Below are 114834 nucleotides of genomic sequence, written 5' to 3'. Positions count from 1 at the left end.
TGGAGAATCCCATGGACAGAGGAGCCTGGTGGGCTACTGTCCATGGGGTTGCAAGAGTCAGACATGACTTAGTGACTAAACTACTACTACTACTATATATGTATATAAAATGGAATATTGTTCAGCATAAAAAGAATGAAATAATGTCATTTGTAGCAACATGATGGAGTAGGAAATAGCAACCCACTCCACCGTGTTTGCCTAGAAAATTCCATGGACAGAGGAGCCTGGCAGACTACAGTCCATGGGGTCGCAAAGAGTCAGACATAACTGAGCAACGGAGCAGGTAGCAACATGGATGGACTTGGAGGGCACTATGCTCAGTGAAATAAGTGAGACAAAGACAGATACCATATGATATCCCTTCTATGTGGAATCTTTTTTTAAAAAATACAGCAAACCAGTGAATATAATGAAAAAGAAGATTCATAGATATAGAGAACAAACTAGTGGTTACCAGTGGAGAGAGTGAGGGAGGGGCAACAGAGGGTGGGAGAGTGGGAGACACAAGCTATTGCACGTAAGATGGGCTATAGAGATGTGTCATACAGCACGGGGAGTGTAGCCAGTATTTTGTAATAACTGAAAGTGGAATATAATCTTTTAAAGCTGTATATAAAATGTTAAACATTTTAAAATTTCCAACAGTGAAATTATAACGCCACAGCGGCCACACACATGCCCCCACCCCGCCAAATGTCTGGAGAGCTTACGTCGCCACCCAGGTGAAGGGACCACACCTTCCCCACAATCATAGAACATTCATGGGAGCAGGGTGGCCTGCTAGCATTCCCTCTAGACAAACAAGGTTGTAGACAGCCTGAGCTGATGCTTCACCTTCACTGAGCATTGAATTACCCAGAAGAACATCTATTGCCTCATTAACTCTCTAACTGTGACCACTGCAGTTAGAGACGCAAACACAGCAGCCGGCCAAGGTAACCACAGCCCTGCCAGTTTGCAAGGTTGAGGATGGATGCCTCACTGCCAACAGGCAGTGGTCATGAAGGTAGGGAGCTGTCAGCTAATCCTCCCCAGGTAAGCCGGGCAGGGAGGCCCTCTGTGTCTTCAAGCAGAACTCAGAGAAAGGGAGCTAGAGCAGCCCATTGGGAGAGTTCAGCCTCCCCGTGGTAACCCCCAGGAACCCCCTTTCTTTGTTCTGCTGAGAAGCAGCCTGGAAATATGGAGTCCAAGCACCTTGTCATCACACACCTTCCCATCCCTGGAGGGAAGGCAGGTGCAGGCAGGGGACAGAGGTGGGGATGAGAGGCTGCAGAGAGAGAAATGGGGGCTTTGCTATGTCCTACGTTGATGAGCAGAGCTGAGTCGCATGGAAGAAATGAGGTGTTCTATGGAAAAAGAAGACCAGAACTAGTCTCATCCACTCCCTCATTTCATAGAAAAGGACACTAAAACCCAGAGAGCAGGCACCACTTGCCTGAAGTCACATGCCCCACTCAAGACAGAACTCACATTAAAACTCAGATTCCTTGACTTCCCCTGCAGGCTTCTGGTCACCTCCTCAAAGAAAATGGAGGAAAATGAGAAACATGGGTGACAAAGTGATAAAGTGATAAAGCAAGTGGTAAACAAAGTGATAAAGCAAGGGGTAAAACAAGAAAAGGGTGAAAAATCCAGCTGGGAAAGGAATGGAAACAAGCAAAGAATATCAAAATCAATGATGATGCTAAAATTCCTGTGCACAGGAAGAGCCAAGAAAAGTGTTGGTAAGGAGCAGGATATGCAGCCAGTCCTAAGATTGCAAATATTCTGGATGTACTGTGATTCAGTGTTACCAGACAGGAGCCAACAAATACATCAAAGGAACAGAATATGCAGCCCAGACACAAAGCAAAGTAGACATGGAATTTAGTAATACCCTGAACACACCATTTCACAGGATGGGGGAGGATGAAGAAGCAGTCCTGATAGGCAATAGCACCATAGGCTGTTTGTTTCAGAGGGAATTAAGTTAAATCCCCACTTCACAGTATTCCCCCAAAAGAGAGAGAGATGAATAACCTCATTTAAAATGACAATTTAGCAACATCTTAAAAATACTACAAGAAAAATATAGGATACTCTCTCCAGGAGGATGAGAAATCTTCATAAATAAGGCACAAGAAAGCAAAAGCCAAAAGAGAAAAGACTGATCAGCTTGACATCAGAATTTAAAACCCTTATTTTCTAGTAAGAGACCACATGGATAATTAAAATCAAGGAACAGACCCAGAGAAATATCACAGCTATCTAGCAAAGAACTTAAAGCCATAAAAGGGAAAGAATTCCTAAAATCAAGACAAAAAGACTATAGAAATAGAAAACTTGGGCAAAGAACATAAGCAAATGATTCAAAGAAGCAGCAGCAAAAATATCCAATCAACATACAAGAAGGTGGTTGACTCATAACTAGGGAAATGCAGATGAAAGCAAAGTGAGCTATTTCTTCATCAGCCTGGGGAACATGTGCTTGTTTGATGACATGGAGGAGCATGTGGAATTTGTACATTCACACCCAGCTGACGGAAGGAAACTGTGTGTAACTACGTTGAAGGGCAAATTCGTTAAATCTATTGACGCCAAAGAAGGCTGAACGTCAAAGAACTGATGCTTTTGAGCTGTGATGTTGGAGAAGAATCTTGAGAGTCCCTTGGACTGTGAAGAGATCAAACCAGCCAACCCTAAAGGAAATTGATCCTGAATATTCCTCGGAAGGACTGATGCTGAAGCTGAAGCTCCAACATTTTGGCCACCTGATGCGAAGAGCCCACTCATTAGAAAAGACCTTGATGCTGGGAAAGATTGAAGGCAGGAGCAGAAGGGGATGACAGAGGACAAGATGGTTGAATGGTATCACCAACTTGATGGACATGAGTTTGAGTAAACTCCAGGAGACAGTGAAGGACAGGGTAGCCTGGTGTGCTGCAGTCCATGGGGCCACAAAGAGTTGGACACTATTGAGCGACTGAATAACAACACTGACACTAAATCCCCTGATTTTTACTCTTATGTTTAAGCAAATTAATACATTACTTGCCACTCTTGGAGTAAAGAGAGTCACTAGGACCATAAATTAAAGACCAAATGTCATCAGGCTGGGAGTCTGGACAGGGGAGGATGTCTGCAGACCTCGGCATCTCAGCCCCCAGGAGGGGCCAGGTTGGAGCTGGCAGAGCCAGTACCTGAGCAGGAAGGGCAGGGGACCAACCTGAGGGTCAGCACTTCATCCCTCCTCCATGACCTTCAACACCCTGGATCCGTGGCTGTCCCAAACAAAGGAGACAGCTCTGCCATCAGGTTATCTCATTTTCCAAACTCAGTGGTGAATCTATTTACAACTACATTTCTAAGTGGGGTGGGTCACTTTGGGCTAAATGAAAAAGTTGACTCTGCCAGCAAGAGGGATTCATGTCATTCATCACACCCACAGCAGTTCCGGGTCCACCTCCCTCCCTCGGGCTGACTCCTTCTCCATCTCCTTTCTCTGTGGCCAGAGATGGTGCCTGGAGCCACAAGGAAAGGTAAGTCATTTAAATACCAGTCACCCAGGAAATTGACAATCTACCACGACAGTACTAGGGCACAGAGAGTGAATTGATTTCCTTTAGCGTCTGGACTCTGACATGTCTGGGGGATCATGTCAGAACCAGGGCAGGGAACCAGCACGGCTGAACAGACAGGAGTTGAGAGCAAAGATGGGAGCAGTGGAGGGCGGGTAGGGCACCCCATAGAGTCAGGTGTTGAAGGCCCTGGATTACCTGCATCCCTTGGGAACATGTCTCCTTTGTAGATTGTTCCAACCTTAATGCCCGAATCCTGGGTTTCCCCAGTCATGCCTGACTGCCTCTCGCTGTCATTGGCTCAATGCCCTTTGGCATCCCTGACCCTACTTCCCCTCTGCGTCCCAGGAGTACCCACCCTGCTTCTGGTCCAGAGAGAGTAATAACAACCGTTCAGTCCAGACAATCAGTGCAAGCACTTTACATGAGCTATTTAATCAGCTCGGGCTCTCTCACGATGCTGGTGAATGACCACAGACCCCAAGGCCTGCCTCCTCTGGGCAGTGGTGGCTGGTACACCATCTTCCCGAGGACCTTTGTCAAAACATACCTGCCAGGACCCCACAAGAGCTTCTGAAATAGAGTCTGTAGTGGGTGAAGCCTAGAAGTTCTCCAGATGGTCATAAGGATGACTCCTAGTTCAGAGCTACCATTTGGGCTCTGAACACACCTTGGTTTGACTAATCCCACCACACCAGGGCTTCCCAGGTAGCGCTAGTGGTAAAGACCCCGCCTGCCTATGCAGGAGATGAAGCTTTGATTTCTGGGTGGGGAAGAACCCCTGGAGAAGGGCACGGCAACCCACTCCAGTACTCTTGCCTGGAAAATCCCATGGACAGAGGAGCCTGGTGGGCTACAGTCCATAGGATTGCAAAGAGTCAGACATGACTGAAGTGACTCACCATGCTGGCACACACCACATCAGGAAGAAACCGAACTCCTTCTCCTGCTATTAGATCCCCGCTGGAGCCTCCATCAGAGTACCTGGCCTATCTGGCTTCCTCCTCTGATCTTCCCCAAAGGCAGCATTCCGAAGTTTTTTTTAAACATCCTTGAGGGTTAAGTGGTGGTTCAGATAATCTACATCTCTTCTCTCTCTTTTAGACAGTGCTCAGAAACTCCTTCAGCAGGGACCAACAAATCCCAAAGACAACTCTCAAGAAAGAGAGTTTGAGTAAACCCATTACTCAAAAAGTCTTCAAAATAAAAAATGCTGATGGCAACCAGAAATAGGATAGTTCCGCCCCCAACCGTCCCAGTAATAAGGAGACAGTCTGTGAATCAGCTTCTCTAAAGGGCAGGGAGTCGGGCAGGGATCCATCACCTGAGGACACCTCCCAACTGCCAGTCTCTTCCTGCATTAAATAGGAAACTAATTAATACTGATGATAATAATAGTTGGGCTATTGTGCTAGGAAGAATGGAGGAGGGATGAGGAGGTGTGCCCTTGACCCCGAGCACTGGGAGAATATAAAGGATGTTTCTAAATGGGGAAGCTGCCCCCCAGGGCAGGGGAGGGGGAGTGGAGGAGGGAAGTAGGTCTTATCCAAAGTGGATGGAGGACAAAGCGAGTCAAAGCTTCAGAGGCAGACAGACCTGACCTCAGACCCTGGGTCTCCACTTCCAGCCTGTGTGATGACAGGGAAGATACGGCTCCTTCATTCCTAGGTGGGAAGAGTTCCTGTACCTTCGTCACAGGGCAGGTGCTGTATGTTAATAACCACACAACATGGCTTTGGAAGAAACTTTAATGAAAAAACAGAGAGCATATTCAGTATCTTGTAATAATCTATAATGGAAAAGAATCTGAATACATATATTTACATATATAAATATATATGTAACTGAATCACTTTGCTGTACTCCTGAAACTAATACAGTACTGTAAATAAGTTGTGCTTCAATAAAAATAAATAAATGAATAAATATGTAGGAAATGTTTATCTCAGTGCCCAGCGCTGAGTGAGAGTTCAACAGATGGTTGACAATTGCTATAACAGCATAGCTGTCCCCCCTGGACTTCCTCATCTGATCCCTGATGAAAGCTCGGCAGGGACTTCATGACTCAGAGCTTCATGCTACACACACACACACACACACACACACACACACACACACACACACACACACACACACACACACACACACACACACACACACACACACACACACACACACACACACACACACACACACACACACACACACACACACACACACACACACACACACACACACACACACACACACGATGTAAATAACCTCTGACCCCAATCCTCCTTAAGTCTTTAGTTTCCCAAAGGGCAGGATCCAGGGAAGTGACATTATTGATCTTTGGTCGTAAAAAGAGAGAGCTCTCCCCATTTGAGACAACACGGATGAACCTGGAGAACATTATGCTAAGTGAGATAAGACAAAGACAAATACTGCATGATCTCGGGTGTTTGTGGAATCTACAATAGGTGAACTCGTAGAAGCAAAGAGCAGGGGGGAGGAGCCAAGATGGCGGAGGAGTAGGACGGGGAGACCACTTTCTCTCCTACAAATTCATCAAAAGAATAACTGAACGCAGAGCAAACTTTGCAAAACAACTTCGGATCGCTAGCTGAGGTCATCAGGCGCCCAGAAAAGCAGCCCATTGTCTTCGAAAGGAGTTAGGACAAAATATAAAAGATAAAAAGTGAGACAAAAGAGCTAAGGACGGAGATCCATCCCGGGAGCTCTTAGGCGGCATTGCTTGGGGTAGGGTCCGGGCCCGAGTGCCCTGAGGACAATCGGAGGGAACTTCTGTGACTTGCCAACTTGAACTGTGGGAGACCAAAAGAGAGAGAGTAAATTAACCGGCCCGAACACACTGCCGGCCGTTCGCAGAACAAAGAGACCGAGAGGGTCCAGAGAGGAGCTCGCAGGCTGCGGACGGGCCCAGCCCCGCCGGAGGCAGGAGGCAGGGGGGAGGGGAAGGTCGCGGCGAGACACAGGGCGCAGGCAGCCGACCGGCGCGGGCGGGGACTGGGGCTGGGGACGCTGAGGGTGGAAGGCACGCGCGCCCGACTGGCGCCAGCGGAAACTGAGACTGGGTCCGCGGAAGGGAAGGGGCGCGCCACACCTGGGTAGAGTGCGCCCACCAAGCCCCTGGCTGCCTGGACCGCTCTGACGGGGAAGGCACAGAGAGCAGGCGCAGCTTTTCCTTCCGCGCTTTTGTGGAACACCCGAGGGCTGGAACCTCGCGCAGCGCGGGGCGCGCTCCATATAGAACAGCCGGGAGCCTGAGCAGCACAGACGGAGAAAGCAGCGTCAGCCCCTCCCGGCAGCCCGAGCCCATCCCCGCGGCGCAAGCCCGTCCCCATAGCGCCAGCCACTCCCGGCAGCGCAAGCCCCTCCCTGCCCCGCAGAGCGACGGAACTAGCTACCTGAATAAGAGTCCACCTCCGCCCGCCTGTGTCAGGGCGGAAATGAGGCTCTGAAGAGACCGGCAAACAGAAGCCAAATAAACAAAGGGAACCGCTTCAGATGGGACTGGTGCAACAGATTAAAATCCCTCTAGGAAACACTGACTACACCGGAGGGGCCTGTAGATATCGAGAAGCGTAAGCTGGAACGAGGAGCTATCTGAAACTGAGCCGAACCCACACTGACCGCAACAGCTCCAGAGAAACTCCTAGATATAATTTTACTTTTTTCTCTTTTTTTTTTTCTTTTTTTTTTTTATTTTTTTTTCTTTTTTTTCTTTTTTCTTTCTTCTCTTTTATTTTCCTTTAAAATCCCCTATTACTCCCCCATTACTCCTTAACTTTCATTTCCACAGACTTTTACGATTTTTTTAATTAGGGGGAAAAAAAAATTTTTTTTTCTTTTTTTTTCTTTTTTTTCTTTCCTTTTTCTCTTCTATTTTCTATTTTTCTTTTTCTCTTATTTCTTTTAAAGTCCTCTAGTACTCCTCTACTACTCCTTAATTTTCATTTTCAATACACTATAACCTTACAAAAAAAAAAAAGAAGAGAAGCCCTATTTTTAAACCGAAGATTATTCTCTCCCAATCTTGACTCTCTGTTTTCTACCTCAGAACACCTCTATTTCCTCCTTTCCCCTTCTCTTCCCAATCCAATTCTGTGAATCCTTGTAGGTGACTGGGCTACGGAGAGCACTCTGGGAACAGACAGCTGCGTAGATCTGTCTCTCTCCTCTTGAGTCCCCCTTTTTCTCCTCCTGTTCATCTCTATCTCCCTCCTCCCTCTCGTCTTCTTCATGTAACTCTGTGAACCTCTCTGGGTGTCCCTAACGGGGGAGAATCTTTTAGCCATTAACCTAGAAGTTTTCTTATCAGGGCTGTATAGTTGGAGAAGTCCTGAGACTACAGGAAGAAGAAAACTGAAATCCAGAGGCAGGAGACTTAAGCCCAAAACCTGAGAACACCAGAAAACTCCTGACTACATGGAACTTTAAGTAATAAGTGACCGTCCAAAAGCCTCCATACCTACACTGAAACCAACCACCACCCAAGAGCCAATAAGTTTAGAGCAAGACATACCACGCAAATTCTCCAGCAACGCAGGAACATAGCCCTGAACATCAACATACAGGCTGCCCAAGGACACACCTAACACATAGACCCATCTCAAAACTCATTACTGGGCACTCCATTGCTCTCCAAAGAAAAGAAATCAAGTTCCACGCACCAGAACACTGACGCAAGCTCCCCTAACCAGGAAATCTTGACAAGCCAATCGTCTAACCCCACCCACTGGGTTAATCCTCCACAATAAAAAGGAACCACAGACCTCCAGAATACAGAAAGCCCACTCCAGATACAGCAATCTAAACAAGATGAAAAGGCAAAGAAATACCCAACAGGTAAAGGAACATGAAAAATGCCCACCAAGTCAAACAAAAGAGAAGGAGATAGGGAATCTACCTGAAAAAGAATTTAGAATAATGATAATAAAAATGATCCAAAATCTTGAAAACAAAATGGAGTTACAGATAAATAGCCTGGAAACAAAGATTGAAAAGATTCAAGAACTGTTTAATAAAGACCTAGAAGAAATAAAAAAGAGTCAATTAAAAATGAATAATGCAATGAATGAGATCAAAAACACTTTGGAGGGAACCAAGAGTAGAATAACAGAGGCAGAAGATAGGATAAGTGAGATAGAAGATAAAATGGTGGAAATAAATGAAGCAGAGAGGAAAAAAGAAAAAAGGATCAAAAGAAATGAGGACAATCTCAGGGACCTCTGGGACACTGTGAAACGCCCCAACATTCGAATCATAGGAGTTCCAGAAGAAGAAGACACGAAGAAAGGCCATGGGAAAATACTCGAGGAGATAATAGCTGAAAACTTCCCTAAAATGGGGAAGGAAATAGCCACCCAAGTCCAAGAAACCCAGAGAGTCCCAAACAGGATAAACCCAAGGCGAAACACCCCAAGACACATATTAAACAAATTAACAAAGATCAAACACAAAGAACAAATATTAAAAGCAGCAAGGGAAAAACAACAAATAACACACAAAGGGATTCCCATAAGGATAACAGCTGATCTATCAATAGAAACCCTCCAGGCCAGAAGGGAATGGCAGGACATACTGAAAGTAATGAAAGAGAATAACCTACAACCTAGATTACTGTATCCAGCAAGGATCTCATTCAGATATGAAGGAGAACTCAAAAGCTTTACAGATAAGCAAAAGCTGAGAGAATTCAGCACCACCAAACCAGCTCTTCAACAAATGCTAAAGGATCTTCTCTAGACAGGAAATACAGAAAGGTTGTATAAACGTGAACCCAAAACAACAAAGTAAATGGCAACGGGACCACACCTATCAATAATTACCCTAAATGTAAATGGGTTGAATGCCCCAACCAAAAGACAAAGATTGGCTGAATGGATACAAAAACAAGACCCCTATATATGCTGTCTACAAGAGACCCACCTCAAAGCAAGAGACACATACAGACTAAAAGTGAAGGGCTGGAAAAAAATATTTCACGCAAACGGAGACCAAAAGAAAGCAGGAGTCGCAATACTCATATCAGATAAAATAGACTTTCAAATAAAGGATGTGAAAAGAGACAAAGAAGGACACTACATAATGATCAAAGGATTAATGCAAGAAGAAGATATAACAATTATAAATATATATGCACCCAACATAGGAGCACCGCAATATGTACGGCAAACGCTAACGAGTATGAAAGAGGAAATTAATAGTAACACAATAATAGTGGGAGACTTTAATACCCCACTCACAACTATGGATAGATCAACTAAACAGAAAATTAACAAGGAAACACAAACCTTGAATGACACAATGGACCAGCTAGACCTAATTGATATCTATAGGACATTTCACCCCAAAACAATCAACTTCACCTTTTTCTCAAGTGCACATGGAACCTTCTCCAGAATAGATCACATCCTGGGCCATAAATCTGGTCTTGGAAAATTCAAAAAAATTGAAATCATTCCAGTCATCTTTTCTGACCACAGTGCAGTAAAATTAGATCTCAATTACAGGAAAAAAATTGTTAAAAATTCAAACATATGGAGGCTAAATAACACGCTTCTGAATAACCAACAAATCATAGAAGAAATCAAAAAAGAAATCAAAATATGCATAGAAATGAATGAAAATGAAAACACAACAACCCAAAACCTATGGGATACTGTAAAAGCAGTGCTAAGGGGAAGGTTCATAGCATTACAGGCTTACATCAAGAAACAAGAAAAAAACCAAATAAATAACCTAACTCTACACCTAAAGCAATTAGAGAAGGAAGAAATGAAGAACCCCAGAGTTAGCAGAAGGAAAGAAATCTTAAAAATCAGGGCAGAAATAAATGCAAAAGAAACTAAAGAGACCATAGCAAAAATCAACAAAGCTAAAAGCTGGTTTTTTGAAAAAATAAACAAAATTGACAAACCATTAGCAAGACTCATTAAGAAGCAAAGAGAGAAGAACCAAATTAACAAAATTAGAAATGAAAATGGAGAGATCACAACAGACAACACTGAAATACAAAGGATCATAAGAGACTACTACCAGCAGCTCTATGCCAATAAAATGGACAACTTGGATGAAATGGACAAATTCTTAGAAAAGTATAACTTTCCAAAACTGAACCAGGAAGAAATAGAAGATCTTAACAGACCCATCACAAGCAAGGAAATCAAAAGTGTAATCAAAAATCTTCCAGCAAACAAAAGCCCAGGACCAGATGGCTTCACAGCTGAATTCTACCAAAAATTTAGAGAAGAGCTAACACCTATCTTACTCAAACTCTTCCAGAAAATTGCAGATGAAGGTAAGCTTCCAAACTCATTCTATGAGGCCACCATCACCCTAATTCCAAAACCAGACAAAGATGCCACAAAAAAAAGAAAACTACAGGCCAATATCACTGATGAACATAGAAGCAAAGAGCAGAAGGGTGGGTGCCTAGGGGTGGTCAAGGGGTACAAAGTTCAGGGTACAAGATGGGTACGTTCTAGAGACCCGATGTAAGGCGTAATGACAAAGTAAAAACTGCATTCTGTACTTAAATTTTACCAAGAGGGTAGATCGTGTGTCCTCTATACACCCTTTGTGACCCCATGGACTGTGGCCCACCAGTCTCCTCCTTCCATGGGATTCTTCAGGCAAGAATACTGGAGTGGGTTGCCTTTCCCTTCTCCATGGGATCTTCCCAACCCAGGGATCAAACCCAGGTCTCCTGCATTGCAGGCAGATTCTTTATCATCTGGGTCACCAGGGAAGCCCCCCTATATATCCTAGCCATATATTTATAAGTGAAATTTAATTCATAATTTAAAATCTTATTACCCTGACACCAAACCACACAAAGATATCACCAAAAAATGAAAGAGCAGGGTTATATCCCTCGTGAACATACGTATAAAAATCCTCAACAAAATAAGCAAACCCAATAATATATAAGGAGGATAACACAGTACAATCAAATGATATTAGGTCCCAGAAATGGATAGAGAAAAAGAAATTTTTGGATACCATTGATTCTCATTATTTGTAGCAATGATGTTTGAAAGAATTGCTGTGAACACTGAATCAGTGAATCAGAGCCATCTGCTCTGGAGTGGTTAACACCCCCCACTTCCCCAGCAAGCTTAGAGGAAATCCTGGAGGCAGTGCCATACCTCTTGGCTATTCAAATCAGGGGAGGGAAGGATGGCTCCCAGTTACTGGGTTCCTACCAGGCAGAAATCACTTGCATATACACAACTTCATTAAATCCTCACCAAAATCCTGCCAAGTAAATACAGTGTTCTCCATTATACACATGAAGAAACAGAAGCTTTGAGAAGGTAATTCACTAAAGGCAAGCTGGTAAAATGAGAGAACTAGGATTTGAGCTGTTGACTGAAAAAGATGCACAACGTGAGAGTTGGTAGTTAAGTTCTACTGGGGGCAAAATGATGACTGCGGCTCTGAGAAACTGCGCGAAAGAGGTAGGTGGGAAAGTCAGTATACATGTGATTTTGGTGAAGGGGGAGTACAATTAAGCACATGTTTTTTCAGACGGTTTCTACTGGTTTTATTAAGTGTTGCTAGTCACGCAGAGCAGTCGTCACCAGGAAGGATTTTAGTGCTTTTCTAGATATGGGGAGATACAAGACAGGTTGATAAAATTGGCTCCTGAAAATATCTATCTGAAGACCCGTCCTGCCAGTTTTCCCCAAGTACAGAGCACCTCATTTCTGCTCTCCCCCCTGAGCACCTTTCAGGGAGTGTTGGAAGTCAGCTGCTGGAGCAGCACATGATATAATCCTTGCAGAAGCACAAGGCAAGTGCCAGTTTGTAGTTGACAGAGCTCAGGTCTGTTTACTTTCAAAATCTTTGCTTATAGGGTGAGGAAACGAGACTCAGAGGCAACAACAGATAGTAAGCGGCCAATAGCTTCATTTTGGAAGACTGTCTGCAGTTTCTCACCAAACTAAACATACTCTGATGCAATCACACTCCTAGGTATTGGCTCATATGAACTGAAAATGTTTGTCCATGCAAAAACCTATACCAATACTTACAGTGGCTTTATTTGCAAATGTCAGAACCAGAAGCAACCATGATGTCCTTCAGAGAGTGAATGGACAAATAGACCGTGGTCCATCCAAACAAAGGAAATGTGATTCACAACTAAAAAGAAATTAGCTATTAAGCCATGAAAGACATTGAGGAAGCTTAAATGCTCATTCCTAAGTGAAAGGGGTCAACCTGAAAAGGCTACAGCCTGTGATTCCAATTACATGACATCCTAGAAAAGGTAAAACTACAGAGACAGTAAAATGATCAGTTGATGGCGGGGGAGGGGGGTTGGTTTGAGAAAGGGAGGGATGAACTGGTGGAAGAGAAGATTATTAGAGCAGTGATCCAATTACATTTGCTATTGTAATGATGGATACATGTGAGTATACATCTGTCCAAACCCACAGAATACTGCTCACTGGATAAAAGCAACACCTAATGTAAACTCTGGATTTTAGGTGATGATGTGTCAACCTAGGTTCATTGATTGTAACAATGTACCATCTGGTGGGGGATATTGATAGTGGGGGAGGCTGTGCACATTGGGGGGCAGAGGGGGAATGGAAAATCTCTGTACCTTCCCCTCAATTTTGCTGTGAACCTAAAGCTGCTCCTTAAAAGTGTGTATTTTTGTTTTCAGAAGGGAAAAAAATGAATTTAAAAAAAAAAATTTAATCTCTACTCATTCCAAAGACCTAGTCATATAAAGTTATATAAATGATCAGATAAAACAACCAAGAATTTTATATCTCTTCACTTTTTCATTTAGAGCTTGACTCTAAACAGACAAACAAAGAAAGACTATGATGGTTTTTGAAAAGAGGTGACTGAATTTCAAGTTACTTTAGAGTCATCTAACGCTCTCCTAAACAGAGATGGAGCATTTTTTGAAAAATGAGTTTAGATTTTTAAAAAATATCATTTCCTAACATTGGTGAGTGTAAAATCCACGTAAAATGGATGAAAGGAGAATGTGAACTCTGCTTCTTTAAACATTTATGGGGTGTTTGTGAAAGAAACACTCATGGAGAAGGTGATGGAGTTGGAAGGTCCAGGGGTTGTTTGAATTCCCAGGGGGGCCAGGGTTCTGATACCATCTGAGCTGCCTTGTGGAGTTAATGAAGAGGAAGTTTGCCCCACTGTGAATGAAGCAGCCTGTTTCATATACGTTTTCTGTATTAAAGTCCTAAGTAAATTTACACTTGTTCAAATCACTGCACTACTTTAAACAAAAACAATTTTTTAAAAAAGGAGAAAGAGAAATTGAAAACCACTTACAAAGGAACCACCTTTTCTTCTGAACCTGAAATATTGATTTCTTTTTTAAGAACAAAGCAAAAGAAATGTTGTTTTACACAGCGGGCAGCCAATCTTTGTAACTTGCTTCCCTTGGAGGTGTTACAGGTTGAAAAACTCGGCGGTTCACACATCTTGCTCACCAATTTATTGTCTGTGCCAGGGCTACAGTGTCAACAAGAAAGGTGTGACTCCTCCTGCATGGACTTTATATGTGTGTGTATTTTAAGATTTTTTGATGTGGACCACTTTTAAACTCCTTCACTGAATTTGTTACAATATTGCTTCTATTTCATGCCTTGGTTTTTTGGCCACAAGTCATGTGGGACCTTAGCTGCCCGAACAGGAATTGAACTCACACCCCCTGCATTGGAAGATGAAGTCTTAACCACTGGACTGCCAGGGAAGTCCCAAGTTATATATTTTTAATAGCATTAAAAGAAAATCATGAAGTAAGTTTCAACATTAGCAAAGAAAAGAAGGGAATTTCTTTGAAGTCTTAGAATGTGAGCTTCCACAGACCAGAGCCTCCAACAGCCCAACTTATTCTTCTCACTTCCCTAAAATACCAACTTTAGAAGGAAATGACCCCAGCAGTGTTTGGAATTAGAGCCACCACAGGACAAGGTTCTGAAGCTGGTCTGGTTGAGTTGACTCTTAGCTCCCCTTCTTTCTCCCCTAAATGACTTTGTCCCATCACCTCCTTGTTTAGCTTTTCAAGGCTCCCCATTCCAATGATCGTTGGAGGAATTACTCTTTCCATGACATTTGCATCTAAGACTGACAAGTCTTAGGGCAGGAGATATCTAATGGTTTGATTATGGACACAACGATCGGACAGTGGGGAAATAATTTTGAGCTCGGCTTCTAAAGTGACACCCTGCCTGCTCTCAGGGCTCCAAGGATGAGGACAGAGAACAGACACACAGGTCCTCGCCAGGAGGGAGCACAGCACTGCTCATGAACCTCACATGGGTAGAGAGATGTGTGGAGAGATGCTGCCCCAGGACTGCATCCCTGCTCTGTTTTAACCTCTCTTATCCGACCTCCCGACAGAGGCCCTGCCCCTTCTCTGGGTGTGTAGGACCAGTACCACCTCCTTCCCCCGCGGAAAGTGATGGAACTGCCCAGCACAGCCCATGACTTAAATGAGTTTCTCTGTTCCTCAGTGATCAGATTTGACCTTGATTGGATTTCCAGATGCAGAGAACACAGATCAGTCACAATGCTGGGCTTAATACAATTGCAGCCCCGCTCTCGCGTCCACATCCTGACAGGAGAGAAGGGAGGGAGCAGAGAAAACTCGAAGTATAAGTCTGTCCATTCACCCCAGTTGGAGAATGAGACCTATCAGGACCTGCCGTATTCCTGCCTTCATTAGACACCATGGCCCCACCTGGGGATAGTGCCTGCCTTCCACGGATAACGATGCTGAGATGGATGGATTTTCGGTTGGCAGAGCTTCTCAAAGTTTCCAGCGTGCAGGGCCCCCTCCTCCCAACCCCTCTCAGCTCTAGCACATCTCCTGACCCCTCTGGCCGAGGTTTCAGCCCCCTACCAGTTTATATATATAACTGAGTCCCTCTGCTGTACAGAAGAAATTAACACAGCATTGCAAATGAACTATATATTTCAATAAGAATTTTTAATGTTATGCTTTGAGCAACTGAACTGAATCTTGGGCATTTATTCCCAAGCCAATACTTCAGAAATAAGAGGGTGGGGGGGACGCTATCTAACTAAAGGTATTGTGTACCAAGGCAGTCACAAGAAAGAGAAAAAATCTTTAAACAAAGTACTCACAAATTGAGGAGAGACAAAATATAGCAACTTCAGGAAATATTCTGCAGCCATTTTTTTAAGATACATGAAGACAGATACAGAGCAAGGTGCTTATCATGTAATACTGTATGTGTGCTCAGTAACTCAATCATGTCCAACTCTTCACAACCCCATGGACTGTGGCCTGCCAGGTTCCTTTGTCTATGGGATTCTCCAGGCATGAATACTGGAGTGGGTTGCCATTTCCTCCTCCAAAGGATCGTCTCGACCCAGGGATCAAACCTGCGTGTCTTGCGTCTCCTGCATTGGCAGGTAGGTTCTTTACCATTATTGCCACCTGGGAAGTCCTATCATACAGTATTAAACAAAGTGAAATGTGCCCTAAAATTATAGCAAAAGTATTCATTTATGTCAGAAGATATTAAAAGGATACCTAATTGAAAGTAGCTCTACATGAGTTTGAGACAAATATTTAATCTTCTAAAATGTCATCATGGTTTAAAGGTGATGTAATAATAGCCATTTTTTGAATTTAAAATAATGAGTTATGCAGAAGAGTTGAGATAATGAAGGTGGAAATTTTTAGTGAAATTGATCTGGACAGCTCCATGTTCATATTTTTGAGTGCTCCATAACCATGAACCACAGCACACCTGGCCTCCTTGTCCATCACCAACTCCCAGAGTCCACCCAAACCCATGTCCATTGAGTGGGTGATGCCATCCACCTATCTCATCCTCTGTCATCCCCTTCTCCTCCTGCCCTCAATCTTTCCCAGCATCAGGGTCTTTTCCAGTGAGTCAGCTCCTCTCATCAGGTGGCCAAAGTATTGGAGTTTCAGCTTCAACACCAGTCCTTCCAATGAGCACCCAGGACTGATCTCCTTTAGGATGGACTGGTTGGATCTCTTTGCTGTCCAAGGGACTCTCAAGAGTCTTCTCCAACACCACAGTTCAAAAGCATCAATTTTTCGGCGCTCAGCTTTCTTTATAGTCCAACTCTCACATCCATTCGTGACTACTGGAAAAACCACAGCCTTGACCAGACGGACCTTTGTTGACAAAGTAATCTCTGCTTTTTAATATGTTATCTAGGTTGGTCATAACTTTCCTTCCAAGGAGTAAGCGTCTTTTAATTTCATTGCTGCAATCACCATCTGCAGTGATTTTGGAGCCACAAAAAATAAAGTCAGCCACTGTTTCCCCATCTATTTGCCATGAAGTGACGGGACCGGATGTCATGATCTTAGTTTTCTGAATGTTGAGCTTTAAGCCAACTTTTTCACTCTCCTCTTTCACTTTCATCAAGAGGCTCTTTAATTCTTCCTCACTTTCTGCCATAAGGGTGGTGTCATCTGCATATCGGAGGTTATTGATATTTCTCCCGGCAATCTTAATTCCAGCTTGTGCTTCTTCCAATTGCTCCCTTACACATCCCTAAACTATGCTGAGCACAAAGAGCACCCCAGAACCACACCCCTGAGCTCAATTCCTGCTGATGAGTTCAGAGGCCCTGGTTCTTTTTATCTTCCTCTGAATTTATAGGATTAGATTTAGAGCTTTAGGATTTAGACCTTTAGGATCCTCCTTGCCATTAAACGCACTTGTATAAGTCTACAATTTTGTGCCCACAATATAAACCTATAAATGAAATGGTTAACAGTAATAAATTCACTCACCAAATATATATCAAATAGCAGGCACCATAAGCTAGATCCTAACATTTTATTTTTCTCTCAACAAGGCTAGGTTTCCTGTAACTTACAGCCCAGGTGTAACCAAGCAGGACTTCATATGGCCTTCCCAAGACAGGCCTCACCCCACCTCCATCCTTTGCTTTAGCTCTTCTATAAAGTACCTAGATAATAGTATTTAATGCACATTTCCTGAGTTATTTTGCAGATGTAAAAAACCTCCCCATCTCCAACAATGGAAGATATTAACTACTTGAGGACCATAAGCACACAGCTCCAGGACTCCAGGAGTGCTCAGTCTCTTCAGTCATGTCTGAACCTGCAACCTCATGGACTGTAACTCGCCAGGCACCACTGTCCATAGAATTTTCCAGACAAGAACACTGGAGTGTGTTTCATTTCCTGTTCCAGGGGATCTTCCCTACTCCAGGGGATATTCCCCACCCAAGGATCAAACCCACTTTTTTTGCATCTCCTGAACTGACAGGCAGACTCTTCACCTCTGAGCCACCTGATGAGACCTAGTTCTCCAACCAAGGATTGAACCAGGGCCCCTGATCCTTTCAACCACACCTCAGTTTATGCTAATAAGGTGACTTTTGGAAAAAAGCCCTCAGAACCAGCCAGGGGAACCAGTCACTGATTAAAGGGTTGAAACTTTCAGCCCAAATCAGAGCTCAGTTCTGTACAAGTGAAATGTGAGATGCAGAAAAGACACTGAGAAGGACTGTGGACAATTGAATTAGAAGACAGGTACTGCCAAAGATAAGACTATATAAATGTGGGAATCATAAGCATTGGAGGAAACAGCTGAATCAAACATTCTTAAGAACACATATCTACAAGAGTAAATAGATCTCAACATTATATACAGAATGCTTGTTCTGTCTCTCATTCAGGACAAAGTGCATGTACAGACAAATTGTCTATCATGTCTGCTATCGCAAAGTCTTTTGCTCTGGACTTGAGTGATACTCCTTACCAGGCATGTCAGTTTTTTTTCTGGCAGTAGTTATTTTGTCTGACAGATTACCTGCAAAGGTCTTTTGTTTTGTGAAATACAATGGAAATTTTGCTACTTGGCAAGCAAAGCTGAAATACACCCACACAAATGTGTCAATTCTACTCTATGTAAATTTAAATAAAAATATGTATTTTTTAATGCTTCAGCCTCACAGATTCTGCCTTTGAAGTTTTCCAAAGGAATTCATCAACCTAAAGAGAAGAAATGACCTCCTCAGGCAAGATGGTGGTTGTTGTTCAGTCACTAAGTTGTGTCGTGTTCGTCTCTTTGCGACTCCATGGACTGCCGCAAGCCAGGGTCCTTCGTCCTTCACTATCTCCTGGAGCTTGCTCAAACTGATGTCCACTGAGTCAAAGATGCCATTCAACCACCTCATCCTCTGCCATCCCCTTCTCCTCCTGCCCTCAATCTTTCCCAGCATCAGGGTCTTTTCCAATGAGTTGGCTCTTCACATCAGGTGGTCAAAGTATTGGAGCTTCAACTTCGGCATGAGTCCTTCCAATGAACTTCAGGGTTGACTTCCTTTAGGATTGACTGGTTTGATCTCCTTTCAGTACAAAGGACTCAAGTAAGATGGAAGTGCAGGTATTTATAAAATGGGGTGCCTGTGACAGGGGGGCTTCTTATTATTTGGGGTTTAACTGAACCAAAGTCCCTTGTTGTATAGGTGAGAGAGTCATTTCCTAGGCAGGTTGATAAGAAGTCCAGGGGTCCCCAAGGAGAGAGGGGTCTGGAATTCTCAAGGAGGAAGAAAGGACAAACTTTTTCCCTCTACATTCCTTAGGATTATATAACAATAATGTATCCTGCTTGAAAATAGTCTCTAGAAAAAAACCTTCTGGCTAATCCTGTTATCTTAAAATGTAAATTATGGGAGTAGGTCTAGTGAGGTCTTCACAACCTCCAGACGTTCTTTTGAGTCACTGTAATAACTAATTAGAGAGTATAAAACTCCATGACTAACACTAGCAAGGGGGTGCTCTTTCTGCCCCCTTCTGATGCCTATGTCAGAAGCTTTCTCTATCTCCTTTATACTTTAATAAAACTTTATTACACAAAAGCTTTGAGTGATCAAGCCTCGTCTCTGGCCCCGGATTGAATTCTTCTCCAGAGGCCAAGAATCCCAGAGTCTTTGCATGGTTCAGCAACAACCTTTCATAGGTTCATGGATCTAATTTTGCAGCATTCAAACTGGAGGCTGAAGGTGGCCTTCAGAGATGGCACAGTCATCTAGTCATCCATCATTGTGCTGCCTCTAACACTAAGATCATGGCATCTGGTCCCATCACTTCATGGCAAATGGATGGGGAAGCAGTGGAAACAGTGGCTGACTTTATTTTTCTGGGCTCCAAAATCACTGCAGGTGGTGATTGCAGCAATGAAATTAAAAGACGCTTACTCCTTGGAAGGAAAGTTATGAACAACCTAGACAGCATATTGAAAAGCAGAGACATTACTTTGTAAACCAAGGTCCATCTAGTCAAGGCTATGGTTTTTCCAGTGGTCATGTATGGATGTGAGAGTTGGACTATAAAGAAAGCTGAGCACCGAAGAATTGATGCTTTTGAACTGTGGTGTTGGAGAAGACTCTTGAGAGTCCCTTGGACAGCAAGGAGATCCAACCAGTCCATCCTAAAGGAGATCAGTCCTGGGTGTTCATTGGAAGGACTGATGTTGAAGCTGAAACTCCAATACTTTAGCCACCTGATGAGAAGAGCTGACTCATTGAAAAAGACCCTGATGCTGGGAAAGATTGAGGGCAGGAGGAGAAGGGGATGACAGAGGATGAGATAGGTGGATGGCATCACCCACTCAATGGACATGGGTTTGGGTGGACTCTGGGAGTTGGTGATGGACAGGGAGGCCTGGCGTGCTGTGGTTCATGGGGTCGCAAAGAGTCGGACACGACTGAGCGACTGAACTGAACTGAACTAAGTAACACACAAAGCCACCCTAGACTGAAACACCTTAACTGTCTCATAGAATTATAACAAGAATCACATGACAGAGTCAATAGCTAAGGACAGAATTAAGAGCTTTACTAGTGGAAATTTTTCCCTTTCTTCCCTTTCCCTGTGAATCCAAGCCTACCGATCATCTCTATCAAAATCATAAAGTTATCAAGAATCAACGTACCTCTTTAACATTTAGCATCAGGATTCCTTCACTGTATTTACCATTGCCCAGAAGTGTTGGCTTCAGCATCACTTTGTTTCCTTTCTAAAACTTGGCAAATTTATTGAACTCCTGTTGAGATTACTCTCTGACTCCCACATCCTCCTTCTGCTCATCCTATCCCTGACTAATGTGTGACCTTTTTGTTGGAATTATTGAAATTCATTAATGGTCTTATTGTCCCTGATTGCTGGCATTTGTCAATTGTGCCGTGGCATTCATCAAGCTCTCATTAGTCCCAACAAGGATCACTTCCGGCACTGACCGAACTTCAGAAACTAATTTTCCTTAACCGCATCAGCTCAGCTTCAACAGCCCTGGCTAATAAGCTACTAATGAGTTTGCTGTTGAGTTTATAACAAAAAGAAATAGAACTAGTGAATAATCAGCAAAATTAAAAGATATTGAACTTTCAGAAAAGGATGTCATTTCTCTAGAGCACTGTTCTATAGAATGCCTTCCTGTGGAAGGGTAGTGGGATGGCAGGAAATGGCTTTACCCCTGGGGGTGAGGGTGACAGTCCATATCCCCCTACCTTTAGCCCTAACAATGTGATGTGTCTACATCTAAGATGACTTCTGATCATCCCAGAGCCCAGAAAAGAAAGGCATTTACATCAACATGAAACAGTGGGGACGCTGACTCACTCCTCGAAGGAACCTCAAGTGATATCTTTATTGCTCAAATAGCTTCTGAGAGTTTGAGAAAACGAATCTTGCCTTCAAAGTCATAAGGTTTAGGTTCTTACTAGCCATTGGGCAAATGATTTAACCTCTTAACCTTGGATCCAGGTACATCTTCAGTAAAATAAGGATAACAAAACCTCACCTGCTCCCAATAACAAAATTTGGTCAGATGAATTCTGCCCAATGTCTCCTCAAAGATGGAAAGGTGGGTACCCCACAGATTTTGCTTGTTGCTGTCCTCACTCCAACACTCACCTCCTTCCTCATTTTCACACCAAGACGGTCAAAAGTTTCCTTCCGCTATGGCTGGAGGAATTTGGCTACATTGTGGTGAAAAGTATAGTTTTCATGGACAATCTTCCAAGCTCCTCCAGTTTTGAAAGGGAATGACCTCTGTGGTAAATACCAAGCTGAAAACTCTCCAAGGTTTACTTGTATGTCTCAGGGAACTCAAACAGGGACTCTGTAACAACCTAGAGGAGTGGGATGGTGAGGGAAATGGGAGAGAGTTTCAAAAGGGAGGGGACATATGGACACCTATGGCTGATTCATGTTGAGGTTTGACAGAAAACAACAAAATTCTGTAAAGCAATTATCCTTCAATTAAAAAATAAATTAATTAAAATTTAAAAGAAAAAAAATACCCTCCAAGGTTTGAACAAAAAAAGTGGTGGATAAGAGATGCTCTAGGATGGGCAGGAGAAGGCACACTCAACATGCAGGGAATCTTGACATTTCCCACCATGGTCTGCCCTCCTCCACAAGGCTTCTGTCACTCTGATCCTGGTCCCTGTTGGTCAAAGTTGGTCCCCCAAAATGGTGTGCTCCTTCTAACAGCTCATCCTCCTTCAGTCAGCTTCATCTCCTTACTTCTCAACTTTGGGATAAAAGTCCTCGATTAAACAGGGCACAGTCCTTGACCTTGGGAAACTCACAAGATAATAGAGGCAGAAGCTGGAGAAAGAGATAGTAATAATGACATGAGATAAGTGGTCTCTTGAGAGGACATAAAAGGTGATACAGCAGGATCAAGGAGGAAAAGACCAGCCTGCAGAAAACTTTCATAGAGGACGTTAGTTTTCCACCACATACAGTTGACATCACAAAGAGTCAGACATGACTGAGTGACTGAACTGTACTGAATAGTTAACATCTGAGAAGAAGGACCCCTGTATGACCTGGCTCAGCCTCCTGAGATTAGTCCCTTAGTGATGTGGGCACCAGGAGGTACAGCATCCACCCCAGTCTGCCCTCTGTAGCCGGTGAGTGAGGGGTTGAGCTGCTGGCCTCGCCCAGGTGACTGAGGTCTGGGGGCTGATGCTACCACCTGTGCTTTGCCTTTAGCATCAGCAGACAGCTCCTGGAGCTACTTGGAAACAACATTGCTTGGAAAGTATTGACATATATTAGTATAATTTCTAGAAGAATTAGTAGAACCATATTATCCATCAGAGTATTTATAGTCAGGGTTCACCCACTGGAAATAGGCACAATTTCTTTCTTGGGAATCCTAAAACCAAATAACCCACAGGATGCTCATCTTAAAAATCATAATGCCATCCACTCCCAAAGCCACTGCCCTAGTTAAGACTCTCATTACCTTTAATGAAATTCTTAGGGCACACCCTTAACTGCTTCCTTCACTCCCAGATTCCAATATTAATGCTGACAGTCCTCCTCAGAGTACAGCTAAGACCACAGTCGTTAATGTCCCCTACATTGCAGCTGTCATCCCCAAAATGTTCTATCTCTCCAGCCTTGTCTCTCACCGCACCCCACCACAGCCCAGTCCATCAGTCTCGCTGTTCCACGAACACCCTCGGCTTTTGCTCAAATATTCCCTCCACCAAGAATACATCCCACACCCCACAACCACAGTCTTTGCCTTTCAGAGTTTTTCCCTGATGTCCAAGCCTTGCAAAGACATCCTCCCTGATGAAGCTCTTGACATCTTCTTATTCAGATGTGATATTTGCTCCTCTGAGCCCCCATCTCAATTAGCTAGGAATTCTCTTGTGACCCTTCACTTATTAGCACATGACCCTGGGAAAATCATAAGGGATTTGATTTAGGTCATACCTGAATGCTCTAGTGGTTTTCCCTACTTTCTTCAATTTAAGTCTGAATTTGGCAATAAGGAGTTCATGATCTGAGCCACAGTCATCTCCTGGTCTTGTTTTTGCTGGTGGTATAGAGTTTTTCCATCTTTGACTGCAAAGAATATAATCAATCTAATTTCGGTATTGACCATCTGGGGATGTTCATATGGAGAGTGTTCTCTTGTGTTGCTGGAAAAGAGTGTTTGCTACGACCAGTGCATTCTCTTTGCAAAACTCTATTAGTCTTTGCCTTGCTTCCTTCTATACTCCAAGGTCAAATTTATCTGTTACTCCAGATACTTCTTGACTACCTATTTTTGCATTCCAGTCCCCTATAATGAAAAGGACATCTTTTTTGGGTGTTTGTTCTAGAAGATCTTGTAGGTCTTCATGGAACCATTCAACTTCAGCTTCTTCAGCATTACTGGTTGGGGCATAGGCTTGGATTATTGTCATAATGAATGGTTTGCCTTGAAAATAAACAGAGATCATTCTGTCACTTTTGAGACTGCATCCAAGTACTGCATTTCAGACTCTTTTGTTGACTATGATGGCTACTCCATTTCTTCTAAGGGATTCTTGGTCACAGTAGTAGATATAATGGTCATCTAAGTTAAATTGCAGCCATGAAATTAAAAGACGCTTACTCCTTGGAAAGGAAGTTATGACCAACCTAGATAGCATATTAAAAAGCAGAGACATTATTTTGCCAACAAAGATCTGTCTAGTAAAGGCTATGGTTTTTCCAGTGGTCATGTATGGATGTGAGAGTTGGACTATAAAGAAAGCTGAGCACTGAAAAATTGATGCTTTTGAACTGTGGTGTTGGAGACGACTCTTGAGAGTCCCTTGGACTGCAAGGAGATCCAACCAGTCCATCCTAAAGGAGATCAGTCCTGGGTGTTCATTGGAAGGACTGATGTTGAAGCTGAAACTCCAGTACTTTGGCCACCTCATGCGAAGAATTGACTCATTGGAAAAGACCCTGATGCTGGGAGGGATTGGGGGCAGGAGGAGAAGGGGACGACAGAGAATGAGATGGCTGGATGGCATCACCTACTCGACGGACATGAGTTTGAGTAAGCTCTGGGAGTTGGTGATGGACAGGGAGGCCTGGCGTGCTGCGATTCATGGAGTTGCAAAGAGTTGGACACAACTGAGCGACTGAACTGAACTGAAGTTAAATTCAACCATTCCTGTCCATTTTAGTTCATTGATTCCTAAAATATCGATGTTCACTCTTGCCATCTCCTCTTTGACCACTTCCAATTTGCCTTGATTCATGGACCTAACATTCCAGGTTCCTATGCACTATTGCTGTTTACAGCATCAGACTTTACTTCCATCACCAGTCACATCCACAATTGGATGTTGTTTTTGCTTTGGCTCTATCTCTTCATTCTTTCTGAAGTTATTTCTCCACTGATCTCCAGTAGCATATTGGATACCTACCGACCTGGGAGTTCATCTTACAGTGTCCTATCTTTTTGCCTCTTCATACTATTCATGGGGTTCTCAAGGCAAGAATACTGAAGTGATTTGCCATTCCCTTCTCCAGTGGACCATGTTTTGTCAAGTTAGATCTGATAGACAGAGTGCCTGAAGAACTATGGATGGAGGTTCATGACATTGTACAGGGGGCATTGATCAAGACCATCCCCAAGAAAAAGAAATGCAAAAAGGCAAAATGGTTGTCTGATGAGGTCTTACAGATAGCTGAGAAAAGAAGAGAAGCGAAAGGCAAAGGAAAAAAAGAAAGACATACCCATCTGAATTCAGAGCTCCAAAGAATAGCAAGGAGAGATAAGAAAGCCTTCCTCAGTGATCAGTGCAAAGAAATAGAGGAAAACAATAGAATGAGAAAGACTAGAGATCTCTTCAAGAAAATTAGAGATACCAAGGGAACATTACATGCAAAGATGGGCACAATAAAGGACAGAAATGGTATGGACCTAACAGAAGCAGAATATATTAAGAAGAGGTGGCAAGAATACATACAAGAACTTTACAAGAAAGATCTTCATGACCCAGGTAACCACAATGGTGTGATCACTCACCTAGAACCAGACATCTTGGAATGTGAAGTCAAGTGGGCCTTAGGAAGCATCACCACGAACAAAGCTAGTGGAGGTGATGAAATTCCAATTGACCCCCACCCCGCCACCAGACCCACGTCTGCACTCAAGGGTCATCCACCCTTTGCCCCTGGAGTCCCGGCACAGGTGGGAGAGCAGCGTCGGCCACCAGGGCTCAGTGCTGTGTGTGCTCGTCTCACGCGGCTGTGATGGCCACTTGTAGCAGTGACCTGGTTCCTGGAGGCCACAGACACACACCCTGCCCCTCACACCCCACCCCACCCCGGTTTCCAGGCCCAAGCCTTCCTCCCTGCTTGGTTGTGAAGACCCTGACACCCAGAGCAGGGCCTGCAGATACCTGGTCTCCCTCCCAGAAACATGGGACATATTTTTCTGATTAAAGAAAATAAAAAGTGCTGTGCCATTATTTTTATAATAAAAAAAAAAAAAAAAGAAATTCCAGTTGAGCTATTTCAAATCCTAAAAGATGATGCTGTCAAAGTGCTGCACTCAATATGCCAGCAAATTGGGAAAACCCAGCAGTGGCCACGGGACTGGAAAATGTCAGTTTTCATTCCAATCCCAAAGAAAGGCAATGCCAAAGAATGCTCAAACTACTGCACAATCACACTCATCTCACAAGCTAGCAAAGTAATGCTCAAAATTCTCCAAGCCAGGTTTCAACATTAAATGAACTATGAACTTCAAGATGTTCAAGCTGGATTTAGAAAAGGCAGAGGAACCAGAGATCAAATTGCCAATGTGATTGGATCATCGAAAAAGCAAGAGTTCCAGAAAAACATCTACTTCTGCTTTATTGACTATGCCAGAAACTGTGGAAAATTCTTAAAGAGATGAGAATACCAGACCACCTGACCTATCTCCTAAGAAACCTGTATGCAGGTCAACAAGCAACAGTTAGAACTGGACATGGAACAACAGACTGGTTCCAAACAGGAAAAGGATTTCGTCAAGGCTGTATATTGTCACCCTTCTTAATTAACTTATATGCAGTGTCCATCACGCAAAATGCCAGACTGTATGAAGCACAAGCTGGAATCAAGATTGCCAGGAGAAATATCAATACTCAGATATGCAGATGACACCACCCTTATGGCAGAAAGTGAAGAAGAACTAAAGAGCGTCTTGATCAAAATAAAAGAGTAGAGTGGAAAAAGTTGTCTTAAAACTCAACATTCAGAAAACTAAGATCATGGCATCTGGTCCTATCACTTCATGGCAAATAGATGGGGAAACCATGAAAACTGTGACAGACCTTATTTTGGGGGACTCCAAAATCACTGCAGATGGTGACTGCAGTCACGAAATTAAAAGACGTTTGCTCTTTGGAAGGAAAGTTATGACCAACCTAGACAGCATATTAAAAAACAGAGACATTGTTTTGCCAACAAAGTCTAGTCAAAGCTATGGTTTTTCCAGTAGTCATGTACAGTTGTGAGAGTTGGACTATAAAGAAAGCTGAGCACTGAAGAATTGATGCTTTTGAACTGTGGTGTGGAGAAGACTCTTGAGAGTCCTTTGGACAGCAAGGAGATCCAACCAGTCCATCCTAAAGAAAATCAGTCCTGAATATTCATTAGAAGGATTGATGCTGAAGCTGAAACTCCAATACTTTGGCCACCTGACGTGAAGAACTGACTCATTTGAAAAGATCCTGATGCTGGGAAAGATTAAAGGTGGGAGGGGAAAGGAACAACAGAGGATGAAATGGCTGGATGACATCACCAACTCAAAGGACATGTGTTTGAGTAAACTGTGGGAGTTGATGATAGACCCGGAGGCCTAGTATGCTGCAGTCCATGGGGTTGCAAAGAGTCGGACACGACTGAGCAACTGAACTGAACTGGGAAAATCACTTAACCATAAATAGAGAATCATACCTATCTTACATGGTTGTTGAAAGGATTAAATGAGATTAAAAATAACTTGGAGGGACTTACCTGGTGGTCCAGTAGTTAAGACTCTGAGCTTCCAATGCAGAGGGCATGGATTCATGCCCATTCAGACCATGTCTGGTCTGGGAACTATGATTCCACATGCCATGCAACCAGCCTAAAAAATAAAATAAATAGAAAATATAAATAAATAAATAAAAATAACTGTGAGTAGTGCTGGGCACATGAAGTACTCAATCTGTGGTAGCTTTTCTGGTAGCTATTTTTTTTTTTTTTTTTTTTTTGGTCTCTAATCTCACACACACACACACACACACACACACACACATACACTGTGAGCCCTGAGGACAAGTGCCAGTGCTGTTCATCTTTGTGTCCCTTGCAGGACCTCTCATGTGGTTTGTCTTCAAAAAGCATTGATCGAATTGGAAATGCCAGCCTCCCAACTATAACAGTAATTCTTAACATCCAGAGAAAAAGCTCTAAGAAAAGGAAAAACTCACACCCTTTTGTTAGTACATGCAGGCTTCATCAATACATTTCTTTTACCTCCTTGAGTCATTTGTTGTCGACAGACTAGGTATTGTCTTACCTAATAAGGACACTGACATATACCCAACTCATATCGCAACTACTTGATTTCTAAAGCATCTCAAAAATGTAAGGGTATGTCTCTCAGACTGAATTGTGTGATTTCTATTTCCTCAATTTGTGTAGGGGTCACAGAGGAGGGTGGAGTGACTCTCTCTCCTCTGTTTTAGTAGTGAGGACCCAAAAACAGATCTCAACACAGAACCGTATTCCAGAAAACGCTCCCTAGACATTGTTGAGCCAGACTGTCACTCATATTTCTTCTTTTCAAGTTGAACAAGCTGACGGATATTCATGCACATTTCTTAGTGAAGTTTCTAAGGAAGCCATAGATCAGTCTGGGGGCAGTGGAGGCCCAGCCGAGACTGGCAGGTCTCTCTCCCCTCAGCTTTGTCCTTACTTCATTGTCCTCAGGACAGCTTGCTCACATTTCCTCCTGCACAGCCCAGACAGGGGCAAAGGTTCTTGGATGTGCTAAGGCTATCAGGGCTGCGATACCATTTGGAGTTAAGTCTTGATGGAGTGTACTAAGAAACCATCTTGTTATGTTGGTGTTCTCAAAGCTTTTCTGCCCTCCTGTTCATTCTGTCAGAAGCCGATCTGAGGGGAGGATATTAAACCATCCATCAAAGGTCTTTGCTTGAGGGAAACAATCATAAAGAACGTATTTGTTAAAAGTGTTTTGTTGTTTAATTGGAAGAAGAATAGGTACATGTGTTGGGGCTTCCCAGGTGATAAAGTATCCGCCTGCCAATGTAGGAGCACCAGAGATGCAAGTTCTATCCCTGGATCGGGAAGATCCCCTGGAAGACCCCCTGAAGGAGGGCATGGCAACCCACTCCAGAATTCTTGCCTGGAGAATCCCATGGACAGAGGAACCTGGCAGGCTACAGTCCATGGGGTAGCAGAGTCAGACACAATTGAGCACCTGAGCACAGAGCATACAAGGCACACGTGTGTGTATAATGAATAAATGAATGTATAAATATATAAATGAATCACTTTGCTGTACAGTTGAAACTATCACAACATGGTTAATCAATTATACTCCAGTATGAAATGAAAACTTTTTATAAAAGTACTTTCTTTTTAAGTGCATGATCAAGAAAAGGGAAGAAAAATGCCATCCCTTCATGCATGCAGAGAGACAGGAAATCTTATCTTCATCTGAGATTTAGAGAGAGAAACATTAGAGACTAAACAAGACAGCAACATACCCCAGAGAAACGGTGAACTTATTTCCTATTGGAAATGGATGAGTCCTGTTCATCCTCACCTCTCATACTAAGTGTGAATTTTGATATCTGAGTCTTTTGGTGGCCCCCAATATTGGACTTGGATGTCCTTAATGTACCCTGTCTTTCCCTCTTATAGTAATGGTCACCCCACTGTTCAGTCACTTCCTCTTTATCCATCCTCAGCTTACTCCAGCCCACCTGGCAGGTGCTTCAGATTCAAGAGACCTTAATTTGCATTCTGATATATCGCTATTAAGACTGAAAATTGCTACTTATCACTATAGAGGACAATTGGCGATATTTGTCTAATCTTATCATATCTTTTGGGCTGCCCTGGTGGCTTTAAAAATTATAAAAGAACCGTCTTTGATCTGGCAGTTCTTATACATCTAATCTTAATCTTAATCTTAACACTTAATCTTCCAAGTGAAGGATGAACAGGAATGATCCTCTCTCAACAGGAAATGAGTTCATCATTTGTTCTGAAAAATGCTGCTTTGAAGGCAAGAATCGTGACTGTCCTGCTCCATCTTCAATCTTCAGAAGTCAAGACTGTCCCTAACACCCATAGGCATTCAATAAATATTTAAGTGAACAAATGACCTTACCAAAAATTCAAATTTCCTTCATCATGTAAAACCTATTTTTATAAACTCAGTGTGCTCCTCTTCCAAACGGGACAGTTAACTAGTCCTATTGTTTTGAAAGGGCAAAACAGGGCGTCTCTGAAGCTCTTCCTGAGTTGAAAACTGAAACATTTATTACTGACATTTAAGTGTTGCTCCCACCTACTCTCCCTTTGCAAATATTTCTGAAGAAAATTCATTTCTATATGGATATATCCTCATTTACATCTAATTCTCTGCATATTACACTCAGTGGAGGAGGGCCAGCAAAGGTTAGAGCATTGGAGAAAGGTGACAACCAGAGACTCGACTGAATGCAGAGCTTTAATTGGCAATTAGTCAGAATGAAGTAAGAGATGGTGGAACCGGGTGCCTGTTCTAGTACGCAGCAAAGAACTCTGCATTGTGACGGCATTACAAAGAATACAGAAGATATCTTTCCGTTTTATCTAAGTCAATGTACTTAAGGGCAGAGAGATGTTTGTCACAGTTATTACTGTCCTGAAGGGTCAGTAATGAAGTCCCTCTTGGATTCCTGATATCAGTAATTTGGGTCTTCTCTCTTTTATTCATGGTCTAGCTGGAGGTTGATCAATTCTGTTGCTCTTTGAAGAATACCACCATTTTTTGTTGTTGTTTTTGTTTTTGTTTTCATTTATTTTTATTAGTTGGAGGCTAATTACTTTACAATATTGTAGTGGGTTTTGTCATACATTGACATGAATCAGCCATGGAGTTACATGTATTCCCCATCCTGATCCCCCCTCCCACCTCCCTCTCCACCTGATCCCTCTGGGTCTTCCCAGTGCACCAGGCCCGAGCACTTGTCTCATGTATCCCACCTGGGCTGGTGATCTGTTTCACTATAGATAATATACATGCTTTGATGCTGTTCTTTCGAAACATCCCACCCTCGCCTTCTCCCACAGAGTCCAAAAGTCTGTTCTGTACATCTGTGTCTCTTTTTCTGTTTCGCATATAGGGTTATCATTACCATCTTTCTAAATTCCATATATATGTGTTAGTATGCTGTAATGTTCTTTATCTTTCTGGCTTGCTTCACTCTGTATAATGGGCTCCAGTTTCATCCACCTCATTAGAACTGATTCAAATGAATTCTTTTTAACGGCTGAGCAATATTCCATGGTGTATATGTACCACAGCTTCCTTATCCATTCATCTGCTGATGGGCATCTAGGTTGCTTCCATGTCCTGGCTATTATAAACAGTGCTGCGATGAACATTGGGGTGCACGTGTCTCTTTCAGATCTGGTTTCCTCAGTGTGTATGCCCAGAAGTGGGATTGCTGGGTCGTATGGCAGTTCTATTTCCAGTTTTTAAGAAATCTCCACACTGTTCTCCATAGCAGCTGTACTAGTTTGCATTCCCACCAACAGTGTAAGAGGGTTCCCTTTTCTCCACACCCTCTCCAGCATTTATTGCTTGTAGACTTTCGGATAACAGCCATCCTGACTGGTGTGTAATGGTACCTCATTGTGGTTTTGATTTGCATTTCTCTGATAATGAGTGATGTTGAGCATCTTTTCATGTGTTTGTTAGCCATCTGTATGTCTTCTTTGGAGAAATGTCTGTTTAGTGAAGAATACCAGCTTTTGTTTTCATTGTTCCTCTCATTTTCTAGTCTCTATTTCATATATATATGTATATATACACAATGATATATATCACACTGTGTGTGTGTGTGTGTGTATATATATATATATATATATACTCTGAAGCTGAAGCTCCAAGACTTTGTCCACCTGATGCGAAGAACTGACTCATTGGAAAAGACCCTGATGCCGGAAAAGGTTGAAGGCAGGAGAAGGGGGTGACAGAGAATAAGAGGGTAGGATGGCATCACCAACTTGATGGACACGAGTTTGAGCAAGCTCCGGGAGTTGGTGATGGACAGGGAAGCCTGGCATGCTGCAGTCCATAGGGTCACAAAGAGTTGGACACAACTGAGTGACTGAACTGAACTGACTCTCATCTTTACTACTTAAATTCCTTACTTTGGACTTAATTTGTTTTTCTTTTTCTAGGTGAAAGCTTAGATCACTAGTTTCAGACCTTTCGTCTCTTCCCATATAAGCATTTAAAGCTATAAATTTCCTCTGTATGCTGCTTTGAATACATGCCACAATTCTTAATATATTGAAGGAGCAATTCAAATTTCAAGGCGTATGCAAGTCAAGCTGTGTTCCTCGAAGAGTTAAAAAGCTGATCATTTCCTCATACAACACCCCCGACACACACACACACACACACACATACAGATTCACAATGTTGATATTTGGTTAATTTAGATAAGGAGTATACCTTTGTTCATCACACTCATTTCTACTTTCCTGGAAACTTTTAAAAACAATTGGGGTTTAAAAAGAGTGCACAGAAAGTTACTGGGGCAACTGCCTTGTTTTACAGGGCTTCCCAGGTGGTGCAGTGGTAAAGAACCCGCCTGCTAATGCAGGAGACATGGATTCATCCCTGGGTGCAGAAGATCCTCTGGAAGAGGAAATGGCAACCCACTCCGATATTCTTGCCTACAAAATTTCAAGAACAGAGGAGACTGGCAGGCTACAATCCATGGGATCGCAAAGAGTTGGATACGACTGAGCACAAATGCTTGTTTTACAAGGGGGACAGCGGGCTTGCAATCATGGTAAGGCACTAAGAAGCCGCCATCTTCAATAACAAGGTTTGGATGGTTGAAAACAAGCCTAGGAGAGAAGGACCAGCTGGTGGGAATGAACAATGGACCGTCATGAGGCAGGATCTCATTTTCACCTCTGAGCTGCTGCAGGGAGACTCCAGGGTGCAGTTATGTTCTCGTTAGCAGCTCAGGATCAGCTCAGGCTTCTCTACCTTCTACACCGTGTAACATCAGCGCTATTTCCTGCAGACCCCAGGACCTCAGCAGGCACCCGCTGCTCACCAAGATGACTGTGGAGACCTCCCTTCCCAAACGGGAACATGAGTAATCCTGAGAGCTGCCCACCGTCCAGAGTGTGACAAGAAGGAACAGATGTCATCAGCCCCGGGACAGAGAGTGGGTGGAAAGCAAGTCTGGGATGAACAGAGAGAAAAGCACATTTTTAAATGTTCACAAATGCAGGGAGAGAGGGAGAAGGGGCAGAATACAAAGTAACACCTATGCTATGGCAACAAATTCATGCACCCATGTTTTCTCAGGTTACGAGTTCAGTTTCTCAGGCCTTGGTCTGATGACGTGGGACTTGCGGTCCACACCGCCTCCAAGGCCCAACAAGCTATTTCTGGGTGTGTCTTACTGAACAATACTTTTAATTTCATCCACATTTGGCCCCTCACCACAGTGAAAAGGTGTCCTTCCCAAAGTTACAGGCCCTAATAGGACCAAAGTAACACTGGGCTTTCACTGGGGGATAGTCAAGCTGCGTTCCACAAAGGATTAAAAAGCTGATCACAGTGGCTCAGTGGTAAAGAATCTGCCTGCCAGTGCAGGAAACCCAGGTTTGATTTCTGGTCCAGGAAGATCCCACATAGCCACCCAGGAGCAGCTAAGCCCGTGCCCCACAACTACTGAGTCTGCGCCCTAGAGCCCGGGAGCCGCAACTACTGAGCCCACGACCACAACAACTGAAACCCCTGCACCTGGAGCTCTGCCCTGAGACTCACCACAATGCGAAGCCCACACCCCACAACTACAGCGGAGCCCCCACTCACCGCAACTAGAGGAAAAGCCTAAGCGGCAACAAAGTTCCAGCACAGCCAAAAACAAAGAGAATTATTTTAAAAACAAATTAAAAGCTTATCATTTCTAATCTTCTTGTGAGGCTTTCTTCCCATTTAACTACCTGATTCCTCAAACTTGTCTACAAACATACTCCTGCGATATAGCCTTTGGTTAGTGCTTCCAAAGGCTATTCTTCTCACCTGAGGCTCTCATTAAAAGGAAGAGTTAGATTCATTAGGTCTGAGGTGAGAGCTGAGATTCTGCATCTCTAAAAGCTCCCAGGGATGCTGAGGTTGAAGGTCCATGGACTACACTTTGAGCAGCTGGCTTCATAGTTCTTAGTACTTACTATAGTCCTTAGTGTTAAATATTTAGCACTTGTGTTTCTCGTCCTTAGTAGGTCTACAATAAACCTGACTTGGAGAGATGGCTTTTTTATTGAAGTATAGTTGATTTACAAGGCTGTGTTAGATTCTGCTGCTGCTGTTGTTGTTGTTCAGTCACTACATTGTGTCCAACTCTTTGTGACCCCATGGACTGCAGCTCTCCAGGCTCCTCTGCCCTCCACTATCTCCCAGAGTTTGCTCAAATTCATGTCCATTGAGTCGATGATGCTATCCAGCCATTTCATCCTCTGCCGCCCCCTACTCCTTTTGCCTTCAATCTTTCCCAGAATCAGGATCTTTTCCAATGAGTTGACTCTTCACACCAGGCGGGGCCAAAGTATTGGAGCTTTTAGTTTCTGCTGTGCAGCAAAGTGAATCAGCTATGTGTATACATATACCCCTCTTTTTTGGATTTCCTTCCCATTTAGGTCACCACAGGGCATTGAGGAAAGTTCCCTGTGCTATACAGAAGGCTCTCATTGGTTATCTGTTTTATACATGGTGTCAATAGTGTATATATATATATATATATATATGTCAATCCCAATCTCCTAATTCATCCCATGGAGCTATGATTGAATTTATTAAACATTTCTACAATAGTAGAATAAAGAGGGAAAGCTTTACCAAGACATCAGTCTTTCATCCTACTCATGTTCCCTCTCTTTTCTTGGAGTTAAGGAAGCCAGGGCATCATTGGGTGGAGGCAGACTTGGCAAAGTGGTGTTTCTTTTCTGGCTTATAGAGCAAAACAAGAAAGGTTGGAGGTGGAGTCAGTAGTGGAGGTCTCTGCCCATGTGGCCAATGATCCAGCATCATGGGATGAACCTGCTTTTCCTGTTTGTAGCAGCTCTCCTCCCTAACCTCATGACAATTACTGGCCAAAATTGTAGAATTGTCTGCTTTTTACTCTCCCCCTACTGTCTCTGTCTTGTACACCTGTATACGCACGAGTGTACTCCCTGAAATTTGAATTGCTCCTTCTGCCTCTATAATGGGAACTGTAGAATTTTATACTCTCAAAAGCCAACTATAGTGATGACATCACTGTCTTCTAACCCAGCCTCGCTCTGCAGAGACCTGCACACTTATCCTTCACCCTCTCTTGATTATTAGAGATGAAATGAAATCTCAGTGCAATCTGAGTCCCTGTAATTTGTCTTTTTGAATAAACCTCTAATAATCTCTCTTTTTAATTTCATTTCAATACTATTATCTTCAATTATGGGGCTCCTTGTCTACAACAATCCCTCACTCTCAAGGCCAAGTTCTGTTCTCTCCTTGTAGCTGGAGATGCAGGCTCATCCAGCTTTGCAAAAGAGATCATCCTTGAGGATGTTGGAGGCCTGAGAACCAAGGCTCACCCGTGTGTGACCCCAGCTAAGTGACTGAACAAGAGCATGAACTCTCTTTTAGGCCAGCATTCTGTGATTCTGGAAGAGTTCACGTAAACAAAAGCATTTAAAATACTAAAGAATGTCTGTTGGGACTTCCCTGCTGGTCCAGTGGCTAAGACTCCATGCTCCCAATGCAGGGGGCCCAGGTTCGATCCCTGGTCAGGGAACTAGATCCCACATGCCACAGCTAAGACTCACTGCAGCCAAATACATTTTTTTAAATACATATTATCTGTTTGGGTATATGTGATGGGTTGCAATTGTATATGCATATACACAGAGCTACTGAATAAGAAGAATCAACCTCACTTGTTGAGTCTCTACTATATAGCAGATGCTGTGTTCGTGATGCTTCTCCTGGCATAGACTTCAGTCTCAAGCTGCTTACAGACAAACGGACACAGGCAGGAGTGGACCACAGCCAGTTTCAAAGCCTAGACTTGCCAAGGGAAACAGATTATAATTCACAGTATATAGGAACATGCTGGTTTATTTCTGATTGATTGATTGGTGAACTGATTAAGCATAGTCCCTGATTAGCTGGCAGGCATGCAGGCATACTTTGGCCACCTGATGAGAAGAGTTGACTCATTAGAAAAGACCCCGATGCTGGGAAAGATTGAAGGCAGCAGGAGAAGGGGATGACAGAGCATCACGAACTCAATGGACATGAGTTTGAGCAAGCTCCAGGAGCTGGTGATGGACAGGGAAGCCTGGCATGCTGCAGTCTATGGGGTCGCAAAGAGTCAGACATGACTGAAAGACTGAACTGAACTGAATAATAACATAGTGTCCTATGTATCAGGCTTCCCCTCGATGGCTCAGTGGTAAAGAATCTGCCAGCAATACAGGAGACATAAGAGATGTGGGTTCAATCCCTGGGTCAGGAAAATCTCCTGGAGGAGGCCATGGCAACTCAATCCAGTATTCCTGCCTGGAAAATTCCATGGACCGAGAAGCCTGGTGGGCTACAGTCCACAGGGCTGCAAAGAGTCGGACATTACCGAGCAACTGAACAACACGTAGATAAGAGATTCCGAAACATGTTCAGGGGTGGGGGTGGCAAAGTGCATGTATTACCCTTGGAAGAACGTGGGCTGCTTGGTTACCATTACTACTGACTCTGCCCATGAGCAGAACCACAAGTGAGCTTGCCGTCCTGGCCCCATCTAGGAGCACGCTGCCCAGTCCACTGCTTTGTAAGATGTTCAGAAGAGTTTCCAATTCCCTTGTCACTAGAGAAAACATGTCCCCTAAGTGTATCTGTTGGTGTTGATCCCCTTGTCTACAGGTCATTGTAGTGCCCTGTAAACAGGGCACTTGTAATTATGCCCACGTGTGGAAAATTGGCTATGGGGCAGTATGCAAGTTTACCCAAGAAGGCAACATCCTCCCCTTCCCCTGGAGGGAGACAGAAAGCTTTTTTTTTTTTTAAGGTTATTACTTTACTATTTATTTACTTGGCCACGCAACATGAGGGATCTTAGTTCACTGACCAGGGATCAAACCCACACTCCCTGCAGGGGCAGCATGGAGTTTTAACCACTGGACCATCAGGAAGTAAGTCCCAGACAGAAAGCTCTGATGCTGTTTCACGAGGCCCTGAGGGAGGCAGCTGCCTTTAGCCTGTGGCTCCCAGGAGCTTTGCTCTAGGAATCATCAGCCACTAAAAGTCCATCAGAGAGGATCATAAAATGTCTGTAATTCACCACGGCACCTGGACACAGAGACAGGCTGGAACTGTCCCCACCTGTTCCCACCGCTGCTGGTTCCAAGGGGGATGCAAAGTCCAACGAGACTGATTCCTGATAGGTGGATAGGAGACAGCACTGGAGAACCCATATCAGAAAGGACTGGACGTGAATGCAGGATCATGGGTGTGCTGTTATTATAGAAGTTCAGTTACTAATAACTAAATCAGTCCTGCCTGTTGGAAGAAACAGGAGTCAAGGCAAGGGTCTCCCCTTACCCCACAGACCAGAGAAATTTCACCAGGTTACAGGGGGCTCTGTTCATGCGTGAGGTGTAGTGAATCAGTGCCCAGAACAAGAACTGTAGTTTTTGCATGCTCACTTGCTCAGTGATGTCCAACTCTGTACGACCCCATGGACTGTAGCCCACCAGACTCCTCTGTCCTTGGGATTCTCCAGGAAAGAATACTGGAAAGAGCTGCCATTTCCTCCTCCAGGGGATCTTCCTAACCCAGGGATCAAACCAGAGTCTCCTGCAGCTCCTGCATTGGCAAGATTGTTCTTTACCACTGAGCCACCAGGGAAGCCCCAATTGTAGCTTTAAATGTTTATATACAAACTAATAGTGGGGAAAATGAAATGAAAATTTAATCAATCTAGAAGAACACAGACAAGGAAAAACAGAAATAAACAGAAACAGAGGGGGAAAGCAGACCAAATAGGAAGTGTTTTACAACATGAAATAGCAGAAAATAATCCAAAAACATCAGTAATCATTATTTGCACAAATGTGTCACGTCAGTGATCACTATTAGTACAAATTAATACAGAGACCTGTATTAAGGCCTTGTTAATACAGAGATGGTTGATTAGATTTTTTTTAATTTCAGTATATACCCTTTACAAAAGAACTTTGACACAAAAAAACTGGAAAAAATGCTCCAAGCAAATGTCAACCAAAGGAAAACTGGAATAGCTGTTTCAATATCCGGCAAAGCAGACTGTAAGACAAAAAGTGTTATTTGGCTTGAAAGGGTTTATAGTCAAATTATTAAAGGGGTCATTTGCATTGAGCTGGCCAAAAAGTTCATTTGGAATGTAGCTAGGCTGTTCAATAAAGGTCTTGGTGAAAATGAAAACTGTGCCTAAGCCCACACACTGCAGCTCCTGAGCCCATGTGCCACAACTAGAGAAACCTGCATGCTGCCATGAAGACCCAGAACAGCCAAAATAATAATAAATACAGTGAAGTCACTCAGTTGTGTCCGACTCTTTGCGACCCTGTGGACTGTAGCCCACCAGGCTCCTCCGTCCATGGGATTCTCCCGGCAAGAACACTGGAGTGGGTTGCCATTTCCTTCTCCAGGGGATCTTCCCAACCCAGGGATCAAACCCAGGTCTCCCACATTGCAGGCAGACACGTAACGTCTGAGCTACCATAAATGTTGTCATTGCTCAGTAGCTAGGTGGTGTCTGACTCTTTTTTGACCCCATTGACTGCAGCACGCCAGGCTTCCCTGTCTTTCATAACCTCCCAGAGTTTGCTCAGACTCTTGTCCATTGAGTCAGTGATGCCAAAGAAATTAAAAAAAAAAAAAACAAATCACAGTACAGCATACGAACTTTCCTCTCTACTTTCAAGTAGGTGTTGGCTCCAGAAAGAAGGGTAGAGAGGCTGAAGTTAGTAAGAACGAAGATGAGTAATGAAACTCTTCAAAGAAACTGCTTCTCAGTTCAACAGAGTATGTTTTTTTTCTTTTTATCAATGAAGCCAGTTGCTAGGGCAGGAAGGGCAGGTGGGGGTGGGGGCGGTGATGGGAGGTCTGGGAGAGAAGGTGGGTAGGAGCGGTCAGAGATGCTGACAGCTTGTCGTCTCCGTGACGTGCACAGCTGCTTGGGTTGTATTTTAAACGGGATCACATCCCAGGGTAGACACGGCGTCTGGATTTATGATCCACCCCGTGATCTGTCACTTTTATGTATATGCACACACACGAGGGAGTGGAGTGGTTTCCATAGAGAGGAAAGATCACGGCCCACTTACAAATAATTCAAGAAAAGGAGCCAGCGACCCCAGAGAAGACAGAAGTTCGGGGGGATGTTCCCGGGGCAGACCTCTCGGTTCTGAAGCTTCCGGCCTGCCTCACTGAGCATTTGCACTTCAGAGGGACATCTGCTCACAGGTAAGGCTCTGGTTGGGGACTTCCCTACGAAGGATAACTTGATTTGCCCTTAATTATGCAGGAGATGCTGGGGACTGGATGGGGTGAGTGATAAGAGTTGCAAGCACCCCTGGGGGCACTGTGCTGAACAGTCAAGGTCTGTGTTTTAAATGGGGAGAAGGCAGCCCCAAAGGGATCAGGGGGAAGTTTCTCAGGGGGGCAAGAGCATCCTCCCCCCATTAGTAGACAGGCCTGCTTTGCAAAAGGTAATAGATCGGAAGCAGGATGGATTCTCACAAATGTGTTTTTCTGAACAGAGTCCAGCTGTGAACATGAAAATCATGTTTCCAGATGGGGTGGATGGGGAAGATGGGGGTGGAAACCGGGGTACCATTCCCCGCTGCCTGACCGACCGGGAAGATACTTGCATTTCCTGGTTGCCAAGGCATCTCCTTTCGTTCTCTCCATACACCTGCGAGGCAGGTAACGTTTGCTTTTTAAGATGTGGTGACTGAGAGGTTAAGTGACTGATGGAAGGCATTTGAAGGTGAGGGAGGCTTGCAGCCCAGGTCCTCTGCCCTCATAGCCTGGAGTCCTTTCCCCCTGGCCACTGGGGACACTGGAGGAAGGGAACAGATGTCTGTAATAATTAGGTGCCCCCCGCCTTGAAAGGGAGAGGCCATGAAGATGGATGTTTGATGTCTCCATTTGATGTCCAAGTGTTCTGAGAAATCCTGTCTGCAGGGTTCTCCTGTAACACAGCAATCTAGCCAGCATCCCACTTCTGAGGATGAATGGAGTCAGAAAAGCAACACAAAAGCTGCCAGTAACAAGTGTTGTCTAGATCTTGTCAACTTTCTCCTGGCTTTTCTCCCTCTTGGGGGGAAAGGCCTTTCATGAATGAACCCCCTCTGCTCGCTCAAGTGTGAATTGCTAAGAAGTGTGTGTGTGACACATAAATGCTTCCATGAGTCTGCAGCTCATTACTATAATACCATTCAAAATGCTTAAAGGGTCCCTGGGTTCAGCAGTGACTGTTTTATAAATTGTTTTTTTAATTCAACGTCTTACCCGTGTTTGCAGACTGCGAACTATCTCTGCCTTCCTCGATGCTGGAGAATGGGGCTGCCTCTGGGCAAAGCCCGTGGTGTCCTGCATTTGCCTCTAGCTTCACTTTTTTCCTTCGGGGACACTCTCTCTCACAGGTGCTTTGAATTTTAGACCAGATGAGTCCCTCAATGCCTGTCATTCTGGGCGTGACGTGACTGTCACAGCTCTCAGAAGCAAGTGTCCATCTCCAGAGAAGCACTATCCTAATAACCCTCAAAGAATGGCTGAGTGTCAGGTACCCAACTGAAAAAAATGAAGATGAAGAACTTTTCCCTGTAAATCTAACTAGATGGGGACCATGTGTTTTCAGAGCAGGTAGCGGGGAAATCTTAAACCTTTGTACTCTTGCACTGTGGTAAGGGCAAAGGAATCCAAAGAATTTAAGAGGAGAAACTTGCTTAGGAATCAGACCTGAGTAAGGAGGAAAGGACGTTTCTTTTCTTTGACAGTCCTCTCTGTTCCTGGTATTGGCTCCAGGACCGTCACAGATCCCCAGCTGCTCAAGTCCCTTATATAAAATAATGTATTGTTTGCACATAACCTACAAACATCCTCCCATGCAGGGGTGAGTGCTAAGTCACTTCAGTCATGTCCAACCCCTTGTGACCCTATGGACTATAGCCCGCCAGGCTTCTCTGTCCATGGGATTCTCCAGGCATGAATACTAGAGTGGGCTGCCATGTCCTTCTCCAGGAGATCTTCCCCCGCTTGGGATTGAACCCATGTCTCCTGCATTGCCAGGCAGATTCTTTACCACTAGTGCCACCTGGAAAGCCCCACAATCTCCCATGGTTTTATGCAAATGCTAAACAAAGCTAAACTGGAGAGAGAGGGAGAAAAGGAGAAAGAGAGAGGAGAGCCTGGAGTTCAATCCCCTAATCTCACAAATGGGAACACAAGGACCTGGGGCATTTAGTCACTGAGCCAATTAGTGGGGGGTAGGGCCAAGCCTGACCTATGAAAAGAGCAGGGGACCAAGGGAGAGAGTGACAATGACAGAGAGAGACAGATCCCCTCCCACCCCATCCCTGTCCCATTATTAACCCTTTCTCTGTGCATTCGTTTTTGGTTTTTTAAATCTTTTCAGGCTTAACAAGCCCTTTGAGAATGCTCCCAAGCTTTAAGATGCCTTCAAGGCATAAGGCAGCTAAAGCCACAATTCATGGATGTTTATGCAAAACAACTAAGGACAGCCTCAGTGAATGAGGAAACCCGAAGTCTGGGTATTGAGCACAATATCAAAGAAAGGATAAGTCCATTCTTTTGCAGTCAACAGAGCCCTGTAAAATGTTCTCCAGGAACTGGGCACACAGTTCTAAGGACCTCGGAGATGGATGGGAATGCTGAGAAAGTGGTTCGCAAAGTGTGGTCCATGAACCCACAGCATCAGCATCCTTTAGGGATGTGTTAGGGATGCAGATTCTCAGGCCTTGCCCCAAATCTGCTGATTCAGAAATGCTGGGGATGTGGCCCAGCAGCTGGTGTTTGAACAGTCCATTCACGTGATTCTGAACACTCTGAAGCGTGAGAACCGCTGACTTAGAGTTCAAGGCACGATATGCCTACCTGGGTAAGAGTGGGGCAAACAGACAAAAAAGAAAAGCCAGAAACGCAACACAACAAAGATAATGGTCTGCAGGATCAAGTTACCTGGCATACTACACATCTATATTTATATTCATATGATTTACATTCATTAGTTATATAATGTATAGTACATTTACAGATACAGAGAGATCACTTCTGAGATGGCCACCTGTGTACTGAATCTTATCCTAATAGCACCTGGGGATTATTACATGTAAACAGTCATGAATCAACATGCTTCATTAAGTATTTGGTTAGACAGGGAGCTTTTCCATTTTAATTTAACCTTTATGAAGTAGTACCTATTATCCCCCATTATTATTATTATTACCATTATTATTATCAGATGAGGAAATTGACGTTCTCAGAGGTTAACTAATCTGCCCACCACCCGCAGGCAAACAAGGACCCAGTTGGAATTTGAACCTACCTCTATCTAACTCCAGAGCCTGTGTTGCTTTCCATGTGCTAGTTAGCTAGTTCCTACATCTGGACCATTCCTACATTTGGCAACGATCCGTCATCAACAGGCTTGTTAACACGCAGATTGCTGGCCCCAGAGCTTTTGACTGACCAGCTCTGAAGTAAGACCCGAGAATTCTTTGCATTGCTAACAAATTTCCATGAGACGCGGCCTGCAGGTCCAGAGAACACGCTTTCAAAACCCGGCAAAGCTGAACGTGCACAAAGCCTGGTGGATCTGCCCCATCTCCCCCTGAGCCCTAAGACCCTCTGACACGTATTGCTCTTTTCCGCAGCAGGGAGAGATGCTCGTGCCGGCCCCCTTCCTGCTGGTCTTGCTGCTGCTCCTCGGGGCCCCCCAGGCGGGCCTCTCCCAGAGGTCCTCCAAAGCCGGGTCCAGCCTCAGCTGCCTCCACACAGCCCTGCGCGAGGCCGAGAAGAGCCAGCGGAAGGACACCTCGCTGCTGATCAAGCGGACCTTCCCCGCCCTGCCCCGCGGAGACCTAGAGGACCAGGAGGGGCAGGAGGAGGAGGACACAGAGAAAAGGACCTTCCCTGGCTCCGAGGGTGGCGGCGGTGGTGGTGGGGCTGGCAGCCCCCGGTACAAGTACCCGTCCCAGGCACAGTTCCAGGGGCGGCCATCCCAGGACAAGGCCAAGAGTGACCGGCGCACAAAGGTCACTCTGTCCCTGGACGTCCCCACTAACATCATGAACATCCTCTTCAACATCGCCAAGGCCAAGAACCTGCGAGCCAAGGCCGCCGCCAATGCCCACCTCATGGCCCAGATCGGGCGGAAGAAGTAGAGGAGGAGGCTGGGGACCCCCTGGGATGAGGACGGAGGTTGGGGGGGACAAGGGGTGTTGGCCCGTCCCGCCGGTTTGTATCGGAGGGATCGGCCCTGGTTTCCAGGCTCTCCACCCTTCTGCGCCTTCCCGCCTCCGGCCGGGCGCCCCAGCCCTCTATACCTACACACACCAGCGCCGTTGTCCCAGATCCACAGACGGAGGCCACGGTACTGATACTGAGACACTGAGGTCTACCCTACACGTCTCCTCTCTCCTTCCCCACAAGGAGCGGCAAAGGTCACGCCCTCCTGCCCTCCACTCCACTCTCTGACCCCAAGAAGAAGGGTACAGGGAGGCCCTCCCCTCCCCACACCAACACCAGCCCAAGCCGGAAGGCAAGGGCGCTGAGCACCCCGCCCCCAGACCCTCTCTCCCCTCTGACCCACATTAAAACCCATGGCTTCTTGAACCCCTGGCTGGTTTCAATTCCTCTTCCTTCAGTCGGCTGCCTTCAGGCCTCCGAGCTTGGAAAGGGGCAGCTAGTGAGACAGGGTACAGGTGAGTCCATTCCTGACCCTCCCAGGAGGAGAATGGTCCCTGGAGGTCTTGGGAGGCATGAAGAGCTTGGGAAAGGCCAAGTTGGCAGGACCCTGTTGGCCATCACTGGATCTGAAGCTGGCTGTGTGGCCAGGTCCCACCAGAGGCACAGCCTGGGGTCTGCTACAGAGTGGGCCCCTGGGTAGAACAGGAGACACCCCCAGCTCCTCCCTGGCTTGCTAGGGCCTGGGCCACTAAGTCTGCCATAGGTGCTTCTTGAACCAAAGGTCACTGTCCAGCCCTGTGCTGGGCCTGGTGAGGGATACTGAGGTGGGAGGCATGAGGCCCTTGCTGTCCATGAGTCAACAGTCTTAAGTGAACAGACAAAAACAAAATGTGAAAAGAAGCAATTTCTCCAGGGAGTATATAAGTGATGAACTGCAAGGTGATCGCAATTAGTGTAAAAAATACAAGGAATTCAGAGCAAGATGAGAAGGCTTAATATGAGAAGCAGTTCACTAAAAATAGACATCAGCAAAACACCTTGATGACCTCTGGCAGCAGAGCTTTCTGCATGGTGACAAGTCATGAATACACACAAGGTTTATGAAATAAACCTCATAAACACACACCACCACCATCAGACACAAAGTCAAGAGACAAACAGACAACAAATTGGAAAAATGTTTGCCACACAGGCAAAAGACAAGTATCTTACTGATCAAATATATAAAGAGCTAATAACTTCCCAGGTGGCACTACTGGTAAAGAACCTGCCTGCCATTGCAGGAGACATTCGATCCCTGGGTTGGGAAGATCCCCTGGAGGAGGGCACAGCAACCCACTCCACTGTTCTTGCCTGGAGAATCCCATGGAGAGAGGAGCCTGGCGGGCTACAGTTATAGGGTTGCACAGAGTCGGACATGACTGGAGCGACTTAACACACACAAACACGCACACAAAATAACAACTGAAAAGAACAATCTCCTTCAAAAAAATAAGCAGGAACACATATCACACACACACACACACACACACACACAAACACAAGTGATCCTTAAATGTACAAACAGATGCTAAACTTCACTGCTAAAAAAAAAAGCAAAACGGCACTCTTACAGAATTTGTCAAAATCTGATTGACAATAGGCTCACACTGTGACTGACAAGGTGCAAAAACCTCCTTCCTTCACTGATGGTTGGTGGGAATGTGAATTCTGAGAGGCAGTTTGGAAAATCCATCCATATCAAAATCACAAATTCACTTTACCTTTAACTCAACAACCCTGATTCTGGTGGACATTATTGGAAAAAAGCAAAATTGTGCAGTTTTTTAAATGGTAAGCTAACTTGGAAATGAAAAATACCCCATCTCTTAACAGAACCAATGCTCAAAAAGCTGAAATGCAACTGTTTTTTCTATCCTGGGTCAGGGTGCGGGGTGGCGCGGGGTGTGGGGGAGGGGTGGGAGGGACCCTCATGGCACAGCAGAAAGAATCCTGCCGAGACTCAGAATACCTACATGAGTCTGGGTTCCTCCTCTTCTGTGTCTCTGAGCAAATCCTTTAACTTCCCTCAGTGCTGGTGTGCCAGGAACCCTCTTTAGGAACGTGACCTCACAGAATTCTCACAAGTATATTTAACATTTATTTTTGTTCTAACAGTGCTTTCGGCATTCTGCTCACACCAGAGGTGCAAAGGACAGGAAATGGGGGGGATTAGCTTGGTTAAAGAAAACCCAAGCAGGTGTGACATTTCCCTGAACAACCAAAAACACCAGGAGAACTTCCAAGTTGGGGTTGGTATCTGCAAGCACACCCAACTTCACAGCTATCTCCTCTTAGGGTCTTTGGCTAGGTGAGCAAAGCCTTGAAGACAGCAGCCTCTAGTGGACTTAGATAAGTGGCTTTAAAAAGTTTTGTTTCGCTTTTTTTTTTTTTTTTTTGTATTGGAGAATAGTTGCTTTACGATGCTGTGTCAGTTTCTGCTGCATGGCAAAGTGAGTCAGCCATGTGTGTACATATCTCCCCTCTTCCTTGGATTTCCTTCCCTTTTAGGTCATCACAGTCCACTGAGTAGAGTTTTCTGTGCTATAACATCGGTTCTCATATTTTGCTTTATTTTAAATCATGGTTCCTGCATCACAAAGCTCCAATCAAGAGGGTGATTAAAAAAAAAAAAAAGACACAGATCATTGCAAGTGCCAGAATCACACACCTTGCAGCCAAAAAATCCCTGAAGCATAAAACAGAAGCAATATTGTAACAACAGATCCAATAAAGACTTCAAAAATGGTTCACATCAAAATAAAATAAAATAAAAAAACCGTGGAGGAGACTGCCACACCCAGGGGCCACTACCATTGCCTTCTACCACCCCTGAATTCACCTTGTAAAACCAAGATTCTCTTGATTTCACTTTGTAAAATCATTGATGGGAGCAGGGGAGTTGGGGAGAACTGTGCCGGCTTGAGTTCCCTTGAAAAAACTGTTTTAAGCTCTCTTTTTAAAATAAAAAAGGGTTTGGGGGGGCTTCCCTGGTGGCTCAGACAGTAAAAGAATCTGCCTACAATGCAGGAGACCCAAGTTTGATCCCTGGGTTGGCAAGATCTGCTGGAGAAGGGCATGGCAACCCACTCCTGTATTCTTGCCTGGAGAATCCCACTAACAAAGGAGCCTGGGGGGCTACAGTTCATGGGGTCGCAAAGAGTCAGAAATGATTGAGAAACTTTTACTTAAAACAAGGCTCAAATGCCAAGTGAACCTTCTCCAAAGAGACCAGTGCCTGGAAGACAGGATCTCTAAATGTTCTACCCAACAAGAAACCCCAAAAACAAATACTAAAGACCAAAAATGGTTCCTGCTTCCTGATAGCAGAACAATTTTGGAAGCTGTAACAAAATAATTAGCAAAAGCCAAGTGATACCCAGAATTCAATCAGATACTTTACATAATTCCAAGAAATGGGAGGTACATGTGCTCTAAGGTATGTAGTATTAAACTAAAAGACATTCATAGATATTAAGAGCCGAAGAAAAGCAAAATCTAATCAAATGGTGTAGCTAGCTAACTCTAAGAATTACAGATGGAATCAGACTTGAAAAACTAAACATGTGACTCAAATCTAAGTGTGCTATGGGACATTTCGTTCTTTTTAAAATTTATTTTTGTTGAGGTGTAATTGACATATACCATTGCACTAGTCCCAGGTGTATGACACAAAGATCCCACATCATCCTTTAATTAATGAAGTCCCTGTTACAGACAGTTGCTAGGGTTCAGCACGTCCATTAGAGCCACAAAGATCCTGTCACAGCATCATCACTTAGGAGCTGCAGCAAGCTGAGAAGACAAAAGACAAAAAAGGTATCTTGGGAAGATAACCCAAGCCTATGGGATGACACAGTGTGTTTCTCTTTTGTTTCCTTGGCCATGCCTCGAGGCACGTGGGATCTCAGTTCCCTGACCAGGAATCGAAACTGCATCCCCTGCAGTGGAAGCATAGAGTCTTAACTAGACGGCCATGGAAGTCCCAGACACAGTGTTTTCTTAAGGAGTGAGCATCTTTACATACTCAGGAAATAGACCCCCAACTTCACTATCATATAAACCGTGAGGGCAAGAATTTTTGTTGTTGTTGTTGTTCACTGTTTATCCTCAGTGGTCAGAATAATTAGGAGCACATGACAGGTGTTCAGAAAATAACTGGTGAATGAGTGAATTGAATCCGGGTCATTAAAGTTCTTATGACATAGGAATCGTGCATATTTAGCATTTAAAGTGCAATGTGTATAATATTTGACAGTATTTGGCCTAATAGAAGGACTTCCCTGGTGGCTCAGACGGTAAAGCGTCTGTCTACAATGCGGGAGATCCAGGTTTGATCCCTGGGTCGGGAAGATTCCCTGGAGAAGGAAATGGCAACCCACTCCAGTACTCTTGCCTGGAAAATCCAATGGATGGAGGAGCCTGGTAGGCTGCAGTCCCTGGGGTTGCTACGAGTCGGACACGACTGAGCGATAATTCCAATTTAAATACATATTTTGAGTAAAGGTGAAGAAGGAATTCATAGGGCCTGGACTCCATCTTAGGCCTGTTCATGCTGATCATGCTCGGCCACCTCTCCAATGGACTCTGAACTCTGTTTAGTGTCTATGGAAACGACAATGTTATGCCCAATGTCTGAATCCCTGAGCGGGAAGAGAGAAGGCTTCCAAGACAATGCAACTTGCAAAAAAAGGGAAGTTTATTGTTGACTCGAGTCAGGGCTCCTGCCGCGCGTCCAACACAGTGGTACGGGGTCAGAGAGCACTGAGCCCGACCTGTTACCCAATTTATAAGGTGTGCATAAGCAGTTGGTAGCTGGCTTAAGCGGATTGGTTACATGTTTGCAAAGTAATCTTATTGGCTCAAACCTTCACAAGCTTTTCAGCTTTCCCCTGATAGGTTCCCTTTTCCTTACTGGGCACATATTGATTGGCTGGCTCCAGGTGGCCTGATAATCATGTCACCCTGGAAAACCAGGCCTGCTCCTAATCTAGGCTGTCTGTCATGGTGCAGCCTCACATTCCCCCCTGTCTTGTTGTTTCTGTAGAGGAATCTTTCTCTTCATCCTGGGCTACCATCTGATATTGTTGCCTCAATACCATAACCTGAATGGTATTTAGACTTTCTTTAATAAAAGACATTAACCGGTTTAAAATGCAAGGGCCAATCGTTAGTGCCAATAACAGTACTATAAGTGGACCCAGGAGGGTGGAAACTAAGGTGGTCAGCCAGGGGGAGCGTTGAAACCAAGACTCAAACCATGATTGTTCATTTTCTCTTTCTTGTTTTCGCCTGCTTAGGCCTTCTCTAACTTTTTGAAGAGGTTTCTGTACTACTCCTGAATGGTCAATATAAAAACAGCATTCTTCTCCTAGGGCTGCACATAGTCCCCCTTGTTGTAAGAACAGCAGATCTAAAGCCCTTCTATTTTGTAACACTACCTCAGCCAGAGAACTTAAGGATTCTTGGAGGTGGGAAATGGATTTTTCGAGTTGTTCAATATCTTCATCTATTGCAGCCCTTAGCTGGTTATACTGTTTATCTTGGAGCGTTAAGGCTGCAATTCCACTTCCAGTTCCTACAGCCCCCAATCCCAACAGGACAGTTAAAGTTAGGGCAGTGACGGGTTCTCTTTTTACCCTATACTGACCTGGTGTCTCTAACTTTGGCTGCAGGCCTTCTTCTGAGTAATAGTTCAGCCGGGGGATTAGATGGACTAGGACACAGAAATCTTGGGAGGTTTTTAGTGCTGCCTGATGGGCAGACGGAGTTAGTCCGGCAGAGCAAGCCCACCACCCATTTTCTGGTGGGATGATCCACTGGTGAGTGGAATTAGTGAGGTTAGTCATAGAGACTGTGTGATTACATAGGTGTTGATAAGTCTCAGGGATAGCTCCTATGCAGGTGCCTATACCCATAATGGAGCTTACTGTCAGGCAGCCCGTACCAAGTTGTTGCTGCCATCTACAGGCTGAGACATCGGCTGTCAGTAAAAATGGTGACTCTCTTCCCTTTGGCTTGCTCCAGAGCCTGTATTAGGGCAATCAACTCTGCTTTTTGCACAGAAGTGTTTGGGGGAAGTGTCTCAGCCCATATCGTCTGTCCTGAATCATCAACTATGGCAGCTCCCGCCTTCCTTTGTCCATCTTTTACATAGCTGCTCCCATCGGTGAACCATACTAGCTCACTGTTGTTTAGCGGTACATCAGTTAAGTCTTTTCGAGCCGCCAGGGCCTCAGCCAGTATCTCACTGCAATCATGGAGAGGGCGGTCTTTCTCTGGGTTAGGTAGGAGCGTGGCTGGATTCAGGAAGCAAGGGGTCTGAAAATGCACCCGTGGGGCATCAAGCAGCAAGGCCTGGTAATGTGTCAAAAGGGCATTGGAGATCCACTTACCCGGCGGCTGCTTTAAAACCCCTTCGATGGCGTGCGGGGTGTAAACCCAGAGTTGCTGTCCATACGTCAACTTGTCGGCGTCGCGGACGAGGAGGGCAGTGGCTGCAATGATGCGAAGGCAAGGGGGCCACCCAGCGGCCACCGGGTCTAATCGCTTTGAAAGGTATGCCACCGGCCGCTTCCATGGTCCCCACTGTTGCGTCAAGACCCCCTTTCCCATTCCTTGCTTTTCATCTACAAACAGCTGGAATGGCTTATTTGGGTTAGGGAGGGCAAGGGCTGGGGCTTCTAGTAGGGCCCGTCTGAGTGTCTGGAAAGCCTGTTTCATTGGCTCAGTCCAAGTCCAGTTTGGGGTCTCTTTACTTCCCTCATACAAGGGCCGGGCCTTCTCAGCAAACCCCATGATCCACAGTCTGCAATATCCAACAGTCCCCAGAAACTCTCTCACCTGGCGGGGGGTCTTGGGCTCTGGTATCTGCAATATTGTTTCCTTCATGGCCTGAGTTAGCCACCTTTGCCCCTGCCTGATCTTATACCCCAAATAGGTGACCTCTTGCCGGGCTATTTGCGCCTTCTTTGCGCTAGCGCGATACCCCAAGGTGCCTAGAGTCTGTAAGAGGTCACCGGTGGCACGGCTGCATGCCTCCTCTGTGGTTCCAGCCAACATAAGGTCATCCACATATTGCAGCAGGATGACCTCTGGGTGGTGAGTCCGATATTCATAGAGGTCCTCACTCAAAGCCTCATTAAACAAGGTAGGGGAGTTCTTGAACCCCTGTGGGAGGCGGGTCCAAGTTAATTGTACTACCGGTTGGCCTTCCCCCTCAGTCCACTCAAAGGCAAATATCTCCTGGCTCTGGGCCGCCAGGGGTAGGCTGAAAAAAGCATCTTTCAAGTCCAACACAGTGTACCAAGTGTACTCAGGCAGTAAACTGCTCAGGAGGGTATACGGGTTAGGGACAGTAGGGTGTATGTCACTCACCCGTTTGTTGACTTCTCGCAGGTCTTGGACAGGTCTGTAATCTGTCCCCCCTGGCTTCTTCACCGGCAGTAAGGGGGTGTTCCAAGGGGATTGTCACCGCTTGAGAATTCCGGCATCCATGAGCCGTCGAATGTGGGGAGTGATCCCCCGCTGAGCTTCCTGGCTCATAGGGTACTGTCTCACCCTCACAGGAATTGCCTCGGCCTTTAGCTCAATGACGACCGGATGTCTCTGTTTGGCCAGTCCCATTCCTGCTGTTTCTGCCCAGGCCAATGGGTATTTATGGACCCACGGTTGTACATCTGGTGCTATAACCTCTGAGGGCTTAGGCGCAAAAAGTCTGTATTCATCTCTTAAAGCTAGGGATAAGACATGTATCGGCTGTCCAAGTCCATCCGTGACTGACATTCCCCCAGTGTCAAAATGGATCTGAGCATTAACTTTAGTCAACAAGTCTCTTCCAAGTAGAGGGGCTGGGCATTCTGGTATCACCAAAAATGAATGGGACACCTGGTGGGTCCCCAGATTTACTTTCCGTGCTGTGGTCCAACAGTATCTTTTTGTCCCCGTGGCTCCCTGCACCAAGCTGGTTTTCTTAGACGTTGGTCCCAGTTTTTGGTTTAAAACAGAGTGTTGGGCGCCAGTATCTACCATGAAGCCAACGGGTTTCCCCTCCACATGTATGGTTACCCAGGACTCGGGGAGGGGTGCCGAGTCTTGACTCCCCTAGTCACTGTCTTCCCCCGCATATAGAACCCAAGTTCCAGGGGAGATTCTCTCTCTCTGGGTTGTTCCTCTTTTCAGGTCCCTCTTAGGGCACTCGTTTTTCCAGTGCCCCCGTTCTTTGCAGTAAGCGCACTGATCTTTCTTTAGGGCCTGCCTTTTTGGTCTCTCTTTTTCTCCCATCTGGGGGTCTCGAGGCTCCCTCACTTCTGTTCCGGCCTTCATACCCGCAAAAAGAATCTGGGCTAGCTCCCTCTGGTTCTTCCGGTTTTCCTTCGCCCTATGTTCCCTATCTTCCTTCCTGATCTTCTCAGCTAATTCCCTTTCCTCCCGTCGAATTCGCTCCTCCCTTTCTTCTGGGGTCTCTCTATTATTAAATACCTTTTCAGCTGCTTTCAGTAAATCTTGTATTGTCTGTTCTCCCAACACCTCTATCTTTTGTAATTTCCTCCTAATATCTGGGGCTGCCTGATTTACAAACGCTAACAGAACTGCAGCGCGTGACTCCTCAGCCTGGGGGTCCATAGGTGTATATTGCCTGAAAGCTTCCATCAGCCTCTCTAGGAAGGCTGATGGGCTCTCAGTGGGCTCTTGCCTTACTAAATTTACCTTCGCCAAATTTGTCGGCTTTCTAGCTGCGGCCCGCAGGCCAGCCATTAGAGTCTGGCGGTACACTCGGAGACGCTCCCTACCTTCCACTCGCTCAAAATCCCAGTTAGGCCGCAACAGAGGAAACCCCTCGTCCATGAGATGAGGCTGGGCGGTTGGTCTCCCATCGACCCCCGGGACCCGTTTCCGCGCCTCTGCCAGAATTCGCTCCTGTTCTTCTGTGGTGAAGAGCACCTGCAACAGCTGCTGACAATCATCCCAGGTGGGTTGTGAGTGAACAAAATGGAATCTAAGAGGTCAATGAGGCCTTGGGGTTTCTCTGAGAAAGGAGGGTTCTGGGTTTTCCAATTATACAGGTCGCTCGTGGAAAAGGGCCAGTACTGATAGGTTCGCTCTCCGTTGGGGTTAGCTGGTCCCACTCGGAAGGGGAGCGCCTGAACAGTAGATGAAGGTAACTCTGGGTCCCCAGAGTCTTGTCCACCCCTATCACCCCTAGTTCTCCCCCGGGTCCCCAATGCTGGCCCCCCTTCACGGTCGGTTCCCGTTGGCCCTCTTAATCCTCTCTGTTCACCCGTGGGAGCTTCTCTCCTCGGAGAGAATTGCAAGGGTGGTGCATATGGCGGAGGCCTTATCTCCTTTTCTAGATCTATCAGGTTTGGATAAGATGATTCCTGAAGAACTGGTTTTGGGTCCTCTTTCTTTCTGGTTTCTTCCAGGGGGGTCTCCATCACCAGGACCTGTGAATTGGAAGAACTAGGAAGTTTGTAAATGAAAGGTTTTAACCACTTAGGCGGATTTTCCACTAGTTCTTGCCAGACCATGACATAGGGGACCTGATCCAGATGGCCCCAGGGATCAGGAGCCATAATCTTCTCCTTCACAGCCTGTATGATGGACGGTTGAAAGGTGCCTTCCGGAGGCCATCCAACCCGGAAGGCGGGCCACTCTGCAGAGCAAAAGTTTATTAATTTACTTTTCTTGACTAGTAAAGACAAGTTATGGGCCCTGGCCCTGACATCCGAAAAATGGTCAGTCATGAGAGAAAGTGGGGTAGATTCCCCCTGACCCATGATCAAAGAATAAATGGTAGGGGAGAGAGAGAGAGAAGTCACTGAGAACGACCACCAAAAAATCCTACCGGGAGTGGTGGCGGCCAAGAGGTTGGACTTATGGTATGCTTTTGGAACTGTTTATGTGCCTGCGTCGTTGCACGGAAGTTTTCTTGCTGGGGGCGGGCACCCTAGAGGTTTCTAGCCCGTTCCGTGGCCCCCTTATCCTCTCACGGGAGTCTTCAAGTGGCAGGCGCCCTAATGGCCTTTAAGTGCCTGACCCATGCCCACACAAAGAATTTTAGGCCACGTCCTCAGTTAGGGATGTTAAAGGAGAGTTTCACCCGATCGGGCTCCCGTTACTGAGGCTCACTTATTGTAGGGCCTTCAGAGTCCGCCAGAGTGTAGCCCTGGCCGGGACTCATCAATTGCCCCCGCAACCGTTCGCCTGTTCACTGAAACTCCCGAAAAGGGAAGGAGTTGAGGGCAGATCAGAGAAGAAGGGGAGAAGGAAGAGAACGAGACCAGAGACAATGCTGGCACACACACAAACACGGAGAGCCGAAGACAAACACACGGACAAACAAACGTCGGCCGACGACACAGCGCTGGGTTTTTGAGCCCCCTGAATTCTCTTGCCTCCCGGTAGCAGATTCACCTTACCGAATGGCGTCCGCTGTTCACCAGATTTGGGATCAGGAGAGGAACTCCCCCTCCCGCAGAGCCGGCAGCCTTCCAGCGCGCTCGCTGGCCTCGGTCTTGCGCCGGCTGGAACGTCCAATCCGTTCCCCCTTTATAGAAAGCTTTCTCCTGCGCCAGATACCTCCCTGCTTCTCAGCAGGGCCTCGGATTTTACACTGGACTTCCCTGAACTGCCTGAGCACCGGTGCTATTATTTATCCTTCCCCTCTGTCCCAAAAGTGTTCTCCTTCCCCGGTCAAGGGATCCCGGACGAGCCCCCAAATGTTATGCCCGATGTCCGAATCCCTGAGCGGGAAGAGAGAAGGCTTCCAAGACAATGCAACTTGCAAAAAAAGGGAAGTTTATTGTTGACTCGAGTCAGGGCTCCTGCCGCGCGTCCAACACAGTGGTACGGGGTCAGAGAGCACTGAGCCCGACCTGTTACCCAATTTATAAGGTGTGCATAAGCAGTTGGTAGCTGGCTTAAGCGGATTGGTTACATGTTTGCAAAGTAATCTTATTGGCTCAAACCTTCGCAAGCTTTTCAGCTTTCCCCTGATAGGTTCCCTTTTCCTTACTGGGCGCATATTGATTGGCTGGCTCCAGGTGGCCTGATAATCATGTCTCCCTGGAAAACCAGGCCTGCTCCTAATCTAGGCTGCCTGTCATGGCGCAGCCTCACAGACAACAGAAGGATAAGACCCCCTCCGGACAGGGGAACCTTGCAGGTTGTATCCAGGTTACTCCTTGCCTAAGAGAACACATATACTGATCACTCCTTCCTTCAGACAGGCCATAAATTTTCTGTACCTATAGGAATGTAACCTCGGGCTTATTGATTATTGGCTAATTGTTTAACTGTCTAAGCACATGGCACATGAATGATGGGGTTATTGGAATTATATTTACCCTTCCTTTGTTTATGTAAGTCTCAAGGAATTTGGGGTGGTGGGTTCCAACACATACACATGGGGTATAAAAGATTTTCACAAATGCTGGTCGGGGTCCTTGGCTAAGAGGAGACTCTGCCTTGGGCCCGCTGGTGTAAAAAACTGCACTCCACTATCTGCATTGTCCTTCTGAGTGAGTTTGTTTCCTGGAACGCGTGGCTACAGCAAAGGATTTACACATGTGATCTTAAATAAAAATCTTATTAATTTATAGACAGTTTGGAGAACGTAAGAATACCAATCACCACATTTATAGTTTAGTTTATTTGATTTTAAAAGAACTAGAGCTCTTGGGAAGGTTTGTCAGATAATTAAAGTTCTTAAAATAAAATAAATTAAAATGAATACAACATAAAGTATTTAAGCATTTATCTAAGATTGCAAAGGGGACCAACAATTCATACATATTTAAAATGATTATTTAAATGTTGCTTAACTTAGAAATAAGATTTACAAACTGAACTTAAAAATTTAAGAAATTATTAGGCTTTTAATCTTAATTTTAGTAGATTACTAATTTAAAAAAAATAAAAGGAAACTTCTAAAAGGTCTTTTCTGAGTTTTTAAAATGTGTTTTCACACATGCATACACACACATACAGAGAGATACAAATGCCCTTCAGTTCAGTTCAGTCGCTTAGTGGTGTCCGACTCTATGCGAGTACGCCTGGCTTCCCCATAAACCGAGCAGTTATTTAAGCATTTCACTAGTGCCCTCTAGTGTCTAAATAGAGAAATGGCACAGGTAAACAAAACATTTTCACTTGGTAAAAGGCCTCTAGTTCAATTCAGTCGCTCTGTCGTGTCTGCCTCTTTGCGACCCCATGGACTGCAACACAACTCCCTGTCCATCACCAACTCCCAGAGCTTGCTCAAACTCATGTCCATCGAGTCAGTGATGCCAACCAACCATCTTATCCTCTGTCGTCCCCTTCTCCTCCTGCCTTCAATCTTTCCCAGCATCAGGGTCTTTTCCAATGAGTCAGTTCTTCATATCAGGTGGCCAAAGTATTGGAGCTTCAGCTTCAGCATCAGTTCTTCCAATGAATACTCAGGACTAATTTCCTTTACGATTGACTGGTTTGATCTCCTTGCAGTCCAAGGGACTCTCAAGAGTCTTCTCCAACACCACAGTTCAAAAGCATCAATTCTTTGGTGCTCAGCTTTCTTTATAGTCCAACTCTCACATTGATACGTGACTACTGGAAAAAGCATAGCCTTGACTCGACAGACCTTTGTTGGCAAAGTAATGTCTCTGGTTTTTAATATGTTGTCTAGGTTGGTCACAGCTTTTCTTCCATGGAGCAAGCATCTTTTAATTTCATGACTGCAGTCACCATCTGCAGTAATTTTGAAGCCCAAGAAAATGAATTCTCTCACTGTTTCCACTGTTTCCCCATCTATTTGCCATGAAGTGATGGGACCAGATGCCATGACCTTAGTTTTCTGAATGTTGAGTTTTAAGCCAACTTTTTCACTCTCCTCTTTCACTTTCATCAAGAGGCTCTTTAGTTCTTCTTCACTTTCTACCATAAGGGTGGTGTCATCTGCATATCTGAGGTTATTGATATTTCTCCCGGCAATCTTGATTACAGCTTGTGCTTCATGCAGGCCAGCATTTTGCATGATGTAGTCTGCATATAAGTTAAATAAGCAGGATGACAATATACAGCCTTGACGTACTCCTTTCCCAATTTGGAACCAGCCTAATAAAAGTTCAAATTACTATATACGATATTTACATGAAAAAATATATTTTATGAGTGAGTATTTTCAACACAGTGGGAAACTTCACAGTGTACCTTCACTCTCCCTGTATTCTGGGTTAAAGTAAGTGAATTCCAAACAGGCTACATGCAATAGGTGACACCTGAACTGGGTTCGAAGTTGGAATTATACCCCACAGTCATAGAGGGAAAGAAAAGAGAAAGCAGGGAGAAGAAAGAGTGAGAGAGGAGAGAGAGAAAAACAGAGAAAGAGAAGCAGTCAAGAAAGAGAAAAACGTGGGAAGGGGCAAGCTGTCTAGCTTGATTGGAGTGTGTGAGAACACAGTGAAAAGTGTGTTTATAAACATCATTTCCACCAAATTGCAGTCATTGTCCTCTGTGGTAACAACAGTGTGAGCTGAAAACAGTCAAAGTGGTACGTTGTTGGTATTTTATTTGTTTAATCATTTATTTTCCACGACATGTGGGATCTTCCCAGATTAGGGATCAAACCTGTGTCCCCTGCATTGGCTGGTGGATTCGTAACCACTGGACTACCAGGGAAGTCCAGGCTTACTGTTAATGTTGACCCCCATTTGATTGAGCATGGAACTTGGGGTCTTGCTTGACTTAATTTCCTTTTTCTTCTCATGAAGGGAACTCTAGCCTTGAAACATAAAGCACGACACTTCAACTCAGCATTCATTGTTACCGGTCAGATCTGCATCAGAGACTTCTCCCCATTTCCTCGTAATCCTTCTCCAGGACCGCCAAGTCCTCCCTGGCCTCTGCAAACTCGCCTTCCTCCATGCCCTCCCTGATGTACCAGTGCAGAAATGCCCTCTTAGCAAACATGAGATCAAACTTGTGGCCCAGACGGGCCCAGGCCTCTGCAACCGCCGTGTTGTTGCTCAGCATACAGACTGCCCGCTGGACCTCAGCCAGGTCCCCTCCTGGCACCTCCCGGAGGGGTCGATCGTTGATGCCCACCTTGAATCCAGTCGGACACCAGTCTACAAACTGAACAGAGTTCCTGGACTTTGTGGCTGCAATCGCCGCGTTCACCTCCTTGGGGACCACATCCCCTCTGTAGAGCAGGCAGCAGGCCACGTACTTCCCCAGGCGAGGGTCACACCTGACTAGCTGGTGGGAGGGCTCAAAGCATGCAGCTGTGATGTCCAACACAGACGGCTCCTTGTGGTGGTTGCTATCAGCAGACAGGATGGGGGCGAAGCTGGTCACTGGGAAGTGTATCCGCGGGTAAGGCACCAGATTGGTCTGGAATTCGATCAGGTCCACGTTCAGGATGCCTTCAAACCGGAGGGAGGCAGTGATGGAAGATGCTGCCTGGCTGATCAGCCTGTTGATGCTGGCATAAGAGGGGCGTTCAAGGTCAAGTTTGCCATGACAGATGTTGTAGATGGCCTCGTTGTCCACCAGGAAGGTACAGTCCACGTACTCTATGGTGGGGTGGGTGGTGAGGATGGAGTTGTAAGGCTCCACTACAGCGGTTGAGATCCTGGGGGCTGGATAGACGGAGAACTCCAATTTAGTCTTGCCACTGTATTCTTCGGAGAGCTGCTCCAACAAGAGAGACGTAAATCCCGACCCAGTGCCTCCTCCAAAGCTTCGGAAGATCAGAAACCCCTGAAGCCCACTGCAGTGTTCCGCCTGGGGAAAGTATTCATAAACAAGAAATGAGAATTCAGCCAAATAAACCCAGAAGCAGTGGTAACTGTGGGACACAACCAGTACCCAAAAACAGAAAGTTCTGGTTTACTGTTGTTATCACCATCACAAACATGTTTACTTTGAAACATACTTAAGTGGTTACTTCTGGAGTGGGGGAAATGCTTTAGAGTTTTGCTGTAAGCTGGGCTTAAACATTCTACTGTCTTTTGCTGCCCTCTATGAATGTACGTGTATGTGAGCTAAAGTATAGGTATATGAGTATACAAATGTATATGTGAGCTAAAGTAAGGTGTTTATCAATAATGAAGAAAATGACAAGCAAAATATTAAAGTAATATAGTTCCCCACCACCACCCCTCAGTAGATGAAATATCCGTCACTTTTGTACCCAATCTACTGTGCTGGTGTAAAAAAGCATGGTATTCTCTAATGATGATGCCAAACACCAAAATATTTACTAGACAGAGGATTCTCCAGACAGGATTTTAAAGAAGAATTTACTGTCAGTAAATGGGGGAACTGATCTCCAGGGAGGATGTGCCTCCTGTTAACTTTACAACTCATGGTCACTGTTGGAAAATGACAAGTTTCAGAGGGAAGTCTCCGATAACCAGAGAAGTCATGAGTCAGCAGAAGCAAGAGTAGATGGTGGCTAGTCGTTTAAAAGAAGGAAATCCTGCCGTTTGCGACAACATGGATGGACCTCAGGGGCAATTAAGCAAAGTGAAATAAGTCAGACAGAGAAAGACAAATATTGAATCATCTCACTGACATGCGGAATCAAAAAAGGCCAAACTCATAGAAACAGAGAGAACAATAGTAGTTGCCAGAGGGTGGGGGGTGGAGGAAAAAGGGGAGATGCTGGTGGTCAGAGGGTATAAACTTCCAGTTATAAGATTAATAACTTCTGGGGGTTTAACATACAGCATAGTGACTGTAGTTAACAGCATTGTATAGTATACTTGAAAGCTACTAAGAGACTAGATCTTTTCTTTTTTAAAGATTTTTTTTTAATGTGAACCATTTTAAAGTCTTTATTGAATTTGTTACAATATTACTTCCATTTTATGTTTTGGGTTTTTTTGGCTGAGAGGCATGTGAGATCTTAGCTCCCTGAGGAGGGATCAAACCCCATCCCCTGCACTGGAAGGCAAAGTCTGGACTTCGAGGGAAGTCCTAGAGAATAGATCTTAAATGCTGTCACCACACAAAAAAAGGTAATTATGTGAGGGATGGATGTCTTAACTATCCTGATGGTTATCAAATGATGGTGATCATTTGATAATATATGTATATTTGATAATATGAATTAAATCATCTTGCTGTACACCTTAAATTTACACAGTGTTTGCCTGGTGGCTCAGATGGTAAAGAATCTGCCTGCAATGTGGGAGACCTGGATTCAATCCCTGGGTTGGGAAGATCCCCTGGAGAAGGGAATGGCAACTCACTCCAGTGTTCTTGCCTGGAGAATTCCATGGACAGAAGAGTCTGGTGGGCTACAGTCCATGAGGCTGCAAAGAGTCAGACACGACTGAGCAACTAACACACTCCACTCCATATGTCAATTATATCTCAATAAAGCAAGGGGGGAATGAAATAAAACATTTCTTCATGCATGGGAAAAGGAATAAGAAACAAAGGAGTTGACTGGCCCTTGGAGTAAGTGTGAGGCTTCTCCCCTCCCTAGTAAGGAAGGTTAGCAGTTCCAGCATCAGGACCAGCCCAGCTCTGAGCATGTGCCTGTGCGGGAGGCTTCAGGATAGAAACCGAGTGATGGAGGGGAGGGAGAAAGTGCTGGTGCTGGCTAGGCGGGTCCCCAGGGACCCCGGGCACTCTAAATGGTCCTGGAAGGAGAAGGGAGCCACTTGCCAGCTTGCGGATCCTCTCCAGCACCAGGTCGAGGATCTCTGGCCCCACAGAGTAGCGACCTCGGGCGTAGTTGTTTGCAGCATCTTCTTTTCCACTGACGAGCTGCTCAGAGTGGAAGAGTGAGCGGTAGCTGCCTGCACGCACCTCGTCTGCAGAGGGGAAGGGTGGTCAGTGCCACCCACTCCATCCCACCCCTAACTCGTGCCGAGCCCCCTTTCTCTCCACCAATATCATAGGAAGAAATGAATTTAAACTGCCCAATCGGCTTTTTTAGTCTAGGAAAAGGTGTAATTATTCCCACATAAATGGAAAGCACGTTTTTCCATCATCCCACCCTTTATTAGTTTATCGGGGCTGCCCTAACAAATGACAACAAACTTGGCTTAAAACAGGGGAGGCTGGACTTCCCTGGTGGTACAGTGGATAAGAATCCTCCTGCCAATGCAGGAGATACAGGTTCGATCCCTGGTCCAGGAGGATTCCACATGTCACAGAGCGACTGAGCCCATGCACCACAGCTAGAGAGTAGCCCCCACTCACCGCACTGAGAGAAAGCCTGAGCACAGCAACAAAGACCCAGCACAGCCAAAAATAAAATAAATTAATTTACAAACAAAACCAAGGGAGGTTTATTGTCTCATAGTTCAGGAAGCCAGAAGTTCAACGTCCAGACACTGGCAGGGTTGGCTCCTTCTGGAAGTTCTGATGGAGAAACTGCCCCCTGCCTCTCTCCCGGCTCCTGGTGACTGTGGACAGTTCTTGGAGTTCCCAGGCCCACAGCTAGTCATGCCAGTCTCTGTACTTGTTTGTTTGGGTTGTGGACCCAGTTAAGCACACTGGAACGTACATTACCTATGACAGTAGGCTCCAGGTCCATGAAGAGTGCTCTGGGCACATACTTCCCAGCTCTGGTCTCACAAAAGAAGGAATCGAAAGATGCACCCATGGGCTCTGTTTTAGCAGGTGCCAGCGGATCCTGACCACCATCGGGAACAACACCATCTGGCTGGATTCCGTGTTCCAGGCAATAGAGCTCCCAGCAAGCACCCCCAATCTGGACACCGGCCTGGCCAATGTGGATAGACAGGCACTCCCTCTGAAATGAGCCATAGTAAGAAGTTACAACTGTGTGTGTGCATCCTCCTAACATGACAACATGAACTACATCACTCAGCATGTCTGCTCATGACTGACAGAAACCAGGCTAGCCTATGCCAGCAAGAGAACTTGATGATAAGGCTAATGAAAGCTGTGTCATGGAAACCAAAAACCAGGATACAGGCAAGCTTCAGGAATAATTGAACTAGACTTCCCTGGTGGTCCAGGGGTTAAGACTCCACACTTCAATTGCAGGGGGCATGGGTTCCATCCCTGGTTAGGGAACTAAGATACTACATGCTGTGTGATGCAGCAAAAAAAAAAGAAAAGGAACAAGTGAATCAAGGACTCTAGTTCAAGAAACATAAATTAAGCACCTATTGTGTGATGAGCTAAGAATGAGTTAAGACATACTATATAAGAATAAAATCAAGCTTACTCACCCAGAAAAAAATTAGTTATTGGAAAGGAATAAAACCAAAATTGATGTACAGCCTGATACATATTAAAATCCACTGCAGTAAATTAAAGATGTTATCATTTCATATCTTGAGATTTTACTTTTCTTATGTGCTCTAAATAAGGAAGGAAGTTCTAAGCTTAAAAGTAGAGCAAATTTCGCCAAGGAAACAAGCTAGAGATTTAACAACCCCAAAATACAAAACCTCCATACCATAATAGGCAAAAATGTTGATGTATATAAAAAGGATTTATGTATAACCCTTCATATGTAAGAGCTATGTATAAGGCAATTTTATATACATCATTTTAAAAATACTTGATATATCTATTAGAAAAATGGGCAAATGACATAAGTGAATGAATTACAAAAGAAAGAATCTAAAATGAAAACATTTAAGCAGAGTGGCATTCACAGTATCATTATTTGCAAGGGTAAAAACCAAGAACCAATATAGTTAACCATTCACTTTTTGGTGGCATTTAAAGGAAAATAATACAATGGCATGTTATGCAAACTTTTATATTTACCCCCCCCACCCAAAAAAATAAAAACTATATGACATGGGAAATGCTTATGTTAAAATATTGAATGAAAAGTATATGTTATGTAATTTATATAAAGTATGATGTCAGATACATTTAAAAATGAACTTACTCAGCCATAAAAAAAGAATGAAATTATGCCATGTGCAACAACATGGATGGACCTGGAGATGATCATATGAAGTGAAGTAAGTCAGACAGAGAAAGACAAATATCATATGAAAGACAAATATCATATATGTGAAATCTAAAATACGATAAAAATGAACTTATTTACAAAATGGAAACAGACCACAGACATACAAAACAAACTTATAGATACCAAAGGGAAAGTGGGGAGGGATAAATTAGCAGTTTGGGATTAACATACACACACTACTATATATAAAACAGATAAACAACAAGGTCCTATTGTATGGCACAAGGAACTATATTCAATGTGCTGTGCTTAGTCACTCAGTCATGTCCAACTCTTTGCAACCCCATGGACTATAGCCCACCAGGCTCCTCTGTCCATGGGGATTCTCCTGGCAAGAATACTAGAATGGGTTGCCATGCCCTCCTCCAGGGTATCTTCCCAACCCAGTGATCGAACCCAGGTCTCCTGCATTGCAGGCAGATTCTTTACCATCTGAGCCTGTAATAAACCATAACAGAAAAGAATATGAAAGCGTATATATATATATACATATATATATACACTTCAATAAAAATAAATAAATGAAGTAAAATAAAAATAAGCATAGAAAAAGTCTTTAAAATGCATTAAAACATTAACTCTAGTTATATCTGGGGAGAATTTCTTTATCCTCTTTAAACTTACCTATTTTCTTCATTTCCATTGGCCTCCCCCTCCTCTCACACTTTTAAATCACCATTCACTCCTTTTTTTTAAGGCAAACAACTTTTTTTTGTAATTTAAGTATCTACTCATCTTAGAGCCAGGAGAAAAAGTTAAATCCTGAAAATCTAAAAGAACAGCAATTGCTAGCTTTAGTATCATTGTGTTCTGAATGCCAATTGTCATGGAAAAAGTCTATGCAGAAGGGTAAATAGACTATTTGCTGCAATATCAGGACCCTTCAGGCTGTCTCTCTGATCCACTAATAGGCAACCCTGCCCTCGTCTGTCCATCCATGGCTGCACTTTCCCAAGGTCTGAGTTGTTGTTCAGTCCAACTCTTTGTGACTCCATGGGCTGCACCACGCCAGGCTTCCCTGTCCTTCACTATCTCCCAGAATTTGCTCAGATTCATGTCCATTGAGTCAGTGATACTATCCAACGATCTCATCCTCTGCCATCCCCTTCTCCTCCTCCCTTCAATCTTTGCCAACGTCGGAGTCTTTTCTAATGACTCAGCGCGTCGCATCAGGTGGCCAAAGTACTGGAGCATCAGCATCAGTCCTTCCAATGAATATTCAGGACTGATTTCCTTTAGGATTGACTGGTTTGATCTCTTTGCAGTTCAGGGGACTCTCACGAGTCTTCTCCAGCACCACAGTTCAAAAGCATCAGTTCTTCGGAACTCGGCCTTCTTTATGGTCCAACTCTCATATCTGTACATGACTACTGGAACAACCATAGTTTTGACTCTACAAACCTTTGCCAGCAAAGTGATGTCTTTGCTTTTTAATATGCTGTCTGAGTTTGTCATAGCTTTCCTTCCAAGGAGCAAGAATCTTTTAATTTCATGGCTGCCATCACCATTCAAAGTGACGGAGACTGAACCACAAAAAGACACCAGCTGGAGGTTGGGAGTAGTTTCTCTGGCTGGTCACACCCCCATCATCTGACCTGGACTCTGCTCCTGCTTAGCTGCACAAACTCTGTACTTTGTCTCTCTGAGTCATGTGGCCTAACAGTGCTTTATGAGGAATTCCAGTGCACAAGTCAAGTAGAACTTCCCTCTTGTTGCTTTTCTGTGCCACCATGTCTCTCACGACAAAGGCAGTGAACCTCACTTAGTATCAACCAATTTTTCCAACCTCTTTCTGGCACAGGAAAACCTAAACAGCACATTCCATCAGCAGCCTTCTCACACCCCATCTGCAAAGCACAGCTTTCTCCTCTCCCCTCAAGAAGGACTCAAGATGATCTCAGTACATCAGCTACTGTAATCAGATCAAAAGTTACCTACATCTCGAGATTCAGGTACAAACTTGAAAGCAGTAGGGGTGGGGTGGAGGTTTGTTGCTTATACATCATTAAAACCACTTACATGTGGACTTCTCTCACAACATCCTCCCCTGACTATTTTCTACCCAATCCACCAGTCCACAGGACACTTGCTCTTAATTATTCACAGTAAAAATAAACACCAACATGGAAAAAAATTGCTGCTCTTCATGGGGACTATTCCCCAGTGTGATGCATACATAGGAGTGAGACTGAGCCTTTTGAACTTAGCAAGAATACTTGGCCCAGGAAGGACAAATCTTGCCCACGCTGGTTGCAGAAGCAGCTGAGTTTATCTCATAACTATGTCCCTAGGGACAGAAGGCTATCTCCACCTTATTCTTCTCTTAGCCTCTTCCTCCTTTCCAAACTATCTGTTAAAATAATCACACTATTTAAAAAAAAAAAAAAAGTTGCCCACAGAATATCAGTAGTGATGTCCCAGCACTAATAAATGCAGCTTTAAAGCTCACTGGAATTACTAGGACAGCACAGTTTTCTAATTACTTTTTATTTTGAGATAAATATGAATCGTAGATTCATGGATCTCTCACCCATTTTTCCACAATGGAAATATCTTGCAGGGTCACACCCAGAATATCAAAGCTGATACAGTCAAAACACAGTGGGTTTCCATTGCTGCAAGCACTCCTCATGTAGAAAAGCATAATTTTTCAGATCAAAACAATATAAAACAAACATCCTTAAATTTGGAGAGAATATCCAACAGGCAGAGACGATAAAAGATGAAAAAAAGCAGTTTGAATACTTGCTTCCATTGAAGAATTAAAAAATTCTAAGATACTAAAATTTACTGTGACTGGAACATAAGAGATTACACTGTTGGTAGGAATGTAAATTGGTCCAGCCACTGTGTAAAACTAAATATAGAACTACCACTTAACCCGCAATTCGACTCCTTGTATTCCAAAAAAATAAAAACACTGATTAGAAAAGACACACGCACCTCAGTGTTCATAGCACCACTATTACCAATAGCCAAAAAATGAAAGCAAACTAAATGTCCATTGACAGATGACTGGATAAAGAAGAAGTGGTATGGTACAGTGGAATATTACTCAGCTATTAAAAAGAACAAATTTTTGCAATTTACAGTAAACTGGATGGCTGCTGCTGCTGCTAAGTCACTTCAGTCGTGTCCGACTCTGTGTGACCCCATAGAGAGCAGCCCACCAGGCTCCCCCGTCCCTGGGATTCTCCAGGCAAGAACACTGGAGTGGGTTGCCATTTCCTTCTCCAATGCATGAAAGTGAAAAGTGAAAGTGAAGTCGCTCAGTTGTGTCCGACTCTTAGCGACCCCATGGACTGCAGCCTACCAGTCTCCTCCGTCCATGGGATTTTCCAGGCAAGAGTACTGGAGTGGGGTGCCATTGCCTTCTCTGGGATGGACCTGAAGTGTATTACAAAGTCAGACAAGGACAAATATTGCATGTTATCACTTATATATGGAATCTAAGAAAAATAAGCAAATAAATATAATAACCGAAACAGACTCACAAAGAGAACAAACTACTGATTACCAGTGGGGAGAAGGATGGAGGGAGGTTCAAGACAGGAGTGGAGATTAAGAAGTACAAACTATTATGTACAAAGAATAAGCTGCAAAGATATAGTACACAACACAGGGAATATAGCCAATACGTCATAGTAATTATACATGGAGTATGACCTTTGAAAATAATGAATCACTATACTATATACCTGTAATTTACATAATATTGTAAGCAACTATATGTCAACTAAAAAAAGAGAGAATGAAAGGAAAGTGGATCTTAAAAGGTGGTCTCCAAACAGAATTATTGTAAGTAACTGTATTAATTATTGTCCACAAAGAACTACACTCAAGAGAGAATAAGACAGAGGTCCCCGTACTTCACCCGGCCACGCATTTGTGAGCTTAGCAAGAGCAACCTGAGTCTGAAGTCCCCAGAAACTCTGAAAGCGTAACTAAAAGCAAAGCTACTGATTCCTACAGAAAGGTCAGCACACTTGATCTAAAGCAAATGTAAAAACTAAAGAAAGATCTTGCCTCCGTGCTTCCATTGAAGGCAAATCAATGAAGATTTTCCCCAAAGCAGCAGAATTATAGATGAACAGGTGAAATTCAGAGTAGACTTAAATCTGATCTAAACACGGATATTGAAAGAAACAAATGTCTCTAAATATTTTGCCTCTTGTATGAAGAATTTATGAAGAATTCTTTGTTGGGGAAAAGAAAGACACAGGATGAGTAAAATTTGCTATAACTATTGACAACAGCACTTACCATGCTGATCTGAAGGTGCCCCACTGCCCGTGGTAATGACAGGAGGCGCCTGCCCAGGTAAGCTTTATCACAGGGCAGGAAATGACCCCACCTGAGGGCTGCACACTTAAAGCACCACAGTCTCTTTTCAGTTTTTCACTTTTCTGGGGTTAAAGGAGGTGTGACAGGCCTGCCTGAGTCCTCTGGGATAAAATCTGTGCACAACCACTGATGAATTTGCTAAAGTTTATCCGAATCTGCTTCCAACATATACCTAGGTTGAAAATAAAAAAATAATCTTTAAAAAAAATAATCCTCCTCTCATATTAAGAATGTATGACAACCAATGAATGTTTCACTTGGTAAGTAGCTTTACAAAAACACTGATTTTTTTTCCTCTTTATTCCTTAACTTTACTTTCTATCTCATTACATTTTATGTATATCTGTTACTGCCTCTATGAATCCTGTTTTTGAATTTTTAATTGGAAGGTAATTGCTTTACAATGTTGTGTTGGCTTTAGAATGATTGATTTACACATTAATTTATATTAGAATACTAGTTGTTGAATATATGTAATATCAACCTACACAGTGATTGGTGTAATTGCATACAGCTGAAGATTCTGGAAATAATCTAGAAGGAAATCCCCCTAAACAGTATTTGTAAATCTATGGTTGTAAATCCATGATTAAAGGAATTTGGGTGATATTTAGATCCAGTTAAGGTAACAGGAACATCTTCTCTGGGAGGGAAATCTAGAGTCTGATTATTACAAGAAAAATAATGAGAAAAAGAGGATTCAGGGAATGTTTGTCATGTATTCAGCATTGTCCTAGGCAGAGTAAGACATTCCATTTGGGACCGGGATTTAGCAATAGAAAGTTGATCTCTTGTGGGATCAAGATGGTTCATCAGAATTTTCACATCTGTGAGTAGCCAGCCCTCATACTAATCCACTCTCCTCAGCTCTATTTCTGCAGTACCTAGTAAAGTTTGTCTTCTGTTCATCACTTCCCTACTGTGTAGCCAGGGCATCTTATAGTAGGAATTCAATAAATACTTGTGAGTAACTGAACAAAATAGTAGGTTACCAAGTGTCTAAAAATAGGAAAGGGAGGCTCTGCCTAAAAAGACAGTATTCTCCTTACTGATAAGAAACCCCTCCCCACTGAGAATCCCAGTCGACATCCTGGATTACCTGTCACTGTGGGAACTGATGCTCACAAACCCCAAAGGACTGTTTCCTTTTACACCATCAAAGAGCTAAGGACAGATTCTAACTTCAGAAAATCTCAATGAAGTACTAGGTTGAAAGGGTGAAATTGTTGTTTCTGTGAGTAAAAAGATCAAATGTCAGCAATTTCTTAGGTACCATTGACATCCCTGCATGTTCTGAAGGCCTGTCTGGATGGAGACCAGCTCCCTAGATGACAATTCTGTACTCCTTTACTCAAACTGCTCCAAAGCGGTATAGAGATGATTCTTAGCTATCGGCTTCTTACTCTCTAACTTCTCACTCTTTCAAAACTAAAAACTATTTCAACATTTTGTACTAATCTGTAAGGGAAAAAAAATCTGAAAAGGAATATAGAAAATATACATGGTGTATATTCCTTTATCTGAATCACTTCTGTCCATTAACATGATATTGAAAATCAACTAAACTTTAATTTAAAAAAAATCTTTCTTCCCTGTGTCATGATTCTAGTGCAAGTTCAGTCGCTCAGTCATGTCTGACTCTTTGCAATCCCATCAACTGCATCATGCCAGGCTTCCCTGTCCTTCACCAACTCCTGGAGTCTGCTCAAACTCATGTCCATTGAGTTGGTGATGGCATCCAACCATCTCATCCTTTGATGTCCCCTTCTCCTCCTGCCTTCAATATTTCCCAGCATCAGGGTCTTTTGAAATGAGTCAGTTCTTTACATCAGGTAGCCAAAGTACTGGAGCTTCAGCTTCAGTATCAGTTCTTCCAATGAATATTCAGGACTGAGTTCCTTTACGATTGACTGGTTGGATCTCCTTGCAGTCCAAGGGACTCTCAAGAGTCTTCAACACCACAGTTCAAAAGCATCAATTCTTCAGTGCTCAGCTTTCTTTATAGTTCAACTCTCACATCCATACATGACTATGGGAAAAACCATAGCTTTGATTAGATGGACCTTTGTTGGCAAAATAATGTTTCTGCTTTTTAATACACTGTCTAGGTTGCTCATAGCTTTTCTTCCAAGGAGCAAGTGAAAGTGAAAGTCTTTCCATCATGCCTGACTCTTTGTGACCCCATGGACTACACAGTCCATGGAATTCTCCAGGCCAGAATACTGGAGTGGGTAGCCTTTCCCTTCTCCAGGGACTCTTCCCAACCAAGGGATCAAACCCAAGTCTCCCCCATTGCAGACAGATTCTTTACCAGCTAAGACACAAAGAAAGCTCAAGAATACTGGAGTAGGTAGTCTATCCCTTCTCCAGCGGATCTTCCCAACCCAGGAATCAAACCAGGGTCTTTTGCATTGCAGGCAGATTCTTTACAAACTGAGCTATCCAGGAATCCCCCTCCAAGGAGCAATCATCTTTTAATTTCGTGGGTGCAGTCGCCATCTGCAGTGATTTTGGAGCCCAAGAAAATAAAGTCTCTCACTGTTTCCACTGTTTCCCCATCTATTTGCCATGAAGTGATGGGACCAGATGCCATGATCTTAGTTCTCTGAATGTTGAGTTTTAAGCCAACATTTTACTCTCCTCTTTCACTTTCATCAAGAGGCTCTTTAGTTCTTCACTTTCTACCATAAAGGTGGTGTCATCTGCATATCTGAGGTTATTGATATTTCTCCGATCAATCTTGATTCCAGCCCGTGATTCATACAGCCTGGCATTTCGCATGATGTACACTGCATATAAGTTAAATAAGCAGGGTGACAGTATGCAGCCTTGACGTACTGCTTTCCCAATTTGGAACCAGTCTATTGTTCCATCTCCAGTTCTAACCATTGATTCTTGACCTGCATACAGATTTCTCAGGAGGCAGGTCAGGTGCTCTGGTATTCCCATCTCTTGAAGAATTTTTCACAGTTTCTTGTGATCCACACAATCGAAGGCTTTGGCATAGTCAATAAAGCAGAAGTAGATGTTTTTCTGGAACTCTCTTGCTTTTTTGATCATCCAATGGATGTTGGATAGTTGATCTCTGGTTCCTCTACCTTTTCTAAATCCAGCTTGAATATCTGGGAGTTCATGGTTCACTTACTGTTGAAGCCTGGCTTAGAGAATTTTGAGTTAGCGTGTGAGACGAGTGCAATTGTGCGGTAGTTTGAGCATTCTTGGCATTGCCTTTCTTTGGGATTGGAATGAAAACTGACCTTTTCCAGTCCCGTGGCCACTGCTGGGTTTTCCCAATTTGCTGGCATATTGAGTGCAGCACTTTCACAGCATCATCTTTTAGGACTTGAAATAGCTCAACTGGGATTCCATCACCTCCACTAGCTTTGATTGTAGTGATGCTTCCTAAGGCCCACTTGACTTCGAATTCCAGGATGTCTGGTTCTAGATGAGTGATCACACCATTGTGATTACCTGGGTCATGAAGATCTTTCTTGTAAAGTTCTTCTGTGTATTCTTGCCACCTCTTCTTAATATATTCTGCTTCTGTTAGGTCCATACCATTTCTGTCCTTTATTGTGCCCATCTTTGCGTGAAATGTTCCCTCAGTATCTCTAATTTTCTTGAAGAGATCTCTAGTCTTTCCATTCTATTGTTTTACTCTATTTCTTGGCATTGATCACAGAGGAAGGCTTTCTTATCTTTCCCTTCTATTCTTTGGAACTCTGCATTCAGATAGGTATATCTTTCCTTTTCTCCTTTGCCTTTCACCCTCTTAGGGTATCCAGTAAGCATGAGAATATAAACGACAGACGATGGATTAACAGGAGAAAAGCAAACAGACTTTGACATGTACAGAGGAGCCTCCATAAGAAAACAAAGATGCAAAAAGGCAGCAAAACCTCAGTGCTTATGCATGAGGTGGGACAATGAGAGGGAATTATGGAAAAGTAGGTAAAATACACGGGGCCACCAAAGGAAGATAGGAGCTACTTAAACAAGGTCTGTTTGCACACAGTTCTCTGTCTCTTGGCTCTGCTCATCTCTGGTGACAAGTGTGTGTCTTTCCCCCTGATGCCGGGAGGGCCCCTCTCACAAGGGAAGTTTATCTCCCACTTTTAGGAAGAAAAGGCAGGTCAGAAGGTGCTTCTGGCACCTGTTGTTCTTCAGCTCAAAATAATCCTGCTGCCAAAGCAGCATATATAGGGCAGCACATTCTGCCATCCTTCAATGTGTATATAATTTTATTTCTTGGGATAGATTCCCTTTCTGGTGTGAAAGAAGAAGCTATTTTTAAAGGCTTTGAACACCTACAAAACAGTATTTTGAACCAAAGAATGTACTGTGTAGCAATTGTTAAATTGTCTTTTTCATTTAAGAAGATCCTTTAGGTGATGTGGTCCTTTCTTATAATTAGAGGATGAAGCGCTTTCACTCTTTTACCAAGGAGATGCTGTCCCCTCTGCACCGGGAGGCAGGAGGTCTCAGAATCAGATTTACTATTTCCTAGAGACAGCCTGAGAATTCATCTTCAGTACCTTTGGCAACCGGGGATTTATTGAACATGAATAATTCATTTTAGGTCATGACTTTCAACCTCTCTTCTCCCCAAAGGTTAAGAAAGATCTAAAAGTTGAACGGTTCCATGAAGACTACAAGACCTTCTAGAACTAACACCAAAAATAGATGTTCTTTCCATTATAGGGGACTGGAATGCAAAAGCAGGTAGTCAAGAAATACCTGGAGTAACTGGCAAATTTGGCCTTGAAGTACAGAATGAAGCAGGGCAAAGGCTAATAGAGTTTTGCCAAGAGAATGCACTGCTCATAACAAATACCCTCTTCCAACAACACAAGAGAAGACTGATTCTACACATGGACATCCCCAGATGGTCAATACTGAAATCAGATTAATTATATTCTTTGCAGCCAAAGACAGAAAAGCTCTGTACAGTCAGCAAAAACAAGACTGGGAGCTGACTGTGGCTCAGATCACGAACTCCTTATTTCCAAATTCTGTCTTAAATTGAAGAGAGTAGGAAAAGCCACTAGACCATTCAGGTCTGACCTAAATCAAGTCCCTTATGACTATACAGTGGAAGTGACAAATAGATTCAAGGGATTAGATCTGATAGAGTGCCTGAAGAACTATGGATGGGGCTTTGTGACATTGTACAGGAGGTAGTGATCAAGACCATCCCCAAGAGAAAGAAATGCAAAAAAGCAAAATGGTTGTCTGATGAGGTCTTAAAAACAGCTTTGAAAAGAAGAGAAGCAAAAGGCAAAGGAGAAAAGGAAAGATATACCTATCTGAAAGCAGAGTTCCAAAGAATAGCAGGGAAAGATAAGAAAGCCTTCCTCAGTGATCAGTGCAAAGAAATAGAGGAAAACAATAGAATGGAAAGACTAGAGATCTCTTCAAGAAAATTAGAGATACCAAGGGAACATTTCACGCAAAGATGGGCACAATAAAAGACAGAGATGGTAGGGACCTAACAGAAGCAGAATATATTAAGAAGAGGTGGCAAGAATACACAGAAGAACTATACAAAAAAGATCTTCACGACCCAGATAATCACAATGGTGTGATCACTCACCTAGAGCCAGACATCCTGGAATGCAAAGTCAAGTGGGTCTTAGTGCTTCCACTGAAGGCAAATTAATGAAGATTTTCCCCAAAGCAGCAGAATTATAGATGAACAGGTGAAATTCAGAGTAGATTTAAATCTAATCCAAACACAGATATTGAAAGAAACAAATGTCTCTTTAAATATTTTGTCTCCAGTATGAAGAATCTATGAAGAATTATTTGGTGGGGAAAAGAAAGACACAAGATGAGTAAAATTTGCTATAACTATTGACAACAGCACTTACCATGCTGATCTGAAGGTGCCCCACTGCCCGTGACAGGAGGCACCCACCCAGGTAAGCTTTATCACAGAGCAGGAAATGACCCCACCTGAGGGCTGCACACTTAAAGCACCACAGTCTCTTTTCAGTTTTTCACTTTTCTGGGGTTAAAGGAGGTGTGACAGGCCTGCCTGAGTCCTCTGGGATAAAATCTGTGCACAACCACTGATGAATTTGCTAAAGTTTATCCAAATCTCCTTTGACTATGCCAAAGCCTTCACTTGTGTGGATCACAACAAACTGGAAAATTCTTCAAGAGATGGGAATACCAGAGCACCTGACCTGCCCTGAGAAATCTGTATGCAGGTCAAGAATCAACAGTTAGAAATGGACATGGAACAACAGACTGGTTCCAAATCGGGAAAGTACTACGTCAAGGCTGCATACTGTCACCCTACTTATTTAACTTATATGCAGCGTACATTATGCAAAATGTCAGGCTGTATGAAGCACAAACTAGAATCAAGACTGCTGGAAGAAATATCAATAACCTCAGATATGCAGATGACACCAACCTTATAGCAGAAAGCAAAGAAGAACTAAAGAGCCTCTTAATGAAAGTGAAAGAGGAGAGTGAAAAAGTTGGCTTAAAACTCAACATTCAGAAAACTAAGGTCATGGCATCTGGTCCCATCACTTCATGGCAAATAGATGGAGAAACAGCGGAAATAGTGAAAGACTTTATTTTCTTGGGCTCCAAAATCACTGCAGATGGTGACTGCAGCCATGAAATTAAAAGGCGCTTGCTCCTTGGAATAAAAGCCATGACCAACCTAGACAGCATATTAAAAAGCAGAGACATTACTTTGCCAACAAAGGTCCGTATTGTCAAGGCTATGGTTTTTCCAGTAGTCATGTATGGATGTGAGAGTTGGACTGTAAAGAAAGCTGAGCACTGAAGAATTGTGCTTTTAAACCGTGGTTTTCGAGAAGACTCTCGAAGAGTCCTTTGGACTGCAAGGAGATCCTACCAGTCCACCCTAAAGGAAATGGGTCTTGAATATTCATTGGAAGGGCTGATGCTGAAGCTGAAATTCCAATGCTTTGGCCACCTGATGCAAAGAGCTGACTCTTTGGAAAAGACCCTGATGCTGGGAAAGATTGAAGGCAGGAGGAGACTGGACGACAGACGATGAGATGGTTGGATGGCATCACCAACTCAATGGACATGAGTCTGAGTAAACTCTGGGAGATAGTGAAGGACAGGGGAGCCTGGCATGCTGCAGTCCATGGGGTCGCAAACAGTAGGACAGGAATGAGTGAATGAACTGAGTTGAAAATGCTTCCAGTTTCCCTTGACTTGTGGTGAAAGTCCTAATGAACTATACACTAGTAATCGGGCCTTGGCGATTTAGGAACTAGACCCCAGACCACCAGCTCATCAGCCGGTCGACCCTGGGGACCAGGCTCCCCCTCACAGATTCCGCGCAGTTTAGCGCCCGAAAGGAGGAGAGGGGCGGGACTCCACGTTCCTAGCAACCGCGCCGCGTCCCCTGATTGGCTGGTCGCCGCGCGGCCGCCATTTTCAAACCCCGGAAGATGGCGGCGGCGGAGGTGGCGGTGCCGGCCTGACAGGAACACGTCTCCGGGCCGCAGCGGCCGGGAGCCGTGCTGCTCCCAGCGGGCCTCCTGGGCACCCAGCCACCGCGCCGCCCCCTCCACGCCATGGAGCCCGAGCTGGAGGCCCAGGAGCAGAGCCGGCCGCGGAGGCGAAGCCGCCGGGCCTCGGGGCTCAACGCCGGCGGCGCCGCGGAGCCAGCGGCCGACACCCCCGGGCCCGGCCAGGACGGCAGGTGAGCGCGGGGTCGACGGCGCTTGGGGACTTGGGGTGTCGGGCCCGAGGCTGGGGAGGGGGCGGCGGGCAGGGAAAGGGCCGGGGGCAGGGAAGAGCCGGGCTACCTGCTCTCCTTCCTCCTCTCTCCCCTCGTCCCCCTCTTCCGATCGTCTGACCCTCCTTTATTTTTACCTCCGGTTCCTCTTCCTCCTCCCTCTTGTCTCCTCCCCTCCCGGCTCAGGGGCTGGAGGTCCTCTCTGCACACCCAGCAGGTTTCGGGCTGGATTGGGGGGGGCGGGGGGGCGGTTCCTAGACGCCCACAGAGAGCTGCTGGCTCAGGGGACTGGAATCGTTCCTGGGGCCGGAGAGTTTCTGTTCAGTCGCTCAGTCGTGTCCGACTCCTTACGACCCCATGGACCGCAGCCCGCCAGACTCCTCTTGTCCATGGATTCTCCAGACAAGAATCCTGGAGTGGGTTTACATTCCCTTCTCCGGGGGATCTTCCCAGCCCAGGGATCAAGCCAGCATCTCCTGTATTGACAGGCGGATTCTTTACCATTGTGCCACCAGGGAAGCCCCCGAGGACTTCTGCCAGACACCAAACTTTTAGCCTAAAAGCAAGCATTAAAATGAAAAGTTTCGCCGAGGTCAGAGTCCCTCCTTTCGAGCCTCTGACCAAGTCCGTGATCAGGGCGCAGCTCAGGGCCCCAGCCTCCCTGGTAAAGAGGACGCAGAGGCCCGTCTTGGACTTTTTAGCTGTTGACACATTTCATTCTGTCCGATGCGTCTGCAAAGGGAGGACACCGACCGAGGGTGTTAGAGGCTGTGTCTGCCAGCGAGCGGTGAACAAGGGCTGGGAGCATTGCTTTTCCGTCAGGATGCTGCAGGCCCTAGGTTCCTGTGACCGGTCGTTGGACCTTTCATCTGTAAGATTGGGTCCTCATCCGTCATATGGGGTTGAAATAGTACCCACTTCCTCCAAGTTGTGCAATTCAATGAGGTCATTGTGTGAGCCTGTATGCAGGGAGCTCGCAACAAACTGTTATTTCCTGATTTTTATCTGTAATTCCATATCTGCTTCTCTTTTCAGAAGTTCCTGTGGTCCACTACTTAAACTACAGTTCCTTATTGACGTTACATTCCAGTCATTCTTGGATGTGCCAGTCATTTTTTCAGAGAAAGGAAAACACCTTACTTTCTTGGACAGGGCATTTGTAAACTCACTGTTAATAAGTCATCGTGCAGAAAACTAGACTTTTTCATTAGGTATTGATTTTTTATTTTGAAGATTAGGATAATTCTTGCCTGAAACCTTTATACTGATTACAACTTATATTTAAGAGGTAGTGAAAGAGCAGAAAGACGTCATCATCCCAGAGACTGAGAAATAGAATCAGGACCATGTAGTGAAGGGAAGAAGAACGGTGATAAATTCATTCTGCATTCATTCAGTAAAGCTTTTGAGCATTTGCCTGGAAAGATCCCCAGAGGAGGGCATGGCAACCCACTCCAGTATTCCTGCCTGGAGAATCACATGGACAGAGGAGCCTGGAGGGCTAGGCTGTGGGAGTCACAGAGAGTCAGACACAACTGAACAACTAATACTTTCGCTTCACTAGATCTTCACTTTGTTGTAGATATTGGAGATTTTGGTGAAAAGATGAAGTTTCTGCTCTCATAAAGCTTACATTCTAGTTAGGGATGAAAGACGATGATGAAATGCCAGGTGGTCATCCTGTGAGGAGGATTAAGGCATGTTAAGGGCAGGCAGAGACAAGGAGAGGGGCAATGTTGCTCTTTTTAAAAGATCAAAAAAGTCTCCTCCATGGTAATGATGCGTTTAAGCAGAGATCTGAAGGAATTAAGGAACTCAGCCATGTGAAGATGTGGAGAGAAAGGCAGTAAGTGCAGGGCTTCAAAGTAGAATCCTGTTTTGTGTGTTCAAGGACTGTAGAGAAGCCACGGTAACTGGAGTGGAGCAAAACAAAGGGAGAAAGATGGACGGCGAGGTCACAGAGAGGCCTGGGGTCAGACCGGGTAGTACATGGCCAACCACCAAAAACACTTCAAGTTTGAGTCTGTGGTTGGGAGACAATAGAAAATTGTGTGATGTGTATTTTAAAAGGATTGGTCTGTAATGTGGCAGGGAGAAAATCAGGGAGACTAATGAAGAGGTTATTGCAGTTTGAGACATCTGAGTGGTAAACATGGTGGAAAATACTCCTATTTGGGATGTATTTTTCAAGTAGCACTGACAGGATTTGCACATGGATTCGGTGTGGAGTTAAGAGAGATGGAGGAATGAAGAATGATTCCGAGGTTTTTAATCTGAGCACCAGAAGAGCAGGTTTCCATGTTCCTGGAGAGGAAAGATCTGGGGAGAAGTTTGCTTTGGAATATGTTATGAGGCTCCTATTAAGGAGTGTATCACAACAATTTTTCCCCCTTTTCTCTTTTTTTGCTTTTTTCTCTTTAAAAAAAAAAAAACTTTAAAGTTTAAGTCAAGTTTAAGTCAAATGAAAGAGTGCATGAATCATAAGTGTTTTGCCCAGTGAAATTTCACAAAGTAAACAGATCTGTGTAACCAAATATAAATTGAGGGCATATCAGCAAATAGACTTGAAATCACAGCACTGGGAAGTCATCTAGATAGTCTGAATAGAGGAGAGTTTGGGGCCCAGACCCTGAGACACTCCCCACATGTAAAGGTCCAGGAGATGAACAAACTCGGAGGAGCCGCAGCTGGTGAGGAACCAGGTGAGATCAGTGTCCAGGAGGCCAAGTGGCAAAAGGGTTCTGAGAAAGGACATGGGAAAGTTTGTCAAGTGTTAGTGATAAGGAAGGAATGAACAGGTTAGTGAGATGAGGAATGAGTGACTGTTGAATCTGGTCGTGAGAAGAGCATATTGACCTCCAGTAGTTTCCATAAAATAGTTAAACTATTAAGAATGTTTGTAGTGGATTGAGAAGAGAATGAGGTGTGGTTTATTCCAGAAATGTGTAAGTGTCAGACACTATAAATATGGAGATGCAAAATACAGTCCTTACTCTGGGAGTGTTGCTGAGATCCCAGCCTCTGTTCTCTGGTGCCAGATAGAAACAGAGACGAGAGTTTTGGATGAAGTTGAACAGAGTAGCTTTGTTTTGCCAGGCAAAGGAGGCCGCAGTAGGCTAGCGCCCTTAAGACTGCCCTCCCTTGGGAAAAATAGGAAGGGAACTTATAGTTCAGGAGGGGAAGGGAGTGCTGTAGATAAGGAGTAGGGCAGTAGCAAGCTTGCATTCCTCTTTCCTGTTGGAAAATTTCTTCATGCTCTAAGTTAGTGTCAAGCTGTCTTGGGAGGAATACAGTAGTCTTTGAGGCTAACACACTGTGCCTTTCTTTCTAGAATAAAGAATGCTAACAAGAAGGGAGTGTTAGGAAGTGCTTCCTCAGAGAAGCGAACACCATATGCATTGTACACAGCTCTGATTAGAAAGTAATCATTTTCAAAATGTAATTGAGTAAGCAAGAGAAGCTTTTCTGAGAAAATGGCTTAGTGGACTTAAAAGAATAAGGCCTAGCCTGTTGGAAGCAGCCTTAACCAATTTCTGCTGTTACAGAAGAACTTACAATGGTATAGGGAAGAAACTTAATAATCATAATCGTGTATGATGACAGTTACTATCGTGTTAGGTATATGATGCCATAGATGCAAATAAAAGGAGAAATTCTGGTTGGAAAGGACAGGAAATGATTCCCTGTTGTAACCCTTGAGTCTCAGAGGGCCAATTTAGAGAGTGGATGTGCATGGGTGATATGTAGGGGGAAGCATTTAAATATTAAAAGGCCCTTTACACAAATGAGCATAAAGAGTTGAAGGTATCATGACACTGACTGTATAGGGAGGAGACTGAGATGGGGATAGAGAGGAGGTAGTGATTGGAGATGATACTGAAGAAGTGAGAGCCACATCACTGAGGGGAGCCTTGTATGCCAAGACACTAAATCTGATGAAAACTAGCCCCCAAACAAGTGCTCATATACACAAAATTTGTGGACCCTTGCAGCCCAACTATGAAACCAAATTAAAAGTCGCATGTGAATTCATCATTGGCGGGAAGTCAATTTGCAGTCACCTGGATGGGTGTTTGACTCTAATGGCTGGCAGTGAGGTTGGAGAACTTGAAACACTGGGTTACACTTTCAGGAAGTCTCACTGCAACCCGAGGGCAAGAAAGAATAATGGAGGTAACACCAGCTTGTGGGGTAGATTCTGAAGAAGGGGTGAACTTGATATGGGGCAGATGGGGGAATAAGCAAGTACAAAGAGAGGTTGAAGAGACAGGAGGGAAGAAAGGTGATAAAATAAGCAACCAGAAAGAGAAGGATGGACTCCTAAGTGTAAAGGTAGAGTCTAGCCTGTCTGAGAGCTGTGGACAGTAGCCTTTGGGGTAAGTTTGGGGAATGTGGGATGTTATGAGCAGGAATTTGGGGGCTTTCCCACCAGGGTTCTGTTTTTTAGGTGAGGTTGTAAATTATGTCAGCTTTGAAAAGGGTGATGACATAGGCTTTCCTGGTAGCCCTGTGGTAAAGAATCTGTCTGCAATTCAGGAGACATGGGTTTGATCCCTGGGTCAACAAGATCCCCTGGAGAAGGAAATGGCAACCCACGCCAGTGTTCTTGCCTGGGAAATCCCATGGACAGAGGAGCCTGGCAGGCTACAGTCCATGGGGTCACAAGATTCCAGCATGAGTTAGTGACTAAACCACCACCTTAGGCATCGTTAGGAGAATAATGAAGTTGTCCTACTTCATTACTCTCTATTCTTTTTTTTTTTTGAAGGACAAAAAAAAAGAAAATGAAAGTATCACCTTTTTAGAAAACAGTGTTCACATACTATACAGTTTTACCCACTTGAAGTGTACAATTCACTGTTTTCCTCTAGATTCAGGACATGTGAATGTCCTCTAGACATATGCAACCATCACCAGGCAATTTTTGAACATTTTTTTCACCTCAGAATGAAAGCCCATACCTCTCTCCCTAACGCCTCTCTCTTCTTTACCCCAAACTCTAACCTGCTTCCTGTCTCTATGAATTTCCCTGTTCTGGACATTTCACATGAATGAAATCATATGTGGCCATTTTTTAGTGAGCCATCCTTTGCCCATTTTAAAAATTGGGTTATTTATATTTTTTATTACTAAGATCTAAGAACTCTTTAACTCTTGATAACAAGTCCCTACATGGTTTGCAGATACGTTCCCCTTTTTGTGGGTTGTCTTTTTTTTTTTAACTGAAGTCCAGTTGATTTACAAATTGTGTTAGTTTCTGGTGTACAGCAGAGTGATCCAGCACGTGTGTGTTTGTACACATATTTGCATGCACACTGCTGTTTACAGGCCTGCCATTTAATCAGCCTGTCCACGTGGTTGGAGCTCATTTTCAGCCACATCTTTGCTAATTGTTAATCCCAGCCATCCAAATGAGAAACGGGTAGACTTGAGAACGAGCTCAGGAGTTGTAATGGCTAATACTTGCAGAACCTGAGAGGGCCTGCTGTACCAAGTTAAATAACGATCATGATGCTCATCTGCCTCTGCTAAAGACTGATCCTGGGCATTGCTTCACACAGGTAAAAAAAAATTTTGAACATAACGTGAATGCTGACTACCACAGGACATGGCTGGGGCAAGATAATTAGGGAGAAAAAGCGAGTAGAGACAGCTGGAATCCACTGGGGGTCTAAGCTTGCTCTGCGGCAATGGCTCTCGGCTGCTTTCTCCTCCTCCTTGTCCCTCTCTGTTTGTTCTGGGTAGTAATAGGCCAGGGTCTTGTCCACAAGCGACCCTGGGCCCAGCTGCATGGCTCAGAACTCAGAAAGCAGCGTGCTTCTCTGACCTAGTTTTCCTGACACTGAGTCTGCTCTAGCCCCGGCTTTGATTCAGCTAATTACTCTCTCTGGGAATGGACATTCTTTTAGACTGAGATCCAAAGCTGAATAAAACATTAGTGTTTAGAGTTTAGGCTTTACAGTGAGACTCCTTGGGTTCAAATTCTGGCTCTTGAGGATTTAATCTCTTTAAACCTCACTTCATACTTTCTGGCTCATTAGTAGTATCTGTCTCGTCAGGCTGTGATTAATCTCTTTTAAATCTCACTTTATAGTCTCTGTCTCGTAAGCTTGTGGAAATTATAAGAGGTAATTCATGAAAACATGAGAACAGTACCTAGATATAGCAAATGCTCCATAAATCTTAGGTATCATTATTTTCATTTTCTGCAGGAAACACTAAGAACTATAACTTACCCTCTATCAAGGAGTATTTGCAGTTATATCTGTTATCAGTTTTGTAGAGGTGGATCTCTGACTAGATGCTAAATCTTTGACTTTTGTTTTTCTAGTGAAACTGATGGGTTTGTAGAGTGGACATCCAGAGTTAAATGTATATTCTTAAACCAAATTCTGTTAATTTTGAGCTAAGGGTTCCTGTTCCCTTTAAGAGAATTTAAGTTCTTGGATGGACTGTTTTTTCAAAACATTTAAAAAACCAAATTAAACAGAAATTGAGCCAGTCCTTGATAACCCGGGATTGTCATCATTATTACTATTTATATTAATAGATTCTGAAAATAAAAGGATGCTCCCACTAGCTCCTAAGGCTGTTTCCTCCCACATCAAAATGACTGTACTGTTTGACAGTGTTATTGAGACATAATTTGCATATCATAACATTCACCCATTGTAAGTGTGCAATTCAGTAATTATTAGTAAGTGTATAGACACAGTCCACCATTAGATCATTCATCATCCCAAATACTCTCTCAAGTTTGTTTGCAGTCAGTCCTTCTACCCCCAGGCCTAGGCAGCCACTAGTCTGCTTTCCATGTCTGTAAATTTCTATTTTTGGACATCCATATAAATAAAACCACCCAATATAATCTTTGACATTTGCATATTTTGCAGTATGCCCATGTTAATTACCTGCCATGATAGAGGAGGGCAATGACATAAGTCATAATCTCTGAAAATATAATTTGGCTTGAGAATGAAATAACAGGTGATTTTCTGTGGAACATCAACTGTACCATTTTATTTATGCTTTGTTTAGACTAAATCTAGTTGAGTGTAAAAATAATTTACATAGTTTGAAAATACATCAAATGACACAAAAAGAAGTATGTAAAGACCCAGGAGTAATCAGTGGGGCTAATAGGAAACACAGTTTAATATATCAAGCTAGTTCCTTCAGGTTATGCCTTAAATGTTAGTAATTAATTGGATATATGAAAAAAGAAGATTGGACAAAAATTCTTAAAAAGATGAACTGTCACTTCTTATTTCAGCCTTTGAGCTCCTTTTTAAATGGACTGTACTGCATATCTTCTAAAGGCCACTTTTAATGTTTTATGAAATAAAAAATTTTCCCACAAGGATTTAAAATAGCTGCTACATTTTGAGTGTGACCCCTATGAAGAAATGACTATCTTTCCAAGTTTTTGAAAGCTGGCACTGACTCACATACTTTCAGGGCACAGTTTGTTTTTTGGGTTCCTATTTTCCATGAGTTCTCAAAATAAATAGGTACTTGCTTTTCAAATGGGAAAAAATAGCATTACTATAAAGCTGATTACAGCTGGTGCTGGAAACAATCTTGCCATCCAGTTGGAAATATTTTTCCAGTTTGCAGTGTGTTTAAAATTCCTAACAGCTAATTCTTTCCAGCTTTTAAACATCAAATTCATTCTGAGGTCAGTATGGACAATTCTAGGGAATAAAGAAATGAATATCTTTGGTTTTGTGTTCTACTTGTCTTATATCTGAAAGGAAGCACTCAAAGTGCCACTATGATTACTACTTTGTAATGAATATTTGTATTACTTTAAAAATAATCTTCTGAGAAATCATAATTTTTGCTTCTCAACCCAGTCCCCAGTGGTGGCTCTTTGTGTAGTATATGATACCTGGAACAGTGTTTTCAAAAAGTAATCATAACATGAAGGTTCCATTTGCCCTGTAATCCTTTGGCATTTGATTATAGTACTGTATCTCTGTATACTCTTATCTATGTATTCTTTGGTCATATGAATTATAATTTATTGCTGATATCTTACTGTTTTATCAGAAATCGTGCGATCTTCATTGTTACTTGACTTTTCTATAGTGGCAAGAAATCATCAGTTCCTTAGTTTATTTTGCTTCACTAAAGAGGCCCTTAAAACAATTTTTGAGCTACAAATAATTATTTAGGGAGCATTTGCTTTAAATATCTTAAGATCTTTCTGCATCTGTTTCTAATTATGATTAGTGGCATCCTATTTCACTGTGCCAGGACCCTTCCCAGGAACTGGACAGGCCTTGGGAGGAAGGGAGAGTTCTCCAACCGGACCTTGAGCCCTCTGTAGTCACCTCCCCTCTCTGCCGTTGCTGCTGTCCCTCCGCCCCTCGCCATCTGTTGTCAGCAGTATCAGAACTGCCTCTTAACCGGCCTCCTGACCAGCGTTGCCTTCTTCCAACCCAGCCTTCTTGTTCCTTAGAACTCAATTGCTGACAGCTGCCATACGTATTCAAGATCAAGTTCATATTTTTAAGGGTTGTACATGAGGCCTTTTATCATGATGGAGCCCTGTTTTATTTCTTTTGATGCTCAAACATAAAGAGCTACTTGCAGTTTCCTGTATACAATTCATTTCACTCCCCCTTCACATGTGCCTTTCCCTTTCCCCACAGAGCCTGCCTGGCTCTTATTTGCTTTGCTGATTGCAATTTCTCTTTGCTTCAGTTTTGCAGTTACCTCAGTATTAATTCTTTTGTGAAGCCATTTTGCTGTCCTCTTTCTCCTTGTAGCCAATTTCACTTGTGCTCCTTGTCAAAATATAAACAAACTTCTGCTTTATATTTAGCTTAGAAAACTACAAAAGCCTGTGTTTGATTTAAGCTTGTAGATGTCTGTAGAAATAACCACCATCTGTGGTGTTTCTGTAACTTATAGTGACTATGAGAATGAAGGTGAGAGACGGAATACACAAGTGGACAGTGGCCTGACAGTGCAGGAGCTAAGCAATAACTTCTGTAATAATTGGCCCCAAATGGCCAAGACTTGATCAGCAACAGCCAGCTTCCCCAGTTTTTGTCTTTGGTTCCAACTTAAGAATCTGCCTGCAATGCAGGACACCTGGGTTCGATCCCTGAGTCAGGGAGATCCCCTGGAGGAGGGACTGGCAATCCACTCCAGTTATTCTTGCCTGGGAAATCCCATGGACAGAGGATCCTATAGTCCATGGGGCTGCAAAGAGTCAGACATGACTGAGCGACTAACACTTCACTTCCAACTTAAAACTGACTCGCGCAAACCCTGTCTGCACCCAGTAAATCATATAGGAGCCCCAGTCCCACTTAGCCTGCCTGCACCTTCCCCCTGCTGACAGCCTCCAGTCAGAACACACCTGAAGCCTTCCCTTGTTCCTCATTCCCCAGCCTGCCTTTCAGTCTCCCTAAACACCAGTGATGGTGGCTAGCTCCCTTGCTGTAGCAAGCTCTGAATTAATAACCTTTGCTTTTTCATAAATATAGTTTATAAGGGCTTCCCAGTTGGCGCAGTGGTAAAGAGCAGGAGATTCGGGTTCAATCCCTATGTCAGGAAGATCCACTGGAGGAGGAAATAGCAACCCACTTCAGTATTCTTGCCTGAAAAATCCCATGGATAGAGGAGCCTGGCAGGCTACAGTCCACAGGGTCATAAAGAGTCGGTCAGACACAACTTGAGTGACTGAACACATGCACATAGTTTATAAACATTTCCTGCACCACCTATGTTTTGTGATTTTCTACATGTTTGACAAACCTAGACAGCACATTAAAAGCAGAGACATTACTTTGCTAACAAACGTCCGTATAGTCAAAAGCTATGGTTTTCCCCATAGTCATGTATAGATGTGAGAGCTGGACCATAAAGACGGCTGAAGGCCAAAGAATTGATGCTTTTAAACTGTGGTGTTGGAGAAAACTCTTGAGAGTCCCTTGGACTGTACGGAGAACAAACCAGTAATCCTAAAGGAAATCAATCCTGAATATTCATTGGAAGGACTGATGCTGAAGCTCCAATACTTTGGCCACCTGATGCGAAGAGGTGACTCGTAAGAAAAGACCCTGATGCTGGGAAAGATTGAAGGCAGGATTGGTCAGTCACTAAGTTGTGTCCGACTCATGGACTGAGCCTATCAGGCTCCTCTGTCCAGGGAAGCCCGTATCACTTAGTAGTAAAGAACAACATCCTAGTCGAATTTTAACCTTACTTGAGACCTTTGTCTCAGATATAGTTATTCAAAGCTTTTAATTTGGTCTATTAAGTCATAACACTAAAAAAATATATATCAGTACATGGAAGAGATTTACACATACAATACAAAATAAATGCATTTAAGTTTTGTTTATTATGTTGAGTTTTTTTACTATTATTTTTAAAATATTAAACATGAATGCCGAATTTTATCAAGTAATTTGTTGCATCATTTACTGTTTTCTTACTTAATCTATTAGTGAAATATGTAAAATATATTTCATATCATTGAGCCAGGTATATGTTTCTATAATAAACTCTGCTTGTTTTGGTGAATTAGTTTAATCTACTAGTTTTATAAAGGCTTTTTCACTTTTGTAATATTTCTGAAAATTTCCAAAAGTGACCAGAACCTATACACTGATTTTTTTATTTCCGTTTTTGTGGGTTGTTTTATGTTTAAATACTCTCCCTCTTATTTCTACAATTGAATGATTAATAAGGCTACTTTGAAGAGTTTTGAAACTACGAAAAAGATAGCTTCTTACCTGTTAGTGCTTAATTTTACTGGTTACTCTCAATATATTTGTTTGAATTTTCTGTTAACAGATACTCCCTTCGGAGAGGTAGCTCCTTCACATTTTTAACACCTGGCCCCCATTGGGATTTCACTTTGGTGAGTAGACATCTGGGTTTTTATTTCAAGACATTAGATAGAAATAATTCCTGGGCTGTCCTTCAGTCTAGTTGTCTGTACATCTCTGAAAATATTAAGGTACAGAGTTTCTATCACTGTCTTTGGCAGCCTAATTTAACTCTTCTCTGCTAACAGACTGAAATTTTTATTTCAGTTAAATGTAAAATATATTTTGAAAAGTATTGGATCTATTCATCTTTATTCAATTCTTTCTTATTTCTACCAGTGTTAAAATTAATATATTATGAAACATGAATATATTAATATTTTTATGTACATACTCTGACAGTTTTCTCATTTGTTTAAAAATATAAAAATGATTGTAGGTAATACATATAATGAATGAATTATTTCTGTTATTAATAATCTTGGTATAGAGGGACTGCTTCATTATTTTTAGGAGACTTTCCAGAGGCATCCAACCTTATGGAAACTAACACCAGAAAATTGGAGCTTTTTAATAATTAAAAACTAAATAAAACCTCATTGCTTCATAATACTCATATAAATAAAATATGTACAAAGAGATCATGATTGTTACGCTTTTCTTATTTGGGGGAAATAGCAAAAATGATTCTGCTTCTAGTATGCCAAACTTTACCTGTGTGCGTGTATTATGATGTGCTGATGGTCCAATAATACATGCTTCATTTGTATTCTGTTCTCTTGTATTTAATTTGATATTTTAGTGTATCAAAACACAATACTCAGAGTGAGGTTAATGAGAGTGGACATAATGTGTATTTCAGATATCCAGAATAATTTCACAGTTGGGGACTGACTTCTAAATTAAAATGTGGGTGATGATGAGCTTGTCATCTGTATATTAAATTTTAGTAGCTCATTTTAAGGAATAAGAAATACATAGAAATGAAGTTCTAATATTTTACTCCTGTACTCCAGGGAAGATATCTTGCATTTACTCTGAGATAGGTGCATCTCACTTGTGAAAACACTTCTATAGAGGTCTCCATGAAAAAAGAAATATCTCATGGTTCATGATTAACACTTTTGAAATATGATTAAGAAAACTTAAGAGGGATATTTGTTACTTTTTAAATATATAGTTGGAGAAAGGAAAAGAACAAAAATTAAGCATCTAACTCAAGGGGTGAGGAAAAGAACAATAGAGTGAACTGAAGAAAAGAGGAGAAGTAAGAGTGGAAAAGTAAAGTCAACACCCAACCATGGTAAAAGTCTTGGCAAACCAAGGTTAGAATATAGAATAGAACATTGTACTTAGCCTGAGACCTACCATAGCAACATACATGATGATAAAGTGCTAGCCATGTTCCCTTCCATGTATTTCCCCCACTTCTGCCTGGACTTTATCTTTCCTTTTCTCAGTTGTCCCCATCCTGTGCAGTGTAGATTCTATTCTCCCAGTTCCTCCTCTGTGGAGAGGCCAGGTCCTGGGAGGGAGCCCTGGCTGCTCAGTGTTGAGAGTTCACAGGAGCTGGGCTATGTCATATTCAATCTGAAAATTATTTTGAGATATAGAAGAACTGTTACTTAAGGATTCTTTTTCAGTATTGACTTTGTTCAGTTGCTAAGTCATGTCTGACTCTGTGACCCCATGGACTCCCTATTCCTCATCATCTCCCAGAGTTAGCCCAAGTTCATGTCCATTGAGTGGGTGATACCATCCAACCATCTCATCATCTGCCTCCCTCTTCTTTTGCTTTCAATCTTTCCCAGCAATATTGACTCAGGACTAGAAGTTAAAGCTATATACACAGTTTGGTCACTGCTGGCACTTGTAGGGCTGAAGGAAAGTGGTAATGATTACTGGAAGGTTCTCTACGTACGTACATGTTCTTCCAGCTGAAAAGTCCTGCTTCGGGCAACAAACCTTAATTACTTGGACCAGGAGAAAAGGATATTTCTTTCCTAGTGAAATCACCCCCTCATAGAATAAATAAAATGTGTTCCTTTTTAAAAATACTTTTGCCTGTATATATAAAATATATTTTACTCTTTCTCTAACAAGTATAGGCTTGACTTGCATAAGAGTGCTGTTCTGGAAAACTTTAGATAAGTTTTTTAGTAGAGTGGAATCACTTCACACCAGCTGATTCAATCTGAGGGAACTTTTTAGAAAGTATATAGTATGTGCTAGTGATAAATTATGAGTATCCCTCATAAAAATAGCTTTCTTATGAATACAGCCTAAGGCTTCACTTTTTGAAAGTGATTTTCCTTCTATATAAGAATGAAATCTTTTCCTTTTTTTATAGAAAAGAAAACGAAGAGAGAAAGATGATGATGTCGTAAGCCTTAGCAGCCTTGATCTGAAGGTAAGCCTTACTGCTCTGGCAAAGTTCAGCTTTTAAGAATATGCAGATAGCACTTTGTTTCTGTGCTATGAAAATAGCAAATGCTGAGTTTTTTGCATTTTGCATTTTCTAAGTGGAGAACTGAGTAGTATTGGCTCTTACAGATACCCTCCTTTTTCTATTCTACTTCTCTGTGAAGAATGAGCAGAAAATGTCACTCGAAACAGTAGTGACTGCAAGCTCCTGTACCTGAGGAGACCAGGCCTGTCATCTGTGCAGAGGAAGCGGGGTAGCTGATGGATGGGAGAGCACATGCCCCTCCTCTGAGAGGCAGTTTCTCCTGTGCCCTAGCCCCAAATCTGGGGTTTTGTATGAAATCCTAAATTTTAAATGTTGGATCAGATTTGTTCTAACAATTGTGCAAGCCAAATAACTTATCTGCAAGCCAGATGTGGCCCAGGAGTTTTCAGTGTGTGATGTATGATCAACCAGAGCTCAGTGCACACTTAGAAACAATTATGTCTCCTCTTCTGTAAAACTGTAGTTTAAAGTCCAAAACTCTGCTGTCCTGGAATTACTTATTTCGCTCTTGTCACTTGGAGGTTTTACAGAACCACCTTGGTTTTAAGGAACCTTGTTTTAAAAGATTGTTATGAAAAAATTATACATTTTTTAAGTGAGGTTTTTAAAAAAATGTTTGCCATCATGTTTAATGATAGGAGCTGCTATTTCTTTTTAAAGACAGGTATTTTTTAAAAATTAGATTTTTTACAGGTCTGCCCCTCAATATTTTAGAAAATCTGGTTAATTTGCTTGATTATCAAAGATTAATTGTCATTGCCTAGATTCATTTATTCATTGACTTTGCAGACTAGTTCTATTGTGCCTTTATCAGCTCTTTCTTAACTGGAACACTTCTGTAAAGAGAAAATTCCTCTCATCAACCTTAGTTACTCAGAGTACTGTTTTATAATAAAGACTGGACAAGTGCTTGATTTCTTTCCTTTATCAGTTTTCAAAAATAATGAGTTTTAGTCATTAAAGTCCTCTAAAAGTAAGTAGCGATTTTCCTTTTTAATAGTACTATGAACTCATGGATATGAACACTTTTGTTGTGTTTTGATCCATTTTAGTTGTTACTCTTACTGGGTTCACATTGTCCCATCTTTGGCTTCCAGATGGCTTCTCAGGATGGCTCCTATGTCCCTTTCCCCCAGCTCTAGTAAGATATAATTGACGTACAACATTGTGTAAATTTAAGGTGTACAGCAGGGTGATTCCCCATGTCCTTTTGATACCCTCGCCTCACACCCAGAGGCTAAATGGCCTCCTTTTCTTCCTGGACGAAAAGTTATTCCAAGCCTTTGTGGGTCATATGGTCTTTGCCTCGTGTTATTTTGTCCCCAGTCTGGTGAAAGGGAAATTCAGCTTTCTTCTAAACCTGATGTCATTTTAGCAGTTTTTACTGACATTGAATTTATGGGAATTATTTGAATTACTATAATTTTTAGGGTAGATATTATATTATGAACTAATATTCACCAACTAGCCAAAGACAGGCTTCTGTTGCCCTTCAGAATTTATTAATAGTACATTTTAGGGCAGTAGTTGTATATTTGTACATACTGTTGTTAACCTCCTTAAAACTGAGGAATTATATTCACGAAGGAAATCCTTATAAAATTTTAGTTGCATTAAATACATGCCCAGCTGCAAAGAGAATAATGCAGTGATACGCAGTCTCCATTTGTTCCAAAGCCAAGGATTCATGTACAACTATAGTAAGGAAAGAATGAATTTGAAATAATTATTTATTCAACAACATCTTTGTATACTCAAAACTTCATTGAGGTCTGATCTAAATTCTTTCTTTTATTCTTTTCTTTTTTTAATACCACAAACATTCACAGAGTACCCACAATATTTCAAATACTATACTGGATCTTAGAGGTAAGACTGTATACAAACAGGAAACAAGAACCTCTGACAGAATCATACCTGTATAGATTACAGTAGACTGTGCAGAAGTACCAATTGGTATTAGAAGGCGTTATGACAGTAACAGAAGATACTGTCAGTTCAGTTCAGTCGCTCAGTCGTGTCCAACTCTTTGCGATCCACAGCACGTCAAGCCTCCCTGTCCATCACCAACTCCCAGAGTCCACCCAAACCCATGTCCATCGAGTCGGTGATGCCATCCAACCATCTCATCCTCTGTCGTCCCCTTCTCCTCCTGCCTTCAGTCTTTCCCAGCATCAGGGTCTTTTCCAGTGAGTCAACTCTTCTCATAAGGTGGCCAAAGTATTCGAGTTTCAGCTTCAACATCAGTCCTTCCAATGAGCACCCAGGACTGATCTCCTTTAGAATAGACTGGTTTGATCTCCTTGCAGTCCAAGGGACTCTCAAGAGTCTTCTCCAACACCACAGTTCAAAAGCATCAATTCTTCAGCGCTCAGCTTTCTTTATAGTCCAATTCTCACATCCATACATGACCACTGGAAAAACCATAGCCTTGACTAGAGAGACCTTTGTTGGCAAAGTAATGACTCTGCTTTATAATATGCTATCTAGGTTGGTCATAACTTTCCTTCCAAGGAGTAAGCGTCTTTTAATTTCACGGCTGCAGTCACCATCTGCAGTGATTTTGGAGCCCAGAAAAATAAAGTCAGCCACTGTTTCCACTGTTTCCCCATCTATTTGCCATGAAGTGATGGGACTGGATGCCATGATCTTAGTTTTCTGAATGTTGAGCTTTAAGACAACTTTTTCACTCTCCTCTCACTTTCATCAAGAGACTCTTTAGTTCTTCACTTTCTGCCATAAGGGTGGTGTCATCTGCATATCTGAGGTTATTGATATTTCTCCCAGCAGTCTTGATTCCAGCTTGTGCTTCCTCCAGCCCAGCATATACTGTGGAGGTCTTGATTTGGAGTTGGGTGTTTGGGAAAGCAAACGTGAAGTTGGGAAAACCAGCCCAGATAGAGAAGGGGCATCTACAGGTACCAACAGTTCAGATCAGTTATGTTAACATAATGATGAACAAGTGATTTGAAGAGAGTCCCAATATATGAAGAAGAACTAAGAAATGAAATACAGAGGGCTAATTGACCACTTAGTCAAAGGCTATAAATGATAGGCTGAAGAGTTTATTTATCTCCCATGAAAAACAACAGAAGCCAACATTCTGGATTCTTGGAATAATTTTCTGAAATATAATCCTTCTGTTTGTGTAGCAAGTCTAGGTTAATAGTGGTCTGGGATAGTCTAGTCTAAACTGCTGTGTGATCTAAAATACTTTTGTCTGTTTTTTCATTGTGAAAGTAACACAAATGCATTTTCCTTGTACAAAATTAAAACTTTTCAAGTCTCCAGTTTTCACCTCCATCCTCTGAAGCAACTAGTTATTATTTTATGTGTTCTAGGCCCTTTTTATTTACCTACTTTCACACAGTGTGTATAATGATGACATATATGAGTATACTGTACATATGCTATAGCTTGCTTTTTTAAATTTATATCTTATCAATATATATAGGGCTACCTCATGCTTTTTTATAGTATTTCATAGTATTAAAGTACCAATTGCCTGTCATAGTCATTCAAGGATAAAAATACATAATTTAGTATTAGGTGTAATCTAAAATTGTAGAGTATATCATTATATTCTACAAATTGGTATACAGTTTGGTATACAATATTCAAAATGTAACCCTTCAATGCACTATTAACTTTTAAGAAAATGAGATCCCCAAATCTGAACCTTCAGAGAAAGAACCACCACCTCCTTGCAGGAGGCTTAATAGAGGTACAGTAGAGATCACCGCTCTTGCCTGCTCCAAATTTGATGGCTGTCTCTGCAGTTTCTCTCGGTGTGCAATATTGCTTCAGTCTCTTACCTTGGCCCAGGGGTAGAGGGTTAAATTTCAGGGGCTCCCACTTTGCCCTTCCCTCTGTAATAACTCAGAACATGAAGGTTACCATCTTCTTTTTCAGTCTCTTAAAGTAATTAACAGAAGCCAGCCAACTCTGTAGTCCTTACAGTTTGTTGCCCCCATGTCACCCCTGCTACACATGCCATTGCTTCACTGCTCCATCTGTACCAGTCCATACCTGTGGTCCTTGTCACCACTTCATCCATGAGTGACCAGTTCCAGACTCCATCCCGAGTGTCTGGTCTCTAGGGCCAGTCTCCGTGTCAGTGTCTCAGTCCGTGGTCCCTCCAGAAATCTGAGCCTGAGGCATGAGGTAGTGGACAGGTAGTTGGGTTCCAGGTGTGTTGCCAAGGAACACGGAGGCGGCTACTGCAAGTGTCTAGTTTGGGACCTTCTAAAGAGCCACATAAAATACACCACATGGTTGTCTTCTCAGGGGACTCACGGGGGAGCTTTTACCCACCAGCTTCTGTGCTCCATTAGTCAGTGGGTGTCCCAAGGGATGTTAATCCCTCACACTTCCAGGTAACCATGTGTAAATGCCTCTCTCCGCCTCTGAGAAGCCCACGGTGAGAACACGACACAGCTGGGGTCAGGGGCTGTCTGAGGCCAAGCCATTGCTGTAGCAGCTGCTGGAGTGAGATGTAGGCTGAGAACACAGGACTGGCTCAGAACAGTGCATTTGGTCTTTGGGTTTGGGCCTTAGCTGAGTTTTAGGGAAAAAATTTGGAAATCTCACTTAACATTATGGTATTAATACATAAGCACAGGCCATCTTACATGATGCAAGAAATGTTATCCTGTACACTTGAGATAAAAAGTCATCACTAACAGCAGCAGTATCTGATTCTGTTTGCTGCTTGGGTTATCATTGCAAAGAGAACTGTGGTTTTGATAATACCAAGCTTCTTAGCCTGTCAGCTATTCTGATTATAGTCTTTCTCATAGTATTAACTGATCTGAGTTGATCTTTTCCCAAAATAAATTCTTCGTAAAGCTTATCCACATATAGTTTCTTTACTGACTTCTTTCATACGCATCTCGCCCAAATGTGAATGCCTTTTTTGGTGTTGTTTTTAACTCATTACTAGGTATTGTGGAATTCTCATTCCTCAGAAGTCCCACTTTGTTAATATTTCAATCAGTGTTTCCTTTTTTAGTAAGATTTGAAATTCTATTTTTAACTCAAGTATTTTTAGTGAAGTACAGTAGTTTTTGTAATCTTGAACTCAAGTTTTAAAGTTGAACATAGTTTTTTATATTTATAAAAAGTCCCTAAAATATATCTTGTGAACTTTGCAATCCCTTTATATACTTGTACAATTTTAAAATATGTTTAATTTAGCAATATAAAACATGAGCGCTATACAAGGGCTTAAAGATAAACATTTTACTGACCTCAATGTAAGATCCTTACAAAGTTGAAGAAAAGCAGGTTGGCAGTTGCATTTCACACTATCCCTTGTAGAGGGCAGCAGAGAGCTTAGATTTTGTTTTCTTCTTTACCTTTAAGAAGGGTTTCCTAGCCTAATTTCCAATTGCTTGTTATTGTTCCAAACAAAAGTAAATAAGAACAAATAGTATCTAGACCCAAAAAAAGTAATGATTATTCTTCAGCTTTAATTCCTATCTAAATTCCAGAATTCTTGTTTCACATTAAAAGGAGAAAAAAGGTAAATAGGCTAATAGTCCTTTGTCTATGAAGACGGAAAACATCTTTCACTTCACAGTATTCAAATTTTAGGAAAGTAAGCATTGAAGGTACCATGCGAACAGATGAACAGAGGCTATCATTACACTTGGTTTTTGGAAAACAGTAATTTTACCAAAAACTTGATTTTTTTTTTTAACAAAGTTGCATTACTATTTTTAGATAATGTAATTTTGTTTTTATGTTTATAAATTCTAGATTTTATACACAAAGACAAGACACTTAACCAGTTTGTGTTCCAATTATGCCAGTTGTTGAAATTCAAATTGCTGTTAATAGCATCTTTAAAGTAAACTGTTGATTGAAATAGGATTTTTTTCTAAAACTTAAGCAGCTGGAACTATTTCATTATTATCTTTTTATTTACCTACCTATAATACAAATAATCTTTCTACTATGGTTTATATGGTTTGCTTCCCTGTAAACTGTTGGCAGTTATTTAGCAAAACTAGCCTGGGACTAAGAGATTGGATTTTAAACTCATCTCTGCTCCTAACTCACAGAATGACAATTAGCCGTGCCTGAGCACTGAGCTAAAGGTGCTACACAGACTGTCTCATGGGGAAGGGACACTGCAGCAGCAGTAGTTGAGCAGACCAGATTCAAACCTGTCTAGTCACTGACGACCCCTGAAACTTGGGACAGGTTTCTCAGACTTCTGAGGCCTGATTTCCTCCATCTGTAAGATGAAGGTAATAATACATACTTCATAAAGTCGGGTGAATAAGATAATATGCATAAAGCTTCCAGCACAGAATAAGGACTCACATTTCCCTTTTCTTTTCCCCACTGTCCATTTTCCTCTTGTTTTCTTAGGAGAGTGAGTTAGCAGTCACAAGGGACCTTTTTCAGCCATTGGATTTTAATAGAGCATTGTTAGAGTCAAGAGTCCCTCAGACTCATCACTCAGAGTGCTCACTGAACTGAACCCCAGGGTCACTGTTGCTTTTATAGATGCTCTCTACAGTTGTCTAAATTAGATGTAGACCACAAACCTGGACATCCAAACTGAAGCTAAGATTTTAGGTTTTGTGAGGTGAGATATTTTTTCCACTGGGACTATCACTATACCTCCTTGACTTTCATGGCTATTTCTACCTTTATCCGTTACATCCTTACTGAAGGGGAGAAGTGAGAGAGAATCGTTTCCCCCCATTACCTTAGCCTTACCTCTATCAGAACTAAATAGAAAAACAGCCTTGAGAAGGATGTCAGGTGAAAGACCGTGAGAACACCCTCGCAGCTTCTTCCCTCACCCCCTCTCTGCATAAGTCCTTTATTCCCTATGAAACTAAGTAGCCACAAGGTATTGGCCTTCCTTGCAACTATGTTTTAATGAATGAAACTAATTGAACCAGGTTATTGTACCCTATGAGCTCCGAGGGCTTAAGCAGATCAGTGTTCTCACCTGTAAAATGAGGGGACAAGATTCCAGGATCTCTAAGGTGCTTCCACTTTAATGCTGTGTAGCAGAGAACTGTCTACTACAAGCAGCCTCTCTTAAGGCCCCATGCGTCACAAATGTTGCCCAGGTGTGACTTGGTAATAAAGATTAGTTGATGAAATATAGCCAGTCACCATCACTCTTTCCAAGTCTCAAAGCAGACAGATTATTAACACCATCCTAAATGCAAAGCACATTGGTGTTTATGGAAGGACAGCATTCTTCCTCCCTGCAAGAAGTAACACTGTTCTGCAAATCTTAATAAATTATTTTTTATAGATTATTTGTCATTATAGTCTATGCCTACTGTTGTTCTGCTTGATTCACTCTTCAACCTTTGTGGTTTCTCTTCTGTCTTTATTCTGCTGAACTAGCACACTTGAGGTCTTCATTAGACCTATAATCAGTAAATCCATGAATCTTTTCTTACCCTTTGTAATCTTTTTGCCATAATTAACACTTTTTCTTCCCTTGACATCTTGTTTTGTTTCCTTCCTTTTGACTGTTCCTTTCGCAAAATTCTTTTTCCCTTGGCATTTCTCCAAAGTTAGATCCTTGGGCCTCTTTTCTTTTTGTCCAGCTTTTCTCCCCCAGGCATCTCATTCACTCCCAGATCTTCAACTCTGATCCCTGTGTCTCTGACTCCCCAGTCTAAATCCACTCTCTGACCTCTTCATGAGTCTTTGTCCAACATTTCCAACTACTCACTCAGTAGTTTTATTTTCATGTTTTTCCACCACCTCAGACTCAGAATATCTAAAATGAAACTCAGAATGTCCTTTCAAAGCTGATTCTTCTTTATTTGCATTAACAGTTACCCTCCTAACTTTACAGTCATCGGAATCTCTAACTTCTTGCACATGTTGTCTCGCACTTGTCCTTTGCTTTTCCCACTGGCCTACCTTAGGCAAAGTACTTGATACCTGGCTATGATTTTTGCGTTACGTTTCCGGCCATCTTTTAAACCATCATAAACACCACCTTACAACACACCTCTTATTATCTCTCTCACCTGCTCAGTAAAACCCTGTGCTCATCTGTCTCTATCCAAAGCCTGTGACCTCATGCTGTGAGTTTGCTCCCTGTGCTCCTTTGGGAAGGCCTTGCACTTTTCCCTTGCTCAGACCTATGGAAAACACAACATGACCTTCCAAGCCCTGAAACAACATCTTACAGCCCCTCCCCCAATGTCTTTCCCACCCTTCTCTCAGCTGGGTAGACCCTGGAAGTGGTCTCTTCTCCTGAACGCCTCACTAGCCGTACAACTTATTTGGGACTTGTAAGAAGCTGTCTTGCATCACTTATCTCTTTGTGTGGCCTTGCTTTACACAATGATCTGTTAGCACTTCAGGAGTGGATGTGGAACCTATTGTTTTCTATCACCTGCATCATCTAGAATAATGCCTTTAAAGAGATGCCTCCGATTTCTCTGATCCAAGTAAATTGAAGGCAGGAGGAGCAGGGGATGACAGAGGATGAGATGGTTGGATGGCATCACTGACTCAATGGACATGAGTTTGAGCAAGCTCTAGGAGGAATTGGTGATGGACAGGGAAGCCTGGTGTGCTGCAGTCCCTGGCGTCACAAAGAGTCAAACACAACTGAGCTACTGAACTGAATAAATCCTAAGAATTATTTTCACAAATTACCAGCATCCTGTCATTCATAGTGCATGTGTGCTTAGTCGCTCAGTCGTGTCCAACTCTTGTGACCCCAAGGACCCTCTAGGCTCTTCTGTCCATGGGATTCTCCAGGCAAGAATACTGGTGTGGGTTGCCATGCCCTTCTCCAGGGGATCTTCCCGACCCAGGAATCAAACCCATGTCTTTTGAGTCTCCTGCATTGGCAGGCTCACAGTAGCATATAATTAAGAGAAAATTCTACTTTTCAAAATGGAATACAGTACTTACTGTCTAAGAAGAAAACCTGCTCAGTTGTAGGCCTGCCAAACCAACAGAAGTAGGGTTGCTTCATACAGGCAAGGTTATTTAACTCTCAATTACGATTTTCTTAAAGTTGTCAAGTAGTCCATAATTTATTTTTTAGGTAACAGGGTTTTATAGAAAAAGTATCCGTGTCTGCAGCTAAGTACTAGAAAAGGTAACCTGGATAAGCAGTTTGTTTGTCTCTGGGAATGCTTTTTAAGTCAGGAAGAGCCTTACTTTAACCCAGTTTCCTTTTCCCCTCTGGCCTCACTGTAGAAATTCCAAAACCACTGAGAGCTTTCTCTGGCAGGGAAAGCGGAGAAGCCTAGGTGCGCCCTGCTGTCAGTTAAGGCGGTCACGTGTCCCCGGGGCCCCGCCCACCTAGCCCGCCCCGCCCCCAGAGCCTGGAGGCTGCGAGCCTGGCGGGCGCCCGCAGAAACTGCAGCCGCGCCGAGACTGGCTGATGGCTGCGGAGGCCGGTTGAGCGCCCCGCCGGGAGGAGCCAGCAAAGAGGAGCCGGGGGATTCGGGCTAGGGGTGCGGGGGCATTCGGGAAGCATGGTGGCGCACGATGAGGTCGGAGGTCTCCTGCCCATTAAAAGGACTATACGAGTCCTCGACGTGAACAACCAGTCCTTCCGAGAGCAGGAGGTAAGACTGGAGGAGAACAGCCCAGGGAAGGTTTCTGACGCCACGAAACTTACCCTCTTGAACAGTGTATTATCAGTATGACGCTAAACTGAACTTTTGCTCTTACTGAGCACTAAAGTGGCCTTGATTCACATGCAGGTTTGAAATGTGTTTATGCATAGCGTTACTTAAGTGTATATAAACTTTTATACAAAAGAAAAAGATTTTAAATGTATATACTTCAGTTTGGTTGAATTGGTCACATTTCTGATGTTTAATTCAGTTTTTTGTTTGGTTAGATTTTGTTTTTTGGGCTTTTTTTTTTTTTTGTCTTGCATTTATTTCTGTTATCAGTCTTAGGAACTGGGCTGTGGAGTAAGCAGAAAGTAGGAATCCCTTAGTTACAAGTTAATGCTAGTGAACAAAATGCCAGCGTTCATTTTTAATTTTCTTTCTACATCTGATAAGTTCGTTGTGTGTGGCTTTGTCCTTCAGAAAGAAAAATATGTTAAATTCTTTAAGCCAGCGAATCATTATTTAGGTACTTCTGCCGTCCTTGCTTTAATTACCTAAAGTTACTGTACTTTTTTAAGGTCTTTATGAACATTTATCAAATTAAGTGACTTTTATGCCACTTATTTAATTTTAATAGTTAATGCTATGTGCTCGTTCTATATATATAACAGCAATAGATATACTCTATGGTATGTACTTTGTCATTGCTGATGGAATAGAAATATCATTCCTGTATTCAGTTAACTATATGCCGCTGCTTTGAGGTGATGGTTTTGTGGCCATGTACCTATATCAAAACTTACGTAATTATACATTTTAAATATGCACAGTGTATTGTGTGTCTCAGCAAAGCTGTGTGTGTCTCACACACACACACCTTTGGTAGTTAAAATAGCTGCTATCTTTAAAAGACGTGATTTGGCTTTGGTTTTCATTTTTCTGTTTGGTTTTGGCTTTTGTGTTTCAGTTTTCGCAAAAGTGGTCATCAGTGTAAATACTAAAGCGGAACTAGTCTTGTTTGGTATCAGACACTGACCTTGTTTAAGGCATACTTTTATTCCAAAGATTAAAAACACCAGGAATGTCATCAGGCTTTTAGCAGCACAGCCTTAAATAAATAACTATATTTGACTATTTATTACTAAGATGAAAGGGAAGAAATCCTATGTGATCATAACTCATTTTTATCTTTTTATAAATAACTTTTTCTTTTCATTCTTCTTAAAGCTTTTGCCAAATAGAGGAGAAAATTATTTATCCAGTAACCCAAATGAGTAAACCCAAACACATACTTGGTTTTTTGTGTCTTGATTTGGTTGATTCTAGAAAAGACGACCCCCCCCAAAAAAAGTATATCCTCTATGTGACATCCTGAGGAGAAAAAAAATCTCTTTCCAAAAAAACGGGGTTCACCTCAGAACTTTTCCATATTGTTGCTTTTATGCACAAGGTACATCCCAGTAAAAGACTTTAAATTGTTTTTAAGAATTTTCTGTTTGTAGCTATACAGAAAATATTTTAAGGCATAAAATCTGAGTACAACTGGGTTAGTGAAATAAATAGATTGATTAAATACTAGGTCTCAAGTCAGATTCCCTATAACAATACATGTGATTGCCTGGCTAACCTAGATAGTCTGGTTAAAAGCTAACCTAAATAAACAACATAAATTTATATTAGAGGGTGTTGGGTTTTTTCCCTCTAAGTGAACTTTAGCCCTAGTGAAAGGTTGCCGACTGTAGAAAGTTCCTTGAACATGTGAAACTTGTTCATGTTCTTTATTGTTCCCCTGGGTTTTCAGATCATTTTTTTTGAAGGAGGGTATCCAGTTTCACTATCTGTACCCATTCTTTAAGCTTCCTATGTTTACTAAGTGTTGAAGTGTTTAGTATGTTTGAAGTGTTGCTAACAACACTTCAAAACAAAAATAACACGACAGTAAAACCAGGAAGAAAGCCTTATTTGGGTACTGGTAAGGCAGGTAGACTCCTACCTTCTGTTCCTTCGCCTGCAGAGGGACAGACATGGGTGGATTCCCAGCACTCCCCACCAGAAACCAGGGTAGGTTAGATGGCTCATCTCAGCCTCTAAAGAAACACTGCTCTTGGTTGTAGCTCACACAGACCAAATTCTAACCCATAAAAGACAATTTGTTGTCCCTACCTTATAGGTGACCTATAGCACTTTTCCGTAACAGTTGTCTCTGATTTTTTTCTTATGTGTTTATCCTGAGATTAGTGAGCCATATTCAGCATTACATCTTTGCCTTTCAATCATACTTTTTGAATTAGTTATTCGTTAAAGTTTTCTGTACTTTTGTAATAAGTATATATGCTAAAAGTTTGTGTTGCATCTTATAAGCATTCTTCACATGTGAATGTTTAGTAAGGCATGAAAATTACTTTCAGATACCAAAAGCCAGTGTGGAAAGTACGAAGATGCCCTCTCACCCCAGGCCCTCCTCCGTGTACTCCTGATTCAGCACTACTTTGGTACAGACTTAAGAGTATCTTGCTCTGTGACAGAGCTAGCCGGGTGCTCCTCCCAGACGTTTTAGATTAGATACACTCCTGAGACTGGCATCTCCTTTGTGAAGCAGTGAGATTATGGGTGGGCTTCTCAAGGGCTGAGAACATATGTAACACCATACATATACCCCACCACCCTCAGAGAGAGAATCCACATTTCAGTTTTAGTTTCAGAAAGATGCTTTAGATATCTTTACATTTAATTACCTAAATTAAATTCAGTAGTTTTCATTTTAAATATCACAGTTTTACGTTACCGGGAAATTAGTAGCTGTACTGACTGATCCAAAGATAAGTTTTTATTTTATGTATTAAAATAGATATCAGAAATTCCTTTCCTTCCAGCTAAACTTAACTTTTCCTTTCAAATTCACTGGGAAGAGCACGTTTCCAGAGACTTTTCAATTGAAATTAAATATTTTATGATTTACCAGGAAGTCAGATTGGTTATGCTCTAAACAGGGATGAGGAATTAACCTCTCCTTCCAATCGGTGAAGCAGATCTTTCTGACAACTGCTCTGTTTCTCCTTGGCGCTGGCATATCTTACTTTGTGAGGTAATTCTATCTCCGTTCACACAGAAGCGTCTTTGTCCTGTCTTTACTAAATAGAAAGGAATGCCTTCTGCCTGCCTTCTGCCCGCGCATATGTCCCTTCAGTCTTGCACAGATGGGTCTGGTAAAGGCATTCACACATGTCCTCAACCACACAGTGCATCATTTTAGTACATATCTCGGGAGGTTTCTTTTTCAGTTCATTTAACATTCGCACACTTGTGGCTTTATAGTCACGGTTTTACTTCGGAGTCACTTATTTGGGGTGGGGGTGGGGGCTGGCCTGCTGCACTACCTCTTCAGGACTGACCCAGGGGCCTGGAATGTGTGGTCTGTCTGCAGAGCCTCCTGGCCATGGTCAACTGTGTCCACACCTTCGGAGCCTCGATAGGTCTCTTTGCTTGTTTGGATATTCCATCATTTAAGTTCTTTCTGGAGGATTTTAACCCTTTCTGCCACTCTATGCTCAAATTATTCTCAAGGGATTATTTTTACTCACTTACCTCTTTTTCATGACTTGGGTCATAGCAAAGATTTTTTAGAAAAAAATTCCATCTGTCATTTTTCAGTAGTGAGTTTTGTATAATTTTTCATCATGTACCCTTCTGTAGCCTCATTAAAATTTTGTCAAGTATGCCACAATTGCCAAAGGCACCAAAAATTACAAACAAATAATTATGCACCATAGACATTATAAAGGGTAGGACTGTTTTATGATCTAACCTTCATTACCTAGGCAGCTGTGTGAGTCACCTGGTGGAGTGCCTCCTCTCTCCTAGCTGTAAAGTTAAAGAAATGCAGTTTGTAAGGTTTTGGAATCTTTGGTAAATGATGTGTTTGCTATATTATTATTGTTTTAAAAGCAATATATGTAAAATAATTATATTTTCTCAATCTGTGTATATTTTTCCTTGATAATTAAATGTATGAGAGGATCTAATTATTTATAAATATCAGCGTTTGCATAGTAAGTGGAAATATTCCTGAGAAAGGATGTCAGTAATAGCTAAAACTCAGTATGTTCCAAGAACTATTCTGAACCCTTTAAACATCTTATTTAATCTTCATATCACCTTTATAAGAGAAGTTCTCATGTTAACCCCATTTTACAGATGAGAACATTGGGAACCAGGACGTTTCCTGTCAAGTGTCAGAACCAGGATTTGGGCCCAGTTGGTCTGAGTCCAGAGGCTCAGCCTCCTCTTACCCACTGTTCTACCTGTGCTTGAACACCTCCCACCACAGGGACCTGGCTGCCTTGGAGCTGACTCATCCCAATGTCAGATGCCTTCATTTAAAGGCTGTTCTTTAAGTGAAGTATTTAAGAGTGAAATGATAGAAGGTCTGGCATTTGCTGTAAAATATTTCAGTATAGGCACAAATGAAACCAGTTGTTAGACCAAGATCCATTATGCAATTCTCCCCTTTTGTGAATGTTTGATTTTTCATAATAAGGTGTTTTTTTAAAGTTACTCTCTATATTAAGCTAAAAGTTTCTGTGGGATTTTAGAATCTAATTCTTTTGTTTTAATTTTGGATTTTTGTTGTTGTTGTTGTTTAATGATATAGTATGTTATGTTCTCAGTGATGTTCAGATATTTGACCTTTCTTGTACCATTTATTTTTAAATTTTCTGTTCCTCATAGTGTTCTTCATATTTTAACAATGAGAAACAACATTCACTTTCAGAATTCCATGTTTCTTCTATATACTGTACAAATATCTGACTTTTGAGAGATCTTAAAGTTTTGTCCAAACTTGCTTGAAATCATTATACCTAAACACATGTTTAGTATAACTTGTTTTTGTTTTCACAGGAGCCAAGCAATAAAAGAGTGCGACCTCTAGCTCGGGTCACATCCTTGGCAAATCTAATCTCTCCTGTAAGAAATGGAGCTGTCAGGCGGTTTGGTCAAACATTACAGGTAGGAGCAAGTAATGCGGTGAGGTGACTTTTTATAGAAGCCTAAAATTTGCATTTTCTTTGAGCTGTACAGACAGGTTTGTACTGTTATACTTAAATATAATTTTCCTCTTTTGGAATAAGCTGTTAAGTAATGTTGTTGTCAAAACAGTATTTATATAATCTCATTATATTAGTTTACATCTTAGAGCAAAGCAAGAACTTGGATAGTTTTTATTCCCAGAAAGTAATTTTGACTGACAAATACTTTATAATACTGTCAGATTGAAGCTGACATAAATGACTTTTATGCATAAAGAAATTGTCAGAACCTTTTTTTTTTTTTTTGAGGAAAAAATAAATAGCTTCTGTATCCTCCAAAGCTTTTTCTTTTTCACTTTTTTCTTTTCTCTTAAGTCATTTACCCTTCGTGGTGACAGCAGATCCCCAGCTTCAGCCCAAAAGTTTTCTAGCAGGTCGACAGTCCCAGCACCTGCCAAGAGGAGAAGCAGCGCCCTGTGGTCGGAGACGTTAGACGGCAGCATGAAGCAGTCTCTAACCTCCAGGGAGATCAGACGTCAAGAGGTGTGCGCCCCACAGCAAAACTGTGTGCACTAGCATAAACTGAAACATGGACTCTGATTCTTAAACATGTGCTTTGCGGGAAGAATAGCAAACTAACACCTCCGGCAAGATAGACTTGCATTTTTGCATTTGAGTGACCGTTTTCAGCACTTGCAGAGGGTGGTGGTCATTTGGTTTAACACCCTGATGGGGTAGAATATGAAACGTATGGCATCCTCTTATTAGAAGTTCCATTCTGAATTATAGTGTTCAGACTGAGTCACTTCGAAAAGCGCTGTTCAAGCATCAATTAAATAATGGTAACTATCCATTGTATGTGATTTTCCTTTCTGAAAGGAAGGAGTGACCTGTGATGTTTGCTGGATTTTTTTTAGGCAATCTATGAAATGTCCCGAGGGGAACAGGACTTAATTGAGGACCTCAAACTTGCAAGAAAGGTCAGTAAAGAACTTTCTCTCCTGTGCCATAGGTTTTAAAAATTACATTCCACAAATTCTAAAGGGTATTACCTTTAGAAGTTGAAAAGTAGAGACTATCTACTGGTGAATACTAATTTTAGATGAGGTTTATTAGAGGCATTTCTTCAAATATGAATATCAGGAAGAGTTTTTCAAGATTAACATGTACTTTAATTTCTATTAGGTATAAAATAATATCCACGCTGGTTTTTACATAGTCAGGCTTAATTCACATTCCGACCTCTCTTCGTATTTTATTTGTTTGATCTGTGTGTGACGCACTTCTCCCCTCCAACAGGCCTACCACGACCCCATGTTAAAGCTGTCTATTATGTCAGAAGAGGAGCTCACACATATATTTGGTGATTTGGATGCTTACATACCTCTGCATGAAGGTAAGGTGTGCTCCCTAATTTTTGTAAGATTCTGAACAGCAACAACAATTTTAAATCTAAACTTCTAATTTAATTCAGCATATTTTTGAAATTTTTATTGACATAGAGTTGATTTACAAAATTAGTTTTAGGTGTACAACATAGTGATTAATATTTTTAAGTATTATACTCCATTTAAAGTTACGGCTACATTCCCTGTGCTGTGTAGTATGTCTTTGTAGCTTATTTATATCATACACAGTAGTTTGCACCCCTTAATCCCCTACCACTGTCTTGCTCCTCCCTGAATTGTTTTTAAGTAAACTTGTTCTTGGAATTTCTGCTTTCTTACACTTCAGATTTGTTGGCAAGAATAGGAGAAGCCACCAAGCCTGGCGGGACAGTGGAGCATGTTGGCCACATTCTCGTGAACTGGGTATGTAGCATGTTTATGCAGACAGGGCAGGCTTGTCACTTGTGATCAGGATCACACTGATTTGATCCAGTTAGTGGATTCTAAAATCAGATAAATGGGACTCTAAAACTGAACAAATGTACATAGAAGTTACAGTCACTGTTTAAGAAAAACATATCATGAAATGACACTGTTTCATTTGTTTCAAGAATATGTTCCTCCTTAAACAGAATTCCCACATTACATGCTGTTAATTACCTGTCTTACTCTCTCAGTTAACATCTGAGTGCCTGCCGATGCCAGGCCCGGTTCTCGGAGGGACAGCTGGGGTTTGGTGATGAAAGACAGCCTTTGCATGTACAGTCAAGTGAGAGAACAGTCACCCATTATCACCTGCAGGAAAATCTTCACAGCTTGTTAAAACTTTCATGAATAGCTCTAAGTTTCATGTCGTATGCTTGCAATCTCACTAATGGACTATACTTTGATTTCTCTTACTGCTGTTTAGTTGCCAGGCTTGAATGCCTACAAAGGCTACTGCAGTAACCAGCTGGCAGCCAAGGCTCTTCTGGATCAGAAGAAACAGGACCCAAGAGTCCAGGACTTTCTCCAACGGTGCCTGGAGTCTCCCTTCAGCCGAAAACTGGATCTCTGGAGCTTCCTGGATATTCCTCGAAGCCGCCTTGTCAAATACCCTTTACTGTTGAAAGAGATTCTTAGACATACTCCCAAAGACCACCCAGATGTTCAGCTCCTGCAGGAGGCTGTAAGTAGCCCAAGAAGTGGTTCCTGTGCTTTGCCAGTTTGCATGTTAGCTTGCCTGAGAAAGGTACACAGCGATCCCCTCACAGCTTCTGCATGCTGAATGAGTACATGAACTTTCAGTTCTCGTGGGTTAGCTCACTGTGCACTAGTATAAAGGTGTAACATGTTTTATTTATGTTTTAGTTGGGAGACTGGGTTCTAATCTGACCTCTTCCATTAGCTAGCTGTGTGACTTAAGGCAAATCACCAGTGTGGCTGACAGCGTAAAATGAAGGGATTGACTGAATTATCTGATTTCTGGGGTCCCTTCAAGCTGTAAAATTTTATCATTTTAATGCAACATTTTAGTCCTGTAGGAAAATAAGGATAAATTAATATGCTGAAAATGCACCATTGATTTCTTTATATATATATATAACTTTTTAGATACTGATAATACAAGGAGTTCTCTCTGATATCAACGTGAAGAAAGGTGAATCAGAATGCCAATATTACATTGACAAGCTGGAGTATCTGGATGAAAAGCAGAAGGACCCTAGAATTGAAGCAAGCAAAGTGTTGCTCTGCCATGGGGAACTGAAAAATAAAAACGGACACGTAAGTGCATCTAACACTAATATGAAGTGAGCAGTTCCTGCCCTCTTCCCATTGTTTAGTTTTTTCCACTTGAATTATGAAGCAGGTTTATAAAATAAACTCATCACATACTGAAAGTAACTGGATTTTATGTTATCAGCTTTGATAAAGTAAATAGTTGGTTTCTGTAAGTGACTTAAATGTCTTGGTGAAGAATCAGTAATTATTTTTTAGTTTTGAAGCATAAGTCAACTTGTTTGGCTAGGGGTTCCTTTCTAAATAACTTACTAGTTTTATGATGTTTAATAAAAAAGTAAAGTACATTCTTCGGAATAATTTTTTGAAGAGTTTATAGTATTGGAAGTTTTTAGCACTATGAAACAAACTTTTACAGCAGACAGAATGATAGCAGACTTCTTTTCTCAATCTTAGTTACAAAGGTACCTGCTGGAACTAAGTATACACATGGAATGGTTTTTTTATTTCATCATGTGCTTTTCACAAGCCCAATTCGTAAGTTGAGGTTATTTTTAGAAAAAGTTAATCTTCCATCTCTGATTTCTCTTACAAGGCCTCATTGTTCTGTAAAAGCTTAGGTTTGTCTCTGTTTAGAGAAAACAGAACCATTAACATTTTTACCAGCTTACATTTTTAAGTTCTCACCCTGTTAGAAGACTGTAGTGTACAGTCCTGGCATTTCTAGTCACGGCGCCACCGACAGGTCTTTGTGGTGCGTGGCGTTTGCTCAGCTGCTGCTGATCTAATGTTACACATGGACAGAAAAGTGGTGTATAGTCTACAGTGAGAAAAACTCTCCCAAGGAGAACGTGCATTGCTTTTAAAGCACCATCTTTATGAAGTCATTTGTAAGGGGATCTTAGTAAATCAATTTGATAAAATTAAGATCCAGTCATGTTTTTTTAACAATGGATTTCACTCAGAGTCACAAAGTTCTACATTTAAGAAGTATTTGTTTCTTGCTTCTCCAGAAACTGTACATTTTCCTATTTCAAGACATCTTGGTGTTGACTAGGCCTGTTACTCGAAACGAGCGTCACTCCTACCAGGTTTACCGGCAGCCCATCCCCGTCCAAGAGCTGGTCTTGGAAGACCTGCAGGATGGAGACGTGAGGATGGGAGGGTCCTTCCGAGGGGCTTTTGGCAACTCAGATAAAGGTACCAGTCACACTTTAAAATGGTTTCAAAGATCATAAACTCAGAACCTAAATGATTTCAGCTTTAATAATTAAGAATCTGTCCCCAGACAAAACACTAAACATGAAATGGGTTCTGTCGTCCCGACCTGGTCCACTTGCTGAGTTGTCAGGTGCTGTGGCGCTCTGACTCCAGCATGTGTACGTGATACACATGGGCACTGCCTCATACATGCATAATACGCAGGGCACTGCCTCCTAGATAGATGTGCCTGCTGTGGCAGACCAGCACCCATACTCATGTAGTCTGACCACATCATCTAGGATAAGCTTTCTAAGTCTGATTTCCTTTTGTCAATGTTTATTTTTCTAGCTAAAAACATCTTCCGAGTTCGCTTCCAGGACCCCTCTCCGGGCCAGTCCCACACTCTCCAAGCCAACGACGTGTTCCACAAGCAGCAGTGGTTCAGCTGCATCCGCACCGCCATCGCCCCATTCCGACAGGCCACCGGCCCCTCAGAGTTCCACGAGGAGTGCGGGGAGAACCCCACCACCACCAGCAATGCTAGGGCCCAGAGACAGGCGTCCACGGCCTCTAGCATGACTCAGGGCGAAGCTGATGGAGACGCTGCCGAGTGTGGCGCCCCGGTGTACACAGCAGACAACACTACGGGCGTGAAAGCACCCCAAGCCCAGACCAGCCTCCGCAAAGCCAGGGACAAAGCCCAGGTCGGTGGCAAGCGGAAGGAGACCCTGGTATAAAGGAAGCTCTGGCTAGCAGCTGGAAGAGACTTTATTTATGACCTTGTACAGTTTTTCTTTCTGTCCTATGAGCACGGCAGCGTTACTTAGTACCGTCTCTTGTCTTCTGTGTGTGTGGTTGGTTTTGGTTGTTGTTCTTTTATTTTTTTTAATGGCAGCTAAAGATATATATACAGATTACTGTTAAACTGCAGTTTTTTGTTTTTGTTTTGTTTTTTTTTTTTCCTTCTCAGATCATTTAGAACGTGCAAACCTGGTATTTTTAATCAAATGAAATACTTAATGGGTATTCTCATTCTGCATTCATCATGACTTTTTAATACCAATTGTGATACTTACAGTATTTGCCAAAACTTAAAATTTTGCAAATACCAGGATTTTGCCAGTGTTTCTTTGATGAACTTTGCATGCAGAATTTGAAATCGTAACATTGGCATCTAAGATCTACTTGGAATGTCTGTAATATTTCAAAATTTACATTGAAACATAAGTTCCTTGGAAAACAAACAAAACTTAATAGGTTTTCCATTTTGCCAACTGGAATGCTTTTTATTAGTTTGTTTTTCACTGCACATTCCTCATTTTTCATTGATTTAACCTGCCGATTATTTAATTTTTTTTTTATTGTAAAGTAGTTTTTAGTATTTCCTTTTATTTTTTTACTTTGATCCGTTTTCAAATTGGCATGTCTTTAAAGTATTTTTCTCCCTTGATTAAAAATGTGTGTGTGTGTGTTTTTTTAAATCATATTAACTTTACCAAGTGAAATCAAGCCATACTGTTTTTGAGCCAATTAAGAAGATTACGATTTTTAAAATGTAGTGTTTCAGGGTGGTGGACACACATGAAATGACTCAGTGTGTTCTGAACTACTGAAAGAAAACCATCTTAAGGATTTCATGGAAAGTTAATATTCTCTGAAAAGCAAGAGGGAAGGCAATTGACTGGTAATAGGTATTTTTTTAAAAAAACAGATGGAAAAAGAGTGTAGTTTTGTCTTAAAGTAAAAATGTCTGATTGTGCCAGACATTTCTGAGAAGAGATAGTAAAAGCTGAAGTCGAGAGTATGTAGTAAGTCGTAGAAGGCTTGGGGGATGTGAACTGTGTTTGCCTTGATTTACAGTACTTGCAAATAAGGGGTTTGAAAAGAAAAGGAAATGTGTTGAAAATTTGACCATATTAGATGCATTCTGGCAGATTTATTCGTTAAGAGGGGAAAAGAGATTGGTGAGTGTTTTACTCTGAAATGTTTCTGTTCAGTTGCAATCATTGTCTTGGATGGGGGAGGACTGAAAACCCATGTGGAAGATTTGTCATGGTGACCGTTCCAGTAAACGTGGACTGTTATGTGAACTGTATCTGGCCAGTGGAAATGAAAACTGAAAAAGACTGTAAATAATTAATTCCAAATGATTTCTCTGTATAAATGAATTATACAATTAAAAAAAGAGTCACACCCATAATCACCCTAAAGGTTTCCTGACTGGTGGATGTTTGCTGGACCTCTGCCAGAACATGCTGCTACAGCCAAGGAGGTGATGACAAGCCTCACAGAGGTTTTAGAAGGTCACAAATATGCCTTCAAAATGCATCAAAAAGTAAGAGAAAGATTAGATTAGGTCAAGTTTTTTGAATCTTATTAAACCAATTAGAACACACTCTAATCAGAAACAGCAGTTGAATTGAAGACAGCTGAACACCTGGCCACTTTCTGGATATAGTAGTCAAGCTAGTAACAAAGGACCTTCATTCATTAATTTCAGATTTTAATTTAGGTAACTCAGGTTTCTAGCTCTGCAAATTCAAACCCAATAGTGTAGATTACACCAGTGGTTGTGATCGGAAATCAGCAAGATTTCTAGTCATTCCTAGAGATGTTGTAAGATACAGTTTCTTCCAGTTACCTTGATAAAGTTGTTGAAACAATAATAGTTCAGATGTTCTTAATCAAAAGATGTTTTATTGGAAACTATAGCTTTCTTGGGATCGCTCTAGGGAAGAAATAAGACCCAGAAACTGAGTAACTGTGTAGAATGAACACCCTTCAGAAATTGCATCTGTATTTGAAAATCTCTGATTATTTATTCCAGTAGTTCTCAAGCCTGTTTGGGCATCAGAGTCATGAGGGGTACTTTGAAAAAAATAAAGGTAACTGGGCTTCACCCCCAGCTCCCCTCCCCCAGTTTCCACACCTGTTTTACTGAATCAGTGTGTGGGGGGTGGGGAGGTGGGGTACAGGGGTCATAATTTATATTTGTCAACACTGCCCCCCCCCCCCCCCCCCCGGTAATTCTGATACAGAGAATTCCATGAGTCAGCTCTTAAGTCATCACTGATCCAACCTGTAGCCATTAAGCAAATGATACGTAGGAAGTACTGACATATCTACTTAACTATCTTCTCAGTTTGCCTTTAAACTCTTCACAGAGTCTGAGTTGAATACATACAAGCAGAATACTCAAAACACTGTGTTTGTCTGTTTTGAGCAAAGGGTGGTCTTTCTGAACCTTTGGTCTGGTTGTGTGCACAATGGGAGGGGAGGCACGGGCGCCTGGGTAAATTGTCAGCCAGCGGGGCACCAGTGTCACCAAGTCCTACCTTTGAATCGATTAAGACGCGTCTCCTTGGCTGATCCAGGTGACTGGCCACTCTTGTGCTGACTTAGCTCTCCTGTACATTTAGTGCTTGGGCGAATGTGCACACCCAGCACAGTGCTTGGTTTTCTGTACATATACCTAATGCTAATGTGACTTGAGTTCATTTTACAACCATCAACAGATGCCTGGTCTGGGCTGCCGTTGTTCAGTCTTGGTAACCGAGATGCAGACCAGAGTGGGCATCTCTCCAGTTCTCTTCCTCATCAGAACTCCTCCCGGCCCCTCAAGGAGACACTGTCCCATTGTCCCACAGGAGACAATACCACTGGATGGGTGGTATTGTCTGTTAGGGTTACAAGTCCTGGAGGTGAAAATAGCTGATAACATCCTGCAAACTTGGGCTTTTCTTAATCAACATTAAAGAACACCCTAGAAAGAATCACATCCCTTTGTCCAGTGAAGCCAGTTCCCGTGAGCGGAGTATCCTAGCAAAGAAAATCTCCCTCAATCCTAGATCACAGACCTTCCCAGATCAGAGGGGCTTGGGGTTTTGCCTGCATGTGTGAGCAAATCCAGAACTAACTGCAAGTCTTCAGACTTACCAGGTACAGTTTCCTCAGGTTCAGTGTCCATAGTCCTATTTATCATGAGGCTTTGAGACAATGGACACATTCACTAGGATAATGAGTGTTTAAACCCAGAGCTGCAAAATCCGTAAGAAGAAAACCACTTTTTAAAGGCCCTTTGGAGTATCTCAGGAAACCCAACTCCTTTGAAAACTGGTAAACATTTATTCTGCCCTTTCTTCCACAAACCATATCTCAGGATAACTAAACAGTTGAAGGGAATGTTTTCTTTAGAGCAGTGGCCCAGCTAATCAGTGAAGAAGGCATGATATAATATCACCGTTTTGTAAGCCCTCATGACCTGGTGGATCTAGATGTCAACCATTAATAAAGACCACCATACCTCCTGACAGGGGGCCCACCCCCCACCTAAGCAGTCTTGCCAAGAAAGTCAGCCTGAGTTTGATCTGCAGGAAGTTAAGACAAATGAGTTTCTTCAGCAAAGTAAAATTAATTCGAAGAGAAAGATGGAGGAATCCTACATCTAAGAGACATATCAAACCATTGCGATGTATGTATGGACTTATTTGGATCCTAAATTGAACAAATTGTTTTTTAAATAAGACTATTCAAAATATCCAGAATTGACTGGGTAGAGTGCACAAGATATGGTTATGTTTTTATGTTTAACAGAAGTACTATGATTGCAATCTCTCTAGGGAGACACACTGAAATCTTTATGGATAAAAATCACATGAGGCCTGAGATTTCCTTCAAAATTATAGGGCAAGAGCATAGTTGGGGATAAAAAGGAAACCAAACCACATAAGTTGAGAACTGCTGAAGCAAGATGAGGCATCATGAGAATTCATTATACTCTGCATATCTTTTTGAAATGTTTGAAATTGTTCATTAAAAATGCAAAAGTTAAAAAGAACTCAATGAAATTCCAGGATTGTATCCAAGTCCTTAATCTCTTAACCCCCTCTGAACCCCCAGGCTTCATTTTTCATAATAAACGCAGACTGTTCATCAAATACAGATGGTCTACTCTCTGCCCTCTCACAGACACACAAACCTGCCTCAACAACTTGACGTCCGTGTCCCCTGTTACAGTTTGGCAATGGGATCAGAAAAATCTGGATTCTGGTTTAATCCACACAGCCTTTTCTTCTCTTTCTCTTTCTTCCCCTGTTTGCCTTTCCTTTCCCTCTCCATCAGTGGCTTCCTTCGCCTGCCCTCTTTCCCAGACACACAGACATGGGTTCCCCCTGGAGCTGAACCAGTGAGGAAGCAGATATTTCCAGGTCCCCCAGGGAAGCTAATCCACGCAGCCCTACCCTGAGATCTTCCAGCAAGGTGGTTTAGTCACTAAGCCATATCCGACTCTTGTGGCCCCATGGGATGTGGCCTGCCAGGCTTCTCTGTCCATGGGATTCTCCAGGCAAGAATACTGGAGTGGGTTGCCATTTCCTTCTCCATGGGTTCTTCCCAACCCAGGGATCAAACCCTGGTCTCCTGCATTGCAGGCAGATTCTTTACCAACTGAGCTACAAGGGAAGCTTCTAGCGAGGACCAGACAGTAAACCACCTCCCTGCCCCTTAAAAGTCTCATGTCCATACAAAAACTTGCACATGGGTGCTTTTTTACAGCGACTTTATTCATAATTGCTAAAACTTGAAAACCAAGGTGTCCTTCAGTAGGTGATGGATTAATGAACTACAGGGCATCCAGATGGGAATACTATTAAATGCTAAAATAAGCAAGCTGTCAAGTCATGAAAAGACATGGAAGAAACAAAGGCTATATGCTATATGATTGCAACTATTTTGACGTTACAGAAAAGGTAAAACTATGCCAACAATAAAAAGGTCTGATTTTGAGGGTTTGTGGAGAGGGAGGGATGAACAGGTGGAGAACAGGGGTTTTTTAGGGCAGTGAAACTTCTCTGTATGATACTGTATTGATGTATAATATACATGTCATTATATGTTTGGCCAAACCCACAGGACACACAACACCTACAGTGACCCTGATGTCAACTGTGGACTCTGGGTAATGATGACATTTCCATGTGGGGTCATCAGTTGTAACACAAGTACCAACCAGGGGAGATGACGCCGGGGAGGCTGTGGGTGTGAGGGAGGAGGAATATTGAAACATCACACTTTCTACCTAGTTTAGCTGTGAACCTAAAGCTGCTCTTAGACGTCTGTCTTTTAAGAGAAAGAAAAACATTACCCAGACCCAGTGTGCTGTTAGGAGCACACATCCTTCAAGGACAGTCTGCAGAGATCAGGAGTAACAGTGTGCATGCTCTACAAACATGGCCAACAGGTGCCCAGCACAGTGACCCAGAGGCCAGACTTTAGGCTCTCATGCCAGCCCCAACCCACCCAGGGCAGCCACTCCTGAAGGGTCAGCATCTAAGACAGGCATGCGTCCTGGGCCTGCCCCACAGTCTGGGTGGGAGGGGCCCCAAACTGCCTTCTGTCCACCCCTGTGGAGTCTGGGTTGGAGACTGTGTTTCAGCTGAGCTGGGATGGACCAGCCCTGGGCAGAAATCCTGCCTCTCTCCTGTCTTCTCTGCACTCGAGGATGGAGGACCATGGGGTCTCCCACTCCGGCCCCTCCCCAGCAGGGCTGTACGATGGGATCAGGAAGCAGCAGGCCTCCCCCACTGGTTGGAGTAGCTCTCTCCCCTCTGATTCTCAGGCTACAGCTGTTGGCTGAACGTGACTGGAGAAGCTGGAAACTGCTCCAGGGCTGGAAAAGAGGCTGTTATCTGCCAGCATGTGACTTTGTGAACATGAGCTCATCTTCTCCCTGCCAGGCTCCATCTCCAGGTATGATGCTCGGCCCTCAGCTCCTCACCCACCTGCCAGAGAAAGACGTGGAAGCCGTGATGACAGGGAGGGGCAGGGAGCAGACGGGCAGGAGGCACCCCCAAGGTTGATTCTGCAGAGTTGGGGGCACCCTCACCCCCGCTTTCTTCCCACTCCACCACTGTGTTTTCAGGGCCCTACTGAGCCCCAGGACAGGAGGGGGTCTGCCCAGAGTCTCTGCCCAGAGGAACGTGTGGCCTAAGACAGGAGGCCGTGAGGCCACATGGGACAAACCTCACAAACCACAGGGGTCAATGAATAGCCAGCGGTGACTTTTTCATAGCATCAGAGGTGCCCGCATCTCACAGGGAGCAGCACAGCTTCATGCTTCGGGGGCACGGCAGGCCGGGGTCAGGAGAGGCCTCTCAGACCTCCATGTGCCTGATCCCAGCGGGCAGCGCGCTGTTCCAAAACAAGGGAAAGAGACCCACAGGCATGTCAGTACACACTTCAGGACCGCAGCTGAGCGACTGGGCAGAGTCCCTGAAACGTGACGTGCTGTGTGCCTGCGGGGCAGGGGCGTAAGGCGATCGTCTCCACAAGTGGAAGCTATTTCAGCAGCCATGCTTCAGCACTAACACAGCCAGGTCCTCCAGGGCGGGAGCTCCCAGAGAACTTTCCAGTCACTTTCTTTGTTGCAGGAACAGACTAGCAAGGGCAGCTGTTGGCATCTGCCTGCTGATCAGCATGGGTCCAAAGGGTGTGGAATGAGGTTCTTCAGTCAGAGCCGTGGAAAGTGACACCCTGACCCGCAATGCCCCGCACCCTGAGCCCCCCACCCCGAGCAGCCAGGCGGGCTCCCCGACCTGGGAGAGTGCTACTCCTTCCCTCTCTCCCCTCCCCCTCCCTCCCTCTCTCTTTCCCCCTCCCCCTCTCCCCTTCCTCCTTTACCTCCTTCTCCTCCCTCCCCTTCCCGTTTCCCCCACCTCCTCCCTTTTCCCCTCCCCTCCTTCCTCCTCCCCTCCCCTCCCTTTCTCCCCCTCCCTCTCCATTCCCCCTCTTCCATCCTTCTCCTCCCTGCACTTCCACACATTCCCCCTCCCCCTCTTTCCCCCTCCCTCTCCCTCCTACCCTTCCTGAACCAGGCTCCTCTTTACCTGGGTGCACAGCAACTCAAAACACTGAGACATCAAGGTCTGCCCCAAAGAGAGGGTCCATCAGCAAGGCCGCCAAGCAAGGAGATGGGAAAACAAACCTCAAATCCAGTTCCCCTCAGGCAAGGGGCCTGTGTGTTTATGGCATGAAGACTGAAGAAGCAGGTCGTCTGAGACACGGGGACTGTGTGGGGAAGGGTGATGGAAAGGGTGTCACGATCCTCGCTCTGCACAGGCATAGCTCAGCAACAGGCCTCTGCACGTTCGCACACTCAGTTGAAAGGTCAGTGGTCCCAGCCAGTCTCAACCAGCTCAGCTCAAACTGGACACCGCTGACTCTTGCTCAGCTGAACTAGACACAGCTGACTCCAGCTTTCTAGAAAACTACCAGAGCAAGCGTCTCATTGCTTCGGCGCCTTGCAGCCTGGAGGAAGAGCCAGACGTCTGTAGCAACAATTAAAACCACCTTGATGAGTAAAGACAGGTGCGATGGGTTTGACTAATCCTTGGTTTCAATCCCTCAGACCCAGCCAGGCCTCACCTGTTCCAGGTTGCG

At 43.2% G+C, this 114834-nt stretch overlaps 3 protein-coding genes across 7 annotated transcripts; 2 read left to right on the top strand and 1 right to left on the bottom strand.

Moving 5' to 3' along the window:
• Positions 1-38896: 38896 nt before the first annotated feature.
• On the top strand, positions 38897-43573 carry UCN3 (urocortin 3). 2 transcript variants are annotated; one of them, XM_043884879.1, is made up of 2 exons: positions 38897-39178; positions 42616-43573. In XM_043884879.1, the coding sequence occupies exon 2, from the start codon at positions 42622-42624 to the stop codon at positions 43120-43122; it is 501 nt and encodes a 166-aa protein (XP_043740814.1). In that variant the 5' UTR covers positions 38897-39178; positions 42616-42621; the 3' UTR covers positions 43123-43573. The 2 variants fall into 2 exon arrangements, with proteins under 2 accessions (XP_043740814.1, XP_043740813.1); XM_043884878.1 differs by having other exon boundaries at positions 39063-39178; positions 42613-43478.
• Positions 43574-56165: 12592 nt separating this feature from the next.
• On the bottom strand, positions 56166-74480 carry TUBAL3 (tubulin alpha like 3). Of its 3 annotated transcripts, none has more exons than XM_043883569.1 (4): positions 74364-74480; positions 60698-60941; positions 59846-59994; positions 56166-57952 (listed from the first exon to the last, which is right to left on the bottom strand). In XM_043883569.1, exons 2-4 carry the CDS (start codon positions 60789-60791, stop codon positions 57008-57010), a joined length of 1188 nt encoding a protein of 395 aa, XP_043739504.1. In that variant the 5' UTR covers positions 60792-60941; positions 74364-74480; the 3' UTR covers positions 56166-57007. The 3 variants fall into 3 exon arrangements, with proteins under 3 accessions (XP_043739504.1, XP_043739503.1, XP_043739505.1); XM_043883568.1 differs by lacking the exon at positions 74364-74480 and adding an exon at positions 66411-66427; XM_043883570.1 differs by lacking the exon at positions 74364-74480 and adding an exon at positions 62772-63165.
• On the top strand, positions 73932-108598 carry NET1 (neuroepithelial cell transforming 1). 2 transcript variants are annotated; one of them, XM_043883566.1, is made up of 12 exons: positions 73932-74190; positions 85042-85108; positions 87367-87426; positions 101961-102068; positions 102464-102631; positions 103006-103068; positions 103388-103484; positions 103823-103899; positions 104387-104644; positions 105070-105240; positions 106209-106395; positions 106747-108598. In XM_043883566.1, exons 1-12 carry the CDS (start codon positions 74063-74065, stop codon positions 107133-107135), a joined length of 1773 nt encoding a protein of 590 aa, XP_043739501.1. In that variant the 5' UTR covers positions 73932-74062; the 3' UTR covers positions 107136-108598. The 2 variants fall into 2 exon arrangements, with proteins under 2 accessions (XP_043739501.1, XP_043739502.1); XM_043883567.1 differs by lacking the exons at positions 73932-74190; positions 85042-85108; positions 87367-87426 and adding an exon at positions 96850-97067.
• Positions 108599-114834: the final 6236 nt, after the last annotated feature.

Source organism: Cervus elaphus, chromosome 23, assembly GCF_910594005.1.
Source record: "Cervus elaphus chromosome 23, mCerEla1.1, whole genome shotgun sequence".
Lineage (NCBI taxonomy): Eukaryota > Metazoa > Chordata > Mammalia > Artiodactyla > Cervidae > Cervus > Cervus elaphus.
The sequence above is the reverse complement of the archived record's forward strand: the minus strand, read 5'-3'. Positions and strand labels throughout refer to the sequence as shown.

Coding starts and splice junctions, on each gene's coding strand:
- UCN3 (XM_043884879.1), top strand. CDS start 42,622: ATGCTCGTGCCGGCCCCCTTCCTGCTGGTCTTGCTGCTGCTCCTCGGG.
- TUBAL3 (XM_043883568.1), bottom strand. Junction 59,995..60,697: donor CCTGGAGCCTACTGTCATAG/GTAATGTACGTT, acceptor TCCCCTCTGCAG/ACGAGGTGCGTGCAGGCAGC. Junction 57,953..59,845: donor TGGAGAGGATCCGCAAGCTG/GCAAGTGGCTCC, acceptor TACTTTCCCCAG/GCGGAACACTGCAGTGGGCT.
- NET1 (XM_043883566.1), top strand. CDS start 74,063: ATGGAGCCCGAGCTGGAGGCCCAGGAGCAGAGCCGGCCGCGGAGGCGA. Junction 102,069..102,463: donor GGTTTGGTCAAACATTACAG/GTAGGAGCAAGT, acceptor TTTTCTCTTAAG/TCATTTACCCTTCGTGGTGA. Junction 103,069..103,387: donor ACCTCAAACTTGCAAGAAAG/GTCAGTAAAGAA, acceptor CCCCTCCAACAG/GCCTACCACGACCCCATGTT.